This window comes from Mus caroli, unplaced genomic scaffold (genome assembly GCF_978045245.1).
Source record: "Mus caroli unplaced genomic scaffold, Mus_caroli_1 scaffold_2, whole genome shotgun sequence".
In the NCBI taxonomy this organism is placed as follows: domain Eukaryota; kingdom Metazoa; phylum Chordata; class Mammalia; order Rodentia; family Muridae; genus Mus; species Mus caroli.
In genome coordinates this window covers 142,403,948-142,534,245 of record NW_028227257.1, presented here as the reverse complement: position 1 = coordinate 142,534,245, position 130,298 = coordinate 142,403,948, and the positions used below count along the sequence as shown (strand labels likewise).

At 46.2% G+C, this 130,298-nt stretch overlaps 1 long non-coding RNA gene and 1 other non-coding gene across 4 annotated transcripts; both read left to right on the top strand.

Moving 5' to 3' along the window:
• Positions 1-50,450: 50,450 nt before the first annotated feature.
• Positions 50,451-117,846, top strand: LOC147005933 (uncharacterized). 3 transcript variants are annotated; one of them, XR_015046544.1, is made up of 7 exons: positions 50,451-50,729; positions 105,782-105,946; positions 107,015-107,147; positions 112,511-112,627; positions 112,796-113,703; positions 114,065-114,155; positions 114,387-117,846. It is a non-coding gene; the product is annotated as an uncharacterized LOC147005933 (long non-coding RNA). The 3 variants fall into 3 exon arrangements; XR_015046542.1 differs by having other exon boundaries at positions 114,065-117,846; XR_015046543.1 differs by lacking the exon at positions 112,796-113,703 and having other exon boundaries at positions 114,065-117,846.
• Positions 110,337-110,441, top strand: LOC115030421 (U6 spliceosomal RNA). Its single transcript, XR_003836026.1, has one exon. It is a non-coding gene; the product is annotated as a U6 spliceosomal RNA (small nuclear RNA).
• Positions 117,847-130,298: the final 12,452 nt, after the last annotated feature.

The following is a 130,298-nucleotide window of genomic DNA, read 5'->3' as shown; positions in this document are numbered from 1 at the left end:
TCACCCTCCATAGCAAGTTCAAATCCAGCCCTGGAAACAAGAAAACAACAAATATGTGTTCTAACCGGCCCTTCATCACTTCCTGTGGAGAAGCCTAGCCAAAGATATCTCACAGACCCCAAGGAAGGAGTCTTTTTACATCTGCAAAGCAAACTTGGCTCAAAGGGCTCCCAAAGCATCTATTGAACAATGTCTGTGCTGATGCCCATGGGTAACCATGGCAGCACACAGGCCAGACAAGGGATAACGTCTTGGTGGAAAGACCCACTCACAAACTGGATAAAAGAGTGAAAGTGACTCTGCAAGTAGAAGAAAGGAGCAACTGCGTGTGCAAAGGCCCCGAGATCCAGAGAGTTCAAGGCACTGCGTGTCTGGAGTTTTCATATGGAAGGCCAAGATGGTGGGAGGTGAGGCAGGAAATGTGGCAGCATGCTTGGGCCATTATTTTAAGAGTACCAAGAAGGTGTGAATACTGAGTCAGGTCAGGGGAGGTTGGGAGGGTGGAGTCAAAGGGGGATTTCAGAGTCCAGTCGAAGTCCTAGTTAGGGTTACTATTGCTGTGATGAAACACCTTAACCAAAAAAAAAAAAAAAAGCAAGTTGGGTAGGAAAGGTTTATTTGGTTTACACGACATACTCTAGCACTGAAGGAAGTCAGGGTAGGAACTCAAGCAGGGCTGGAACCTGGAGGCAGGAGCTGATGCAGAGGCCATGGAGGGGTGCTGCTTACTGGCTTGCTCCTTATGGCTTGCTCAGTAAGAGGAAATTATCTAGCTGTAAGAGGAGGTGGGAGACAGGGAGTAGGATCATGCCTGGGCAGATGGGGTCATAGGACCCTCCATCCAGTGGGAGAAAACTTGGGAAGAGCAGGCAAAAGGGAACAGGGTCCACAGACTTGGGACTTGAAGTTTCAATACCTTTAAGACATCAAGTATAGGTCCATTCCACCCCACCCCCACCCCAGAGACTCCCAAGCAGATGTGGGAGGCACTCTTCTGTGCCTCCTACCCCTCCTGAGTGAGGTGGTCATAGGCTGGCATTGGTGGCTCTTCGACAGTCAGTCCCTGTCCATATATCTGATGCACGACTTGGGACCTGCACCAGTCTCTGGGCATGAAGCCAGCCAGGTGTGCCAGACTGTTGCACACTGGGTGGGCTCTGCCCTGGGGTCCTGTTCTCCAAACTCCAGCCTAAATATGCACACACACACACCCAAACTTCCCTGCTTAGCATATCTCATTGCCTCTGAACACAGTGACTGTTTTTTGACTTGACTCCACTTCAGATCAGCCGATGTCCACCAGCCAGCCCTGTGTGGCCAGCATAGCGCAGCCAGGAGCATCTAATTGGCATGTGAGGGCAAGCCCACAGATGTAACTCAACTCTCCTTCCAGCTGCTGAAAGGTTCAAAATTCCACATCCTTCTTCTTTGTACCCAGTACAGTGCCTGGCACATGGCAGACAGATCCTTAATAGACATGTCCTAAAGCTGGGGCATCCAGTGTCAGAGAGCAGTCCTTACATACAGCATTGGAACCAGAATCTACTGCAGATTCCGGACAAACACCCACCTCTCTGAGCTTCTAGAATCTGTAATGGGTTGGTGTCAGGTAATAACACCTGCTTCATAGTTTGTGGCCCCTGTAGAGTGTAACTCACAGCCACAGCATTTTGTGGAGAGCCTGTAGCCTGGACAGGCTCTTGCCTTGGAGCAAAGGCTGTTTTGTTTGCCATCTGTCAGCTAGTACTCCTTTATGTGTCTTTGCTTCACCGAGAGAGAGGTGTGGGAGGCAATCCCGCAGGGGCATGGCCTTGGTGGTTCTCAGACAGAGCCTGGGGGTTGGGGGTTAGAGGGCAGGGTGGGGCTTTGGGGCTGTTCCGGCAGAGAGGGTGGCTGCCTGTCTTGGAGCTATCCCAGGAGGCAAGGCCCTAGGGACTGGGGAGGGGGCGGAAGCCGGAGCAGAGGTGGGATCCGGCGGGAGTGAGGAGCGCAGACATCCTGCGGGGGCGACTGCCAACAGACAGGTCAGCTCCCCAGGGAGATAAGAGCCGCAGGCATAGGAGGTGGGACCTGGGGTCCTGCCTGGGAGCGTCGCAGCCGGGCAGAGAGCGCCCCCTGGCGGTGCACCTCGGCATTGCCCCGAGTCTCTAGTTTCTCCTCTGCCTTGGTAGCCTAAGGAAGGTCTCAGGGTGAAATCCCCCAGAGACATCAGAAACAGGAGACCCTTTCCAGGCTGAGGGTGCTGTCATCAGCAAAGCTAGAGTGATCATGGATCATGGTTAAGTGCCTGAGTGTACCAACTTCTGCAATAGGTGAAGTGGAGAGCTGAGAGAGTGCCAAGCCCAGGGCGTCTGGACTGGCACACAGATTTCCACGTCTGCCTAACTTTTAGACCCCTTCTCCAAGCCTTTGGGCAGAGCTTTTCTGGACCCCAGTGTGAGGGACACCCCAAAAATGGGAGGGATGGAGAGCTGCAAGTTACTATCCTTGGCCTGTGGGACTCAACTCTGCTATTAGTAGTCTCCCTGCTGAGCAGTGTGTGTGTGTGTGTGTGTGTGTGTGTGTGTGTGTGTGTGTGTGCTGCTTAGTGTGCAGGGCTGCTTGCATTTGCAGAGATACATAGGCATATACATTTGATGTGTGTGTGTCGGGTATGTGTTTCCACATCTAGGAGCATGTTTGTGATAAAGCACACCAAAGTGCGAGAGTGTTTGCATGTGTTTGGGTCCAGTGTGTTCCTGAATCTGGGCTCATCTGTCAAGTCGGTGTTGATTCCGGCTGGCTACTAAGGTCTGTATGGGCCACGGGACACTACCTGTTCATGGCATACTGGGTGGGGGTTAGTGTATTGACGTCAAGGAGGGGTGACCACCCTTATCACCTTCCACACAGCATACGGCTAGCTGATCCCCTGTCCTGCCTGAGGATCACCCTCTTCGTCCCCCCACCTTCCATGTTTAGCACTTCAAGTTTCCTTTGAAAGATGAGAAATCAAGGTTTACAGGGTCCAGTTTAAGGACCCTTGGGCAGAGGTCACCGAGCAGAGCCCTGCTCAGCCTCCAGGTCTCAGCCTGAATTCTTTCCTCACCCAGGAGGGCCCTGGGCACCCTCTGCCCAGTCTGGAGAAGGGGTGGGGACAGGTTTCAGGGCTGGGCTCTGCAGAGAGAAGTACACAAAAGGCCCAGTGTCTGCCCTGCCTCCCTCTCCTGGCCCTGCTCTTCTTGGGAAGGTGAGGGAATGTCCATCATCAGGCTGCAGAGAGGCGTGTGACATTCCTGCTCAGCAAGGGACCAGTCTGGGTAGTGGACTCACTTGCCCACACCAGCCTTCAGATGACTCTTCATGGGTGGGATGAGGAAGCACAGCTCCTGCCTGAATTTGGGGCTCCGGCGCCAGCTCTTGGCTGGCGCTCACCCAGACCCAAAGTGCTCCAGCTTGTCCTGTTCTGAGAAGGGATAGATGAGTAATTGAGATCAGGATGATACCAGCAGAATGTACTAATAGGAGCATGTTCACGGCTACTGTTTGCTGAGGCCTGACTTTGAGCCCCTGCTGGGCGCTGTATACGGGCTCTGGAAGGCTAGGAGACCTAATGTTAGGGTCTCGGACAGCTGGCTTCCCAGCTCATTGACATTTGGGCAAGTTGCTTAACATTGCTTTGCCTCAGTTTCCTCTGCTTTAAATATATATATATATATATATATATATATATATATATATATATATATATATATATCAAGCCAGGTGTGGTGGCTCATGGCTCTAATCCCAGCACGTAGGAGGCAAAGGCAGGTGGTACTCTGAGGCCAGCCTGGTCTACATTGTGAATTCCAGGCCAAGCCAGGGTTACATAGTAAGACCCTGTCTCAAAATGCGGGAAGGAGTAGAAAGGCTGGAGAGATGGTTCAGCAGTTAAAAGTACAGGCTATTATTTTTCTAGAGTTTAAGGTTCAGTTCCCAGTACCCACACATAGATGAATAACCGTCTATAACTCCAGGTCCAGAAGATCCAAAGCCCAATCCCGGGCCCCTGGACACTGCACACACGTGGTACACATACAAGCAGGCAAAAACACCCACACATATCAAATTTTAAAAATCTTTAAAATTAAAAAAAAAAGAGAAAATAACAGTAGCTCCTATTTGGGGATCTCCTTGGTGCCTCGTGGCCACCTAGATGGTAGGTCTTGTTATCTTCACTTGATGATGAAGAAACAGACTGATCTATTTGAAACAGTCTCTTAAAAAGGACTGCCCAAGCTGAGCCTTGACTCTAGCCTGATACAAAGTTTGGTCTCAAATGGTTCCTGTTTGTAGCATTGACTGGGCAGTTCCTAACTGGTTGGTACAACCCTCTGAGTCAAGAAAGGGTTTCCCCATGAATCACTTATTTGATTCTGTCCAGATCCTTAAGAAGGGTATTTAACATTACCCATAAGTTGCTCTCCCCCCTTCCTGGCTTGCGCCCCCTAGAGTACAGTCTCGGAAATTTATTCACTTCTAGGTACTCAGGGCGCAGAGGGAACTAATGTAGACTTGTGAATGAAGGACACTGGACACCCACCCGAGCCAGGGCAGAGATTTGAGAGGAGCCACCTGAAAAGCAAATGTCTGAGTTGGAGTGGAAGGGGCAGGTGTGACACACACCCCTACACACACACAGTCTATATCTACAGTGACGCGTGCTAGTGTGCTAGACAGTTGGGTGTGATTTAAGGGCTTTGTAGTCATCTCTTTTAATCCTCAGAATGTCTCATGTAATTCTGAAAACTTGTTTAGTACAAGTAACAGTCAACCTGGTTTTCCAGATAAAGAACTTTGGGTCGGAGCCCACAAGGCTATGCAGCTAGCTGAGCTGGACCGGAACTCTGGTCCGCTCACACGCCTTCTGCCAAAGCCAGGAGGGAACTGAGAAGTGCCCCTGCAAAACTGCAGGCCTGGCCTGGCTCTCCTTGGCTTCTAGAACCAGGAAAGGAGGCTCCAGGTGTAGCTATGACGGCCCCCCACTTTCCTCTTGGCTCACTCCGGATTCCCACAGCTCGCACCCCCGCTGCCCCAAGCAGGGCTGGGCTTGCAGCAGGATAACTGGGTCGGGCACCTAGGTCCAGGGTGAAATATCAGATGACACCTGTAGGGTGGCCTGGATTTAGATGAACCCCGAGAGCTCCTCTTGCAGCCTGGATGTAGCCCCTACTCCTCCACCGGCCGAACCCAGAGATGGGGCGGGTGGGGGGGAGGGCGGAGAGGCGAAGGGGTGTGTGTGCTGTGGCCTGCTGAGTACCCCCTGGGGCTTCCTCAAAGCAAGCCAGGAACCGCCCACCACCGAGGCAGTGCGTTGTTTTTCCATCAACAAGCGGCTTACGTAAACTCCCCGCCGCCTCCCAGGGCTGCCAGCGCGGGGGAGGCGCCCTATCTGATCGGATCTCAGCCAGTGCAGGGGTATCCTGCGTGCCCAGACACAAGCCACCAGCACTCAGGAGGGAGAGCAAGGTCCCCTTCCCCACACCCACTTGGGGGACTCCACCTTCATCTTGCGATTCCACTGTCCTGTCCTGCAAGGAAAACCTCTTCACCTGCCCGCAATGAAGAGCATGTCCTAGAGAGATGGCCAGATGGCCAGCCACCAGCTCACCTGCTCTGCGCCCCTTCTTAGTGGGGCATGGGGGTTGGGGAGCAGATTGGTATCTGATGGTGAAGACCAGAGCAGCAATAAAAAAGAAACCCACAAAGAAAACAAAAAAACAACAACAAAAAAAAAACGTGTTTTGTTTAGAAAACTTCTCAAAATCATAGAAAAGTCATTATAGACCATGAACCCCCACATGCCCTTCCTAGAGTTCCCAGTTTTTAAACTTTTGCCTCTTTCCAACCCCTTCTCCAAGGTATCTTTGAATCAAGGGCATATTATTATTCCCATTTTATAGATGGTGACCTTGAAGTTGAAGTAATTTCTCCAAAAGACCCAGGGGAGCTGGAATTAGACTCACACATCTCAGCTGAAAAACAGTTTACCCTGTGTTTTCTTAATTTTTAGAACTACATTTGTGTGTGTGTGTGTGTGTGTGTGTGTGTGTGTGTGTGTGTGTGTGAGAGAGAGAGAGAGAGAGACCCCATCTGCGTGCACATGGTGGTCAGAGGACAACTTTCCAGAGTCCGTTCCTACCTCCCATCAGGTGGGGGCTAAAATGGCAAGCACCTTTATCTGCTGAGACAACTCAACCCTCCCCACCTCGGCCCCTACCCCACCCCTCAACTCCCCCATCTCCGCGCCACCCCCACACACCTGTACACTCACTTTGCATTTTTAAAGTTATATTCCCCTACTTCCCTCATGACTACCCTATACACATAGTCTATGCAGATACCCAGAGCTTTCCCTATCAGTTCCTTATCAAGATCTTTCCACAGACACCCTTCACACAGGGCTTTTGTTCCGTGTGCACAACTCTGAGCTTTGCCATAGAGATTTTTCCATATAGGAAATTAAAAACTCCTCTGTTCTTTTAAACCAGTGTATATTATTCTACTGAATAGACAGTTGAATATGCTCCCTTCACTTGCTCCCTGTGGGTGAAAAACCAGCCTGCTTCCAGACTGTTAGCATAAGCAGAGCTGTGGCAAATGATCTGCATTAGGACAGCGAACTGTACATGTGTGGGGATATTTGCATGGTGGATTCCTAGAGATGAAAATTGTGGGTTAAAGGGTATGCAGATTTTTAATTTACTCAGATATTGCCAAATCTCTCCTCAGGGAGGGTGCCCCAGTGTTCCCTCCCACTTACAATGAATGGAAATGCTTCTCTCCCACACCCGTGCCAACACAGCGTGTTATCAAACTTTCTGATCTTTGTCAATCTGTTAGATAGAAAATGGTATCTCAGAGCTGTAATCTCTTCTCTCCTGCTACAAGGGAGGTTGACCATGTTTTCATCTGACTAAGAATCATTTACGTTTCCTTTCCTGGGAACTGTTTGTCTATCTCCTCTGCCTATCTTTTTAATTAGGTTGTCATCCCCCCCCTTCGTAATACGTAGGAGCTCTTAAAATAACAGAGATAGCAGCCTTTTGTCAATAACATATGATATGTCTGTAATGTATGTGCCTTTTGACTTTGTTTATATCATTTTCTCTTGTGGAAATAAAAATAATTTTATGTGGCTAAACGTATCCATCTTTCCATTTACAGATTCAGAGTTTTGTTTGAAATTCATTTTCCAAAGGACTTCAGGAAAAAAAGAAAAAAGAAAGCTGACAGCGGTGGTGCAAGCTTTTAATCTTAGCATTCAGAAGGCAGAGGCAGGAGGATCACTAGAGTTCGAGGCCAGCCTGGTCTACAGAGTGAGTTTCATGGCAATCAGAGCCACACAGAGAAAACCTGTCTGGAAAAAAAAAAAAAAAAAAAAAAAAAAAAAACAAATAAAATAAGACTTCACCACAGGAATGGCTTTAAAAGCAAATTCTCATTGTCTTTATTCCAGAGTTTGTTTTGGTGTAAGGTGTGAGGCTGGGATTTGGCTATTTCTCCGTAGGTGGCTATCTAGCTTCCTCCCAACCATATATATCTTTTTTTTTCTTTCTAGTGGTGCAAACAAGTGGACACACACACAAATACCTGAGACTGTAGGTTCATAATCCTGCCTCTACACTTCCCAAACTGAGATTACAGGTGGTTCCAGCACACCTGTTCTTGAACTTTGTATCTGTGGAATTACACAGTGAGTGCTCCTAAGTGAACAGGAATGGTGGGGCCCCTTGCATGGATGCTCTTGCTACTGTGGTAGATCATTTCCCTTTCGCTGCTATATAGTACTTCAGTATAGAAGCCCACTGCAAGTCTTTTATCTAGTCTTTTCCTGTCGGTGTTTAAGTTGCTTCCAGTTCGGGACCTGTGTTAGTTACTTTTTTATTGCTGTGAAGAGACACCATGACCAAGGCAACTTAGAAAAGAAAGGTCTATATGTTGGCTTGCTTTCAATTTTAGAGGGTTAATTCATGGTCACCATGACAAGGAGCATGGTGGATAGGCATGGTGCTGGAGCAGTAGCTAAGAATTTATAATCCTGATACACAGCAGCAGTTATAGAGAGTGAGACTGGGTCTGACGTGGACTTCTAAAACCTCAAAGGCCACCCTAGTGACACACCTCCTTCAACAGGGCCATACTTCTTAATCCTTCCCAAACAGCCAATCAACTGAAAAACAAAACAAATATATGAACCTACAGGGGCCATTGTCATTCAAACCATAAGATCACTTTGAACAAGGCTTCAGTGACAGTGCATATCAGGTCTTATGGTGGTTTCATGCATTCATACCTTGGGCTTATATTCAACTTTGAATTGCTGGGTCATGTATATGTTTAGAAAGAGCAGGCACTTACTACTTTGGTTGCACATTTGTAAAAATCAATGTGACTAAATGTGCATGAGCTCTAAAATGCCTTCTCCAGGGCACTTCTGGTCCCTTTCCCATGGAGGTCAGAAGCCCTGATTTCATCTCCTGCCTTCCCGCCCTCCTCTTAACCACCCACTGTGGTCTCTAGGCACTGAACTGGGCCCTGTGTACACAGGTGACTTGAGTGTAAGGGAGTGACTCATGACATAAACATTATTAGGTTCCTACCTGTCCATTTGACTGTTTCCCCACCAGGGGCAAGAAGCTGTATGAGCAGTTTGGAAAGTATGTTTGGTGTGGTCCATCTCAGGGACCATGGAATCCTCAGAACATTCAGGTCACGGGAACAGAGGGCAATGTCACAGGCATATGCAGATGCCCCTACCATGTGTTCAAATGAACAGTCAACAACCACAGCTTGCTGGCTGGGAGCCATGTGGCTTGTAGTAACAACAACAGAGATGGTAGTTCGGGTTTGTTCATGTCCTGTGTGTTTAATTTTGTGTTGAGATAAAGTCTCTTGTATCTCTAGATGGCCTTGAGCTTACTATCTAGCCTAGGATGACCTTGAATGTCTAAACCTCCTGCCTTTATCTCAAGATTACACCATGCCCAGTTTTATGCCCAGTGCGGCACCAGGGGAGCACTTACATGGCAGCAGACACTACATAGGGGGCTCGACTTGAGTCATCTCCTCCTGAGACTCTTGCAGCAGTGCAGGGTAGACTGGGCATGAGCACTATCTTAGGTTGAGTAACTTCCCCAGCTAGTACATGGCATATGAGTATATTTGAACCCAGACTGGTCTGCCAGCTGCCTAGCCCATATTCTACATATCTAGCCTTCATTGCATCTTTCCCTGAGACCCTGCAAATGACCACATTCAAAGCTCCTCCTGGTGACTGGGGAGTGAGGAAATCCTCTGGAAGTGGGGCTATGAGATCAACATAGAAAATCCACAGCATGCTTGTTTCCCAGCAGTGACTGATGAGAAAATGTCACCCTACTAAAATAAGATGGGATGTGAAAACTGTCAGAGCTTAGTAGTGACTGACCAAAACTGTGTGCTCATGCTGTGGAGAAAATGTAAATACAAATGATAAACACACACATATACACATTCACATGCATACATAGGCACATATAGATATAAAAATACACACCACAGACACAGAGAAACACAAACACATATATATCACATAGATATACACTCACACACTCACATACACACATAGATACACACTGACATAAAAACACATACACACACTGTACACACGTACACCACACACACTCACACACCATGCAAACATATACACTCACACACACATAGAAGCACAAGCACAGATACTTACAGATATACACATATACATCACAAAACACACAGATACAGACACAGACACACACACGCACACACACAAACGTATTCGAGAAAGCAATAAGGGCAGGGCTGGGGATGTAGCTCAGTTGATAGCTCCATGCATAAGATCCTGGGTTCAATACTTAACACCGAATAAAACCAGACATGGTGGCGCACCTGAAATCACAGAACTTTGGGAGTTGAGGCAGAAGGATCACAAATTCAAGACCATCCTTAGCCACATACTCATAAAATCAATACAGTTCACTTCCAATGATGTTGCTTATTAAATCTGCTAACCTGATTTTAAAATTGGTTAGAAGCGCCAGGCGGTGGTGGTGCACGCCTTTAATCCCAGCACTTGGGAGGCAGAAGCAGGCAGATTTCTGAGTTCGAGGCCAGCCTGGTCTACAAAGTGAGTTCCAGGACAGCCACAGCTACACAGAGAAACCCTGTTTCAAAAAACAAACAAACAAACAAACAAACAAACAAACAAAAACAAAAAACAAAACAAAAAAATTGGTTAGGAGCAATTTAAGATATAGCAGGGATGGAGTTTGATCTGGGAAATAGACTGGCTCCACACACAGCCTGGTTGATGAACCGGGCCTGGCACACTGTTAGTGTGCATATGAACCACTAGAATGTAGACCAGGTTACCCAGGGTGCCCATGGGAGATGATGCAGCATTACGTATCTCTAGGGGCCATTCCAGCACTCGGAAGACAGAGGCAGAAGAATCTCCTAAGTTCAGGAATTTGAGAGTAACCTGGAAAACAATCATTTTATGCCTAAAAAAAAAAGCCTTTGGGTGGGGGATGGACTGTTGAAAAACAACATTTTGACAAGCAGCTTTCCCTGCAGGAACTAAATCAGTTCCTGTGTTACATCATACACGTGATGTATGACAAGAACTAACTTCATGGAGTGTCTTCTGATCTTCACACAAGTGTCTAAGGTGGTCTGGAGATCATGGAGAGCCAATCCCTTCTGCCCTCCGAGTGCTGGGATCAGAGGCATGCACCACCACACTTAGGGCTTTTGTTTGTTTTGTTTTTTGGTTTTAATGAGACAGAGTCTTATGTAGCCCAACTGGCTTCTAATTCACTAGGTAGCCGAGGCTGGTCTTGAACTTCTAGTCCTCCTGCCTCTACCTCTCAAGTATTGGGATTAGAGGTGTGTGCCACCGACACAAACTCTTATTTTCTTTTAAAATTCAGTGTGTGTGTGTGGGGGGGGGTACACATGTGCCTTGGCTAATGTGTGGGGATCAGAGGACAGGTTAACTGTCAGCTGCCAAGATCTCAGAGGCCAGGAATTGGTTCTCTTCTTTACCTTTACACAGGTTCTGGGGCTGGAACTCAGGTTATCAAGATTGTATAACCGTCAGTCTTAATCACAGCGCTATCTCACTGGCTGACTTACCTGGCTCTTAATTTTGAATTTTAAAAGGGTTGTGTGCTGGGGTTGGTAAGAGCGCCTGCTTGGAAAGCATGAGGATCTGAGTTCAAATCCTCAGCACCAACAGAAAAGCCAGGCACGGCTGCACAAACCTATATAACCCCAGCATCAGAGGGTGGAGGTGGCAGAGCCTAAGAGCTCATTGGCCAGGCTGGCTGAAATGGCAAGCTTCCTGTTAGTGTGAGACCTGCCTCGAGGCAGTGAGAATAACAGAGAACGGTGCTTGACAACATGCTCTATCCTCTGAGAGGGTGCACATGAGAGTGTATATCCACACATGCATGTCCATGCACTACACACACACACACACCCACACACACACACACACTATTTCATACGTTGAAGTTCTAACTATAGGTATCTGTAGATGTGGCTGTATTTGGAAATTGTCTCCTTTCAGGTGAGAGGCCATGAGGAGAGGAGCTAGCTGGTCATTATGGCTGCTGTCCTTATAAGAAGCAGGCTATCTGGACACAGACATGGACAGAGGAAATGCCACACAGCACCAAAGGCAGAGATTTGATTTCTGATAGCTGCTGGACGGTAGAAGAGACTGGGAAGGATTCTGCCTTGAGTCTCAGAGGGAGGCTGACCCCGCTCACCACTGGCCTTAGCAACTGACCTCTAACCTCCTGAACTGTGAAAGAACTCAGCGCTGGAGTTGAAGCTGTTCAATTTAGGATTCTTTGTTAGCACCACCTTAGGAAAGAACTATGAGTTGAAAGATGATAAGTATAAAATCACACTATTGAACCCAAAATTAAATATACACACAGAAAATATCTACATTGTTTCTAGATTTGAAAAAGTAGACTAGCTAGGTGTGGAGGCACACACCCTTAATCCCAGCATCCAGGGGTCAGAGGCAGGCAGATCTCTATGAACTCAAGGCCAGCCCAGTCTACATAGGGAGTTCTACCACGGCTTCATAGGGAGACTCTGGCTCCAAAACAGCAACAAAAACAAAGGAAGAGCAGAGCAGGAGAGCTCTCTGACTGATCATGGCCGTCTCTGCGCGCATGTGCAAGTATGCATGCACATGCCTGTAAAGGCTGGAGGCCAACCTCAGGTGTCCTTCCTCAGGCACTATCCACCTTTCTTTTTGAGCAACTCAAGATCATGCGTTCCCAGAGGTCCGTGCTGAACAGCCACTGTGGCCTTGGAGAGATAGACCCATCCCTGGAGTGGCCCAGCCCTCAAGGTCCCTCTGATTTAGACGTTCTGGGACCTTAGCCTCTTGGTAGGAGTGACCCCTGGGAGCTCTCAGTTACCCCATCTGGAAAGTGGGAGTGAGGACCCTCTAGCCCATCTGCTGATAGACTGTACCTATGCCACCTTCTCCCCAGGCTTGGAGGAGTCTGGTGAACCCTGTGCCTAATGCAAACCTTGAGAATTCAAACAAGAAAATGACAATAAATGTAATAACTACTCCACACAGTACCGATGCTGCTTGTGAGCTATGTTGTAACTACTTCACATACTTAGCTCCTCCAGTATTCCTATGAAATGGGCACTATTTTCTCATTGGGGCAGGGTACACAGACTAGAATAGTTTTGTCTCATATCCAAACATACACAGAGCTAAAGGTCAGAACAAGTGGTACGGCCCCAGGGGAGCTTTTCCTGCATTTCTCAATGTGGATGCTGCCATTCCCACCTCCCAGGTGAGTAGATGGAGCCTTAGAGCAGACATGGATCCCAGGTGCCTGATGACAGTGTAAGGCCAGGTGGCTTCAGTCAGGGCTTTACCCTGCTTCACTCAACTCCAGGTCCTTTCTGGCCTATTGGTGCACCATTGCCCCAGGACAAGGGGAGAGATGGGTGGGGCCTGTGTGGACAGCCTCTGGGGGGCTGAAGAGCAGGGCCTGGGATCACCAGGGCCTTTAGAAGTCGAAGGGTGAGCAAGGTCGGTGCTGAGAGGGGTCTCATGGCCATGTTCAGCCTCTTCCTCAGAGTACAGATCTCTGTGGTAATGCCCAGGGATTATTTAGATCTATCTGCAAAGAGCTGTGGAGATGGAGCCCTGCCAGAGAGACCAGGGAGGCTTCTGAACACGACCTCACACACATTTTCCCCGCCCAGACTCACTATCATGTACTCAACACACAGCTTGCCATCATTCACATTCATCGTAGTAACCCAGCAGAGCCAGCCCATCAGCTGCCTGACAGGTTCCGGGCACTTGCCTAGGGAATCAAGAGTAGTAAGGAAGGGCTCAGGGAAAGGAGCCAGGCATTGGCAGTGCATGCCTTTAATCCCAGCACTGGCAGAGGCAGGCAGATCTCTGTGAATTCAGGGCCAGCCTAGTCTTTAAATACAAATGAAGAAACAAACAACAACAAAAAGGACCAGACTTACAGGCGCCCAGAATGCTTATTCTAACGTTCAGCCAGTGCGTAGGCCAAAGCCATCACTGTAGGCTAAAGGGTTTTGGCTAGGGTCTGGCTCTGTCTGTGTGTGTAGACTGCTCCACACAGTGTGGCAATCCTTCCTCCTGTGAGCTGCATACAAGAATATGTTGCAACAATTGGAATTTGGAATCCTGAAAAGTTATCCTTCCCTCCCACCCCAAATCTCTCCCGAACCCAAGCGAACAGATTTATTTTTAGCAATCCGTCCTTATTGCAAATTTTCCAAAGCACTCGATTTAGTTCTTCTCAACACATTCCTTTTGTTATACAGGGTTCATTTCTTTGTGTTTTATCTAGCTAAATGATGTAATTACAACAATTCATACAACACAGCCAGCACTGTTTGGCTACAGACTTCACTGATTCTGGTAGCACAGCTCAGTCGGTGGGAAAAAAGGTTCAGTGGGGAAGGTTCTGGAAGCTCTAACCATAGGTATTTCTGGGCAGGGTCAGAGTGTTTGGGCTTGTGACTAGAGAATAGCCGTGAGTCCAGTGGGACAATGTCAATATCTTCTGCTGGATTTAGGTCACAAGGCTGCTGAGACCATCAGAAACCACTTAGGGCTCTGCCCAATACACAAGGATCCTCCATGCTGCCTTGCACTCCAAGTCCTTTGTAACCAGCATCTACTTGCTGTTTGGTTGCTTGTTTTCAAAATGTTGGGAATTGAACTTAGAGCTTTAGCCATCCCAGCTAAGAGTTCTACCAAACTACATCCAAGTCCTCTAAATATACTGTCATAGCTCTGGCCTACAAGGGCTGATTCCCTGGGCTATAGGGGGTTTTTGCAGGTAGGAACTGATCTCCCTCTTGCCCTTGGGTCCCAGTGACTGATTGGTGTGATGTCTAGCTAAGCCAGAGCTCTTGATTACTACATTGCATGTGGCACATATATGTAGGGATGGGATCATTCTAACCAGGGTCAGGTGGCCTTCTGGAGACCGTGGAATGAGCCCCTGGTTCCTACAGTGGCCTGAGAGGTGGGTCTCACAGCCTTGACTGAGCTCAGACAGTGCTGTGTTAAGCCAGCCTCACACCCATGGCTATACATGGCTAACTGTCCCTAATTGGATCCCTCCATCTAGGCACCTCAATGTTCATCCCTGAGATGTTTTCCCTTCCTGTAGCCTTCATGATAGCACACTATTGGCTCTTTCCTCATCTCTAAGTAAGAGACTCTTGATAGGTATGTGAGAGGTTTGTCATCTAGTCATTAGTCGCTGACACAAACAAACCTGAGATGAGACAGCACTTCAGGGAAGAGTGGGTGTTGGGACAAGGGGAGGCAGGAACCTCAGACACTGCGGAAGACAGTAAACTAGTGCAAGCCACTCTGGAAAGCAGTTTCTCCAAAAGTTCAACACAGGGCTGAGAGTTATGACTCAGAAAGTAAATGTACCTGCTTTACAAGCCCGATGTCCTGAGTTCAAATCCTGGAACCTGAAATCGAAGGAGAACACCAACTCCCTAGAATTGTCTTTTGACCTCCACAAGTATGTGGCATGTACTCAACCATGCTCTCTCAGGCATACATTATTCTCTCTCTTCCTCTCTCTCTCTCTCTCTCTCTCTCTCTCTCTCTCATATATATATATACATTACTATTACTACTTCTAGCAACAACAACAACAATAATAGACAAAATAATTTTTTAGAAAAGTTTAACAAAAAACTACCATATGATTCAGCCACTCCTTGGGCGTCTTCACCCAAGATGAAAGAAAGCATTTTTTATACAAAGGTTCCTGTGATGATTATAAACAGCATTGTTTATAATTCCTAAACCTGGAAATAGCCATCATTATGAATGGATAGACAAAATATGATGATATAGCCATACAATGGAATATTACTTAGCCATGAAGAGGACCCAAGATTCCCATTGCTTGATGGCTGAGCTGTAACAGTGCCATGCTAAGTAAAGAGTGCTGGCTGATATACTATTGGATTTGTAAGAAGTTTCCACAAAAGATATAGATATTGAGACAGCATATTACATGGCTAACTGCTCCCAATTGGGCCCCTAATTGGTCACCTGAGGCTGAAGGTGAGAAAAGGGATCAATAGTAAAAAGGTCTCAGAAATCTTAAGGATGTTGAAGTCATCTAAACTAAGGGTTGGTGCTACTGGGAAAAATTACTAATATTCACTAACTTCTATACTCAAAGTTTGTGAATTTTACAATGTGCAAAACATACCTTAGTGAGGTTTTTTTTGAAAGATGAGATGTACATGGCTAATAAAACGTGCCAGCCTCACACAGCTGTGTATGCACACATCACTGTACGCTGAGTGCTCTACTGCAGGTCAGGCACCACACTGATGAGCCAGCTGGAGTGAGTCAAGGTAGTTAAGTTAGATCCTGCTCTATGTGTGTGATGCATGGAGATGTTAAAGGACTGGCCCAAGACTGCAGTGGTGGCAGGAGACTGGCAGAGTGACGCTGTTCCATGTCTGCCCCATCCAGTGGGGATGATGGAGGCTCAGAGAATGGCCATCAGGATTCACACTCAGTCAGGAGGCCCATGATTGTGTCTTGTCCTCTGTGTCCTAATGGTGTCACAAGTATTCTCTAATCTCTGCGATGGTGACAATAGTCAGAAAGCAGGATTTTCCCATCCCCACATTTTGTTTGTTTTATAAGACAGGTTCTTACTATGTAGCCCTGGCTGGCCTGGGTTTTGGTATGTAGGCCAGGCTAGTTTCTGCCTCCTTTATGCTAGGATTAAGAGTGTGCACCACCACATTCAGTTGCCTCACCTCCATTTTTGAGAATCAGTCACACTCCCTGGGCCCAGAGCCCATCTTGCTCCTAGTCTCTACTCTAGAAAGTAGGATTGTAGCCTCTGACTCTTCATTTTCTCTGTAATAGCATCATATCTGCCACTTCCAGATTGGTCAGTCCTCTCAGGGAAGCCATAGAGCATCCATTGCCACTGGATGGGGCTCATTTCGACCAGTGATAACTTCTCCATGAAGAAAGCAGAGTTGCAAAGTCATTTGTGTGTTTTACCTTGATCGCTTGAGCACCTGCCATTCTTCATTGCAACAGCCCTGGGTACCCACTGCTCTTAAAATGAGAGTCATGTGGAGCAGACATGGATTTGACCAAAAAAATGAGTCAAATCCAAGCAGTCCCAGAGGAGCCTAGGAGAGCCCAGCCTGGCCACAGTGTGCTGAGTACAGAGACAATGCTTGTTACCTGTCATCAGACTCCAGGGCTGTCTGCTATGTGGCTGAGGTAATGGTAAATGCCCCGTTTATTACATGGTCTTTGCAATACTGCTTTTTCTCACTTCTGAGGCTCCAGTGCCCAGGATGGAGTCTTGGCTCTAATGGGAGGGGCATCCTCTAATGGGAGGGGCATCGAGGGTTTGTCGGCCGACTATGGAAAGTGTGGCTGAGGGCTATGCATGGGCTGCAAGCTCCTAACTCATCTCCCTCTCCCAAGGCTACCTTCAGAAAGGTTCCTCCCAGGTGGGGGCTTCCTGGATCTCTTCACCTATGGTGGTGTCTAAAGCAAGCTGGGCCTCAAGCTATGGGTTCCTGGAAGTATCAAGCCTTGGAAGGTATGAGTGGGTAAACCTAGCAGCCTCCTTGTTCATCAGCCCAGCTTCTCTGAAGCATGCTCCAAGCAGCCCCACCGTAGACTACAAATGAAGTCCTGCCTCAGTTGCCTGCAGGGTAACCCCTGAGCGGGTGCCCTCATCAGCTTCCTTCTTCTTTCCCCCTGACCTGTCTACTCTGCCTCTCTAGATCATCTCCCAAAAGAATCAATTACCAAGTGTAACTGAACAATTTTGCTTAAATCTTAACAACCTGTTGTTCTAACATTAGAGATACAGTGTTTACTCCAGGGATATAGGACGTGCTCCCAGCTCCATATAAGACATGGAAGCCAGCTGACTACATATTACAAAATACAGATGGAGTAGTTATTATAGGACAACCTGCAGCTGTCATCCTTTCAAGAGCCTGACTAAGGACTGGTGGCGCAGACATACACAGGTTCCTCAGAGCATGCTGGGAAGAGGCAAATTCCACACTCAGGCCAGCCTACTTCGGATTCCAGCTTTGTTCGTTCCAGCTGGACCTTGGGGAAAGATGTTGCCCTTCTCTGAGCCCTGTGTGGTCAGACAGACTGTTTGCCAGCCTTACCCAGCTGTGAGGAAGGCAGGGCAGAGATGAAGGTAGAAACTCTCAGAAAACTGCCACGTCAGATCCCAACTCTGATGGAATGACGGTGACCAGTGGGGGCTGTGGAGTCTGCAGCTGAGCTCAGATATAGATGACAGGTGAAAAGTCACTTTGCCTCCCTGAGCCTGGTTTCCCTGCCTGGAAAGTGTGGACAATAATCTCCACTAGGTAGAGCGCACATATTTGGTTGTTCACATATTTGGTCGTTGGACCCCCTTTAGAGTATTAAAATGGTTATGAATCAGTGTCTATTAATATTGCTTAGTGGATTCATTATTAGCTAAGTGATATTTACTATAAAACATGAAAGTTAAAACTCAAAGCATTTACAGAGTTATTTTTAAGAAGACAAAGAGCCCATTAGCTGTTCACATAAAAACAGAATCTTGGTCTGGAAAGAGAGCTTGCTACATGGGCCTGACCTGTCCCTGTAGAGGTGAAAGGAGACACGAACGCCATGCAGTTGCCTTCTGACCTTCACACATGTGCTGTGTCATGGCCTTCACCCTCCAGTAATAGCAAATGAAGGAAAATACAAACAAGAACTTGGGGCTGGAGAGATAGCGCAATGATTAAGAGCACTGGCTGCTCTTGCAGAAGACCCAGGTTCGGTTCCCAGCATCCACATGGCAGCTCGAACTATCTGAGACTCTAGGGCTTGGGGTACAGTGCCATGTTTTTACTTCTGAGGGCTACTGCACACACATGATACACACATAAACTACAGGCACGCACACACACACACATAAACATGAAATTAAATAAATATTTTAAAAGCCCAACATAATCTTTATAAAAATAATTTTTTTCCAAAAGAAAAATTTAAAGAGAAACGTGTTTTCATTTCATTTTTGAAGCTTGTGGTGAGCAAGATGTGCATATGTTGGGGGCAGTAAAAGTAATTTTGTGTGTGTGTGTGTGTGTGTGTGTGTGTGTGTGTGTGAATGACATTCCTAAGACCCCTAGGAATTGGTATACTCTATAGATATGCAGAAGGTCACACTGATGGAAAAGGGGGCAGAGAGATAGCTCAGCAAGCGGTGCTGACTCCAATCCGAACAACCTGGGTTCAATCCCCAGGAACTCACATGGTAAAAGGAGAAAACTGAATCCCACAAGTTGTCCTCTGACCTTCATATATGGCAGTGTGTTTCAGTTGTTCACACACACACACACACACACACACACACACACACAATTTTGAAAGGCCCAGAAAGCAGTGTATTCTATCAGTAAGTTGAACACCCCCTGTGTATGCATATAATGCCATGCTAGGTGTGGATGCACGGCCTAGCTAAGGTGGTCAGCTCAGATGCATAGATGTGTGCTTTACAAATGCCCCCTCAGTTTTCTACCATTTGATGTCTGTGAAAACCCACTTAGTATATTCTTCTGTCCTTATTCTGTTTAGCATGGGGAAAGACCCTGAGAAATGAAGGGTCTGTTAAAAGCGTACCCACCTTTCTGTAGTGTTAAGAACCTGTGTGGGTTCAGGCTGTTTTTGGACAACGCAGATTGTAATAATGCCAAAGAAGTTCTGGCCTCAGGGCACCTCACTTGCCCAGGACCAGCTAGATCCTCTTGCTGGCTCTGGTTTTTAGTCTGCTGTGATCAACTATTGATTGAACTCTGTGCAAAACATCTGGTCTCATGCAAATACACAGCTGGAAGAGGGAGGGCTTTTTCATAGTTTTAAACAAGATAATTGTATTATTTCTTGATCTTCCATCACAACATGACAGGCAGGAGACGTTTTAAGAGGTTAGTTAAATGGAGGTTCCAGACCATACCATCTAAAAGTTTGGAGCTGGAAATTAAATCCAGGACCTTAAACATGCCAGATAAGTCTTCTACTGCTGAGAAACACACCAGCCCAGCTTGCTTGCGTGTATGTGTGTACACATATGTATGTTTTTGTTGGAGACAGCCTTTGTGTTGTCTCCTGCAGCAGAAGAGCTCCGAGTACTTATCCCCCTGAGTCACCCAGCATGTTAACAAAAAAAAAGCGTACAGTGGGGCGGCAAAATGCCTCAGCTGGTGAAGGTACTACAGCCAAGCCTGGGAACCCGAGTTCAATCTGGGACCCACAAGTGTGTGCTTTTCGCATCTGACATACACAAGCAGGCCATGAGCTGAGAGTTTAGTTGGTCCACTGAGTCAAGAGAAGCTCACAGGCTGAAGTCTATAAATCCAAAGAGGGAGGCCTTCTTAGTTAGGCCCAAAACTCAGAACCACACCAGGAATGTTCCTCCGTTTGGCTCCCCTGGAACTAGAACCCACTAGTGAGACAACACATACTTTGCTCCTGGGTCTTCTCTCTGTCTCTCTGTACCTGGTGTCTCTGGCCCTTCTGCCATGGTGTTTGTCTGGTAGCAACTTCCTCTGAATTGAAACATTCCACCACCTACCACCCACCACCCACCCTGAGGGAGGAGGCAGGTTAGTCAGCTGAAATTTATGAGACACACAGGCCCCTCCCCAATGTTGTAGTCACACTCCCTTTGAGTCCCAGGCTAGTGCCCTATGGGGAGGGAGCAGGGGTGTTCATAGCCATGTGCTATCCTCATGAAACAATGGAGCGAGTTAACCCGACTGTAACTGAGCCAAGATAAATCCTTCCTCTCTCAAAGTATTTTCTGAGATATTTTGCCAAAGAGATTTGTCAAGTTAGCTGGGCTCACCTGAAGCACACTCAGACACCTAGCCCACAGTTCGAAGCTATCTCACACGCAGCCTGTTATAGAAGGAGGTGCTCCCTGTCTCACCAACTTTACTGAATCCTGCACTGAATTTGATGGCAGATGTGCACTCTGGTGCCGTGGCGGGGGACAGCCACCCTAAGGAGCCATCTGTGTCAGTAACCATTTTCACTGCTGAGGCTTCCTTTCTATTCAGCCCAGGACTCTGGTCCAAAGAATGGAGCCACCTGCATGGGTCTTCCCGCCTCCATCAAACCTTTTGAAAAATCCCTCAGAGACAGACACAGAAGTGTGTCTCCTAAGCAATTCCAAATCCAGTCTGCTGGCCATGAAGATGAACTATCACATCATCTGCACCTGCTTAGTGCCTGTTGTATACAAGACAGAGGATGTCCATGTGTTTAAGATGATGGAGCAGCTCCCACCCCAGCTTTGAGGCGATCTGCATGGCCTTGGGCCAACCTTTCCTCCATTTTGGGTCTAAGTTTCTCCATTGGTAGCAAGTTCTATTCGACTTAAAGGTCTTGGTCATCACACTCTGCCCATGTGCTCTGTCAGAGACCTACTCTTTGGTCCCAGACAAGCCCCTGCCCTCTCTCAACTCTAGTTTGCTCATCTGTAAAATGGGAGGTAGGGACAGCTTCCCCCCCTGACCTATGAGCATGTGCCTTGCTCCCCACCTCCCTGCCCAGCCCAGGTTCCACAGTCCCTCAGCATACTTAGCTTCTTCCACGAGGCTCATCAGGATGCAACATACTTTAAATAGCATCTGCATGACTGGCTGGGTTTTTTTTTCTTCCCAGAGAAGCTTTCTACAAAGTGTGCCAAGTGGCAGCTGTCAGGGCCGAGGTGGCATTTCCCTCAGTGATGCTGACAGCAGCTGTCCCGGCGCAGGCTGAATGGAATGGAAATGACATCATGTTTATTCAGGAAAGACGTTCCCAGGCCCAGATCAGTGTCAGCAAGATTCTGGGATGCAAGGAACGAACACTCGCCCGAGACCATCAGTCAGCAGGGCTCTTCTCTTGTTGCACACACGATGCTTCAAGCCATAAACACCTCACACACCAACGTGAACCATGCATGCTCCACCCTTTTACATTCATTACTTGGAGACTTCCACATGTACGACACCCCTCACACACATACTAACGTGAGCCCCACACCCCACACATATACATCACACATATACACACAGTTCATGCCACACCCTCCCACATTCAACACTCAAGGACCTCCATATACACCACATCCCTTACACAAACACATATCAACACAAGCATACACACCATACACAGCAACACAGTATGCAACACATCTCACATCTCTCCACACTCAACACCCTCAACATCCACCTACACTGCCTACCCTCCCCCCCCCGTCTCACACATATGCGGATACACACGCATGAGTCATATATCTCACATAATACACCCCACAAAAACACACAATATAAACCATATACTTCATACATACACACATCTGAAAGGCTCATACCACACCCTATATACCCAACACCCACAGACCTTCACATACACCATACCCCTGGTACAGACCAGAACAGACTTCACACCTCACATACCTATCCCTGATGCACACTCTACATATTTCTCACATAAACACATGCCATCATGACACAGCCCCCTACACACACGTACCCCATAAACATAAATCACCAGAGGCTACATTACCATGGTATTATGGTAGTATGCCATAGGGTCACAGACACAGACACACCCAGGTGACATACACAGATTATTGAGACCACTCACATTCTGCATTCAGAACCATGTCACTACCACACTCGGATGGAGGTTCTGCACAGGATGGAGAGAAACTCCAGCCCTAAAGATATCAGCTCTCTCTCTCTCTCCTCTCTCTCTCTCTCTCTCTCTCTCTCTCTCTCTCTCTCTCTCTCTCTCTCTCTCTCTCTCTCTCTTCTGCGAGATGCCTACTGAACTACCCTGTCAGTCTTGGCTTACGTGAAGATTGAATGGTAGAGGTGATTCCCTGTGCGAGGAGAGCTTGAGCTAAATCCAGACTCCATTGCTCCTGCCACCTTCTAGGTATGTGGATTACCTGTACTGAGCCCCTCGGTTCCCATGTCATTCAAACAAAAAGTGTTAGATATCTAGTGGCGCCCATGGGCTGGCTAGGTGTGGCTTCTGCCATGCTTTGAGACCTGTGGGACTGCATGAGGTTGTCGGTGAGTATGCTGTGGGCTGGGCCTGGCTCAGCATGAACACAGTCCTCTGGTTCCACAACACAGGTCTGGCTATAACATAGAACACTGTGGGGATGAAGCAACAGAAGCTGAAGATGACTTATGCCTTAGCTTCCTGTCTCCTGTTTGTCAGAGTAAGTCCTAGGGCCAGCCCATGTTGGGCTTGTGGCTGGCAGACACTTTACGTATCATTATTCCATCCTGCTGTGGAGCCCTATGGAAACACCCAGTCTCTCCCTGTGATGTTACAGCTATTGAGACACTACAAAGAAGGAGGAGGAGGAGGAGAAAGTCTTCTCTCTGTGTCTCTGTGTCTGTGTCTCTGTGTGTATGTGTCTCTCTCTCTTGTCTCTGTCTCCCTCCTCTCCCCTCTCCCTTTTCCCTCTCCTCTCCTCTCCTCTTTCTCTTACTCTTGTTTGTTCTCTCTTGTTCTCTCTCTCTCTCTCTCTCTCTCTCTCTCTCTCTCTCTCATGCTGGGACCTGAAGCCAGTGCCTTGGTGTGTGTGCTAGGCAAACATTCTTCCATCCTCAGTCCAGCATTGGGCTTCTAGGTAGCTCTACTGTAACCAAGCTATTGGGTTTTGCTGTTTCTCCTCTGCCCAGCTCCTCAGCTTGGACTTGCCCCCAGATTCCACAACGTACCCCTCCAAAAGTCAACATGCCGCTCCCGACCTTAGACAACGAACTCGTGCCTGCCATTTGTGGATCACTACTGTGTGCCAGGCACCTTCCTCACTTATGTCATTGAAACTCTCCATTGACCCCTTGAGGGACAGTCTCATTCCCACGTGATGAAAGGAGGCTCCCTTAAGGTCAAGCCTGAGGTGGTAGCACTCCAGGCTCCACTATATCCTGTCTCCCTGGATCAATACACATTCCAAGATGGCTGTCTGGCCCCACCTCTAACTGCGGGGTGACAGGAGGGCCAGGCAAGGTCTGGTGCTTCCGGGGGTGGGCCCTGATCATCCTTTCCCACTCTTCTTTTGCTGAGGATGGTACAGAAGCACAGGACCTGGAATCAGGCAGACCTGTGTTTGACTTCTAACAATGCTGGACTTCCTCAGGCAAATGACTGAAGGTCTCAGTTACTGGAGCTAAATGGAAGAGCAGAATACCACACAGGCTTGCTGTGAGGGTTCAGTGCTGCATTGTAAACACACGGTGATGTGCGGGTTCAAAAAGGAAGCAAGACTGGCAAAACTACCACCGTGGTGAAAACTAGGGCACGGGGATTCATTATGCTATCCTATTTTTGTGTATCTTTAAGGTTTTTCATAATAATTTTTTCCTGCTGCCTTTCATGACACATAGCTATGATTATAAGCAGGACCTGTTCTTGGGAGGTTGGGGTGAGTGGGTGTGGGCAAGGGGTGGGGCTTCTCCACAGCCGATGGTGTCCTTTTCAGCCTGGAGGAGCCCGCGGTCTCCTTTAAGACCTATGTAGCTCTAAAGGACGGGCAGCTGTGGGGAGAACTCACAGCTTGGTCCTGGCTCTGCTCTCTTCCTTAGGCCACGGTCCTCTCTGGTGATGTCACTGCTTCTCACCAGGCCGGGTCCTCCCATCGCACCGTACCACAGTGAAGAGGTGACATGAAGTGTCATGCTTTGTTTTAACTTCTGCCCAATTTTTCTCTTTCTTTTGATGAAAAAATTTCTTTTGAATTATTACCCGTTTGCCCTTGCTGTTTTTTTTTTAATCGGTTGTTTGTTTGTTTCATTTTGTTTGACATTTTGTATCTAAGGCTAGCCTAAAACTGACTGTGTAGATGAGGATGACCTGAAATTCCTTATCTTCCTGACTCCATCTTCTAAGTAGTAGCATTACAGGCATCCATGTTCAAACCCCACTTTTGCATTGTTTTTTTTTTGTCATTGTTTGCTTTTAAAAACAAAACAAAAGCAAAAACAAGCAAACAAACAAACCCCAATGACATGTCACTCAGGACGGCCGGACACTTGCTATGCATCTTAGGCTAGTCTCAAGCTGCTGGTCCTCACGCTTCAGTGTCCCCAGAGCTGGGTGACAGGTGTGTTCTATCACACCTGGCATGTGAGTTTTCCATGAAAATATGTCTATTCAAATTGTTTACCCAATCTTTGACTTTCCATTTTTGAGTGAAGCATTTTTAAAAATACATTTTGGAAACATACCCTTTATGAAATATAAGATTACAAATACTTTCTTCCGTTTCATATCCTTAAAGTTTTAAATTTCAATTGTTACTAGTAATTGCTATTTCAGTGTTCATGTTATGGGGAAAGGTGTGATACTCCAACAACGGCTGTGTCATCATCATATCAGGGGCTGGGACCTGTCTGTCTCCAACATGACTCCTCAGTCAGTAGCAGGTCACTGTGAACTGTAATTGCCCCAATGTGCCTGCCATAGAGGCTGGGACTTGAGCTTCCTGTCTGTGCTTTGTGATCTATTGTCTAACCTCTCTCTACCTCCCCCACCTTCCCAGCACCAGGAATCACCACTCCTGACAGTGCTTTCTGCCTCCACATATGAGGGAGAACACACTCTGTCTTTCTGTGTCTGACTTACTGACTTTCTTCATGTGACATAATATCTTCCGGTTCTGCACATTTGCTGCAAATGACAGAACATCATTTTTTTTTTATAGCTAATGATGTTTCATTGCACCTACATGTTTTCTTTATTCACCTATCCATTGATGGCATCTAGACTGATTCTGGATCTTTGCCATTGTGAACAGAGCAATATTGAACACAGGTGTGCTGGCGTCTCTCCGATCTGCTGGCACCAAAATCAGTAGCTGGGTGGCCGAATCACATGGTACTTCTATTTCAGTAGTGCTGTCCATAGTGTCTGTACCAATGTTCTCATAGGGGTACAAACCGTTCTTCCCCTCACATCCCCACCAAGTTTTTTTTGAGACAGGGTCTCATTATGTAGCCTTTGCTAGCCCCGGCTAGGTGGGAACTCGCTAGACCGACTAGGCTGGCCTCAAACTCATAGAGATCTGCCCAACCGTGCCTTCTGAGTGTTGGTACTAAGGGCCTGTGTCACCACACCCAGGCAGCATTTTTTAATAATGGCTGTTCTTAACTGGGCTGGTATCTCATTGTTGTTTGAACTTACATTTCTATGAAGGCAAGGAGGTTTCTGTAAACTGTTGGCCATCTGTGTTCTGAGTAGAAGTGTCTATTCAGAGCACTCTGTCTCCTGAGCCTGTCTGGATTTCACCATATCCTTAGCCCTGCTTAGTACTTAAATTTTCCCTGGAAGATACCCTGTCCCAATTGTGCATTCTTGAGCAAGAAACACAACCTCTGAGATTCGTTCAGGTAGGGAGTTCTGACATGAAGGAAGGGCAAGGTGCCCACTCCACCTCATCCAAAGGAGAAATGGCTACAGAAAGCAAAGAAAAGATGTCTTTTCAACACAGTTTCTAACAAGATTGTAATCAGGACCTTTCTTAAATTTACTTAAAACTGTTGGAGCTTGAAATGGTTTGCTTGGTAAAGTGTTTCCCATGCAAACATCAGGACCTGACTTTGGATTTCCAGCACCCATGTAAAAGAAGCCAGGTTTGTATGTGCACATCTGTAATCTCAGCACTGAGCAAGAGGGGACAGGAGGATTCCTGGGGTTCACTGCCAGACAAAGCTAATACAAGGGCAGCAAAGAATAAAGATAGCTTTACACAGAAATAAGTAATTTGTGGGACAGAGATAATATTGAAGGATTAAAATTAGCATTGGAAACTGCAGAGATGGCTCAGTGGCTAAAGCAAGCAGACTTGAGTTTGAATCTTCAGCACCTGCATGAATGATGAGAAGATGTGATGGCCTGCCTGGAATTCCAGCCTTGAAAGATGGATGCAAGAGATCTTGGGTTACATAGCTATCAAACAAGCTAAATTAGGAAGATCTGTGTTTGAGTGAAAGACCCCGACTCAAAGTATAAGATAGAGGCAAGATCAAGGGAAAAAAATCTCAACATTGACCTCAGTCCTCCACATGCACACAATTGTGTGCCCTAAACAAGCAAACACAAACACAGCACACGATAACACACACACACACACACACACACATACACACATGCACACAGGTAGGGTTATGGAACATACCTTCTAGAACACAGAGCTAGATGAAAAAGAACTAGAAAATGTACTGAAGGTTGAGATCTTTGTGCACCACCCCAAGTCCTAAAACAGACAAGGGGAATTAAAGGGAGCGAGGGGATAGACAGAAACAAACAAAAATAGCAGCAGCAGAGAAGTCTTACTGGATGTTTACACAGAGGAGCCCAGCACATACTCATTTAGACACATCATGAAATATCCAGGTAAAAAGATCCAAATGCCATTCAGAGAGAAAGCACAGTCTACCGACACAGAACCAGAATCACGCCTCCACAGCCTTTCTACTCAGAACACCAGGCTGGCCTCAAACTCACAGAGATCTGCCTGCTTCTGCCTCCCCAGTGCTGGGATTAATGGTATGTGCCACCATGCCCATCAGAGGGTATTTTTAAATATTCAATAGTTTACAGAACCCAATTTCTGTCTGCCCTGTGATGTTAGCTTCTGCAGTGTCCCCTGCAGGCTCTTATTTTGAGTGCTGTATGCGGATGCTGTGGACCTTCAGCAGGGTCTACACAGCACAAAGAGGTTATTAGGGGTGGACCTACATCTTAAAGGTTATTCCTAGTCTCCTTTCTGTCTTCTGTATCCAGATATAAAGAGCCTCTACTGTTCCAGCCAACACAACTGGTGTGGCCCCACCATGCCTGCCACACTGTGACAAACAACCACTCTCTGAAACTATGACTCTCAGTTGTGTCTGCCAGGTGTTTTGCTCACAATGATGTAGAAGTAACTAATGAATGCATGCCCCCCTACCCTAACACACACGCATGCATGCACACACACACACACACACACACACAGAGAGAGAGAGAGAGAGAGAGAGAGAGAGAGAGAGAGAATTAAGAATCATGCTAGCAAAATAAGTCAACCAAGAAAGAATAAAATTGGCCCTGGAATGTCAGATCCAATCCAAGACTATAGTGCCTTTAATTCCCAGGATTACAGACATTGAGAACAGGTTAGTGAACAGTCTGTCTGGAGAGAGAAAGGAGGTGGAAGGGAAATTTCTGAGGATCTGGTAGTTTGACTGGAGGAGGGATGAGACATTTAAAAAGTTTGAAAATATAGTAAAGTGTGCATTAAAGATGGCTCAGTGATGATTGATTCTGATCTTGGGACCCATATGGTGAAAGGAAAAAACTGACTCATGCAAGCTGTCCTCTGGCCTCAGCACTCGAGCACACACACACACACACACACCCCACCACCACCACACACATACCACACACACACCCCACCTACCCCCTTACCATACATACTCACACACACCACACCACACACACACCCCCACCCTACTCCCCCACACCACACACTCCCCCCCCCCACACACATGCGTGCATGCAGGAACACACCACACCCCCCTCACACACCTCTACCACACCACACCACACAACTCCCCCCCCCCCCAACACACACACCATTCAAAAGGGATTATTTAGCCAGGGTGGTAGCTCGAGCCTGTGATCCAGAACTCAGGAGGCTGAGGCAGGAAAAATGTCATGAGTTCAAATTCAGTCTGAGTCACAGAGTGAGCTTCAGGCAAACTACATTCAAGACTCCATCTTGAGAAAAAAGAATCAAAGATGATAACTGACAGGAAGGAGAACACCAGGACAGCCTTGTAGGGCCACCATGATTCCTGGTTGCCAAGTACTGCCATATAACCACACCCCTCTGTGGAATCTCCCCTCTGCCTTTGACAGCTCTCTACTTTGGGAACACACACTTAATAACAGCCTCCCTCAGCCTCTGTTTTCTCTCCTGTAAAGGGGGCTGGGCACGGTTTTTACCCAGCTAACTTATGATGTGACTCCAGGGCCTGCTTCCCCCACCCGACTTCTTTTCCTCCGTCCTAGACGAATATGTGGAATCTGAGGTGTAGACTGGTTTTAAAGAATTCAGTTGGAAAAGAAAAATTCCTCAGTTCCCAAGAAACATTCTTTACAGGACATCAGTGAGGGGGTGTTTTGCCTCTGTGTGGCTCTGTCTTCTGAGGAATAATGTGTGAGTGTGAAGAAATGTGTGAGTAAGTGTGAGTGCGTGAGTGTGTAGGGAGTGCCTATGAACAGGGTATGGAGGCTTCTTTCTACAAGTGTATGAGAATATGTGTGTAAACTCATAGATGCCTGTGAGCATGAGTGTGTGTGAGTGTATGAGTCACAAGGGTACCTGTGAACACCCTGTGTGTGCACATGGGCATCTGTTGTATGTGTGTATATACCTGTTACCAAGAGTGTGTGTTCACATAGGTACCTGTGAGCATGGTGTGTACACACATAGGTGCCTGTAATCGCTTGTGTGTTCATGTGTGTGTTTGTGTGCGCACATGGGTGCCTGTGGGCGTGCAAGGTGAGTGTGTACATGTGTGCGTATCACCGCCTGGTGGTCCTTCTTTCATAGTTGGGGAGGGAGTGTCAGTTGGAAGCTGCCGTGCAGCAAGCCTCTCGCTGGAAGCGGAGGGCAAGAGGGTGACTGCTTAATGACTAGATGTTAAATGTTCCAAACAATTTATACATTTAGAATCCTAAGTTTTCAAAACTCAGCCCGCCGCGCTGTTCTGCAGATCTTGTTTATAACACATTCTGCTAAAATTATCCCGGTGCCTCCTGCGCTGCCTGTGGCACAGATGCTGCGGAACCTGAAGCTGTCTGGATTCCAGAGACTCCTGCCCAAGCTATTTGCGTTCTCCGTAAATGAAACGTGAAGCTGAGGAACCGTGGCTCAGAGGATTTTTATAAATATATGCCTAATCTTCACAGCGGGCACTGGGGTTCAAGTTTTATTTATGTGTGTTTTTGCCTCTGAGGGCCCCAAGGGACTTGTTTTCCCTTGTGTCTGCAAGGGCTTCTCTCTGTTGAAGGAGGAGGAGGAGCCAGGGTAGAGCCCAGCTTGATTCCTAAGGACTCTGCCCCTGTCCAGGAAAGGGATTTGAGCTCTGCTGTTTATGTTCAACGATTCTTAACACAACCTCAAGCCTCACCTTGCCTCATCTGAGCAATGGGAACAGTCCTCATTCACATTGGGAACATGTAAAATGCTTAACAAAACTGCCTCATCCATTCAATAGAATTTTACTAAGGCTAGGTTCTTGTCTTGTTTTTAAGGCCTGCTGCATGTTATTTGGGGTGGAGTACTTTCAGCAATTCAGACACTCAGATTAAGCCCTCCAGGTCTGTCCGCCCAGGATCCAGACATGGGGAGATTTTGAAATCTCCCAGGTGACTTCAATGTGAAATCGAGTCTGAGAATCACTGACCTAGATAAGCGGCTCTCAGACTTTTATGTGCGGAGCGGTCCCCTGGGATTTGTTAAAGAATATCACACAAAGTAGGTGGAAGAGCAGGGTTGCTAAGCACCCGTATCTCTAACAAGCCCTTGGGTGATGCTGTTGCTGGTGTGTGGACCACACTAGAGCCCAGCATCTGGGTACTGGGAGAGTTCCTGGGGGCACCATGTCACACCAGTTGGTGGCAGCTGCTGTCTGTGCGGCTCTTATGAGAGGCACAGACAATTAAGCAGATGGTGACAATGATAAATACCATTCAAGAAGTACAGGGACCTATGGAAGCTCACAGAGGGGTGCGGGGAACCAAAGGACCAGGCTTTGGGGATTTAGGGCAGCCTTCTCGGAACAGGCTAAGCTTTAGTCAAAGGAAGGGGGAGGGGTGATGGAGAGAGTGCTGCAGGCAAAGGGACCAGTGTGTGCAAAGGCCCAGAGGCAGTAGAGTGGACATATCAGCATCACTGGCGATTCTAGGTGAAGTCAGAAGCTTGAGCAGGGCTGAGTCGGGAGTGGATGCAGGGAATAGAGAAGCATGCTGGAAGCCTTTAATCCCAGCACTCGGGAGGCAGAGGCAGGAGGATTTCTGAGTTCGAGGCCAGCCTGGTCTACAAAGTGAGCTGCAGGACAGCCAGGGCTATACAGAAAAAACCCTGTCTCGAAAAACAAAAAAACAAAAAAACAAAAAAAAAAAAAAAAAAAGAAAGAAAGAAAGAAAAAAAAAAAGAAAGAGAAGCATACTGGGATTGGGCAGGTGTGGTTGACTTGGCTCCGTGGGACCATCACTTATTTCACGTATTCCTCTACTCTCCAACAACCAGTGAAGAGGGTGGGTAATGCCCCTTCTGTGTGTAGCACCCAAGGTCAGCGCTTCCTGGAAACATGGAGATAACCCTGCCGCCATCCCAGTTCTTCAAGCTTCTGATCTATGTGTGGTTGGGTGAAAGGGGGACAGACACACAGATCTATGCAACTACAGACCTGTGGGCCTGGGTAGGTTCTGAAAGACCAGAATAAGGTGACTATGAGCAGATTGGAATAGAAATAAATGGGGCACAGGGGATGGAGGTGTGTTCACAGACTGGAGGTGTAGGAGGGTTTCTGCCAGGGGCAGTTCAAAGGGTGGTGTGACTTCAACCCATCAAAGAAGACAAAAAAGAGAATGGCATGCCAAGAGAATGGTGGCCAGCCATTAAGACTGCATGAAGGGGTCTGTCAGTGGCTCTGTTGCTGACATCACTGACCCCTCCAGAGTACCTGGCTCAAAGCTGGCACTGTTTGTTTAATAAGTGTTAATGGTACATTGATATTATGTCCTCCCCAGCTCATGTATTGAAGTTCTTATGCCCTGTTTGACCCTATATGGAGAACGAAACTTTGGGAAAAACAAGTCATAGGGTAGAAGAGAAGGATTCACACTTTCTCTTCTTTTTTGTTTTGTTTGGACACAGGGTTGTTTTTTGTTTGTTTGTTTGTTTGTTTTGATTTGATTGGTTGTTGTTGTTTTTTAATAGCTCTGGCTGTCCTGGAACGTGCTCTGTAGACCAGGCTGGCCTTGAACTCACAGATTTGCCTGCTTCTGCCTCGAAAGCCCTGGGATCAAAGGTGTGCGCCACCACTACCACCATGTTCTCTGCTTCCCCTTTTATCATGATATGAGGGCATACAAAAATAGCCAAAAGGCATCTGTCTACATCCCAGGAAAGGAGCCCTCCCTGGGGACTCAGATGACTAGTACCTTGACCACAGATGTCCCAGCCTCCGGAACAGAGAATGTAAAGTTCCAAATGTTGAGCTGTGCTGGCCTTTGGCCTTGTGTTAAGGCAGCACAAGTGAACTTATACTCATGTGGTTTAGAGAAAATAGGTTCTGGATGCACAGGTGGCCCTGAGGTCAACTGGGCTTACTTTAGGTGGCATCACAAGCTATTAGGACACTTCTGTTCTGTTGACAAATAGTAGCTAACTCCACTCACTGCTACCTCTGATGCTAGGACAGCTTGGTCTGCCTCTGAGACATCTGTGTCTCTCTCTCCTCCAGTTAGTAAAGGGTTAATGTTCTGACTACTAAGGGTAAAGGCACTGGCTGTCAGTTAGATATGGGCAGCTTCACCCCTGGCTTCTAGTAACTTGAGCCTCCTGGGAAATGATTGTGTGAGAGTATCAAAGGTTGGCTGGCTGATGGTGGTGGTGAAATGTGGGTGCTTATGTGAGGGAATAAGGCTTACCCCTCAGCTATCCCAGTAGATGTTCTGTGTCCCACACCCTACACTTACCTCTGGACTTCAGGTCTGCCACATTTGTCTATCTGTTACCTGGCCTTGTCTTCCCCCTGAATCAGGATGATCAGCCTAAGAAGACCTCTTACAGAGCAAGCCAGTAAGCAACATTCCTCCACGGTCTCTGCTTTAATCCCTTCCTCCAGGTTTCAGCTTGAGTTCCTGCCCTTGCTTCCCTTGATGATGGACTGTTACCCTTAGATGAAATAAACTCTTCCCAGCCTGCTTTGGTCATGGTGTTAGGAGAATAGCTAGAACTGGCTTGCTCTCTGTGACTTGCTCAGCTTGGTTACTAATACAACCCAGGACCACCTGCCTGAGTGTGACACTATCCACAGTGGTCTGGACCCTCCTATATTAATTATTAATCAATCAAATGCCCCACAGACATGCCCACAGTCCATCTAATGGAGGAGATTCCTCAGTCGAGGCTTCCTCTTCCCAGGTGACTTTAGTTTGTATCAAGTTGGCAAAAGTTAACCAGCACAGCCTCTGACTAGGCCAGCTTTAGCATCTAATCATCTCTGGACCAATAAACAGTGGCATGATATAACCCTGTGACTGGAATGCTTGAGTGTGCCTGTGTCTTGTGTCCATGCCGGGGGCAGGAAAGAGTTCTCCAGAAGGAAAAAACACAAACCCCAGAAACGAGAGGTGTAGGTAACAAAATAGCATCAGTTGCACTTAACCAAGGAGTGTGGGCTTCCAGGCCCTGCAGAGCTGTGGAAGGTTCTGGAAGCATGGTGTGGTGGGATTTAGGAAAGGTGGTTCTCATGGTGATGCACAGAAGACTGGAGGGCAGGAGAAGCCACTGCAGAGTCAGACGAGAAGTATGGAGACCAATACTGAAGAAGGCAGGCAGAAGAGGTGAGACATGATGATGATGATGATGATGATGATGGGGAACAGAACAGTCTAGACAAGCCCTGTTCATTACCTGGGAGTTGTTGCTGTGGACTGTGATGAGCAGGACCCTCGAGAAGACCCACATGTGGCTGTACTGCCTCCCTTTCCCCTGAAGAGGGGAGAATCTGAAACTCACTCACGCTCACACATGGTCATAATGGACAGTGTGGGACCCAATTTCATGAAATGACCAAACAGTCCTGTTATCACATTAAGATCTGCGGGGCTGAGCTCCCTTTCTCATCAGCGTTTGGCAAGCTACACCTGGCTTGTGCCTATGGCTTTGCTTGAACACAGACCTATTCTTTGATGGATCATTTTGCCTGTGAAGCTTAAGATGTCCACTATGTGGTTTTTCAACAACCATGGATCTTTCCTCCCCTCTCACTGCCATTGTCCCCCAGTCTCAGAGCCAGAGGCTGTGCATCACTTCTTCCGCAGAGCAGAACATAGGCAGCCTTTGTATTTTTAATCCAAAAGTGAGTCCTGGTTGGCCAGGGCCCAGCAAGCCATTTCAGCGTTCATTACCAGGTTGTATCCCAGGAGGCCTGGTAAGTCCTTGTGTAGATAGCTCCCTGCACATCTCCCACACCACAGTGCCCACCACCCCACAGCACCTGGACTCCATTGCTTATGCTCCTGTGGAGAGTGGATGTCAAAGAATCTACAGAAAGCAGAGGCTTATTATTAAGCTGCAGCACGGAAGGAATAGCAGGCTCTCTGCAAGCAATCCTGACAATACAGGTGTGAGGGGCCGAGAAAGAAGGAGAGAGCAGGGGGACAGCAGTACACACACCCCAGGCTGCTGCCACGTTCAGCCACAGTGGAAGAAACGGCATCATTAGGAAGGACTGTGGAGAACCGAGGAAGGTGGGAGCATGGCTTTGGAGGCTCGAAGGCTGGGGTGAAGCCAATCTTGTGCAAGACGCTTAGAATGAATGCAAGAGGCTTTTGGGTGTGTCTGGGGAAGGAGACACAACCCAGATCCCCACTGTTAAGAGGAAGGATGAAGCGAACAGAGGATAGAGCGTCTGTGTTCTTCCTGTGTGTTCACGGAGGAGTGTATTCATCAGGAAGAAGAAGGTCTGTTTTACAGCATGGCTGCTGTGTGTCTGCAGCAAGCCAGGCATTAGGCATTCTCTTTGTATCTCAAAGCTCATTACTGAAGTAAGGCAAACATGTGGTGACATGCACAAATTGGAAGTGGACACTTCAATGGCTCTGTACAAACTGAACAGGCACACGTGGCTACACATGCACAGGCATATGCAAGTGCACATGTATATGCACACAGGTATACACATTTGTATATATTCACATGCATATGCATGCATGCACATATATATCTACATGCATATGCACATGGACGCATAAAATATACATACATGCATGCATAGGCACTTATGTAATACTCATGCACATATAGACACATGTATCTGCACACAGATGAAAGTGTATACATTCATACACATAAATATATATATATGTAAACATACATGCATAAAGATGACATATTCGAATATACCATACATTTATTTGCATGCATACACACAGCAAGCATGTCTACTTTATAGTCGTGAGGGTGAATGCACATGTACATATGAGCACACATCTATACACATGCCTATATAAACACACATAGGCACAGGCATACACCCTCTATGAAGATACACATAGGCACATATTTACAAATCTATCTCGCAAGTGAAACCAGGGAAATTCTTCCTGCTGGCTTTATGAAGTGGCTCTGCAGAGGAGGGTAGCTGTGTAAGAGGCTGTGATGGTTCTCAGCCCCCAGCCTGCTGTATTGGGGCCACTAGTCCCCAAAACTTCAAAGCCCTGCACTCTGCCAATGACCAGAGGAAGGTTGGCATGGATTTTCCCCAGTAGAGACTCTGGATGAACATGAAGTGGGCACCCTGACTCAGCTTCCCAAGACCTCATACAGGGGCTTGGGACCCATGAAAACTGTGGGGTCAAAGTGGGAATTGTCTTAGGCCACTGAGCTTGTGGTCAAATGGTAACCACTATGGTCAGGGCCAACTTGAGCAAGGTGTGTGTCAGTCCGGCTGAGTGAGCAGTTGTTCGAGATGAGCGTTTGGATGTATTTTCAAGTGTGTGTCTGGGGTGGGTGTTTTGGGTTTGTAGATACCCACAAAAGCATGTGTTGATGTGGCCAAGGTTGTTGCATGTGCGCCTATGAGCGAGCGATCAAGCGTGTACCACACATGCGTGTGCAGTGCTGCCCCCTCCCCTTTTATTACTTCCTCCCTGGGTTTGATGTTGTGGGTGAATAAAATTTAAAGAGCTCTAAATTTTTTAAAAAGAGCCCTAAAGGGAGTGGAGCGCCAGTGCGTGAGTCATTACATGAACACCTGTGAACTGTTGATTTTAATTGGGCCACAGCTGTCAGGTTGCAGAGTGGGAGGGATTGGTCCCTTGGCTGGTCTGACTTCAACAACCCCCCCCCCTTCTTGTCAGTCCTTTGTGTATGTAGAGGCACAGCAGAAGGGCAGGGTGGTTCCTGGAACCCCAGCCTCCAGACTCCCAGTGGGCATGGGGAAGGGGCTATGTGCCCTTGGCTGGGAAGCTGGCTTGGGTTCAGCTTTGGGTTGCAGTTTCCCTTCTTCCCTTGGGGTAGCGAGGGATCACCCACTTGGGACCTGTGGCCTTCCACTTATGCAGAAACAGAACTGTGACTGCTCCTAGATGCAAATTTACCTGAGTAGGAAAACCAGAAGAAGACAACAGTACCCAGCAAGAGACTTGTCCTCTTCTAAGTGCTGGACATGCACAACGCCATTGACTCCTCACAACAACCTATCGAGATAACACAAATTATCTCCACTCCGTTGGGGAGGAAACTGAGACAGAGAAGGGTTAAAGACTTGCCAACGCGTTACAGTGCTGAACACTCAGAGTTCCAGTCTGTACACTCACATATGTCAACTTCTACAAACACTCACCCTTGGAAGGATTCACACACTCTTGAAAAGTTATTCTCCGTAGCTCTCACCATCCTGCTCACAGCCACTACTAGACACTCAAAATGTTTGTCTACACACGGAGGCATGGACACACACACACCTATACACACACTCACACAACACTTGCCAATGTATGTTCTCCACCCACATACAAGCACACATTCTGCTTCAGACATGCAGCACCTCTACGTACTCAGCACTTCCCCTAACCACGAATGTGCTGATGTGTGCCTGCCTACAAGCTGTCTCAGTCACAAAACACCTCCACGACCTACCAGCTTTCTTTTCTTCAAACAGAAGACACCTCCTTGTAGATCTGTTTCCCCTCCACACTAGGCAGTACCCCTCAGATCAGCTCCCCCAGCCTTGTGTGTTTCTTGCACGCCCACAGTGGACCGCATGCACGAATCCATGGCCGGTAGGATAGGATTTAGTCATCCTCACACCTACTCATCTACAGGGACTGGAGGGAAACCTGAGCCCCCTCTTCTGTCCTTACCAGTTCAATCTGCCATGTCCACACCCAAGAGACATGTAAACTTTAGGGCATGCCTTGACACGCCTAACCTTTTTCTCTCATTCAACAAATCACATAGAGAGAGAACCATGTGACCCAATCATAAGCTAATCCCGCTCTTCTGAACTGCTCAGCCCTGTGCGGGCTCCAGTGCCTTCTCCATTCTGAGGTCACCTGGCCCTTCCTGTCAAGGCACCATATGCACCTCCATCCTGACAGCAGCAAGATCTGTCCTCCCTTTTGCCTCTGCCCTCTGCCCCCTGCTCCTCAAAGTATCTCTGTCATTTTACTCTATCTGGTGAAGGCTACATTGATCATTTCCTTGTCACCTTGCCTACTCCCTCTCCCCTGCCCATGGCTGCTGGGCACAGCACAGATCTCTGGCACTATCATCTCCTTATACCACCCCCCCAACCATCAACATGTTCAGGGCTATTGTGTGAACCAGGCTTCAGCCATATGAACTCAGTGTGGTCTCCCCTCTTGGTTGCAGCAAGAACCCCTGTGGACTCTGCATCTGGAGCCCCTTCTCACTGACACCATAGATCACTGTGTCTCCTTTGGGGGCAGAACTTCTGAAGCCCCTCCTCCCCCGACCCTTGCCTCCTCTGGGTCCCAAGCAAGCCTACAAAGATGTCTTCCTTTGTGCAGGATCTCTGATCTCTTACAGGGGCTCTACTCCTACTGGGAGCAAGCTTCCCCTGGCTCTTGCCACCCTTCACCCGAGCAGTGACTCCTGTCTCATTGTACCAGCACATAGCACTTGCTATAGACACAATCACAATATGGTCAATACAGACTGATCTCTAAGCCACTGGAGGCCGCCCCGTGGGTAAGAAGATAAACTGGGGTGTCATCCTAGCCCTACCTGTATGAGGAGCAAGCAAGTCTACTCAATATCTACACATTCATCCCATAAAGAAAATTCATGCTGATAACCAGAGCTTCTCTACTGACGACCCATCATCCAGTTGATTTGGTCAGCATATACTTAGAAAGACTGCTGGAGAAGGAGACATAAAACCAGACACAGAGGGCTAGTGCAGCAGTATAGGACAGCCAACTGTAAGGACACATGATGCTGAGGAATGAGCCGAGAGAGTTTCCTAATGGAGGAATTAAAATAGCAAGGTCTCAAGTCATACCATAGGACACAGGTCAGTGAACCGAAATCCACACCACAGATGTCTCAACTGCTTTGAACACTCCATCTCTGGAAACCTGGCTCCCCACTTCCTTAACATGGGGGTGAGGCCTGAAGCTGCCTTTTCCAAGGAATGACTCCTGTCACCCTCCCTCCCTTCACTCATAGAACCTTCAGTTAGTGACTTTCCTGGTTGACAAATTTAGGAAGAATGAATGGGTTAGGCCCTGGGCTTCCTATAACTCCTAAGCAAGCACCCCACAGCCTCAGGTAACAGGAACTCTGGCTCCCTTCCCTTGTCTGTGCACTCATCAGGTGACAGGGACTCAAAGAGAACATGCCCCTCCCCACACACCAACTACTTGAAAATACAGTATTTTATTTCATACATTTTATTTATGGGGGGAGCTCTCTGCATGGCTCCTGTATTTTCTCACATTCTTTCTGGACAACGAGTCTATTTTTATTTTATTTCATGGAATTTGTCTTTTGAAATAATTAACCACCTTCTTGCAGTAATTTTTCTTTACCCAGGGATGCAAAAAAAAATCACACAACACATTGGACTGTTTTTAATAGTCACCTCAAATTATGCAGTTGCTGTATCGTGATAAATATGTAGATGAGGGAAGTTGGGGTAATGGGTCCCTGGAGCAGCTCATCCTGGTTTACAGAGGAGTGTGGCTGTACCATACTGGGGCATGAGGGCCTTAGCCAAGCTCTCCAAGAGTTAAAAGCAAAAGCTGGTTGAGGCGCTCTCTTTTTCTGCCAACCCAAGACCCAGAACACAGCTCCTTCTTTTAGGTTGCTGTCCTCACCTCCAGAGAAAGCCATGGTATATTTCATGTTCCTTTAACCTCCCAAAGTTGGACCCAAATGTGCAAACAGGCACAAGGTGGTTCAGGACTTATAACTTGTCTAGGACATTGACTCTCAACTGCCAGACAACTTGAAATGTTTTCAGGGCAAGAGGACCATTTCCTGACCTCCGAGATACCACTGTCTTCCTCTCTCTCTCTCTCTCTCTCTCTCTCTCTCTCTCTCTCTCTCTCTCTCTCTCTCTCTCTCTCTCTCTCTCTCTCTTTCTCTCTCTCTCTCTCTCTCTCTCTCTCTCTCTCTCTCTCACACACACACACACACACACACACACACACACACACACACACACTTTTCACTCTTTTCTCCTCGAGCTCAGCCAATGACCTCACCTTCTTAATTCACTTAGCACAGCAGCAGCGGTTAGCTCTCTAGACAGCAGCCCTTGTGCAGAACAGTCACCGCCGACCTCTGTGGTGAAATGTCCACATAGCAGCAGGCTTTAAGCTGCTAATGGTTTGGTAAGTATCTAACACAAGTCCAGAAAGTTCACACAGCTGCTGTTTTCAGTCAGCCCCTTTCCCTCAACCCTGCTCTGAAACCTTTCTGCCTGAGCTGGCTCCTGGACTGCCCTGCACAGAGCACGTGCTCGGCTCCTCTTTGAGCCGGTTTTAACCCCGGGGTGGCCCCAGAACCTCCCATTACCGTTACCATGCATCCTTCCTTGGCTTCCCTTTTCCCCTCTGCTCCACATATCAGCATTCAGACACAATGGGGGGAAATACCTTCCCATAACCCCTCATCTATGCATCTCATTCTCAGCAGGCCTAGGTGGTAGAGGCCCCTCTCTCCTGTTCATCCTTCAGCTTATCCCTTTTGTACCTTCATCCCCACCACTCCTAGGGCATCCTGGTCAAATTCATCAACTGTGGCTTCTGGATCCTTAAACGCTGCTCTCTGGAAGGGATTGAAAAGCTGTGAAGAGCCTGTTCAGCCAACACCGACATGGCCCCTGCCTCATTTGCTGACCCTGTCTTCATTCTGCTGCCTGACTAGCTGCCCCCAGTTCCTACAGTATGAACAGCTCCCAGAAAATGAGAGATTCTTTTTGGGAGAACTGATACACTCCTAGTGTTCAGAATTGTGCAGCACACGGTAGATGCAATGTGAGTATTTGTTAGCTAATTGAGCGAATGAATGAATGAATGAATGAATGAAATGCTAAGATTCAAATCTAGATCTATTAGCTTGCTTGTGTTTATCTGCTGTGTTCTTCTCTACCACAGAAGCCACAGGGAGCCATTCCTAAAATTCAGCTGTGGTCTTGTGAAAACAGCATTTTATTGAAGGGACTCACCTACAATCAGAGATCTGTTTCTCTCTTGCTTATTTTTTTAATGATAAAATATGAAGAAAAACTATATTCTTCAGCATGAAAAGTCCAGTTCTCGTCTTCTAACACTGTTCTCCACAGTCTAGCCTCTCGGCCCTAACCAAGGGGCACCCATATAGACAGCTGGGGACTTGCAACTCTCTAGCAAGCCAGGCTCCATCCTGTGTCTGTCTCAGGGTGCCAGGAGCACTATTAAGTCAGGTCACTATTGCTGTGGTGAAACACCATGACCAAAGCAACCTGAAGAGGAAAAGGTTTATTCAGTTTATACTTCCACATTAGCATTCATCACTGAAGGAAGTCAGGACAGGGACTCAGAGGAACCTGGAGGCAGGAGCTGATGCAGAGGCCATGGAGGGGTGCCGCTTACTGGCTTACTCCCCATGGCTTGCTCAGGCTACTTTCTTATAGAATCCAGGACCACTAGCCCAGCACTGGCCTTACCCACACAGGGCTGGACCCTTCCCCATCAACCACTAATTAAAAAAAATGCCTTCCAGGCTTGCCTTCAGCCCGATTTTATGGAAACATTTTCTCCTCCAGTGATCCTAACTTGTATCAGGTTGACATAAAACTACTCAGCAGACGCAGCATTACAAAGAAGGCTTAAACAACAGCTTTGCCTCCACACCATCCTGAAGAGTAGACCTCCGAGATCAAGTTGTCAGCAGGACAATTCCCTTGAGGGAAGAACTGTCCCGGTCTCTTCTCGAGCTCACAGATGGTCATTGCTGCCTGTGTCTTTTCACTCTGTAAGTGCTTATACTAAAATATTTTCTTATAAGGTGGTTGGCATCACCAAAATGATCTCATTTTAACTAATTACCTTTTAGAGGCCCTATCTCTAAATAGGACCACATTCCAGGATAACAGAGATAGGGCTTAGACTTATGGAGCTCGGAAGGACACAGGACAGTCTACAACACCTGCCCTAGCTGGCTCCTCTCAATATGAGCACCCCCTTTCCTAATACTTACTCCAAGCACTATATCAACCACCATTTCCATGGCTCACACAATCCCTTGCGCTGCTCTCTACCCCACAAATCAGTCTGGTCAGGATAACTGTATTATGACTCCTCTTCCTTCCTTAGACTACCAGGTCATAGAATGCAGATAAAGCCTGAATATCTCCCAGCACCAAGCCTGGAGGATATGTCTGAGGACAGATGGAAGCACTGAGAAGCAGGAAAGAAACAGGTTGTTAAGCAGCCTCCTGGCCTGGCCCTTGCTATCTTCAAAACAATATCCCACCGTAGTTGAGATGACAAACTGAGACATCTTTCCTGTTTCCACAGCCAAAGGTAACACTTGCTTCCAGCTTTTGAGAAACCAAGACTGTAGAGATTTCATGCCATGGTTCTTTTCTTTCATTTATTTGCTGTTCTGAGGTTCAAACCAAGCACAAGAATGTAGATATTGTACATGCATTGAGACAAACCTCAACTATGTCCTTTGGATTTAACTGTCTGCTTTTTCTAGTTCACTAGTTCACTCTGTGAGCTTTGCTTGCTGTCATTTCACCTTCATGACCATCCCCTTGGCCAATGGCAATCGTACCCTGTTCTGCTACAGGAATCCTATGAGACAATAGGGCTTTGGGGAAAAAAACCCACCCTGTAGTTGTGGGCACATGCAAAAGGTCCTAGGTTCCACTCCACTCTATTCTGATAAAGAGATCTTTATGGTGTCATGTTATTGTTGTTGAATTGTAAATAGTGACCTTGCAATTATTTCCCTTGAGCATAGTATATATTGCTGTTAAATAATAGAACTTTCCTAGTTTGGATTAATGGGAGTGTGTTTGTGAATTAGTGATAAGTCTGAATTATGGGACGTTGCAGAAAAAAGTTGTATTGCTTTCAAATTAATGACTAATCCTGCATTGTCAAAATGTGGATTCTCGAGGGCAGCTTCAATGAAAAGATACGAATCATTGGTAATTAAGCACTCACTGTGAGCAAGTGGGCTCAACTCATAAAATATATTGGAAAACTTTCTTAAATAGCTTACCACCCAGTTCGATTGGTGTGCCTGGCCGCCTGCTCATAATACCCTGCCTAATTCAAATGAAAAATCCCAAGGAAGCAGGACTGTGAACCACCAAAGCATGACAATGGATAGGTAGAAGGCACTGCACAGAGTGGCAGGTGCCAGCAACCAGCAATCTGTGGGCTGCTGGAGACCCTCCAAGCCTGCTGTTAGCTCATAGGCTGCCATTGTGTCCAGTAGCTGCACACAGACATATAACCCATTCACACATGCATTCACATGTCCTTAACTACACTGGGATGTATGTATACTTTCACAGAGCCACAATAATGTGACTCACCTTGTCCCATCTTGTGCATACATACTCTTACATACACACACACACACACACACACACACACACACACACACACACACCACCCCCGCTGTAAGGGCTTTTGAATAGTCCAGCAAAGATCTCAACTCAGGTCAAGAGATAAACTGTCCTAGACAGTAGGCTTTGGGTTCTGCAGGACGCATTGCATACATGCTTTCCCAACAGATGAGAGTGCATCAAATGGATTCCCTATGAACCAGTACAATCTGCTTGCAGAGAGGAGATAGTAGGTTTGGGTATAATGCTCTATGCTCCCACAATTCAAAGAAGAAATAGGGCAACCCAAGGGAAGGACAGCAGAAATGGGACAACTCGGACCGACAAGTGATGGGTACTGAGAATGTGCATCTAAGATCTCTGGGGAGTTTTTCTGTTGCTCTCTGTGACCTTCTCATGAGGGGGGGTGGATTTATCACTGCCATTTTACATATGAGGAAAGGAGGTTAGAGAGATCTGGTGTCTTGCAGAAGGGACCATGACAACTGAGGACCAACTTGGGATTCCAATGAGATCTGTGTCTCAATTAACTGTGTTCCTCACTGAAAATTCTGAAGATGTAGACTCAAACCACACAGGAATTAACAAGTATGGGGTTGGGGTGATTGCTACAGTGACAAAAGATAGAATGGAGAGGGAGCTGGTGTTTTGGGGCAATGTAAGAGGCCACAGAAATGGAGGGAGGCCAGGCCCTTCAGGAGAACCCCAATATTGAGGAGGATAGAAATGATTTAATAGGAATTCATGTCTCTCTAGAGAGACTTGGATGTCCAAAATAATGACAGTGATGATTATGGTGATGATAATGACAATGATGATGATGATGACAACAACTATGTTGCCACTTTATGGAGCATTTTTTTGAGACATTGCTAAACGTATTCAGAAGCAACTTCACTTTAGGTCCTACCAGTAAACTCATATTGGTAGGAAATATTAACCTCTGTAGGTATTTAACATTTTTTATTTCTGTGTGTGCGAGAGAGAGAGAGAGAGAGAGAGAGAGAGAGAGAGAGAGAGAGAGGATCCCGTGAAGCCAGAGTTACAGGTGGATAGGAGCCACCTGTCATGGGTGCTGAGAATCAAACTCAGGCACTGTATTCCTAGGTAAGGAAACTCAGGCTCAAAGAAGCTCCCAAACCTTGGAACTGGTGGAAGAAGTGCAGGATTCAAAACCAAGTCAGATGTTTTCTTCCTGTAACCTGTGTGCCTGACTTCTTGCTGAGAGCATGCTGGCACTCCCTGTGACTTTCACTTCCTCCCTGCCCAGTTGTATGAGTAGAGCTGAGGGTTTGGTAACCCTGATCATTCTTCTTACATATGATAAGAAATGAAGAAACTGGAAGAATGGAAAAATGGGAGATGATAGTTTTTGAGGTGCTGTTGAAAATACTTGGGGTTTTGGGCAGCAGCTTGAGACTAAAGGAATGGGAGGTACAATGTATCTATTGGTGGTTAGTTACAATGTATCTATTGGTGGATAGGTAAATGCCACTGCAGTTTGTCCTTTTCTTTAATTGTAAGTCTGAGTGCCACGCTGAAGCTCTTGAACCATTACAAAGGACACTCGGTGGGGATGAGAGTGGTGGTGCAGAGAAAGAACATCATGTCAACATACCATGGGGACCTGCAGCTTTCATCCTTCAACTGCACTTTAGGCTTGTTGACAAATGCTTAGGGGGAATGTTTTAAATGCTCTGAGCTCACCCCCATCGATCTGAGAATGTCACCAAGTCACCAAGATTCTGAACTTAGAGGATGAGAGAAAGTGTATATATATTTTTTTCCTTAAAGACTGGTTTTCTGTCACCTGGTTGGCCTCTAATTTGCTATGTAGCTGAGGAAGGCTTTGAATTTCAGATTCTCCTGTCTTGGGTCAAGATCTTGGGTTGCAAACAAGCACTATTGCATCTGGTTTATATAGTACTAGGTATCCAACCAAGAATTTTATGTGTGCTAGGCGAGCACTCAAATGGAAATGAGTTTGAATCAGAACCACGGACAGCAGCCAAACAGCTGTGGCTGGGGAGCTGTCCTGGGTACTGGGTCTAGAGATGATATGCTCCTGCTCCGGTCTAATATATCTGGGGCGTGTTGGCACCAGTCCTGTGCTGCAGGTGTATCATCTCATTCACTACATCCAGTAGGCCTGTGCTATGGGCACAATTATCCTCCAACACTTTTTTGTTTTGTTTTGCTTGTTTGTTTGTTTGTTTGTTTGTTCTCTCTGAGACCGTGTATCCCTAGGTGTCCTGGAACTCACTCTGTAGACCAGACTAGCCTTGAACTCAAGAAATCCACCTTTCTCTTCTTCATGAGCTCTAGGATTAAGATGTGTGCTACCACTGTCTGACCAATTCTATTTTACAGATGCAAAGATAGGTGACAGAGAACATCTTGTCTATCCCCCCACCCCCAGATTGAGACAGAATGTGAATCTGATTATCTGAGTAGTGACTTAGTCCTCCTTCCATGTTCCTCCACATGTTCCCCCAAGGTCCTCCCATCCTCTTGTCTCACTTGGCGGGAAGACCACGTTGAACATCTTCCAAACTGTCACAAGCACAGGCAATACTGGGTCACATCAAGTGAGGAGCTGGCTTGAAAGCTGTTAGTGCTGTGAGCAGGGTCCCCGAATTACACTTCTAGCTTTGAGCAGCACTGTGGTTGGAGAAGTAGAGTACGTAGGCTGTCTGGACAGACCGATGGACAGAATGAGCCGACCCAGCAGCTTTGGCCCAACCAGAACTACCTCAGAGGCTTCACAGGCTCAGCTCCTCCTCAGTGGGCTTCCCAACAGATGTCTCATACCATCTGCTCCTTGAGGTACACAGCCAAGGGTATCACCCTCTGCAGGCAAGATGAGGCTGAGGAGATAAGCTCAGGCCTGACTTAGGAAATCTTTGAAGTCTAGATTCATTCCCACAGAAAATATGGGGACTCAAAAATAAAAAATAAAAAGTAAAATAAAATAAAACAAAACCCAACGTTTTTTTTTCTCATGTAGCACGGATGGCCTTGAGCTCACTGTGTAGCTAAGGATCTTCCTGCCTCCATCCTCCAAGTGCTGGAACTACGGATGTGCACCACCATTGTTGGTTTATGCAGTGCTGGGAGGTAGAGCCCAGGGCTCAGTGCAAGCTGCACAAGCTCCCCACCAACTGAGCTAAGTTCAGCCCTATGCATCCATTTTAAAAGTCTTGACTCAGTGGCACTTGACCATTTCTAGATACTTCCTCATGTAATCTACATCACAACCTTGTCAGGAACTCTCCTGAGGTAGCTGCATCATCCCTTTCCTAACTGATACTCATGGAAGGGGACTTACCCCAGGTCTGAGAACAGAGCCAAACAGAACAGAGCCAGTGTCTTTCCTAACGGTGCTAGCTAGTTTTGGGTTTGGTTTGGTTTGGTTTTTGTCAACCTGACTCAAGTCTGAGTCATTTGAGAAGAGAGAACCTCAGTTGAGAAAGTGGCTGTAGGCCATTTTCTTGATTGATTGATTATTGATGTGGGAAGGCCTAGCTCACTGTGGGCACGGCCATTCCTGGGCAGCTAGGTGGTCCTGGGTTGTATAGGAAAGCAGGCTGGATTTTGCTGCCTGTTGTGGACAAGAAGGAGTCAGATGATGACATGGGATTTGACTTGTTTGATTAAATTCCTGCCCCCCCTGCAAAAAAAAAAGAAGAAAGAGAAAGAAAGCAGGCTTAGCAAGCCACGAGGAGCGAGCCATTAAGTATCACTTTCTCAAAGCGCTGCTTTAATTCCTTCCTTGAATTCTTGCCTTGATTTTCCTTACATCTGGATTGTGATCCATCATTCAAAAGCCCGCGGCACTTACCCCACGCCCACACCAAAGTTACTTTCGGCTGTGGTGCTTTATCACAGCAATAGAAAGCGCATTAGGCTGAACTCTTCCATCAGGCCTTACGCTCAGGCCTTTGCAAAGGACCAGAGTAGTTCAGAGCTGAGCAGAGGGTCTGTGGAGCATCCTCTCCATGCCCTAGAATTAGGGCTCACACCAGTTGCAGCCATAAAGCACAGGGTAGATTTAAATAAATGGTACTTTTTGGAGTCTTAGGTAGCTGTATCTGTCCACATGAGTGCTGAGTGTCTGTATTCTCTGGGTCCTAAGCTCACCCTGCTGTCCAGGGAGACCTTATCTCAGATGGCAGAAAGCACCCCTCAACAGGGGCTTTGGTCACTCTGCTGTCTTTTAAGTCCCATGGATGGTATTTCTTCCCTCCTAGAGCTCTGCACTGCTGCCTCTGGCTGCACCTGAATTGCCTACCTGGTAGGAGTTTGCTCAACTTCCCACCAGGAGCCTGAGGCCTGTCAGCTCACTGGTTGGGTAGGTAATCCTGCTCCATGCTCTATGTGTGCAGAGGGGCAGGTGTCTTGCGGGGATAGATGGAAACTGAAGCAGGATATGGTTTCTCTTCCCCAGCCACACCTGTGGTTGGGGAGGTACTTGAACCTCAGCTGGGGAGATCCACAAAGGCAGCCACCTGGAGGTTTCCTGTGCTCTGTCTCTCCTGGGAGGGGCCCAGGTGTGGGGCTTTGTGATGCTGGCCCCAAGGGTAGCTCTGCTTACTCATTGGGTGGGAGTTGAAGGCATCAGCCTGTCCCTGGAGGAGCTGAGCCACCAGCTGGCAGGGCTTAGCACAGCACTGTCCAACCCCCACACCCTTACCTGACAACTGGGCTAGTCTGTGTCAGGACCCAGATGGGGATAAAATGTAACTCCATACACATTCATGTCAGTAAGACCAGTGTGCCCAACTGCACAAAGCCGACACCGTGAGCCCACTATTATGCCTAGGTGTTTACATGTCATATGTCTGTGTATAAGTTACCATCTGAATGTGCATCTGTATGTGTCAGTACATGTGAGCTGTGTATAAACTCATGAGCACGCGATGGATATGACTGTGCATTAGTGAAGAGTCTAACGCTTACACACTTTTAATCTAGACTTGCACCTGTGGAAGTTTAAGTCCCAGTTCATCCACTTCCCTGCTTTGAGACCTGGGGTAGGTCACTTCTGTGAGGCTACTTTTCCTTGTCTGTATAATAACACTGGAAATTAAACACTCATCCTAAGTGTGTGTGCGATAACTTAGAGACAGGCAGCACACCTTTAATCCCAGCACTTGGCTGGCAGGTTAATCTCTGAGTTTGAGGCCAGCCTGGTCTACAAAGTGAGTTTCAGGACAGCCAGGGCTACACAGAGAAACCCTGTCTCGAAAAACAAAAAGGACTTAGAATGGAACATGCAGGAATCATGGGATACACATCACAAATGTTGGCAATGACTGCTTGTTGCAGCTGTTCATGTGCATTTCTAGCATGTGTTTATGGTCCAGCCTGGGGCAGAGTGTATACGCTTGTGTGTTTAAGTATAAACATATGTGCAGCCCTGACTTTAATTCAGCAATGTGTGTGTGTGTTTACACTTTTAACCCCTGGTGTTTGAATGAGATTATTTATAACTCAAAACTTGATTTTTTAAAAAATCTGAAACATCAAACACACACACACTCATGCACACACGTAGGGTTATGGGATCCTGTGTCTGCTCTGCCACAGGGGCAGGCTTACCCCATGCAGGCGCTGGGGCAGGTGTTGGCCTGTAGGAAGCCCTGGGACACTGTTCCGGAGGTGGGAAAGCCCAGTCTGAGGCATTGGGCAGCTGGAGTTGGTTCAGAGTCCTCGGGCCTGCGATGAGGCCGGGGTGTCTGGTTCTCAGGGTCTTGGACATCCAGGCACCGCTGGAAGTCATAGAAGAGCTGAGAAAGGAGTAGCCTCCAGCCCCTGCAGGCTGAATCTAGCCTGAAGCCAGGGTCAGGGGAAGGGGGAGCTCCGGCATGTCCCTCGAGAGTCTTTGGCTTGACAGGTTGCGGCTGGGAGTGCAGAAGGACTTTTACTGGAGATTAGACTGCTACTGCTACCGTCCCTTCAGGGTCTCTGGGGTTTCTAGCCTTAGCTCAACTGGGAATCAGGCTACCTTTCATGGTCCCACACATACAGTGAGCGCTCCATGCACAAGTAACACATAACGTGGCATACACATGCATTCATGTGAACATAGGAACATAATCTCTTGGTCTTGATCATCATGGTCTATCTGTGTATCTGTCTCAGGAGCTGACACACACACACACACACAGAAATTGGCTATTCTTGACTGAGTAATCTCTGCCTTTGAAGTGGGGGTGGATATCTGTATGAGCCAAAAGAACTCTTAGGAGCCTAAGACAGCAGAGGGGACAAGCCCTGACTCCTGCCCTCACTCCAGATGCACACATCCTACAGCAGAGAACATGGCCCTGGAAACAGCTGCGGGGGTGCTCAAGCCCCCTCACCCTGTCTGGTCCATCAGCTGTGAGGGGCTTGCCCTGAGCCGTACATCCTCTCTGGCCTCACCCAACCCAGTGCTACAGTTAAACAACACTCAGAATTCTTCCTGTTTGGGAGTGATGCATTCTGAACTGGCCACTCCAGCAGATGTGACATAGCCCAAGGCTTGGGGAGGATGCCTGAAATGGAGAGGAAATCCACTCTGTAGGTTCAGGGAAGGTGAAGATAGGGCTTGCTGCGTCACTCCAGAGAGATGAATAATGAAACTGAGCGTAAATGTGTAGCAAATTGACAGGTGACGTTCTTTTGTTTGTTGATTTTTAAAGAAGCAGGGCTGTGTTTGTCACCAATGTTCACAGCAGTATCCATGATGTAGAAACCATCCAGATGTCCCAGTATAGACAGACAGGATGCACACAGTGTGCTTGGGGAATAGCCTTGGAAAAGAGTGAAGCCGTGTCATTCTTATGCATGCCCTTTGAAAGCACTTCCTTAAAGAAAAGAAGTTGGACCCAAAAGGGTCAGCATGGTATGGCTTCAGTCAGGTAAGAAACCTACAATGGTCACATCATAGACAGAAGTAGAATAGTGGTAACCCAGTGGGAGGAGAGCGGAGAACTAGCGTGTCACGCAGCCCCTAGCAAATCCATGCACGGGTGCTCACCACCCACTAAACATCCTTCTTGCTTCCGACCATGAGTCACCCATCCCAACTTTGCATCTTGTCTCCACCAACCTGTATCTGTCCCACCTCCAGCCCTGATGTCATACAAGCCTAAGCATCTTTTATCTGAAATGCTTTGGACCAAATACTTTGGAGCTTTGGGGAGGATTACGAAGCAATTTTACAGAATGTTTTTGGCATACCTGCCTTTTGTCTGTGAGATATCACATGAAGTCAAGTGTGAACATTTCCCCACTTGGGAGCACTTTGGACTTCAGATTTTTGGATTAGGGATGCTGGGCAAGCAAGAATGAAAGGCCCAGTGCTGTGCCCTAGGGAGTGTGAGGAGAGAGGAGGGGAGGGTCCACAGAGGTGGGCCTGGGGCTTTGATGGGCTGTTTCACTTGGTACAGTGCACTGGAGACGTGGCCACATTATGCATGTCTGCAGTTCTTGCCATGGCATGCTAAGACAGTGTGTGTAGATACAGCACCATATGCCTGCCCACCATGAAGGCTATGTAAGTCCTTTACAGTTTGGACAATTATGAAGACACCAAACATACACATGTTTCATCAGCTTTGCTTGCATCCTCTGGTTAAACATCTCTGAGTGTGATTGCTGGCTCCTGTGGCGAGGGAAGGGTTAAGGCCACAGAAAACTGCTATACTGGTCTCAGGTGGATGAGCATCGGTGTACTAAATTCACTTTTTGCTCTAGCAGCTCGTTTTTATTTTATTTTACACAAACAGGGCCCACTATGGGCTGGTTGGAAGGAAAACACCTGGTCTTACCTCACAGTCTCAGAAGAGTCCCTAGTGCAGTGGGGAAAGGTTCCCAGCAGAGAGCTGCAGAGCAGAGGCCCATGGGAGCCTGGGAGATTTAGCATTGGACCGCTGTTCTAGTTGAGCCAGGGGAAGCTGGGAATGGGGCTAGTGGTCAGATGGTGCCTCGCGAGGGTAGCGGAGCTCAAGACTGTCTGAGGGGGTTTGGGGAGCCACTGAAGGTTCTTAAGCTGGAGAAAAACCTGATTTGAATCATGCTCCAGCAAGGCTCCTCCAGGTGGGAGGATCTGGCTTCTGGGAAACAGTCCCTGGCAGAGACCAGAGAAGAGAAGAGGAGGCCTGGCGAGGGCCCTGGCAGTGGTTAGGAAGGTAAGATGTAATGAAGCTGGGGTGTATCAGTGAGGAAGGAGTAAAGGCGAATGGAGAGTCTGAGACCCAGCTGCCAGGCCTTGAAGGCCCCGTACGCCTTAGGAAAGTGGGTGGGAAGTGGGGGGAAGGGGTTTGCAGAAATGGAAGCCAAAGGAGACCTCCCAGCTCTGCGGCTGGGGGCTTGCCTGAAGGAGAGCCTCCTCTTCTCCACACCCCCCCCGCGCCCCGCCCAATCCGGATCTGATTCAGCTGTCACTCAAGCAGTTGGGGCCCTCGAAGAGCAGGGGATGGTGATTTGTGCTGGCCTTGTCGGCCCATTGTCCTACTGGGATTTGGTCTTTGGTGAGAGTAACAAAGAACTCAGCTCAGGAGCTGGGGCTCTGGGCTGGCTGTGGGGGGAGGGGGCGGAGGGGGGTGGGGATCAAGGAGCTCAGGCTTGGCCAGGCTGCTTAGCACATTGCTTCAGGCCCAGCTTATTGTGTCTCTCTCTGTGTTTGTACGTGTACGTGTTATGTATGGGCTGGCACAGAGGGGCTGTGCGCTATGCACTCACTCGGATAGGAGCGCGCTGGGCACTTCTGCAGGCTGCACTATGTGATTCTGCACATCCGAACTCATCTCAGTAGATCAGTATTTCTCCAGGCTCTCTCTGAGGAGCACATCTGTCAGCCTTCTGGTCGTTCTGTGCAAGGGCTGCCCTGAGCCACTGCTAGCCACTACCCCCCACCCCCACCCCCACCCCCACCCCCCGGCTTCATTATGGACTTCTGGCTCTCTCAGCCTTCTCTCTCCCTGGTCACTTGGCCCTGACCTTGCTTGAATGCGACCTCCATTTCCTGCTGGGCCTAACCAAGTCAGTGCACGTGTTTGGGGAGTGTGCATGCACAGAGAGCACTGCGTTCTTTGATGAGCCTGTATTCATCCTGACATTCGTGTGCATACATCCATGTATTTGTGCCCACATGTGTGTGCCTGTGCTTCGTATGAGCATCTTGACATGTGCACACTTGGGCACGTGTCCATGTGGATGTGTGGATGTGTGTAACTCTTTAGAGCGTTTGCAGGTGTTTTCTGTGGGGTGATTCATGTCAGCAGTTTAAAGGAAGCTGCTATTGCCTCCCAAGCTTCTCCTCTGGAGCCCAGGTAGCCCTGGGTCAACAAGTCACTCTCCTCCTGGGCTCCCCTGGGCCTCTGAAGAAGCTCTTCATCCTCCAAGGGGAACTGCTCCTAAGAGTTCAGCTTGTTTTGTTCCAAATACATCAGTGTGTACTGCAGGAAATGAGGGGAAGCTCCCAGACTCTGTCTTCTGGGATGTTGCACCTCTCTTGTGCAAGGAGGGTGAATGGGTGAAGTAGGTTCAGTGAAGGCTACAGACCTTAAATTACAGTATCAGACAATATTCAGGAAGTGAGACTCAGGGTTACTGAAGGAGACTTTGCTCTGTGAAGGATTTATACAAGAAAGACACCAAGCCCAGAAGAAATCAAGCAAATGATCAGCAATTCAACTCTATAAAAATAATTAGATTCTTAGATTCCTGGGCTGGAGAAATGGCTCAGTGGGTAAGAGCACTGACTGCTCTTCCAGAGGTCCTGAGTTCAATTCCCAGAAACCACATGGTGGCTCACAACCATCTGGAGTGGGATCTGATGCCCTCTTCTGGTGTGCATGAAGACAGTGTAACTCACATATATAGACTAAATAAATAAATCTTAAAAATGATAAGATTCCAAGCAGTGAGAGGAGTCAGACATAAAAGACAAACAAGCTCATCAGAAGTAATTATCTATGTATTATGCTATGGACTGAAATTATTATCTGTAATACATAAAGAGTTCCCACAAATAAATAAAAAATAACAGTACACCCATCCCAAGGCAAGGAGAGTGCAATGACAACTCAGTAATGATTTGAGCTAGAAAATAGTCAGCTGTTTCAAAAGAATATTATAAATGGAACAAATGGGTACAGCTTAACCCCTCTAGTAACAATAAAAATGTGGAAAACTATATTTTGTTGGACAAATTTATAAAAACAAACAAACAAACCAACAAACCACAACACATACTCTTCAGCAATGGGTAGAAGGTGGGGTAGGAGCCTGTCTACATGCTGTTGTTGGTTGGAATGTAAATTGTATCACACACACACACACACACACACACACACACACACACACACACGGATGTTTAAGCACTCATCATCAAGATATAAGCTATATTCTACATCCTAACAGTCTGACTTTGAGAAATCTGACTTATAAGAGTACTAGCACCGGATGCAGAGCATGAAAGTATTCAGAGGCAGGTTGAACGTCATTCAGAGGCGACCTGATGGGCAGCATGTGCAGTGAGGAGAGCCATTAAACAAGGAAATGCCCTATGTGGAACATTTGCTCAACACAAAGCGAACTCAATACACAACAGCATTTCTGTAGACCTTTTGTCTCATTTTTCTTTGTTTGGTTTTTTTTTTTTATTGCTGGTCTTTTGCTTGTTTATTTTGATTTCCATTTCTGTGTTTTTGGTAGGGTTCCTGTGTGTATCTGTGTTTCTTTATGTTTTTTTTTTCTTGCTTGTTTTTAAAGAGAGTAGAAAAAAATGAATATAAAGTAAGATGGGAAGGAGGTAGGGAGGACCAGGGAGAAATTGGGAGAGAGGAGAGAAACATGATCAAAATATATTGCATGGAAAAAATTTAGAAAGTTTAAAAGGAAGAGAGAAGAGGAAGCCGCATTATACTATCAATAGAAGCTGTTGTGTCCTTCCTGGCATAAAATGCAAAGGCCCGAGTTTGGTCCTCAGCACTGCAAAATAAACAAATGCAATGAAAACTGTGCAGCATGCATTCCCACCTGTGCTGCCAGCAAAGTTCTCCATGGCCAGTGGGATATGGTGTGAGCGATGGACTGTGATTCCAGGACTGAGTCATCTCACAGTCTGGCTTCTGTCTGTCTGGTTTTCTTGGAGGCAGTGAGATATGGAAGACAGAATGACCAGCAAACTCTATCCCCATTTCCAGGCCATGATATATGTTAACAGTTGTGTCTCTGTGAAACACACACGTAAATACACAGGCAAGAAATGTCGAGGTGCTGAGATGGCTCACTGGGTAAAGGCATTTACCACCAAACCTGAAGGCCTGAGTTCAACCCAGTATTCACTTGTTAGAAAGAGAGAAGCAACTCCTACAAATTGTCTTTTGAACTATGAGAGCACACACGTGTACATTCACACACGTATGCACTACACACATGTGCACACACATGCACACACAGACAGACACACATGTGCACACACAGACACACGTGTGCACAGACATGCACACATAGACACACACGTGCACATTTTAATGTCTGGAAGTGTCCCAGATTAACTAAAAATACTAACTGCTCCTGGGGAGGTTTTATTGATCAATGTTTAAGAAATAGAGACTTATAGAAGAAGTGAGTGAGAGATCAGGCACATCTCTTGAGCCTGGGTTTCCCTACGTACAAAATGCAAAAGACTAAAGTGTCTCATCCGGCTGTGAACACTCTGGGGCCTGGTCAGCTTGGGTAGGTAACACTTTCTGGCATGAGTTGCCTTTTGAGAGAATTTTGAGAGTTAAAAGGCACCTGGGTAAAGAATTCAGTGGTAGAGCCTGTCTAGCATGTGATAAAGGGCTATGCTTTTCATTCCCAAAAAAGCAAAGAAAAAAAAAACCAGACTTACCAAAGGGAGAGGGTTAAGAGTCACGTGTGGTTGGATCATTTAGAGTAGCAACAAATAACTAATCACATTTGTTTAAATTATTAAAAATTTAAAAAAATATTCATTTTTATGTGTTTTGCTTGCATATATGTATGTGTATACTTGCGTGCCTGGTGCCTGTGGAGGTCAGAAGAGGGCATCAGATCCTCTGGAACTGGAGCTACAGATGGTTGTAGGCTGCCATGTGGGTGCTGGGAACTGAATTCACGTCTGTTGCATTAACAGCAAGTGCTCATGCTCGCTGAGCCACCTCCAGCCCTATTTCAGGTCTTTCCCAAAGTAATATGTGCACGAGTATGCTCTCTTATTTATTATTACTTTATATTGTATTTTCTGAGATGTAGCCTGGACTTGACCTTGAACTCACTATGTAGCCAAGGATGACCTTGAAATTTTTTTCCTTGCATTTAATTTTTGGCAGTCTCATGCATGTATACAATGTATACTTGCATCTTCCCAACCTCCTACATGGGTGATATAAGTATGTATGTATGTATGTATGTATGCATTTAATTCCTTGTTTGTATATGTATTTGTGGTGTATGTGTGTGCAGGTAGCCACAGCTGCTGTGTGACCCTATCTGCCACATAATATCCAAAAGATGATATTTCACAGAGCTTGCCTCTGTCCTTCAGCAATCACAATCTTTCTGCCTCCCTTTGACATTGAACTTCTGATCCTCTTGCCTCTACCCTTTGGAGTCTGGGATTACAGGCATGAGACACTATGCCATGTGGTGCTTGGGATCAGACCCAGGGCAAGCTGGGAAAAGCACCCTACCAACTGAGCTACAATCCCAGACACCATTCTCCCTTTTAAAACTGGAGAACTGGAACGGAGCTGAATGGAAAGAGCTCTGGTAAAATATGTGCAAAACCCTGCATCCATCCCTACACAGACACACAGACACAGTGACAGAGAGAGAGAGAGAGAGAGAGAGAGAGAGAGAGAGAGAGAGAGAGAGAGAGAGAGAGAGAGAGAGAGAGAGAGAGACTGGTAGGGAGCTCAGGAAAGAAGGACCTGAGTTACCTTAGGAGGGAGGGAGGCTCCTGTGGGTTGTGACATTTATTTTCTGGCCTCTTACTTTTCAAGGCCACCTGCACAATTAGCCTCTCCTCTCCCAGGGTCAGGGTCATCAGCATAGTCAGAGTTATACAGACTCTCAGCCTGCACACCCAGCCCTGCTCACTGTGACCCGCCCCATGTCAACCCAGCACATACAAAGTCAGCTACCCATGGTGAGCTTCTCAATGATCAAGTATCACTGTCAACCACACAAGCACTCACAGAGTCCTACCTGCAAGCTCACTGCTCACAGTGACCCTATAGCCCAGTTTGGACCTGGTGTCCCACCCAAGATATGGCCTGCCATTGCCACTATCCAGGAGCTGGCGCCGTGTTACTAGACTAAGGAGGCCATGATGTGGCCTGACCTGGAAGCAGAGCAAACAAAGGTTCGAGCATAGACAAAGGAATCCATGCTAGTGAGAGTTATGCCAGGATCCCGGATCTCAGGTCCTGCCTCCCAGAGAGCATCTGGTCCTCAGCTGTTAGAAGACCCGGAGCTCAGAACTTCACCTTTCACCCACCAGGCACCTCACTGGCCTCACTTCCCAGAGGAGATGATGACCACAGGCTCTTTCCACTACAGAGCTCATGAGATAGATGTTCAAGTCTGAAATCACCTAGATCTAATTCAGAATTGGAGCTCTGCTTTCTAACAGCCACAAGCCTCAGTTTCCCTCCTAAAATGCAGATTATAATTTTTCACCTCTCATGGTGGTTGTGAAGAGTATCAGGAGTTAAAACCCTGGCACATAGTAGGACCTCAGCCAGCTAATAAGCCTTGGGCTGTGTGACTGTCTGATTCAACAATGGGTCCCAAAGCCTAGCATGCTGCCCAGCACACAGTAGGTGCTTAATATTTGTTCATGAAATTAATGAAGCATCCTTAACAACCTCCAGCCTTCAATCCCTCCTGCTTCCCAAACTCTGCTTCCTAGGGTTTTCTCTGCAGAGGTCAATTGGCAAGTTAACAGAACCAGAGTTGGCCACCTTCCAGGGCTGGAAGCCCTGAGCTGCAATGTCAGATCCTGGTCACTAGGGGGCGAAATCTCTTAAGGTTTTTACAGGGGCTCGAATCCTTCTTGCCACTTGGGGGCCACAGGGGACTTGAAAGGGTACAGACAACTAGGTCCTGTCTCTTTGCCCCTCTGGCTAAAGAACCTTGGTACTGCTCTCCTGAAACCCAATGGCAGAGAGCCTTACACTCTGTTTTACTTAGCCACTCTGTTTTACTGTGGCTCTTTGTCAGGTTTGACCTGACCTCACCGGTCGAAGTGTTAACCTGTTCACCAGTGTCCTGGCTTTACCTACTATGGTGGCACATCCAAACCTCAAGCTTTCCTGTGGCTCCCAGCCCGAGAAGTCCAAGTTAGCAAAGCTAGAGGACCTGTTTGCTACCCATTTGATAGATGGGAGAGCTGAGGCCCACAGAAGAGAATCCTGTTCTCAGGGACCCATATCGAGGAGAGAGTGGGCCTGAGACCCAAACCCAGTTCCTCCTTTTCACCAAGCTGTTTCGAGCAATTGCCCTAGGGGAGGAAGACCATGAAGTCTTTCTTGTGTCCCATTCTCCATCCTGGAGAAATCTCCTGCCCTGACTCACTGTATCCTCTGCCATGACTTGATGAAGTTATACCTGTTTGCATTTACTGCTGCAGCAAGGGAGGCCTGGCAAGGGTGTCCCAGTTCATAGGTAACAGGTCACAGTTTGTCCCTGGGACTGTCTGACTTCCGGGCCCACTTCCTTTATACTAAGTCAAACCATGTAAGATTGCCATTCCCATAGGCCAAAGAATTTCAAATATCTGGTATGCTTAAACTATTGCTTTGGAGACACACACACACACCCACACACACATGCCAAAGGAAGGAACCATTCTTAAACTATTTTAGTGTCAATGAGGGGCAAAGGGTGGTTTCTTCAGGTATGAAATAGGAGATTTGTATTGCTGGAGAGATTGGCCCACAAAGTCCCCCCAAAGAACCTGTATAGCCAAGCTCAAATGTCTATCCACAGACGTCATATACCTCGGGTGGGAGAGATTCAAGGTGCATGGGGTAGAGATATAGCTGTTCCAGTCATGTCATGGGGGCCCCTTGGAAGCAGAACAAGTCCATATGATAGGAATGAAGAATGTCACAGAATGTCACGAACACCGTAGCTGGAATGGCACAGAGGGAAGCTTGATGCTGAGGAATGTCATAAGATGCTTTGGAATGTCAAAGAATGCCACAGGGTATCATGGGTTCCTGTAAAGGTCAAAAGATGCTGTAGAGTGCTCTGCTTGGTCATCAAAGTCGTCAGATGTCAAGGACCACTCTCCAGTGCTACCAGGCAATGCTGCAGAGGACTATAAATGTCACCATGACTTGGAGAGTCCTCCTGGTCTGTAATAGACAGTTTGCTGGGAAATCACAGCATGTCATGGGAACCTCAAGCCCGGGAAGTACTTTGGAGATCACACGGATTCACTTGCACGTTTTGCAGATGGGAAAACCGAGGGGGGTGTTACATAGTCCGTGTCTGGTGGACATACAGTCTGAGGCAGAAACAGATTTGAGTCTCTAGCCTCCCAGTCTGAACAGCCTCCCTGGGCCAGGGGCTCCTGGGGACTAATTAACCCCGTGATGGAAACAGCGGTGCCCAGGGGGTATTGAGCAAACCTCCCAGTTCTGGCTGGCACTGGCCCTCTGTCAGGATGGGAATTAACTCCACGTGTGGGGCTTTCTGGTCTGGAGCATGAAATAATGAGTTATTTGTGTGGAAATCAACAGCATACCAGCTCTGCAGCCTGGCAAGGGTGGGTGTGTTGGGGGAGCCCTTGAAGGTGTTCTCCAGGTTCTGGGCCACAGGAGCTGCCTCTGGCCTTCCTGGGGGATACTCCTTGCACAGCCAAGGACTTGGAAGTGCCAGCTTTGTCTAGAGCGTTTGGTAAGGTTCCAGGGGCTTAGGAGAATGGGGTCAGAAATGAGGCGTGAGAAAACTAGAGAGGGGCTTTAGAGGGGGAACCTCTGATGTCATTCTGTGCCTTTGTACCAAAGGTCAGGTGGTAAGAGGGGATGTGAGCTTGTAGTGTGAGCCTGAGACACCCTCAGCTCTCTTGGAAGATTTTGGGAATGGTGTCATGAGGTCTTGAGGAATCAAGACGGCAAAACGAAGGTGGTCTCAGGAGGTGACCTTCCCTGGTCCTGACATCTGACAGGAGACACTGCTCATGATGAATCACTCACTGCTCTTGCCCCTTTGTCTCTGATTGCCACATTCATCTCTGCCCCCTCTCTCTTCCCTTCCCTGCTTCCTGGGCCCTTTGGTCCTGTGATACCTCTTCTCCCCCATCACAAATCTTATGACTTGACCAGCACAGATGGGCGGAACCCTGCAGCTCCCTGCCCTGTGGGTGGGATGGGAGGAGTATTACAAAGAACATTTCAGAGCCCTGTCTGCAGTGCTGCTGGGGCAAAACCCCCTTTCTGGAGCTGATAGTTTAGGAACCTTTCCTGGTACACAGGCCAAGGCCAGGCCAAGATGCCTCCTAACCCAAGGGGACAAAGGGTTGGCAGTAGCATGGTGTTGCTGGCCAAGGAAGGTCCCCTGATGGGAGCCAGGATTGGCCATGTCTGACCAATGTCACCATTCAGTGAAGACTGGGACTTTGCCTCTTGAGATCTGGGCTGGCAGTGGCTTAGGGTATTAGGCACACAATCCCTTCACAAAATCTTCCCTTCGCTCTGGGAGTTTGCCTTTGCAGCTGTGAAAATAACAAGGTCCCAGCAGAGCTTGGTGGCATAGCTGAGTTCAGGAAGGACCCAGAAAAGTGTTCAGGATGGGGTAAAGGGCTCAGGCAAGGACAATCCATGGTACTGGGGGCCTAGAGTCCAGTTAGTGGCTGTGGAGGGCTAGCTACCAGGGGAGGGAGCACTGAGCTTAGCTCAGTGAATGAAGCTCTTCAAACAGGGCACAAGGCATGCATTGTTGGGAACTCCATGTCTGAGTGTGAACATGTGCATTCAGGTGTATCTGCTTGGGTGTGTATGCTCCTTCACCCATGTCTCCAGGAGTTCTGTAAGAGCTGGGGATGAATATGGTAATGGCCTGCTGAGATAGTCTTGAATGACTACAAAGATAGCAAAATGAAGGTCTAGGGCTGATATACTAGGTCCCTGCTATACACACAGGGCCTGTTTTTTTGTTTGTTTGTTTTTTTTTGTTTTTTTTTTTTAGTCATTCAATGTCATGTGTGTTTCTTACCCTACCAACTCTCTGTCCATCATTCCCAGTCTTGTTCTGAGACCTTGAGCTGTGATGAATTAAGAAAAGAACAGTGGTATCAGTTGGGACTAGGCTCTGAACTCTGAATTTTGATTGGCTGTGGTTTTCTGAAGTGGTCTCTCAGTCTATTGCAAAGAGAAGATTTTTTAATGAGGAGTAAGGTCTATACTCATCTGTGGGTATATTTATACTTACCAAATATAAATATTTAGACAAATATTAAGTGTGTAGTTGTGAATTATGCTGATTTAATAAAATGCCAGTTTTAGGTTCTCCTTTAAGCTCCATGACTTCCCTAGCCTTGGGCAGTTGGCTAAGTTTCTAGTACCAGGCATGATTTCCCTCTTGTTGAGTAGGTCTTAAGTCTAATTTGGGAGCTGTTGGGTATTGCCAAGGTATGCATGCCACTACTGTACCGTTAGGGTTATTGTACTAGTTATTGTTGTGGTTCATAGGTGTCATAGCTGGGTAGGTCTTTTGATTGCCTCCCTCCTTTAAAAGCGTGAATGGAGTCTTCTAGTGCCATGAAAAGGAGACCCTTAGGGAGGGAGCTTTCAGGTCAGATCCAACTCAGGGGACCCTGGGACCTATGTCTGAAGTGCATAGTGTCTTCAGAACAGAGACGTCCTTCCTACCTATAGGGGGCAACCAAGGGCCATAACAATAGCCTATAATACTCTTCCTCGCAGAAGAGCACACTAATTGATTATCTAATACCAAGTGGTCAGTCCTGAAAACATATATATACAAGCGACACTATACAAACCGAGCAGTTTTTATTTATTTAATTAGGAACACACACAGAGAGAGAGAGAGAGAGAGAGAGAGAGAGAGAGAGCAAGCAAAGCGGGGTATATGAGATGGTTTGGAGGGAGAAAAGGGAAGGTAAAAATGATGTGACTCTATTATAACCTAAAAAAGTAAATAAAAGAAACTTTTTAAAGAATGGAATAGACACGAGCTGAAAGGGAGAAGGAGGGGGAGAGTCAAGAGGCTGAGGGTGGCTGCCAGATGAAGAGCTGGGGAGTAAGGAATGATAGTGAGATGAGGGGGGCTGGGTATGGGAAAGGTGGTTGGCCAGGGCAGGCATGAGGGCATAGCGATCAAGGTCGGGTTAAGGAGACATCATTCTGCATTCTAACCTGGATCCCTTCCCAGCATCTTGAAGTCTGAGTTCAGGCTGAATCACTTGCAATCACTAATTCGTGGTGTCCTTCGTGTCTTTGAAGATAGTTCTCTGATGAAATTGGACTGTCTACCATCAGAACCTGTAGCCTGAGTCTGGGAAGATGGCTTGAGTCTGGGTGGGGAGGAGGTTTGAAGAGAAGGAAGTCACTGTGAGACAGGCAGATACCCACGAGAAAGCCTTCCAATGACAGGCACACGGACCCTGGGCACCTTTCTCTCTGCTCAGAATGACTATGGAGGGTGAAGGGCTACCAGGGCTCCCATCCTTAATTTGGACATGGCTCCATTTGCATATGACTTGTACCTCAAAAGGTTTATAGTCTAATAGTTTATAGTCTATAGTTCATGTGACACAGGGACAATAAGAACAATGGCTTCCGTGGTTCGTTTCACTGAATTTAGAGGAAGTCTTAGAGATCTGTCTGTTTCTATAGTTCTGGGGTCACATTTGCCTGCTGGAGTGCCTGGGTTTTACATGGGTGCTAGAGGACTTGTGGATCTTTACAAAAGATGAGATCCACACCTCTACATGAGGTGCCTTGTGTTCTTTCTTTCCTTAAGCTTTATGTTTTTATTTTTAATTTTTTAATTATATTTATTGTGTGTGGACTCATACAAATTCCTGGGAAATGAGCATTTGGAAGTCAGAGGACCAGAAACTGCCTGGTTCTCTCCTTTTGCCATGTGGCTCATGGACGTCCAAATCAAGTCATCAGGCTTGACAAGAGGAGCCCTCTCTCTGTTCCTCCTTCCCACCTCCTGAGTGCTGATATGGCCTTTGAGCAGAAACAACCAGGACTCCTTGATTGGCAGGGGGGTCATCTTTATTAAGGCAATAAACTCCCTTTTCAAAAGGGACACAGGCTTCTTGGTCCTCACCAGATTGTTCCCACAGAAGGAACTGACTCAGAACTTCTAGATTGTATATGCTAATTAGTGCCTCAGGATGGAGGATAGCATGCCAGAAAGTGTAAGCATCTGGGGACAGATGTGGGGTTCAAAATTCCATAAGCAGCGCTGTTTGACGAAACCCAAATAAAATGTGGACGCTGACTGTGATGGTTTGTATGTAGGTGCTTGGCCCAGGGAGTGGAACTATTTGGAGGTGTGGCTTTGTTGAAGTAGGTATGTCATTGTGGGTGTGGGCTTTAAGACCCTCTTCCTGGCTACCTGGACGTCAGTATTCTGCTAGCAGCCTTCAGATGAAGATGTAGAACTCTCAGCTCCTGAACCATGCTTGCCTGGATGCTGCCATGTTCCTGCCTTGATGATAATAGACTGAACCTATGAACCTGTAAGCCAGCTCCAATGAAATGTCATCCTTACAAGAGTTGCCATGGTCATGGTATCTGTTCACAGCAGTAAAGCCCTAACTAAGATACTAACTCAGATGAACTTCCCTGGTTGGCAGGGCCATGCTTATTATCACAGGCTTATGTGGTGAGAGGACCACAAGTCCCTCCTGGAGAAGGAAGCTTACAATATCCTCCTGGCCTCTTCTTTAGATAGTTCTGCTTTGTATCTTCTTGGTGGTCATACATGCTGAGGTTATGCTGAGTTCTCTGTGAGGGAGAAGTGGAAATTCCCCAATTTGTTACCAGACGGTCAAAAATGAGGACATCCCAAGGAACCCCAAACTTGCAGTTGATGTCTAAAGCAAGACTAGTTTTGTGTGTGTGTGTGTGTGTGTGTGTGCGTGCGTGCACACGTGTGCACGTGTGTGCTGGGGGAGCTGTGTTTTAAAACCTATAACCTGTCAAGCATTGGGTAATTGTGGAGCCAGAAATGATTGCAGGCAGGGACTGGGGGAAGGAAGAAAGGAGGGTGTAGGAGCCTGGGTAGGCTTGGCCAGATAGCTTAGAAGGTAAAAGTACCTATTGCCAAACTTGATATTCTGAGTTTGATTCCTGGGATCCACATAGTGGTAGGATATACCTAACCCCCAAGGTGTGTTCTCTAACCTCCACATGCTGGTGCCATGAGAAGCCACTGCCCTCCCTTCACCCTCTGAGCTAGAGAAAGAAATCTGGATGAATGCAGAGAATGCCGGAGTCAGAGCAGAGATGGAGCCCTTAAAAAAAAGGGACACAGGCTGTGAGGGCTAAAGTTATGTTTTAAGTTTAAATTACTGTGCTTGAGAGATCTATAAAATAAAAATGCCTTTAACCTGTAAGCCCCACATGCTTAAAGGACAGGTAACTTCCTGGAATGCTAGGGGCTATATTGTTCATGTAAAATAGCAAGCCATGTGTTTTCACTTCAGTAAACAAGCTTGGTTGTTCCAACTGCACAGGATGTGCATAATCACACATCAGTGGGAGGTACATAGGCAGGAAGTGCGACAGGATGTATGCTTGCCCCTGAGTGGATGAAGGTGGGAAATACACACCCTTGTGGGTTTAGACATTTAAAGCCTCTGACTTAATGAGTGCCATACTCTGGGAATCTTGGGTATGGACGACGTGCCCAGTGTCCATCATCCTGGCCAGTATTTAACAGAACTTGCTTCCAATTTGGCTCAAAAATTGTGGTACTGGTCATACTCTCACCCGGTGGGATTGACAAGGCCACTCCAGCAAAGGCAAGTTGGAAAATGAGACAGTGAAATTCTTTTCTCCACTCTCTGCTCTCTTCCTAATGGACTGAGCTGGATGGAAAACAAGCAAATCCATCCAGGTCAGGTCCCCGGAGGCAGAGCCAAGTCAGCATGGATCCAGAGGGGCTAACATTCACTTCATTTGCCCTAAAAAATATTTCCTGCCCACTCCCTCCTTTCCCTTTCCTTTCTTGCAGAATGAAATCAAATGAGGGACTGGAAGTCCTTTGGCCACTGTTTGGAAACCACCCCCTAGGGACACAGAAGAGACAAGGAGGCACAAATGCCTAAATGTCTTCAGGAAAGGCCTTTGCCTCCCTCATCTGTCACGAGTAGCTGTTTTCTAGGCTCTGCTGTCCAGCTTGGCCTATCCCCTAACTTGTACTTGTAGCTTAGGGCGGATGCATGGAGCTCTCTACCATCAAGCTGAAGAGAGGGGGTAAATGGCATAGTGTCCTCAAAGGAGATTAGATGAGGTCAGGTTCTTAAACAACACATCTCTTGTTTCTTACAGCTTAAGAAAACTCGCAGAAATATTCATATCAGTCTCTTCAAATATACCCTTGCTATGACTTCATAAAGAAAGAATTAAAGCAACACAAAAACAATGAGAATGATCAAAATATTATATTTCACCCATCCCTGAGCTGTGCTGTCAACCAGCCAAGATGATTTGTTGTTTTTGTGTTTTTCTGAGACAGGGTCTCAATTGTAGCCTGGCTGCCCTGGAACTTATTACGTAGATCAGGCCGGCCTTGAACTCAACAGAGATCATCCCACCCCTCTCTGCCCCTCAAATTTTAGGAATACGGGGACATATCATCATGCCTGGCTTGATTTTTGTGTAGAATTCCTAACATAATAAAAGCTAATGATATAGGGTTAATTGAAAAAATGAAATAGATTTTTCAGGTGACAGCAGATGCTGGCGAGGATGTGGAGAAGAGGAACACTCCTCCATTGTTGGTGGGATTGCAAGCTTGTACAACCACTCTGGAAATCAGTCTGGTAGTTTCTCAGAAAATTGGACATGGTACTACTGGAGGATCCCGCAATACCTCTCCTGGGCATATATATCCAGAAGATGTTCCAACTGGTAAGAAAGAAACATGCTCCACTATGTTCATAGCAGCCTTATTTATAATAGCCAGAAGCTGGAAAGAACCCAGATGCCCCTCAACAGAGGAATGGATACAAAAAAATTGGTACATTTACACAATTGAGTACTACTCAGCTATTAAAAAGAATGAATTTATGAAATTCCTAGGCAAATGGTTGGACCTGGAGGGCATTATCCTGAGTGAGGTAACCCAATCACAAAAGAACTCAAATGATATGTACTCACTGATAAGTGGATATTAGCCCAGAAACTTAGAATACCCAAGATGTAAGTTACAATTTGCAAAACACATGAAACTCAAGAAGAACGAAGACCAAAGTGTGGACACTTTGCTCCTTCTTAGAATTGGGAACAAAACACCCATGGAAGGAGTTACAGAGACAAAGTTTGGAGCTGAGACAAAAGGATGGACCATCTAGAGACTGCCATATCCAGGGATCCATCCCATAATCAGCCTCCAAACGTGACACCATTGCATACACTAGCAAGTGTTTGCTGAAAGGACCCAGATATAGCTGTCTCTTGTGAGACTATGCCGGGGCCTAGCAAACACAGAAGTGGATGCTCACAGTCAGCTATTGGATGGATCACAGGGCCCCCAATGGAGGAGCTAGAGAAAATACCCAAGGAGCTAAAGGGATCCCCAACCCTATAGGTGAAGCAACATTATGAACTAGCCAGTACCCTGGAGCTCTTGACTCTAGCTGCATATGTATCAAAAGATGGCCTAGTAGGCCATCACTGGAAAGAGAGGCCCGTTGGACTTGCAAACTTTATATGCCCCAGTACAGGGGAACGCCAGGGCCAAAAAGTGGGAGTGGGTGGGTAGGGGAGGGGGGGAGGGTATGGGGGACGTTTGGGATAGCATTGGAAATGTAAATGAGGAAATACCTAATTAAAAAAAAAGAAAGAAAAAATGAAATAAAGTACTGGAGGCTCTGGTCCTATTCTCACACCAGGCAGCCCTATAAAAGAAGATAAACTAGCAAGAGAAAAAGAACACTTTAAAAAAAAAAACAGCGATGCCGGGGCCTAGCAAACACAGGAGTGGATGTTCACAGTCAGCTATTGGATGTATCACAGGGCTCCCAATGGAGAAGCTAGAGAAAGTACCCAAGGAGCTAAAGGGATCTGCAACCCTATTGTCGGAACAACATGATGTACTAACCAGAACCCCGGAGCTCTTGTCTCTAGCTGCATATGTATCGAAAGATGGCCTAGTCGGCCATCATTGGAAAGAGAGGCCCATTGGACTTGCAAACTTTATATGCCCCAATATAGGGGAATGCCAGGGCCAAAAGAATGGGAATGGGTGGGTAGGGAAGTGGGGGGCGCTAAGGGGGACTTTTGGGATAGCATTGGAAATGTAACTGAGGAAAATATGTAATAAAAATATTAAAAATTAAAAAAAAATAGAGAAAATACCCAAGGAGCTAAAGGGAACTGCAACCCCATAGGTGGAACATTATTATGAACTAACCAGTACCCCAGAGCTCTTGACTCTAGCTGCATTTGTATCAAAAGATGGCCTAGTCGGCCATCACTGGAAAGAGAGGCCCATTGGACTTGCCAACTTTACATGCCCCAGTACAGGGGAATGCCAGGGCCAAGGGGTGGGGGTGGGTGGGTGGGGGACTGGGGGGGGGAGTGTATTGGGGACTTTTTGGATAGCATTGGAAATGTAATTGAGGAAAATACCTAATTAAAAAAAAAAAACAGTTTCCTGTGACGTGGAGCCTTCAGAAAACTGGTTTTATGATTAGGTGTGGTAAGCAATGGATAGCCACACAGAAACGAACAAGGTTGAACAGCAGGATTGGATGTTTGCAGACAGCGTTGGGAGGGAACCTGTCATGGCCTCTGCTCAAATCTTCCTTGGTGGCTTTAGCATTGTTTCCTCCTAGGAATGGGGCAGGAACCCTTTAGAATGAGAGCCTTCCAGGGAGAAAGGACAGTGCTTTTTCTAGGTGTTAGGGCTTTGGGTGGGGCAGGTGTTCTTTTCTATGGCCTGCCCCGGGGAGAGGAATTCTGGTTTCTATGACTCATTTTGAGGGAGGAAGAGGAACAAAGTATGGGAGGACCGAAGAAGGTCAGAGGGAATTTGCTTCAGAAACTTTTCAGGAAATTTTCAATAAGATTTATTTATGTTTTTTTGTTTTTTTTTTTTTCCATTTTTTTCTTTTTTTCTGAGACGGAGTTTCTTTATGTAGCCTCTGGCTTTCCTGGAGCTTGCTCTGTAGGCCAAGGTGGCCTCCAACTCAGATATCTTCCTGCTTCTGCCTCTTTTGTGCTAGGCTTAAAAGGTGTGCGTCATCACCACCTGGCTTTTTCAGGATCTTTTAATTCACTGTGCCCAGATGCCAAAGGGCCCAGTTTTGTGGTATTCTGATTTGAAGAGCCATCATGGATTTCGGCAGAGCCTTTTCTCCTGTGGTTCTACTCTGCTTCTCAGTTTTTGTTGTTGTTGTTTGTTTTTCTTGGTTTTTTTCGAGACAGGGTTTCTCTGTGTAGTCCTGGCTGTCCTGGAACTCACTTTGTAGACCAGGCTGGCCTTGAACTCAGAAATCTGCCTGCCTCTGCCTCCCAAGTTCTGGGATTAAAGGCATGTGCCTTTAAATTTAAACCCTGGTGACCCTTCCTTCCTTAAGTTCTTTTTGTTGATTATTTTGCTGCAGCTATAAGGAATGTTTCTCTAAGAGTCCAAGATTGATTGATTATGTCTGCCACGGGTGGAAAATGAGTAAGCTGTCAGACGTCTGCTGGACATTTGTCAGTCCTTGTGTAGACCTCAGGATACCTGCATTTGTAACTAGATAAGCACCCAATTCCTTCAGGAATCCTAATTGCTTATAGTTCAGGTTTTGTCTGCTATGTGTGTTGTTGGGACACTAAGGAACTGTGCCTTGTTTGCGGATAGTCTTTGTTATCTTCCACTGTGTGACATCTGTTCCATTCTTCGGCTTTCTGAGTCATAATCCACCAACCAAGACCTTGGACTTGTCTTGGTTTGGTTTTCTTCTCTCTTAGGGTCTCACATTATAAAGAGCAGTCTTGCTTTAATCTTGTTTGCCTATCCGCCTCAGCCCCAGAAGCTGGAATCCTCCATATGTCTTCGTTTATGTAGATCTAAGGTTCAGACCCTAGGAATGCTGATGCCATCCAGACCAAAACTAAATGCCAGAGTACTCTGGGACTCTGATTTGTGCCCCACCCCCAATGTTTCCATTTGTCTGCTCAGTCCCATGCTGAGTCTTCCCTAAGTGTCTCCTGCCTCCTCTTTTTCCAACATCCTTCAATACTGAAAATTTCTAATTTGGTTGCATGACTTTTCCTTGGGAGACATAAAGAAATATCTGTTTACCCCAAATAAGCACCAAAGAAACAATATCATTAAAGTCCAGCTAGTGGAACCAATGAATTTCTTGGGATTGCTTACAGGGGCCCTGGGGGAGGGGGGTTACTCACAGGGGGTCTCAACCCTGCCCAAGCATGGATGATTATTCACAAAAGCTGCATCTCTGGAGATGCAACTTCAATCAACCTTCTCCCTCCTGTGTACTCTGAATGTCCAAGACCATGCGACTGGGGTAGGATTACATGCAGTTGTGGGGTGGTACAAGGAGTGAGTGGCTGAGATCTCAGGCTAGAGAATGTTAAGGGGCCCTGTCTTGTGATGGTCCCCTGTGGTTGATTCCCTAGCCTTTCTGATTTCAAGGTGGCAATGGCCATACCATGCTCAGAGGACAGAGTTGAATTTTGAATTGCTTGAAGAATATGAACATTTAAATACACATTGCCTGATTGCCATGCAAAAATACTTTCTAAACTTCACAAACCTGCCATCATAAATGAAAGAAACTGTTCTCTTCGTAGTCTAACCACCAATGGGTATTATTTTACATTTTCTTCAATATGGGGACAAAAATAGCATTGAGTATTTTATTTTGGTTTTTTCAAGACAGGGTCTCACTATTAGCTTGTGCTGTCCTGGAACTCACATTGAGTATTATTTTAATTCTAAGCTCTATGATTACTGACAACTTTGGGGAGATCTTATTTTTATTTGTTTCTTCCTTATTTAATATTTGTATTCCCCTCATTTCTCTGCTGGCTTGTTCTTAATGTACTTGTATGTGTTAATTATTAATATCCTGTTCTATATGCTATGAGTTTCCCTCGTCTATTAGCTTTCATTTGATAATATAAAACTTTTATGAATTTCCCCATATCTATATATCATTTCCATTTATTTACTTTGTTTTTAAAGATTTATTTATTTATTTATTTATTTATTTTATATGAGTACACTGTAGCTGTCTTCAGACACACCAGAAGAGGGCATCAGATCCCATTACAGATGGTTATGACCCACCATGTGGTTGCTGGGAATTGAACTCAGAACCTCTGGAAGAGCAGTCAGTGCTCTCAACCGCCTAGCCATCTCTCTAGCCCCCTTACTTACTTGTTTATTACATTTGAATTGTGTTTATGTGTTTGTGTTGCAGAGCTGGGGTTACAGGCCCAGGTGCCTGTGTGGAGTGAACAGCTTATAAAACTCAGTTGTCTCCTTCCACCTTGTGGGCCCTGAGGGGCACACTCAAGTAACCAGGTGTGGTAGCAACAGTCTAACTAGGGAGCAGTCCTACAGACTCCATTGCTGTTTGTTTTGTTTTAAGCAAGGTCTGATTAGGAGACCCTGGTTGCCTGGAACTCTCAGAGATCTTCCAGCCTCTGACTCCTGGGTGCTGGGATGGAAGCCATGCGCCACCACACTCTAGTTGTTGTTGTGGCTGTTTTTATTCTTTGATTTATCTATTTTATGTGGATGAATGTTTTGCCTGCATGCATGTAGGTGTGTCACATGTATGTATGTGCATCACATGCATGCCTGGTGCCTGCATAAGACAGTAGAGGGCATCAGACCTTGGGACTGTGGGTGCTGGGAATTGAACTTGGGTCCTCTGCAAGAGCAGCAAGTGCTGTTAAGCCCCTTTTGTTGCGTTTGTTTGTTTGTTTGTTTGTTTACGTTTTATTCTGTGTAGACCTCAATGTCCTGGACCTTGATTTGTAGACCAGGCTGGCCTCAACTGAAAGATCCCCCTGCCTCAGTCTCCCCAGTGCTAGGATTAAAGGTATGCAACACCAGCTCAAGTGTTGGTCTTTAAAGGCAGCATTTCTTTGGCTAAATCCAAACCCAAACTATAGATTGTCTGTTCTGTGGGCAGCAGCTGAGACTTATGTAATTATTTTAGTCCTATATAAGTTTCTTGAAGCTTTTAAAATAATTGTGAGGTCCGAGGGGTCATCTAGAGATTGGGACAAAGTTTATACTCAGAAGTGGGGTGGGGGATCAAGGGAGGGGACTCCCACCTGTCTGTCTCTGTTTTCCTTGGAAGTCTTCTCAATTTCCACTGCTGTGGAAACTGTCTTTTAGTTCTTAAGTAAGTCTGGGTTTTCTTTGTTGCTGTTGTTGTGTGCGTGTGTCATGTGTGAGTGCGTATGTGTGGATGCAGGTGTGTGCACGTGGGTGTGGATCTGGAGGTTGATGCCAGCTGTCTTCTGACATTCCTCTCCACCTTATCTTTCGAGGCAAGGTCTCTCATGAGCCCAGCTCACTGACTGACTGGACTGATTGGCCAGAGACTTCTCAGGTTCAGTTTATCTTCCTGTGCCTCCCTCAGGATGAGGCTTTCAGATGTGAGTAACCACACCTGGCTTTTACATGGATGCCAGGAAAGTGGGATCAGGTCCTCATGCTTGTGCTGCCTGTACGCTACTGACAGAACCAGTCCCCCAACCCCAAGACTGAGTGTTCTGTGTAAATTCCAGTAACTCCACAAAGTGCTGACTGGGCTCTGCTTTCAGGCAAAGCTGTTGAAATGAAAAAAGTTACTCAGTTCCTTCTCTTTGTCTGTCTGTCTGTCTCTCTGTCTCTGTCTCTCTACAACTTCAATTCCTTTCCAATTTCTTCTGCCTCCTTCTGAATACTTCCCAGTGCTTTCAGAGTATATATATATATGTGTGTGTGTATATATATATATATGTATATATATGTGTGTGTGTATATATATACATACATATATATAGTCTGAATATATATACTCTGAATATATATATACTCTGAATATATATATATATATTCTGAATATATATATATATATATACTCTAAATATATATATTTTTTCCTTGATTGGTTCAACAAGAAAGTGAACCACTCAGCCATTGGTGGAAATGTAACCTGTTTAGCCTGCTTGTGTATCTTCTTGGGTTAGTCTTTGTATGTCTGATAAGTAACTGAGAGGTGAGCATTGCCCATGAAGCATGTATATAAACTTGAGGCTCTGGAACTGTCTTTCTCCAGAAAGGAGTGTCTTTCATTTCCAGTGCAGGCAAGGGAGAGGCAGCCCCCAAGTCCCTGTCAGGGAGGATCAAGATGACTCAACACTGGCTTCACATGTACAACTTTATTTTTGAGTTTTAAACTACGAATTCCATTTCCTCAACAAACATAGGACTGAGCATGCTTTGTATCTCTTATGAGAGTTTTGATGATCGGTGTCTTTCAAAGAATTTATCCATTTAGTTAAGGGGTTGAAATCATAGACCAGTTTGTTTGTCAAATGCCCTTATCTGAATTCTTAGCATATCTTTCATTACTGATGTAACTGTGTCTTCTCTCCTAGTTTGGGCCATTTTGGGTAGAAATTGATGACTGCTAATGATCTTTGCGAAGGCCTGCCTGTACTTACATCTGATCAATTTCTGTCTGCAGCTTTATTGCCTTCCGTTCATACATTTCTTCTTTCCATCTATTTGATTTGCATTTAACTTGATCCTCTTTTTCTCTTTGTTAAGTTGGGAGCTTAGATCATTAATATGCTGTTTAGTCTTCTGTTTTGATGTAAGTATTTGATGCCATCAGCTCCACATAACTATTCAGTTAGCTGTATGTTAGTTACATCTTTCCTTGTGGTGGCAAAATCCCTGACACGAAGCAACATTTTTTAATTGGAAAAAAATATTTTTCATCATACAATATATTCTTATCATGCTTTTCCCTGTCTCTAACTTTTACCAGATTCTCTCCACTCGTGTCTTTTCTTCTCTCTCTTTAGAACACAAACCAGCAAACAAACAAACAAAAAAATCCAGACATACTCCCCCTCAAAAAAAGAAACACACAAAACCACAAAACCACAAAACAAGGCATCATAGTATACAAGCAAAAGACCAATTAAACAGAAAAAAAGCCCATATTAAACAACAGGTCTATAAAAATACCATTGAGTTCATTTTGTGTTGGCCATGAGGCCTGCCTTGTATGATTAATATACCCATTGGGACTTCAATTGAGAAAACTAATTATTTTCTCTGTTAAGAGGGTATGAACTGCAGGTACCTTCTTGGTTAGGGGTGGGAACCCTTGTCCACTCTCCCTTCCCAACATTGGAACCCTGACTGACTTGAACCTGTGCAGGCCCTGTGCATGCTACCACAGTCTCTGTGAGTTCATGTGTGTGTCAGTCTGTTGTGTCTGGAAGACCTGTTTCCTTGGAGTCATCCCTCCCTCTGGCCCTTACAGGAATCACTCCATCTCCTCTTCTGCATAGCTTCCTGAGCTCCAGGGGAAGTGTTTTGTTGAAGACATCCCATTTAGGTCTGAGTGCTCAAAAATCTCTTAATCTTCTGCACTCTGTTCAGGTATTGGGTCTCTGTGTTAGTTCCCATGTACTACAAGAGGAGGCATCTTTGATGATGGCTGAGCACTACCACCCTATGAGTATAGCAGAACATCATTAGGGGTCATTTGATTGTTGAAATCCTTTTGCAGAACAATAGTATTTAATTTTCCCTTAAAACCATGACCTATCCAGTCTCAGGTTCTAGATTACCCAAGCAGTGTCAGGCAATGGTTCTTCCTGTAGAGTGGGCCTTGAATCCAGTCAGAGAGTGACCAGTCACTCTCAAAATATTTGTGCTACTATTGTACTCCTGTATCTTGCAGGCAGGTCACTGTTGTAGACAGCAGGATTTGTAGCTGGGTTGATGGTTGACTTTCTCCTCTGGTAGCACGCAGAGTACCTTCCAGTTCCGTGAACACTAGTCAGTAGGGGTGAAGGCTTTAAGTCTAGGTAACAGATAGGCTTCTCTGTGTTCAATTAAGTGTTGTGTTTAGCAATAGGGTATTGCCATCAGTTAGTGGAGAGCAACAAACAGTTCTGGCAACACCCAGCAGAGATGTTTGGGTGTTTTCACAGGCACTCTTTGGTCAATGACTCAACTAGATGTAGTCCATTACTGGCACTGGTGAGAGGTGTCTAGTTGGGGCATTGTCTTTCCCTGACAAGGAGCAACTTAAGGGCTGGTAAGATGATTCAATGGGCAAACCCTGATAACAGGTGTTTGATCCCCAGAATTCACATAGTGAAAGGAAAAAAACAGACTCTGCAGATTCTGCAGATCTCCTTCTAGCCTGCTGCTAATGATCTTTCCTTTGATTCTATTGTACTCTAACAAGACACTTTGTATAAATTTACTTATTTAAATTTAGTAAGTTGGTTTTTTGAAAAGAATGTATATTGCTCTGGTGCTAGGAGGGATATCCTTTAAAAACCAATTAGAGGCCAGCTTGGTCTACACAGCAAGGCTAGCCAGGGCTGCACAGTGAGACTCAAACAAACAGACAACAATAACAAAACAACCAGGGAAGTGGTGCTGCACCTCTTCGACCCTCAGCACTTGGGAGGCAGAGGCAGGCAGATCGCTTTGAATTTCAGGCCAGCCTGGTCTACAGAGCTAGTTCCAGGACAATCCAGGCTACAAAGAGAAACCCCTCTTTTGAAAAACAAACAAACAAACAAACAAACAAAACCAAAACAAGTACAAAAAGCTTCACAATTCAATTAGGATTAGAATAAGTCTGTTGATAGTGCTGTCTGTAATCTTTGTGATTTACTTTTTGAGACAAGGTCTTACTATGTAGACCTATGTAGACACACCAGGGTTTCCTATGCTGACCTGAAACCTGTGATTCCCCCCCACCCCCACCTCCCACCTAGCTACTGGGATTATAGATAGGTTTGTTACGCTTGGCCTCATCCCCACATCCACCTACCCCCCTTCCTCCCTCTTTCTCTCTCTTGTCCACCTATTTTTATTTTTGTACTAAGAAAATGTTGAGATCTCCAAGTCTAATTGTGGTGGACTGTCTACTTAGTTCTTTAAAATTCTACTAAAATTTGCCTTGTGTAATTTTTAATTCCTAAGTATGCATTATGTGTTTTTGGTGAGTTGACTCCCTTATCCTTATGTGACATTCTTCTTAAGGTAATTTCTCTTGTTCTGGTCTATTTGACAATGTGCTGGATAGTTTTACATCAACTTGACACAAACTAAAGTCATTTGAGAAGAGGGAACCTTTTTTGAGAAATTGCCTCCAAAAGGTCGGGCTATAGGCAAGCCTGTAGGGCATTTTCTTATTTACTGATTGAAGTGTGAGAGCCCAGCCCATTGTGGATGGTACCATCCCTGGATCCTGGGTTCTATCAGAAAGTTGTCAGAGTAAGCCAGCAGGAGCAAGTCAGTAAGCAGCACTCATCCACAGCTCCTGCCTCCAGGTTCTTGCCCTGACTTCCTTATACAATGGACAATGATGTTCAATGAAAAGTCAAATAAACCCTTTCCTCCCCAAGTTGCTTTGGTCATGGTGCCTCATCACAGAAATAGTAACCTTGAATAAGAGAGCAGTAATTCAGTGACTCTAGTGTTCTTTCATTAGAATCTGTGCAGTATATCTTTTCCCATTATTCTCCCTGGCTTAAAGTGAATTTCTGGCAGACAGAATGTAGTTGGTCTTGCAGCTTTTAAAAATGTAGCCCAACAATCTTTACATGGTTTAGACTGTGTGCCTTAATGAGAATATTAAAATAGTCTAATTAAAATACAGCATTTTGCTAGCTATTTTATTTTATATAAACTATATATATATAAACCATATATTTATATAAACCATATATATATGGTTTATTAGAGTGGCTAACAGGCTATGGCACAGCTAGTCCAATAATGTTTGTATACCAATAGAAGTCCAAGAGTCCTATAGCTGTTTAGCCCATGAGGCTAGGTGTTTCAGTTGGTCTTCAGCATACACTTGAATCCCAAAGAAGTAGGCTCTAATGCCAGTAAGAAATGGACTTGCAGCCGGGCGTGGTGGCACACACCTTTAATCCCAGCACTTGGGAGGCAGAGGCAGGCGGCTTTCTGAGTTTGAGGCCAGCCTGGTCTACAAAGTGAGTTCCAGGACAGCCAGGGCTATACAGAGAAACCCTGTCTCGGAAAAAAAGAAAGAAAGAAAGAAAGAAAGAAAGAAAGAAAGAAAGAAAGAAAGAAAGAAAGAAAGAAAGAAAGAAGAAATGGACTTGCTACTGAGAGGGAGAGCAAGCAGGCAAAGAACAAATCTTCCTTCTTCCTTGTCCTTATATAGGCTGCCAAGAGAATGTGTGGCCCAGATTAAAGATGTATTTTCCCACCTTAAGTAATTAAAAAACACCCCCTGGGGGGGCTGAGATCAGAATGTAAAGTGAATGAATAAATGAATGAATGAATGAATATAAATAAATGGAAAAAAAGGCTCCCACCCTACAGATGTACCCAGCTACTTGGGTTAATTCCAGATGTAGTCAGGGTCAAATTGACAACTGTGGGTAGCCATCACAGTGCACATGTATGTGTGTATATGTGTGCATATGCCTTGGTGTATGTGTAGAGGCCAGAGGGCAACTTGCAGAGATGGGTTCTCTCCTTCTGTCCTGAGGGTCTTCAGGCTTGGCAGCAGTGGCTTTGCACACTGGATCATCTCATTGGCCCTCACAAACTTATTTTCAAGACAGTCTTAATGTGTAGCCCTGGCTAGCCTAGAACTCACTTTGTACACCAAGCTGGCCTCAAAGTCATAGAGATCCCCCTGCTTCTGACTGTGTCTGAACTAACATAGCTTTTAAATTCTCTGGATGTGTGTATGAATGCTTCTGTATGTTGGGATGTGGGTACACATTTATGCTACAGCATACATGTACGGGACAACCTTGGTTATTAGCCTTGCCTTTCACCTTGTCTGAATCAGGTTCTCTTTGTTGTTTTTTTTTCCCCACTGCACAGGCCAGGCTTGCTGGTCTGTGAGCTTCTGGGGATCCCCCTGTCTCTGCTTCCCATCTCACCCTTGGATGCTGGATTGCAGGTGCTCACACTATGTATTCAGCTTTTACACGGGTCCTCGGGATTTGATCCTAGACCCTCATATTTGCTAGGCAAGCGCTTTTACCCACGGAGCCACCTCCCTAGTACCTTATGGTTTTTTAGAAGAACATTTGATGTTTGCCCTATCTTTTTGTTTGTTTGCCAGCTTATTTATTGTATTGAGTGCTCTGCTGCATGTACACCTGCACACCAGAAGTGGGCATCAAATCCCTTTATAGATGGTCGTGAGCTACCATGTGGGTGCTGGGAATTGAACTCAGGACCTCTGGAAGAGCAGTCAGTGCTCTTGACCACTAAGCCATCTCTCTAGCCCTGTCTGCCGTATCTTACATTGTATATGTTTGATTGCTAGCTATCTATTTTCTTTTTCTTTCTTTTTTCCTTTTTTTTTTTTTTTCGAGACAGGGTTTCTCTGTATAGCTCTGGCTGTCCTGGAACTCACTTTGTAGACCAGGCTGGCCTCGAACTGAGAAATCTGCCTGCCTCTGCCTCCCGAGTGCTGGGATTGTTTAAGCCTTGATGTGACGTCTCTCCAAGATGATCATGTGTTAGGGGCTTGGTGTCCATGAAGTAGAGATATTGGGGAGGTTCTAGAAACTTTAGGAGGTAGGATATCACTGGAGGAATTTGCTAGATCACTAGAGAATATGGGTCTGTAGGGAGTGCCTTGTCCCTGCCTCCTCTATGCCTTGTTCTGCTTCTTGTTGTTTTGAGGTAAGCAGACCCCATCATTGACTGCACACACTCCTGCCCCTATGCCGTCCTGTGACCGTGACCATAGAGTAAACTCTCTGAAAGTATGAGCCAAAATAAATAGTCCCACCCACTCATTACCTTATTCTCTCGGGCATCTTGAGAGCAGTAACAATTATATTGCTTCGTGTACAGTACAAAGTTCACATTGCAGCAGACTTCTCGTTCTCTGTATTATTTTGTCAAATATACATTCAGTGTAAACCTACAGTACATTGCAGGTTTTTTTTCCTCTACTGACACTATTTCCATTCTTATCTCTTACTGTAGATATAGGTTGCCTGTAATTTCTTCTCCCTAAACACTTATACTGTGTCTTTAGTGTGAAATGTACGGGTAATAAGTTTTCTGAATAGAAACATCATTAGGTCTCCTGAATGTTTGGATGATATTCTCACTAGGTAGATCACTCTGAATTGACAGGTATCCCCTAATACTTTGAAAGAGATGACACTCGGGGCTCTGTCTTGTGTCATTTCTGCTGAGAAGTCTGTGGTCCTCATCTTTGTACCTCTATGTGTAAAATGGCTTTTATCTCTGGCTGCCTCTATGATTCAAGGTTTTCTTTTCATCTTAATTGTGAGCAGTTTGAATATGACAGTTTTTGTGTGTTTTTATTTTTTTGTGTGTACATGTGTGCTATTACACACCCAAAGAGGGTGCTGGGTGTCCTGCTCTATCCTGTCCACCTGACTCCCCTCAGACGGGGCCTTTCACTGAAACTAGAGCTAGACCGGCAGCGGGAAAGGCCCACTGACTCTCCTGTCACAGCCACCCACACACAATACTAGCTTTACACTAATATCCAAGGTTGTCCTGTACATGTATGCTGTAGCATAAATGTGTACCCACATCCCAACATACAGAAGCATACATACACACATCCAGAGAATTTTAAAACTATGTTAGTTCAGACACAGTCAGAAGCAGGGGGATCTCTATGACTTTGAGGCCAGCTTGGTGTACAAAGTGAGTTCTAGGCTAGCCAGGGCTACATATTAAGTCTATCTTGAAAATAAGTTTGTGAGAGCCAGTGAGATGATCCAGTATGTAAAGCCCTGATGCCAAGCCTGAAGACTCTCAGGACAGAAGAGAACATGCTTCTTAATGTGGGGACTGGAGATTCAAACTCAGATTCTTATATCCAGACTGCAAGCACTCATACCCGGTGACCATTTCCTCTCCTCTCTCCTCTCCTCTCCTCTCCTCTCCTCTCCTCTCCTCTCCTCTCCTCTCCTCTCCTCTCCTCTCCTCTCCTCTCCTCTCCTCTCCTCTCCTCTCCTCTCCTCTCCTCTCCTCTCCTCTCCTCTCCTCTCCTCTCCTCTCCTCTCCTCTCCTCTCCTCTCCTCTCCTCTCCTCTCCTCTCCTCTCCTCTCCTCTCCTCTCCTCTCCTCTCCTCTCCTCTCCTCTCCTCTCCTCTCCTCTCCTCTCCTCTCCTCTCCTCTCCTCTCCTCTCCTCTCCTCTCCTCTCCCCTCCCCTCCCCTCCCCTCCCCTCCCCTCCCCTCCCCTCCCCTCCCCTCCCCTCTCCTCTACTCTCCTCTACTCTCCTCCTCTACTCTTCTCTCCTCTCTCTACTCTTTTTCTCTCTAGCCTTCTCTCTCTCTCTCTCTCTCTCTCTCTCTCTCTCTCTCTCTCTCCCCCCCTTTCCCCCTTCTTCTCTCCCCTTCCCTTCCTTCCTTTCAGTATTTTCTTTGCTGTCATCTGAGCTCCTTGGATCTATGATTTCTTCTTTCTTGTCTTTTATTCATTTGGAGGCAATTCCCAGCCATTATCTCTTCAAGTGCTTCTTGCAGCTCTTTTCTTCTTTCTCTTATATTTCTGGGAGCCTAACTCATGGCTGTTAGGCCATGTGATACTGTCCCACAGCTGTGGGTCTCAGTCCTTTTAGCCTCTCCCTGGAGCATTCAGTGAGCTTACAAGGCTTTAACTCCACTTCCATGTCTGAACTTTGTGGTGGCATGGCCATATATTTTCCTTTTACAGCTGTTCCAGCCCCCACACTACATGTTGTTGTTCCAGACAAATTAAACATACTGTCCAGTTTCTTGCATTCTACTGCATAGTCCCAAGCATCCAGCTAGGACCACTTTCCAGATTGAGGGACTGTTGTGTTGTTTCAGACAGGTTCTCTGCAGCTCTGGCTGGCCTTGAACTCACAGAGATCACAGATCTGCTTCCCTTCCAAGTGCTGAGATTAAAGGTGTGCCTTCACTACCATGCCTGGCAAGGAGGTATAGCTGAAAGACTGCTGACAATGAAAATTTTCAACTTTTATCTATTTCCTGTTTTGTTGTTTGTTTTGAGAAAGGATTTCTCTGTGTAGCCCCAGCTGTCCTAGAACTTGCTCTGTAGACCAGGCTGGCCTCAAACTCACAGAGATCCTCCCACCTCGGCCTCCTGAGTGCTGGGATTAAAGGTGTGTGTGTCACTCCAGCTTGCCCCTGAAATGCTGTCACTTTGATTTAAGTTTTGAAGGGTATTTTTGCCTTGTGTGGCACTCTAGCTCGTCAGGCTGGTTTAGAATTCTCATTGCACTGTCTTCTGGCTTTGGAGGTTTCCACTAAAAAGTCCTCTAACTGCCGTTCTGAGCCAGTGCTCCACCCTGAAGTTTAATGAAGCTCCTGTCTTGAGGTACTCTCTTCAACAGTTTTGAAAACCAAAAGAAACCAACCAACCAACCCCAAAAAAACCCTCAGCCCTTGTCTTTGGATGCTAGTGTGTGTGTGTGTGTGTGTGTGGTGTGTGTGTGTGTGTGTGTGTATGTGTGTATGTATGTGTGTGTGAGTGTGTATGCATGTGTGTGTGTGGTGTATGTGTGTGTGTATGTATGTGTGTGTGTGTGTGTGTGTGTGTATGTGTGTGTGTGTGTGTGTGTGTGTGTATGTATGTGTGTGTGTGAGTGTAGGCCAGAAAGCACTATCACGAGCCTCTTGACACCCCCACCTTATTTTTTTGAGAGAAGGTCTCAAGGCATCCGATAGCTCATAATTTCAGGTTCACCCTCATACCTGGCTCTTTGCATGGTTTTGTGAATCCAAGCTCCTGCCAGGCACTTTACTGATGAAGCCATCTCTCTAGCCCCTATAATCTCCTTAGTTATTGCTCCTACACTATTTTCTCTCTTTCTAGAACTATGATTACACACAGTTGTACCTATATGAATATTTTCTTCTGACCCTTCCTATTGAGAGACCAGATCCTGGGTTTCAGACTCCATCTTTGAGAACCTGACCTAAGGCTGAACTCGAGTTAACCAACAAGCCGTCATCTAGTATCAGTTTCCAGGTTACTCTCCAGTAAACTGCCCCTGGCATTTTAAAGGGAAAAAAATTCCATAATAGCCCCCCAGTCAGATATGTGCCAGGCTAGAACCCCCTTGCTTGTTTGCTTACCTCTATAAATGCTTGCATGAAACTGGGCGCAGGCTTCACCTTTCTGTCCTGCTGTGTTAGGGTCAGCGTGAGTCCGTGCTTGAGCTTAAATAGCAAGACCCTAGTGCAATTGCATCTGGATTGGCTCCTTCATGGTCTTCTGGGGCTTGTGAACTGGGCACTGCGTCATCTCATATTCTTTTAGCTGCATGTAGACTGTTACTAGCCCACTAAAGAGGGAGGGTTGTTTTTGCTTTTGAAACAGCAGGCATTGAACCCAGGGACTATACCCATGTTAAGCAAGTGTTATACCACTGAACTAAACCCCCAGCCCCTAAACGTTTTAAAATTTTCTGGCTTCTTTTATCTTTCACAATATTTTGTACATATTCTTATTTTCGTGCCACTATGCTTAGAAATTTTAAATATTTGTGGAAAACTTTCATTTTGTCCACCATTTCTATGATTTTATATAATAATATTCATTCATTATCGTGACATTATCATCTTTTCATTCCAAGTGTCATTCATCTGTGGGTTGTTTCAATTGCCTTTTTTTTAAATAGATTATTAATCCAATTTAAGATATGTCACACATAGATAGATAAAGATTTGCCCAAACCCATGGTAGAGAGATGGGATGGGGAACTGGATTGCTTCAGCATGTTCAGGGATGGAGCTGGGTTAGGGCTTCCTGCCTGTTGGATGGGTCTGGCCCTCACGGGCTTCTCTGATGGAGAGAATAGACAACCTTTATCTCCTCAGCACAGAATGACTGACTGAATTCTCTCCATTGGAATTTGGGCTTAGATCTTGAATCTTTATGTGGCGAGAATCAATTGTTCTAAGAGTCCCCTCCCTATAAGCACAATGAAACTATGAATTTTAACCCTTCTCTTCCAGAAGTTTCCGGCTCAACCACTCAACTTCCTATATAACCTCAGAATTTTTTTTTTTAATCTTAATGCTACCAGGCAGTGATGGCACACATTTTTAATTCTGGCACTCAGGAGTCAGAGGCAGGTAGACCTCTGAGCTCAAGGCTACAGAGCAAGTTCCGGGACAGCCAGGGCTACACAGAGAAACCTTGTCTCGAAAAACAAAAGAAACAAAAGTCTTAATGGGAAACACTAGCCCATGCCCAGATGGAGCGTGTAGTTTCTACTACCCTGCTTTAAGCTCTTGGGTGGACCACACCACCAGCCACTGCCCCTGTTCCCTTGGATCCACAGATGAAACACACACACACACACACACACACACACACACACACACACACACACACAGAGCTCATTTTTAACCTGCCTTATGGTTTAGCAGCTGGTCTCTTCTAAGCCTCTAGTGGCTAACATGCCTTTTCCTTCACTCCTTGCTCAACACCCTACATCTGCCCTCAGCTTAGTTGTGGATCTAATCACCCACCTGGGGAAGAGGCCAATGGCCACTCCACCCAAGATCTCACGTGGCTGGTGACTCTCTCCCTCTGAACCCTGGCGAATCCTCTTTCTTCGTCTTGTGTCTCCTAGCCTGCCTGTGGGGATCTGGAGGTCCTGCATCTTTCACCCAGCCATGGGCCGCTTTATTAATCAACGAAGAAACCATTGGAAACAGGACCTTAAGCACACACACCCACATTCCCAATCAAAGCATCAGAACCACCCCTGACACCCAGGTTCTCTGCAAGAGCAACAAATGTTCTTTCTTGCAGAGCCAGCTCTCCAGCCCCTCCTATCTGTTTTTTCAGGAGACAATGTGCCTCTTTTAAAAAAGCTTTTAAAATATTTTCTATTAGATGTTTTCTTCATTTACATTTTAAATGTTATCCCCTTTCCTAGTTTCCCCTCCAAAAATCCCCTATCCTCTCCCTGCTCCCTCTGCTCACTAACCCACCTACTCCTGCTTCCTGGTCCTGGCATTCCCCTACACTGGGGTTTAGAGCCTTTACAGCACCAAGGAACTCTCCTCCCATTAATGATTGATAAGGCCATCCTCTGCTACATATGTAACTGGAGCCATGAGTCCTTCCATGTGTACTCTTTGGTTGGTGGTTTAGTCCCTGGGAGCTCTGGCGGTACTGATTGGTTCATATTGTTGTTTCTCCTATGGGGCTGCAAACCCCTTCAGCTCCTTGGGTCTTTTCTCTAGCTCCTCTACTGGGGACCCTGTGCTCAATCCAATGGTTGGCTGAGAACATCCACCTCTGTATTTGTCAGGCACTGGCAGAGCCTCTCAGGAGACAGCTATATCGGGATCCTGTCAGCAAGCACTTGTTGGCATTCACAATAGTCTGGGTTTGGTGACTGTATATGGGATGGATCCCCAGGTGGGGCAGTCTCTGGATGGCCTTTCCTTCAGTCTCTGCTCCACATCTTGACTCTGTATCTCCTCCCATGGGTATTTTGTTCCCCCTTCAAAGAATGACCAAAGTATCCACACTTGGGTCTTCTTTCTTCTTGAGCTTCATGTGATCTCTGAATTGTATCTTGGGTATTCTGAGCTTCTGGGCTAATATCCACTTATCAGTGAGTGCATATCATGTGTGTTCTTTTATGATCGGATTACCTCACTCAGGATGATATTTTCTAGTTCCATCCATTTGCCTAAGAACTTCATAAATTCATTGTTTTTAATAGCTGAGTAGTATTCCATTGTGTAAATGTACCACATTTTCTGTATTCATTCCTCTATTGAGGGATATCTGGGTTCTTTCCAGCTTCTGGCTATTATAAATAACGCTGCTATGAACATAGTGGAGCATGTGTCCTTATTACATGTTGGAACATCTTCTGGGTATATGCCCAGGAGTGTGCTTTTTAAAAAGGAAACCTTTTATTACTTCTTTGTGGTTTTCACACCATGTGCCCCAATCCCACTCATCTCCCCATTTCTTAGTATCTTCTCTGCCCTTGCAGCCTTTTCCTCAATAAATAAGTAAATAAATAAAAAGCAAACAAGCAAACAAACAAACAAACACTTCCCACAAGCATTAAAAACATCTAGTTGTGGAAGTTGTAGTAGTGTGTCACTGTATATCTTTTGTCTACACATCTTTACTTGCAAATGTCCATTGCAATGAGTCATTGGTCTGGTTTAAGGCCTTTGGCTTTTGCTACACTATCAATTCTGAATTCTAATCCAGACTCTTCTCAGATATCCTGTGTTGCCCTGTGTCATGGAGATCCTGCAGCTTTGGATCTGCAGGGCTGGCCCCTCCACAAGCTCCAGCAGTTCATAGGTGGGGTAGATGTTGGGGTGGGCCAACTCAAAGCCCTGGATCTAGGCCTGGATGGTAGCTGAGTTGGTGAGCTTGCCATCTCTCCTACACCCTCACACAATGCTGCAGCCAGTAAGGGGCAGGGTCAGCTCTCATGAACTCAGGGCCAGCTCACCCACACCCATGCCACCAGAGCCAGCTCTACTGTGTGCCCAGGCAAGGTGTGGGGCCTACCCTCCAGAGTGTTGCACTGGTGAGACATGGAGCCAGCTCTCCTGAGAGCTGCAGCCTGTGAGGGGCAGGGCCAGCTCTGCACACCCCCTGGATATCAATGTGCTCCCAGGTGGCAGCCCAGCCCAGAGACAGCCACATGACCTTTAGTGGTAACCTGAGCCACAGACTTGGACACAGACCCCTGCAGCTGCGTGGCCACAGACCCAGACATGGCCCTCAGCAACTTCATGGGCTGGGATTTCACCATGGCCTCAGGTGGCAGAACAGGCTACCCCTCTTTACCCTCGAGTCTCCAGTCCCATCTCTCTTTATAATGTCCAAACGGTTCCACTTCTGTTTCTCTCCCATCTGTCCAACACATACTTGCACACTGTAGTGGCTTCTGATGTGGGTGATGCATGCAGCTGTCAGGCCTCTGTGTGACCTCTTTTGTCTGCACTGTGTGGTGTGGAGGCAGGCAGGCCTCTGGGAGTCCTCCCTAACCTGCACTGCAAGGATTGGTGGCCGGCAGGTCTCTGGGTGTCAAATGTGTTTTCAATAAAATGGAAGTCTTGTGGCCCCATCTCTCCATTCAGAACCTCACCTCGCCATGAGAAACAGCTGTGTCGCATTTGTGATTTGTGTGTGTGGAGGGGGGTGTGTTTTTGTTGTTGTTGTTTGTTTTTGTTTCTTCAAGACAAGAGTTTCTATGTGTAGCCCTGGCTGTCCTGGAATTTACTCTGTAGACCAGGCTGGCCTCAAATTCACAGAGGTCTGCCTGCCTCTGCCTCCCATGCTAAGATTGAAGACATAAGTGACACTGCCTGGAATGATTTGTGGTTTTCAAAGTACCTCTTCAGCAAGATGTAATGCACATTTTCTTAGTTAGGGTTTTACTGCTGTGAACAGACACCATGACCAAGGCAACTCTTTTTTTTTTTTTTTCGGTTTTAAAATGTTTATTTTATTTTTTTTAAAAAGAGTTATTTATTTATTTATTTATTTATTATATGTAAGTACACTGTAGCTATCTTCAGACACCCCAGAAGAAGGCATCAGATCTCGATAGGGATGGTTGTGAGCCATCATGTGGTTGCTGGGATTTGAACTCAGGACTTTAACCACTCCTTTTTTTAAAAAAAATTTTTTTATTACGTATTTTCCTCAATTACATTTCCAATGCTATCCCAAAAGTCCCCCATACCCTCCCCCCCACTTCCTACCCACTCATTCCCACTTTTTGGCCCTAGCGTTCCCCTGTACTGGGGCATATAAAGTTTGCATGTCCAATGGGCCTCTCTTTCCAGTGATGGCCGACTAGGCCATCTTTTGATACATATGCAGCTAGAGTCAAGAGCTCCGGGGTACTGGTTAGTTCATAATGTTGTTGCACCTACAGGGTTGCAGATCTCTATAGCTCCTTGGATACTTTCTCTAGCTCCTCCAATTGGGGGCCCTGTGATCCATCCAATAGCTGACTGTGAGCATCCACTTCTGTGTTTGCTAGACCCCGGCATAGTCTCACAAGAGACAGCTATATCTGGGTCCTTTCAGCAAAATCTTTGCTAGTGTATGCAATGGTGTCAGCGTTTGGAGGCTAATTATGGGATGGATCCCTGGATATGGCAGTCTCTAGATGGTCCATCCTTTTGTCTCAGCTCCAAACTTTGTCTCTGTAACTCCTTCCATGGGTGATTGTTTCCAATTCTAAGAAGGGGCAAAGTGTTCACACTTTGGTCTTCGTTCTTCTTTAATTTCATGTGTTTTACAAATTGTCTCTTATATCTCGGGTATACTAAGTTTCTGGGCTAATAAGGCAACTCTTATAAGGACAACATTTAATTGGAGCTGGCTTACAGGTTGAGAGGTTCAGTCCATTATCATCAAGATGGGAGCATGGCAGCATCCAGGCAGGTATAGTGCAGGCAGAACTGAAAGATCTTCATCTGAAGACTGCTGGGAGAAGATTGGCTTCAAGGAAGCTAAGATGTAGATTTTAAAACCCAAGCCCACACCCACAGTGGCCACACTCCAAATAGTGTCACTCCCTGTCCTAGGCATACTCAAATCACCACACACATCTATAAGCCTGGCACTTGGGAGACTGCGGCCCCAGGGACATAGCAAGAGCGTGTGCGAGAAAACAAACACCTTTTCCCTAAATCTTTTTTGCTAAGACATAGTTTGACTACAATGGGGTTCTTTTCTCTTAATGACATTGGAAGAATCTGATGCTTGTATGAAACTGTGAAACTATCACAATCAAAGCACTGCAAGTTGATTCTTTCTGCTCCTTTGTAGTCAGTCCCCTACTCCTCTGGCCTTGGATAAACATTGTTTTGTGTCACTATAGTTTTGCCTTTTCTAGAATTTTCTATAAACAAAACCATACAAATACATTGTCTTTTATGTTCAATTATTTTTATTCAGCATAGTTTTGAGATTCAAACACGTCTTTTTAAATTTTTTTAATTAAGATTTATTTAATGTATATGAGCATCTTGTTGTTGGCACACCAGAAGAGGGCATCAGGTCCAATTACAGATGGTTGTGAGCCACCATGAGGTTGCTGGGAATTGAACTCATGACCCTTGGAAGAGCAGACAGTGCTCTTGACCACTGAGCCATCTCTCCAGCCCCCAAACACATCTTTATGTCTATTATTCTGTTACTTTTTTTGGTGAGCAGTAACTTCAGTTGTGACCATAGAGTAATTCATTTTTTCATTCATAAGCTGGTGGACATCTTGTTTGCTTTCTAGTGGGGGTTATGCGTAACCATGAGCATTTGCTACCCACACTCGTGTGGACAGATGCTCTGTTTCTCTTGGGTAAGTTCCTGGAATAGAATGGCTGTGCTGTAGGATAAGGGTAGTTTAACTGAGTAAAGATGACCTTACTGGCCACCTCACAATTTTACCTTCCCATCAGCAACCTATGAGAGTTCCAGTCACTCCATGTGACTGGTGCCAACACTTGGTGTTGTCAGGTTTTTTTTTTTTTTTATATTTACTGTATCATGGCATGTCCTTATCATTTTAATTGTATTTATAAAATGACACTAAAAGCTGACCATCTTTTATGTAACTGTAACCATTTATACATCTTCTGTGAAATTTCTCCTCAAATGTATTGATCATATTTGTTGTTTTTCTTGTCTTATCATCACATTGTAAAGATCCTTAATACATCTTGGACACATCCCTCCTCATTTTTTAAAAATTCTTGCTTTATTTTTATTTAATAACAATATTATAATTTTCATATGTGTGCACATATGCATGCTGTGGCATAGTATGGAGATCAGAGGACAATTTCCACATTGTTAGGTCATCCCTGAGAGTACATTTGTCCCTGGTCATTCGTATTACCTGTTACATAGGACTCCGTAACATGGTCAAAGCATGATTAATTAATCTACCCTCCTTTGGATTATTAAGACTGGGTGTTCCCTATGTTTTGCTCTCATAGTCAGTCTGTAATGAACCCTCTTGCTTCCCTCCTGACACATGCACATATTTTCTAACCCACACCTGAAAGAGCACAGAGCTGTAGACCTTGACATTTCTTCCAACTTTCTCTTTAGCTCTATTTATCTTACTATTTAGCTAATGTGCTGCATTTCACATTTGAGCACTTATTTTCAATTTCCAAGATTATGCTGGGTGATGGTGGTGCACACCTTTAATTCCAGCACTTGGGAGGCAGAGGCAGGTTGATTTCTGAGTTTGAAGCCAGCCTGGTCTACAGAGGGAATTCCAGGACAGCTCGAGCACACAGAGAAACCCTGTCTCCAATATATATATTTCCAAGATCACTTAAGATTTATTTCATAACAGCCCATTCTGAGATTATGGGAACATTTTCTTCTCCAGTCTCCCAGGTTAATAATTATTCTACTTTAAAGTCCCCAGCTCATGTTTGCTTTCTCTTTTTCATTTTGGAGACAAGGTCCAGACTGGTCTTAAATTCACTATGGAGCAGAGGGTGACCTTGATCCTCCTCCTTCCACCTCCCAAGCTCTGGGATAACATGAGTGCAGTGGCTGTCATCCCTGCACATGGTTTACACAGTGCTAGGGATGGAAACCAGGGCTTCATTATAGTTATGTTTGCCCTCGTAATGGGTGTCTTAGTTACTGGTCTATTGCTATGAAGAGACACCATTTTAAACACCAACTGGGAACCAAACATTCAAATATATGAGTGCATGGGGCCACGACACAAACCACGTCAATGGGTCTAGGGCCTTGTGTTTGCTTAATCTGATGCCTCCCTTTCAAGTGATTGACCATTCTTGGTCTTCTTCCCCTATCTGTCTATCACTGAAAGATGCTATGGACCATGAGGGCTTGTCTCTGGCAGCCACAGTGAGAGAGTGCCACCGGTGCTGTGTGTGGATGGTGATCTCCATCCTGTTTCCTCGTGGACCACTGGCTACCCCGGGGCCCAGCCCCACCTTTCAGAGCTAGTGCTTCCTCTTACTGATCTGGTGATTAGAAAGCGAAGCTTCTGCTTGCTCATGCTCAGGATGGCTCTGGGCTCCTCTGCTGTGCCTGATAGGCCTTGGTCCTGTCCACTCTGGTCTTGGGCAGTCCTGAAACCAGCCTCACTAAGCACAGGGTCTTTCCTCTCCTGTGTTATAGATTGTAGATGCCCTGACAAGCTTACTTACTTCCATCTTTCAGGGATCCATAAAGTCTCTGACTGTACTGGCTGGTTTTGTGTGTCAACTTGACACAGCTGGAGTTATCACAGAGAAAGGAGCTTCAGTTGAGGAAATGCCTCCATGAGATCCAACTGTAAGGCATTTTTTCAATTAGTAATCAAGGGGGAAAGGCCCCTTGTGGGTGGGACCATCCCTGGGCTGGTTGTCTTGGGTTCTATAAGAGAGTAGGCTGAGCAAGCCAGGGGAGGCAAGCCAGTAAAGAACATCCCTCCATGGCCTCTGTATCAGCTCCTGCTCCCTGACCTGTCTGAGTTCCAGTCCTGACTTCCTTTGGTGATGAACAGCAGCATGGAAGTGTAAGCCGAATAAACCCTTTCCTCCCCAACTTGCTTCTTGGTCATGGTGTTTGTGCAGGAATAGAAACCCTGACTAAGACAAATTGGTACCAGCAGAGTGGGGTATTCCTGTGACAACCTGACCATGTTTTGGGGAGGACTGTGGAAGGACTTTGGAACTTTGGGCTTGAAGATCCATTCGTTGTTAAGAGCTCTGTCAGATGTTGTGTAGGAGCTTGGAAGGTAATGCTGAGAACAGTGCAGAAGATGGAGGCCTGGTTTGTGAAATTTCAGGGGGAAAATTAAAGACTCTCTTCAGGGCCATTGCTGTTTTTATTGTGAAGATTTTGTAGTTCTGGTTAGCTGGGGCTGAAGAATCAGCTGTGATTAACAAGATACCAGAACTACTAAAGCAAAAACTTTGCATTACTGGGACTATTGATGCTGGTTAGCTGGAGCTAAGAAATTAGCGGTGATTAAGAAGAGACCAGCATCGTTGAGGTGACATCTTCTGGGAAGTGTTTTCTGAAAGCACAAAGAGGCTGTGTTCCAGAGATAGGCAAGGTTGTACTCCTTCTGCAGTGGGACTTGGTAATGTGTAAGGGTCACCCAGGTGGTACTGGTTTTGAAGGCATGAAGGGGTCACACAGCAGCTCAGGCTCGGCACTGTGAGAGGCCATGGAAGGCCATTGGTGAAGGTGCAGCCCCAGTTGTAATTGAAGGCCCAGGACTGAAGAGGTCATGCAGTGTTTTGGAGATGCCAGTACCACGAGATGACCACCAAGAGCAGCAGCAGCAGTGGAGTACAGGCATCTGGAGCCCAGAGGACGACGTGTGTGCTACAAAGGGCATGGCTGGAGAAGTGACCCAAGCCCTTGGAGGAGCCCAGAAGATTGTGAGTTGGATCCCAGACGTTGGACGGTTGGAGACTGATTTTTGCTTTGATTGTGACTGTGCCCTGATATTTTCCCTCCTGAAGGAAGAAACTGTTTTAGTGGAGCCCACAGTTAAGAGACTTTTAATTGTAAAAAGACTGGATTTTAAAAGAGATGGATATTTTAAAGAGGTTGAAATTTTAAGAATATGTAAAGACTGTGGGACTTTTAAAGTTCTTTAGATCTTGGGGATGAATAAGAATGTAAGGGTTGAGGCTTACTAGTGATGTGTTTGTGTGTCAAGTTGACAAGGGGTCAATTGTACTGGCTGGTTTTGTGTGTCAACTTGACACAGCTGGAGTTATCACAGAGAAAGGAGCTTCAGTTGAGGAAATGCCTCCATGAGATCCAACTGTAAGGCATTTTCTCAATTAGTGATCAAGGGGGAAAGGCCCCTTGTGGGTGGGACCATCCCTGGGCTGGTTGTCTTGGGTTCTATAAGAGAGTAGGCTGAGCAAGCCAGGGGAGGCAAGCCAGTAAAGAACATCCCTCCATGGCCTCTGTATCAGTTCCTGCTCCCTGACCTGTCTGAGTTCCAGTCCTGACTTCCTTTGGTGATGAACAGCAATGTGGAAATGTAAGCTGAATAAACCCTTTCCTCCCCAACTTGCTTCTTGGTCATGGTGTTTGTGTAGGAATAGAAACCCTGACTAAGACACTGACTTACTGCAAACTCCTCTCTTGTTTCTTAGTTTTTGCTTTTTTTTTTTAAAAAAACAACTCTGAATATATAAGTACATGCATTTTTTTTCTTTAAAAACTTGTTTAGATGTACAATTATTTATTTACTTGTGTGTGTTGGAGGGGGGCTGTGTGTAGCATAATGAGTGTTTGGTGTTCATATCATAGGACAACTTAGGGGAGTTGGTTCTCTCCTTTTACCATGTGAGTCCCAGGGGTAAAATTCAAGCCACCAGTCTTGGCAGCAAGCACCTTTATCCACTGAGCCATCTTGTGGGCCCACATGTTTCTTTTTCTACAGTAATTAGAGATTCAGACAGGACTGTGTACCAGTCTTTTATCCAGTCTTCCTCTTGCCTTCCCCGCCCCCTCAGATGGAGTCTCACTATGCTGGCCAGTCTGGCTTTGAACTCCTGCTCTAGCCTCCTAAGGATCTGGGATAATGGGTATCCTCTGCCATCCTGTGTTTATCCTTTTGAGATTCTGTCGCTCCTGGGTCCTCTTTGGATCTCTGACCTCAGTTCTCTGTGCTATATGTATCTTTAGCTACCTGCATCTCTCTGTCCAGAGCGTGGCCCCCGTTTCTTTCTCTGTGACTCCATCTCTATTCATGTCTGTCTGTCCCGGTCCTTGAAGCCCCTATGTGCCCTCAACCCCTTGATCTTAGTGGCTGTTTCTTATCAGTGCCAGGTTCTGGCCCCCATGGCTGGCTGGCTCTGGAGCAGTTTGTGGGTAGGGGAGCCCCAGATTGCTGCAACGTGGAACAAGCATTTCCAACACATGCTCTCGCTGGCAGCCTGCCACCACAGCCCACTGCCTGCCAACATCACACTTCAACTTAAAGAGGGAAAACTGCCAGACCAATGTTTTAGCTACAGCCCCGTGTCACGGCTGCATGGGGAATCTAGCAGCAGCCCCTGCCAGGAGCTAGAGCTGTGAGGAGGACTGGAGAAGGGGCTTGGGCTGCTGGAAGGTGCTGGGGATCTGAGCCCTCACCTTCCTTGGTCCCTCTGTTTCTGTGCACCTGGATATCTACCTGGAATTTTCTCTGGGTTCCAGCTTAACCCAAAAGCCTAAAGACCTCCCTGGGAGGAAGACCATTCCCTTCCAAGCCCTCAAGCAGTTTACCAGGGTCTCGCTTCCTGTCCTCTCTGTCTCTCTGTATAGTGTATCTTCTCCATGTGTTGTAGTCACAGGGGAGGTGCTAGAATCCAGTGAGATGATTGGTTTTACTGGTCAGAAATTAAAATGTCAGAAGGCTGTGTGGAAACTCTTACCCTGGCCATTCAAGAACCAGCGATGGTCCTGAACTCCTGATCCTCCTGCTTATACCTCCCAAGTGCTGGGACAACGGGGTGTCCCACCACACCTGGCAAAAGATCCAGTCTTACCTAGAATACATCCTTTCCTATTGCAGACACATCACCTATCAAAGCACACATTCTAACAATGGGGGTGGCAATGATGGAAGCCCATGGCTACCTGTGCAGAGCACTGTTCCCAGAAGCATAGGTCACCAGTTTTTCCATGTCCCTGGGAGATTCTTACCTCTACCTCTGCATATTTTTTCTAAAGTCACTTCCTGTCTTCATAGAGGGACCTTCTTGTCAACCCCAATCTATGTTCAATCTAGGTGTCCCTTCTCAGCAGTCTTTTCATCTGTCCATAAACTATCTCAACATCATAAAATACCCAGCACTGTGGAGCAGCAGATACAACTTATGACTCCCAGTGTCAGTCTTCCAGCGTGGCATGAGCCCGCCCACCCCAGACCAGGGTCAGTCTCTTTTTAGGGTTACAGAGACACCAACTGCAGCAAAGGTAAAATCTGTATGCATGCATGCACAAATGCTCATGTTAGCTAGGTTAGAATCATCATCCTTGAATACTGAGACTATCTGCCTACCTAGCAGAGTAGCAGACACTCATGTAGGAACATCTGCTAGTGTGAACATCATGAAGTTCCCAACTCTGCCGATACCAACGTGCCCATCTGTCACTAGAGCCCACCTGGTCCCTTGGGATGCTTGGGAGACCCAGAAGGAACAGGTATCACTGAGGACACATAGGTGGCAGGAGAGGTAGAGCCGGAAGGAGCCACCTGATCAAACTGCCAGGCCTGGGTATGTACCAGCTGCCAATACAAACAGACAAGCAGTAATAATCACACCCTCAGAAGCCAGCTTGCCTGTCCCGCTTTCCTGAGGACATCACCTGCACAGCTGCTCCTAATCAAGGGCCATTTAATTCGTTCCCAGATCATTGTCTGCACTAATTGTCTTAAACAAACCCAAGTTCATTGCACCTTATTCCCCAAGGGCCTGAAAGACTTCTAATTACCTGTAGGTGGTTCTTCATGCAGCCTGGCTTCATTAAAGATCACAATATGTTCCCCTAATAGGTTTCCCATTAAAATCCAATGGGTTCCCATCAAAATGAGTTATGTCTCTGGAAAAAAAATCCACTAAAATATATTTTAATTAAAGTGAATTAAATATTGCATATGTCTGTGTCAGCCAACAGGTTGTACTTGAGGCTGATGCCAGGAGAGGGGGGGGGGCGTAGAAAAAGGCTCACAAGTGGGATGAAGGACTTTGGAATAAGGGATAACAGTGGCTTGGCCTTCCTAGAAGGGGGACAAGGGGCAAGCCTCCTTATCAGTGTGAGCTTCAGTGTACCCATCCCAAAATGCTGACTATACTCTCTAATTTAGAGCTATTTTGATTAGGATGAGATGACAGACGACGGGAGGAGGGTTCACACGTACAAAGATGTCACTACTGTTACATGATATCCCAAATAAGTCTTGTGTTAGCCAGCACTACTGGGTAACGACCATCACTCATCTTAAGAGTTTATAGTGACAGACCTTCATTTTTCACAAGGACTTCGAATTTTAGCTATGGCTTTACAGCTGAAGTCACAGTCCTTCTCTGGGGCATGTCTTTCTGAAAGCAAAGAGAGGAGTACAAGAGGCCAAACAGTGTAGGAACAGGCTGAATCATGCAACTGTAGTCAAAGCTTGTCCCAGGCTCTCCAAGGCCTTGTCTCTCACTTTCTTACCCACACTGTTATGCTCTGCCACACTGCAGAGAACTATATTGTTGCCTCCATGAACAGGGCAAGGGTGGGGCTGCATAGTTCTCTCACGGGGAAAGGAAAGAATAACTGTTGATAATAAAACCTTACTCCACAACCTTATCACTGGGCATGATCACAGTGTTTTCCAAACTGCCTGATGAATAGAACCAGGGAGGTGGGGGAGTGAAATTATAGACAGTGTTTCACCGAAGAGATCCTAAGTCTCTATGGAGGGTCCTTTAATCTGTTTGTTTTTGTTTTTTGAGACAGGGTTTCTCTGTGTAGCCTTAGATGTCCTGGAACTCACTCTGTAGACCAGGCTGGCCTTGAGCTCAGAAATCTGCCTGCCTCTGCCTTCCAAGTGCTGGGATTAAAGGCATGCTCCACCACTGTGTGGATGATTGTTTGTTTATTTGTTTAATATTATCAGATCACAGGGGAGACAGCACCAAAAGCATGAGAACTGAATTCCAATCCATGTGAAAAAGCCAGGCATGGTTGCAAGCACCCTTAACCCCTGAGCTGTGGGGTAGAGACAGGAGCATTCCTGGGCTTGCTGGCCACCAGGTGAGCTTCAGGTCCTTGAGAGATGCTGTCTCAGGGGAAGAAGGTAGTGAGTAATAGAGGAGGGTACCCAACGTCTTCCTCTGGTCTCTTGAGTGCATGCATCTATATATTCACCACACCACACGTGCACAACATTATAGAGAGATCCACGCTATAAAATAGCATACAAGAACAGGCTTTTAAACAACTGACATTTCAAATTGTTTCCACTAAGGGTCATCACAGGATGATTTCTGAATCTCTTGGAATCCAGACCCTTGTTTGTAAAGTGAGAACATGAACTAGAGTCGCTGTTCGCAGGTCTGGGCCAAGCAAACCTTCACTAAACCCATCCACCCCGTGACCCTCTGCAGTCTCCTCCATTATCAGTGACCTATCATAGTGGTGTATTTGTTGATGTTGATGAGCCTACGTCAACATATCTTTATCACCCAAAGTCCATAGATTAGCTTAGGGTTCACTCTTAGTGGCTTTATGGATTCAGACAGATGTAAAATGTCACATGTCTACCATTATACTGTCACACTCAAATGCTCCACTGCTCTTTCTGTGCTCTGTCCTTCCATTCCTACATGACTCTTATTTTAAAAACACCAACAATAATACTAACGATGACAATGAAGATGTCCAGATATGTGCATTGCAATAAATGCTAAACTCTAAGAAAAGTAGTTTTAGGACAAGCAAGAGAGTAACTGAGTGGTTGAATGGTGAATGCCATGGAAGCCTGACACCTGGGTTTGATCTCCCAGCACCCATCGTGAAAGAAGAGATCTGATCCCCCAAAAGTTGTCCTCTGTCTCCCACTTACACACATGGAATGTGTGTGCTTGTACTCATACACACACACAATAACAATAAAATTTTTTAAAATGGGATGGAGTTTTTTTTTTTTTTTTTTGGTTTTTCGAGACAGGGTTTCTCTGTATAGCCCTGGCTGTCCTGGAACTCACTCTGTAGACCAGGCTGGCCTCGAACTCAGAAATCCGCCTGCCTCTGCCTCCCGAGTGCAGGGATTAAAGGCGTGCGCCACCACGCCCAGCTGGGATGGAGTTTTGATAAAGAAAGCTATGTAACAATCCACACATAAAGGTGGTAAGGAAAGAAGTCAATGTGCAGCAAATGAAGTGGTTCAGGGTGCTCCAGACTCCTTAGGAGCCATCCTTGGCTTTAGTTATGGGTTAGATTCACCCTTAGAATTTAAACAATTCCCTGGGCCTTGGCTCACCTCCTGGAGACTCTGAATTCATTGGATGGGGTAGAGGAGTGATGGTCAGGCATTCTGGATCTTTCCACTGGGAAAGCTGACCTGAAAAGCCACTGCCCTAGAGCCTACTCGGAACAGAGGATTGGCCTCTCTGGAGAGCTTGTCAGAAATGTGTCAGCTTAGGGTCCACCCTGGAGCAGAGCCATTTCTCAAGAGCCCTAGGTGATTCAGTGTACAATAAGTCTGGGAAGGCCATCCCAAAGAGGCTGCCCCTCCCCCACCACACACAGTGTGTCCCCCGACCTCTCAGCCCACGAGCCCAACGGGGTTGGACACATCTTCGATTGTGGACAGTTTTCGCCTCTCTTTGCTTCCACTGTGACTTTCCACACTCTGTCTTCTACTTTTCTTTCCCCGAGTCTTCTCTGCTGACCTCTGAAAGCATTTTATAGCTGTGAAGACAGCACAGCACCCGCTTCTCGACTTCTTTCTTGATCTCACCCTTCATCTTTAGCCATCCTTACCTGATTCCATGCTGGTAGATACCATCTACTAATTAGCATCCGCATGACTACTGAGCTGCAAGAGGGGCTGGGAAAAGAATTGCCCTTTGTCAGAAGTAACTTCAGGGACCTGTGACCTGTTCAGCTCTACACAGTGATAGTGACCTTGGTGTCACTATCTTGAACGGCATGTATGTATGTATGTATGTATGTATGAATGTATCTGTGGGTGGGGGTGGGGTGTGTGTGTCATAACTAATGTGTAGAAGTCAAAGGATACCTTGCAGGAGTCAGGTCGCTCTTTCTCCATTGTGTCAGTTCTGGGAATTGAACTCAGGTTGCCAGGCCTGGCAGTGAGCATCTTTCTTTACATGCTGAGCCACCTCCTGGGTCCGTGAACCTTCAACAAGGGTCTCTGTGTCCTTGGCTGGCACTGGGTTTGTGCTTGTTCTCATCTGCATCATTTGTTCTGTAAGTGGTGTCTGATCTTTCCTCCCACTAAGATGCCTGGGATGGAGAGGCCCCAGTGAAGAAACTTGGAGTTCATAGTGGTAAAACACCCCCATGATGTTTTTTCCCACCCCAGATTCGTGTTTCTCTAGCTTTTTCCCTATTGGCAATAGCACCAGCATCAGCCTGGTTTGCCACCAGCATCCTAGGTCATTGTTTTTTCCCCTCCACATCTCTCCTCTGAAGACACTGTCTCCTTTCTCTCTAACTCAAGTATCCCTTGTCTTTGCCTCCTGCTGAAATATTTGCAGTTGTGTGGATGGTTGTCTTGTGTGTGTGGTATGCATGTGTGTGGTATGCATGTGTGCAGGTGTGCGCACCTGGGCATGGGAATGTGGGAGGAGGGTCTGGGGCCAGAGTTTAATGTCAGGATGTTTTTCTTTAATCACTTCACCTTGTTTTTTAAGTCATGGTCTCTCACTGAGTCTGGAGCTTGCTACTTTAACGAGACTGCTCTCGTTTCCTCTTTCCTTGCATGCCCACCCTCCACCAGGTTGAACGTCCTACAGTCTTTTCCCCTCTTTGACCTTTGTACATGCTGTTCCCCCTCCTCTCTTAGGCCACACCCCCTTGTCCCAGCTATATCGTTCATCATCCATAAGGCTGACTTCAAGCTCCCTGCAGCCTTTGGCCCCATGCCACTGAGAAGCTTGCCGTCTCTTGTGATCCCTTCACCAGGAGCTGCCTAGCTATACCTTGTGCTTGCTGCGATGCGTCAGGGTTACTGTCCCCTTCATGCTAGCCCACCCTTCATGCTAGCCCAGGTTGTACCACCACCAGCCAAGGCATCTCTTTTGCCAGCTCCTCTGAGCTGGGCCATGATGGAGCTGACTCTTGTCTTCCCAGCTTTGCACGCAGTGACACATGCCTCTCTGAAATGAGCACAGGAGTCATGGAGAAAGCACTTATACCATGGGAACCAGCAGAAGCAAAGCAAGGTCTCTCTAGGTCATGCTGAGAGAACTGGCTTAGTGGCACACACTCTGTCTACACTCTCAGTGCTCTCTCAAACTCTTCAGGCCTGAACAGCCACATTCTGGACATAGCTGAACCTTCTCTTCTTTAGGATGAATCTGACTATGTGGTTCGCTGGGCCCAGGCACCAGGCCACATATCTCCCACATTTCATACCCAGATGGTAACTGGAGGTAGAGACTTAGAGAGGTCATTGGAATTAAATGAGGCCATGAGGGTGGGTCCCCTAGGACAGCCCTATAAGGAGAGGAAGAGAGGCAGTGTGTGCTTGCCTTGTCTTCCATGGAACATGTCAGCCTGTGGCAAAAAAAGACTTCACCAGATGCCAGTGCCATACTTTTGGATTCCCACATCCCATAACCACACCCTAGATAAGCCCACGTTCTTCCCAAGCTATCCAGTCTTGGGTATTAAGTTATAGTAGCAGAAAACAGATAAGGGTAAGACTCTGGCCCTGCCCCGGGCCTGATTTCCCAGCAGAAGGCTCAGCCACAAGCTGCCGTGCCCACCCAGCTCAGAGGCAGCTCTTGAGGTGTGAACTTCAGGCTCTGCCTCTCACATAGGACGCATTGAGTCCATTGACTTAGGCTGACGCTGAAAGGGCAGACTGGTTGGCTCCTCCATCTTGTGTACTTGTTCCTGCCCTGTTCTCTGTCCCTGTGGGTCCCCAGCTAGACTTTTCTGTGACCCAGAGAGCTCAGTTTTTCTTGTTAAACTCTGAATTGGCTAACTGGTTATTTATCCAACATTTTAATAGTTGCAATGGTAATACTAGTTAGTTGAATCAATACTTAATAAATAGTTGCTATTTATTGGGTATTTTTGTTATTGTTCCAGACTTTTCATAAAAGTTTACATTTGCATAGATGGAGGGAGTAGGTGTTCTAAAACCAGACTCCCATTATATTAGGATTATATTGTCCTCATAAAGCCAAACATGGGCCCTGGATCCATCCTGGGAAAGAGGGTGGCTGCCCTTTGGCTTTGGTGATATATATATCTGGCCTATTGCTCATATAGAACTCCTATGTTCTGAAGAGGCAAAGAGATAGGAACTTGTAGGATGCTGACAAGTCTGTCACCCTGGTGACAGTGTCACTGCAAGAGGTTTGTGTGGGCTTCAGGAGCAGACAAAAGCAGCCTGTGGACCATGCCCTACTGACTGCCAAGTTTCAGGCACTTGTTCATTCCTTCATTCATTCATTCATTCATTCACAGGGACCCTGTGCTGCCTACAGGGAGGTTAAGTGGCAGGCAAGACACTCAAGGCCCCGTCCTTAGGAAGGTTATGTTTGAGATTAGAGACAGATAAAAATCAAGCCTACAACACAGGCAATTACAAACCTCATTAAGTTTCAAAAGGAGAAACAGGATGTGGATGGAGAACAAAGGGAATCTATGCTCGACTGCAGGAGGATCAAAGACATCTTTGAGCTGGACCTGGAAGATGAGGAGGAGTCAGCTAAGGGAAGGCAGAAGAGCTGTGTAAGCAGATGGCACAGCATGTGTAAAGGGCCTGAGGCAGCAGGAGGCAGGAGACTAGAGAAGGCCTCATGGGCCATGGCTCAGCCATCACTGGCTTCCAACCCTCTGAGCTGTGACAGTGGAGAACAGGCCTGGCACAGATACGGGACACTTAGAACTTTGCTGAAGGAGTGGGTAAGGGAGGCACCTCTGGAGGAGCAGAGGCTGAAGGTAGAAAGGCAGAGAGGGGCTTGTAGCTGGGACCAGGAAAAAGCAAGGTGTAGGTCAGAAATTCAGAAGGAGGAACAATGGCCAGAACAGAACAGTAGGACCATGTAACAGGCGTCAGAGGATGTCATGGAGTGCTGTGTTCAAAGTGGGATCCAAAATGGCTCTTGGATTTCTGTCAGGGATTTTCTGGCAATCCCCAAGTGCCTGAACAAGGAGTTTAGAAGGTTTTTATGAGTCTGAGTCACTCCGGACAATAAAAAGTTATCTAACACTTGCTGATTAAGCATTTTGACATCACCCCCTCCTTCAAAACAGCCTCTGAAGATACAGAGGCAGACTCTGGTCTACAGAGCAAGTGCCAGACAGCTAGGGCCGCATAGCAAGACCTTGCCTATAAATAAATAAATAAATAAATAAATAAACAAACAAACAAACAAACAAATACTGGAGAGGTGGCTCAGTGATTAAGAGCACAGAATGTTCTTCCAGAGGACCTGGATTCACTTCCCAGTATCCACATGGCAGTTCACAAAACACCAATGCACGTGATAATAAATAAATAAACACAAATAAAATGATAAAAATAAAAAAACAAACACTAGCTCTTACTCTCTTGTTCCTCTCTTGCTCTTCCCTTTTTGCTCCACTCGGTTCCTCCCTCCACTCCCCCATGTGCTCATGGCTGCCTTTACTCCTCTACTCTCTCTGCCTTTCTCTGCCTCTACTACCATTTTGACTCCCCTCTCCATGCCCTAATAAACTCTGTTCTATACTAAAACAAAAAACAAAAACAAAACAAAGCCAAAAAAACCCAAAAAACAGAAGAAAAAAACCCCACTAAAGTAGGCAGAGGTTACATCTTGGTTCCCAGTAAGGGCAGAGATGTCACTCAATAGCAGACAATCTGACCCAGGGTTCATGTTTTGGAAAAGTACCCCCCCCACACACACACAATCATGTCTGTTTGAAACCATCCCTGAACCCTGACATTTTTCATCTGTATGGTACCTCTGACAACCCCTGTCTATTGTGTTCCTGTCATTGATGAAGTTGTTCCAGAAAGGAACTGTGAGTGTGGCTGTTGTGAGGTGTTGATCCCCAGAGATGTTAGCAGGAAGCAGGAGCCGGGAGGGGGCAACTGTAGTGTACTGAGGAGCAGAGATTGGACCAAAGAGCAATTTTAGTTCAAGCCTTCCAGAAAACTCTGGGAAGGAGGGAGGTCAGGTGGAACTGCATAGACTCTGGACCAAGTAGCTGATGTACTTCTGGGGCACTGCCCCCCCCCCCAGGACTGTTAGCATGACCCAGCCAGAGCTGAGCACAGCCCTGTGGCCAATGGCCTCAAGCAGAGGCAGGGCCTAAGATTCTGGGGATGGAGGTGGGGGCATGCACATCCCATCAGCCCCCCCCCCAAGAAACAATTTAAGGGAGAAAGGAGTTTCTTATCCTTAAGGTTTGAGGGATAAAATCCATCATGCAGAAAAGGCAGCTTTCCTTGGGAAACACAAGTCACACCCGCACAGGTGTCTGCTTATGAACCATGCAGCGGCTCTCAACCGCCTGCACATCGCTTGGCCTCCAGGGCTTTCCAGAACCTTAGTGCAAGCTTCTATAGCTATCTTACTCTTGCATTCTGTGTGTTTGCAAAACCAGCACCTTGTGAGTGATACCACCCTAAGATGTAGCTTAGATTCTCTGCACTGTTTCTCCTGCCTGTGTTTCCACAGGGCTGGGATTATAGGCACACTCCCCCACATCCAGCCTTCTGAACACTGTAAATCACCTCGACGTAACTACTCACACCCAAAACACTGTGAGTTCCATACACAGCATGGGTAGGCTGTGTGCTTTAGGAAATAATGCCCAGGCCATGGTGGCACACGCCTTTGATCCCAACACTCAGGAGGCAGAAGCAGGTAGAGTTCTCTGTGAGTTTGAGGCCAGCCTGGTCTACACAGTGAGTTTCAGGACAGCCAGGGCCATACAGACAAGCCTTGTCTCAGAAACAAAACAAACAAAAATAATGGGGAGAAAGAAGTTGAAAGTGTTCACTACAGATGTGGGATTTTCTTTTACAAATATTCAATCCACGTCTGTTAATCTTGCTGATTAGGGTCATTAGACTAATGGTTTTGTCTCTCTTTCTCTATCCCTCCCTTCTTATTTTATTTCTTCTCTGCCTCTATACCTCTATCTCTTTTCCATCTCTCCCTAGTTCAGGAACAAGATCAACCCTGCTTGCTTGTCTGTTCCTTATCCTAACAAAATCAAGCCTGCTTGCTTGTCTGTTCTTTATCCTATCTTTCTGTCTGTCTGTCTGTCTCTCTCCTAATCTCTCTTCCTCTCCTCCATGGTTTGTCTGTGCCATGGTCTCTTACCCTGTCCCTTCCCCTTATAAGCTTGCTTCATCCTCTCTGGGACCTGGACGTTGCTCTGCTTTTCCATTTGAATCTGGCCAAATACAGCCACCTCAGTCCAAGCCGCATATCTCACTTCAAACACCCAGACAGGAAGGAAGCCCAGCACTTCTGCATCCCAATGCCCAGGGCACAGCTGGAATCTAGGTCCATTTCAAGTCTAACCAACTGTTTTCAAGAGATGAGAGAGACGAGAGACAGATATGGCTCCCAGCACTTTACATAGAGGAGTAGGGTCTTAGAAAAGAGATGTTGAGAGCCATCCAGAAGGACAAAGAATGACCAGCAGGACCTGGTCAAACGTGGGTTTTGACTGCAGTTCCAACTATGGTCTCCCCCTTTTGTCCATGATCATTTGAACCTCAGGACAGTGACTGAGGCTCAGGACTTGGGAAAAACACTTATTGGGAGCCATGTGGTGATCTTTCAGGATCCCTGAGTTTAAGGCCCAACTATTTTTTAAGCTTGTCTGGGAAAGTTGGACAAGTCCTTGATTTCTCTGAATAGTTTTATCATCTGCAAAACAAAATTCTGGGTTCTCAGAGCTGTGATATTTTAGGACCTAATCTAGCAGCACATCCCAGCTGGTCTGGATTGTCACCTGCTGGGTGAGTGCTTCCCTCCCATCTCAGCACAGAAACAGATTGAAGGGTCTGGGCCTCTCAGGGAGGAAGTGGAACCAGAGGCCTCTGCAGCCTACACACACACACACACACACACACACACACACACACACACACACACACGATTGAAATCTCCACTGATGTGGCCTCTGCCAGTGACTCAGTGCTTGCCCTATCTGATTGTCAGGGTCGATTCCTAGAAGTTGAAGGTCATTCTTCTACAGTCATTGCCACAACTTCGTACCACAAGGCAAGTTCTAATTCTGTCTCTCCACCACAGAATTGGGAGGACGAAGGTGACAATGCTTGGGGTTTTCCAGGAAAAGTCTGGGCTGTAAGTCTGAGGGCCAGGCAAGACCCCAAACAGTGAGAGGCCAAGGACCAGTCAAGTCACGGGGACAGAACAGACCTGTGGAGAGAGCAATGGAGACAAGCTCTAGGCTCTGCCAGCTGGCCTGTGGGACCTGGGATTTCTTAGTCAGGTGCCATCCTCCAGATTTCACTTTCCAGAGTAACTGCTGTTGTGGCTCATACAGTGTCTATACATAGCCTAGAAGGTAAATAGACAGAGGGCAGAAATCAAGTTGGAGAGTGGGTCCGTTGTATCACCCATCATGTCTAATCTTTTGACATTGAGATGTGACTTGGTCATCTAAAAACTTCACACTAAAGAACCATGCAACCAAGGTCAAACACACATACATACACACATATACACACACATGCACAAATATGCACAGACATGAACACATGCACAGTCACACATTCATGCTTGTACACCACATGGGTACACAAACACATGTGCTCACACATGCGCATGAGTGTACACGCACACACACACACACACACACACACACACCTTCAAGTTGCATGCTAAAGGGCCTAGAAGCTGGGGTAATTGCCTGACATATGCAAGTCCTTGGGTTTAATCTTTTTTTTTTTTTTTAAAGTTACTTGGAAGCCTGTTTTTTTTTTTTTTAAAGATTTATTTATTTATTATATGTAAGTACACTGTAGCTGTCTTCAGACACTCCAGAAGAGGGCGCCAGATCTCGTTACGGATGGTTGTGAGCCACCATGTGGTTGCTGGGATTTGAACTCTGGACCTTCGGAAGAGCAGTCAGGTGCTCTTACCCACTGAGCCATCTCACCAGGGTTTAATCTTTATCTCTGTGGGGGTGGAGTAGGGCTAAGTAGGTGTTGTGACCTTACAATGCCTATGCACTTTGCATGCTACTTAGTCATTTCATCTTGACAATATGTTAGGTGACTGCTGTTCTATTCCTCCATTTCACAGACAAGAAAACAGAAGTATGGAGATGGTGAGCCACTACATAGTAAATCACTGTACAGTGAACTCCATGAGGGCTGCTGATTCATCAAGGCATGTGCTTGCATTCAGCAAACATGCTCAGTGTGTGAAGGGTCACCTCACATGTATGCACAGGAAGGAAACCTTTGATGGCAGTGTTCAGAGCATGTGACACTCAGTAGAAATGGATTCATTCATGAGCAAGTGACAGGAAGGGGACAAGAATGAGAAGCCTTTCTATGCCACCACAGGTAACTGTGTGACCTAGCCTGGCCACAGTCACCTTCCTCTGTGAAATCCCCTCACACTAACATCTCCCCCATTTAGTTCTTCCCTTCTGCTTAAGTTCTGCCATTACTGTATTTCTCTAGTAAATGCCTTCATTGACTTCCAGTCCATCTGCCCCGAGGTGATTGGCTCAGCCTTCACCTTATCATATTTTACAGGTATCAAATTTACTCTATTTACCAATACAGTGCCAAGACTGGATAACAAGTAGAGCCAACCAGGACCAGTTCCATGTGGGCGAAATCAGCAACATTGGTTCATACCACAAAATTCCCATGCCCCAGTGTAACTAGCTGAAGAGTGGGAACAGGCACAGTCAAGGCCCCCACCCTCACCCACACTCCAAGAAGCCCCTGCTCCCACCCCACTGACTCTGGTCTTTTAAAGCACAGTTGAAGAAGATGAGCTTTGTATGTATTTGGGGGAAAATCCTTAACTTTTCCTAGAGGTTTAAAAAAATAAAATAAAAATGCTAAGCCAGGCGGTGGTGACACATGACTTCAATCAATTAGAGTACTCCAGAGGCAGAGACAGATGGATCTCTGTGAGTTCACGGCCAGCCTGGTCTACAGAGCTAATTCCACTACAGCCAAGACTGCACAAAGAAATCCTGTCTCAAAAAACCAAAGCAGCCGGGCGTGGTGGCGCACGCCTTTAGTCCCAGCACTCAGGAAGCAGAGGCAGGAGGATTTCTGAGTTCGAGGCCAGCCTGGTCTACAAAGTGAGTTCCAGGACAGCCAGGGCTATACAGAGAAACCCTGTCTCGAAAAACCAAAAACCAAAACAAAACCAAAAACAAAACAAACAAACAAACAAATAAAAAAAAACCCAACCCCAAGCAAGCAAGCAAAAACAAAAGAAAAGAAAAATACAAAAAAACAGTGGTTAGTAATTCTGAGCAGAATGAATGTCCAGTACTGACATCCATCTAGCCTTTCTGGTTTAATATCTTGGAGCTTTAATTCTAGTAATGAGCCCATGACACAAGCCTGAGGATAAGAGTTAGGATTCAGCAGCCATGTAAAATAAAACCAGCTCAGTAGAGCCTGCAATCCAGGTCTGGGAAGGCAGAGAGAGAAAGGATTCTTAGGTCTCACTAGCCAGTCAGCCTTGTCAAGTTGATGAGCTCCAGGTTCAGTGAGAGATCTTGCCTCAAAGAATAAGATGCAGAGCAACTGAGTAAGACACTCTCTATCAACCTCTGGTCTCCAGATGCACAGACACGCATACCCGCCCCCAACACACACAGGATGTATAAACACACACACACACACATGCACACGCACATACACACTGAGAGGAATGTCTACACAGCCATACACTATACAGACAAACATACAATGAGTTTCAGTTAGTTAGTTACTTAGTAGGTTGGTTTGAAAAAAGGAAGGTTTTCTTTTCATCATTGTGACTGTGCACAAAATGCAGAGTGTCATGGCACACATGGAGAGGTCTGAGGACAAATTCATGGAGTCAGTTCTCCCCTTCCACCTTTGTATGATCAAGGATTAAACTCAAGTCACTAGGCTTGCATGGCCTCAGTGGCTCAAAAGCATTTTAAGCTCAAGTTCTTAGAGATGACTTTAAGAACAGTTTTAGGCTTACAGGAAAAGGACCAAGAGGTACATAGAATGCCTAGGTATTCCCCCAGCCACCACCCCACTATCCCATACTGACTAATCTCTGACTACATGTTGTATTTGCTTCAGCTGACAAGCAATATGAAAACACACTCATTAACTAAAGCCCACCGTTTATGTGGGATCCACCCACCAAGTTGCATGTTCTACATGTCACAAAGAAATATAATGACTAATGGATACAAACTTAATATATTCATGATGAGTAACCCCTGATGGTAAATAGCAGTCATTACAGCATCATGCAAATCAGATTCACTGCCCAAGTCCCCTGGGTCCGACCTCTGACAGCCACAGACTATTTTAATGTCACTATGGTTTTGTCTCTTCCAGGATTTCATAATGCTGGAATTATAGAACTAGAGCCTTTTCAGACCTATCTATTTCTATTAGTAATTTGCATTTATTCTTTCTCTATGTCTTTTTCATGGCTTAATTTCTGTTGCTATAATAATGTCATTACTATATAAGTATACATTATATAATATACATAAATATGTAATATATAATGTACCTAAGTAAATTTTCTGTTGTAATCATTCTTTGTGTACATGTATACATGTTCATGTGTGTGTGTATGTGCTCATACGTTGAGATTAGAGTTTGTCTTCTGAGATAGGGTCTCTCAAAACAATAAGCAGTTTAGGGAAGGAAAGGGTTTATTTGGCTTGCAGTGGTGGGTTTGAGTTCATCACTGAGGGAAAGTTAAAGCAGGATCTCAAATAACTAGTCATATCATATCCACAATCAAGAACATAGATAAATTAATACAGCCATTCTCTCTTCTTGCTCTATGCTTATTTACTCTTCTACAGTCCAAGGCCCTTTAACCTAGGGAATGGTGCTGCCCACAGTGGACTGGATTCTTCTACATTAATTGCCAGTCATGACTACTCTCCAAAGATATACCCACAGGCCAACTTGATCTAGATAATTCTTCAGTTGAAGTTCTCTTCTCAGATGATTCTGGCTTCTGGAAGGTTAGTAATTTAAAACTAGCTTTCGTATCCACAGGACCTGGAGTTCACCAATTCAGCTAACCTGGCTATCTGGCGGGTGTTTGTGATCTATCTGACTCTGCTTCCCCAGCACTGGGATCCAAACATGCCTCCATGTTGGATTTTGCATGAGTGCTCTAGATCTAAATTCAGGTCCTCATCCATGAATAGAGCCCTACATACATGGAGCATACAGACTGACCCCTCCCTAGTACCCTATTTCAGTAGTTTTAAGTCTACATCTCAGGAATATTAGCTCCATCTTCATTTGTGCTGTCACCACCATTGTTTGAGTCTTTAGCTGGAACTGGATGCACGGTAAACATCACCTCGCCATTCCTATGGCTCATTTGTTTTTCCTGGTGAGCAGCATTCCACTGGTTGAGCCACAGTGTGTTCATCCAGTCCTCTATTGGGAGATATCTTAGTTGCTTCCAAGATTTGTCAATTCTGAAGAAAGTCACTTCAAACATCTGTGCAGGCTTTTGCATGGACATGAATGCACAGTCACCAGAAAATGTGTAATTCTGACTTCATTTCACCTGTATTGCTGAGTAGAGAGTGACTAGAGCCAGGCCCAACACACCACAGAGGTCATTTGTACTTAGTTGCCATAACAATCACCCAGAGACCCAGGGCTGCTACCCAAATTACAGATTAGCAAACTGAAGCTTGAGGAAGCAGAAACACACAGCTGTGTGGCTAATGTCACCTCTCTGTGAACTCACGGGGCCTTCCAATGTGGAGAATGAGATGGGGACAAATGTTGTCTCTAGATTTCTCTCATTCTGCTCCATTTTGAGTCTTTGCTCCTATGAACAAAACAAACAGATCTGCTTTCCAATACGGTTATTCTAGAAGGGATGTTCTTTCCTTCCCAGTCACAGTCCATTATTGGAATAACTCTCAATTCTGCACTCACAGCCTACGTTTTTGGCTGGTACACGGCCACCTTGTGCCCTGAGTCCCCTTCTTCACCCGGACCATGTTTGAAAACAGCTGGTTGTGGAAAAGCAAAGCCCTCAGGGGGCCAATTCTTTTCTCTTATAGGACCCCCCTCTCCTGGTGTCCCCTGTGACTGTGGAGTCCCTAGAGAGATGGAATCCTGGTGGAAGCCACTGTCCTGAAGTAGCAACCTCTGCAGTGGTTCCCATGATGCTCGAGGCAGATGAAGGCAACGAAGGTGAAGCTCACGGGAATCCTGTCACCCTGGGATCATGAGAAAACACAACAGAGCAGAGGTCCACCCCACCATCAGCTCAGCTCCCAGGCCCAGTCACAGGCCTCTCGGTGCTCCCACCGTGGCCAGTTCCCTCTGTCCCCAAGCCCCCTTAAGTACCAATAATGGAAGTGCTTACTAGGCCCCGCAACAATTCACCCTTATCTTTTATTTATAGCTGACAAAGCTCCAAGCAGGAAAAATATAATCACACTTTAAATAATGGAAGTTGTAGGTATTAGAGCTACATGGGCAGTTACCGGAGCTGCCGAGATGCCTCCCCACAGACCTGACGGGGGCACACCGACTGCATTTTTAATTTTTAAAACATATTTCTTCCCAAATTATTCTGCGTTTCCGAGGAGCCACATTTATGGGGGTGATAAATTACTGTAATAAAGTGCCTCTTCTTCAGATATATAGGACAAAGCCTTGCCGTGCACAGCCCAGCTCAGGCAGCCCCGAGAGAGTGGCGGGAAGTCCCACTGCCTCACTCCTCGCTTTAATTATTTGGCCAATATGTCCTACATTTTTAATGCAGTCACAAGTTTTCTTTAAGCAAAGAATTCAAACAGGCCACCAATTTGTATTTGTAGTGGCAATGTGCATGAGGCCTTATGAATGTGAGTGTTATGTGTACACCCTTGGGTAGACAGGCCTATATGACTGAAAATGCACCGTGTGTGTGTGTGTGTGTGTGTGTGTGTGTGTGTGTGTGTGTAAGCTAGTGGATGCCCAGATATACATGCCCACACATCCACAGGCATGAACACATATGCACACTGTGTGCATACATGTGTATTAGCTACGCATGCATGTAGGTGCCTTCTTACAGCCCTTATTGTCTGTTCTGTATTGAGCTAACTCCTCCTTGCCACCTTCTCCCTTGCATAAGGATGCCCAGAGTGTGCATCACAGGTTTTGAGAAGAGATTGCCTCTTATTAGCTACAGGACCCTGGGTGGGCCCCCTGGTGCCTCAGTTTCCCCATCTGTAAAGTGAGTTCATAATAAGAGCAATTATCTCAAAAGGCTCCTGAGAAGATTAACGGGTTTGGCACATAAAGAATGCCTTACAGGCAGTGGGTACTAAGTGTGGATCATTTTCCTTCTCCCCTTCCCTTCCCTTTGCCCGCTTTCCCTTCCTCTCTCCCTCAAGCCCTATCTTTCTAGGTGAGCCCTGCATGAAACTGAGCATGCTCGTTGGTGACACAGAAAACCAAGCAGGCAAGTAGAAGACTGAGGACCAAGTTAGGAAGATTTTTTTTTTTTTTGAGGAGAACATAACCCATTGGAGGGCTTTGGACCCAAGGATGAATCAAGGGTCATGGGCCATACATAATCAGGTATGGTTCCCTGTCCTTGTTGAGTGTATGTACTCATGGACAGATGTGGGATAGAATGGAAAGACAAGGACTTGTGTGATACTTTCAGACACCCAAACTGTATCTACAGAATCTCATTCCTCTCCCTATGTCACCCACCACCTCTCTCCCCCTCAGGCTTTCATACGCTGGTTCCTCTGCCTTGAATTCCAGTCAATCTGGAAAATCCCCTTGAATCCTACCTGGTATGGCTTGGTTTCTGAACTCCGTCCTCCCTTCTTAGAGACTTCTGGTGGGCCCCAAGTGTGACACTTCCTGGCTTCCAGTCAGCTGGTGGCACAGTAACTGAAGGTGTGAGTCCCTCTGTCCCCACCAGCTCTGAGCTCCTCACAGCTGCTCAGCAGTGTCTCAGTTGTTCTGTCTAGCACGTGGGGTGGTGACAGTGTCTACCCTTCCATGTTGCTGGAAGGGAACGATGGGTTGGTGTGTCTACACAGCTGTCCCAGAAGAGAACCCAGGTCTATGTGACACTTGGCAGAGAAGGCAGCACCAAGCTTCACTCGGGTCTCTTGTCCAGTGTTTGTACCCCAGTCCCCAGGCTTCTTTCCATCTTCTCCCTGTCTCCATCTGTCTCTCCAGCTGGTGTCTCTCCTCTCTCTGACTATCTCTCCATTTCTGTGGATCTCCACCTCTGCTGTCCTCACCGATGCTCTCTCCCCTAAGCATGGCTGCTTAGACTGTTCAGCGTGCAAAGAGAGACAGGGTGTTGACATTTGACCTAAGTCAAAACCAAACTCAGCACTCACCCCATCTGAGAGTTAAGCTCCCTGGGCCTTGGTTTCCCCACTGTTTCCTGAGGCACTTGAGACAGACTTTCTAAGACTCTGGAAAAGACTCATGCCTCAGGAACCTTCCATTGCATAGGCCTTTGCTAAACATGTATCACCCTCCTCCCCATGTGTGTGTATGTGTGGTGTGGTCTGTCTATCTGTCTCTGTTTGTCTGTGTATAGTATATGGGTGCTATGTGTGTATGCACACCTTCCTGTGTATGTATGTGTGTGCACATGTGTATGCATGTGGTGTGCATACAAGTGAAGCCAGGGGTCAGTGTCAAGTTCCTTCCTCAGTTACTCTCACTTTTGGGAACATGGAACCTGGAACTCCATGGCTGACCTAAGCTCCCTACCATGCTTAGCGTGATGATCTCCAGTTTTAGTCACTTCCCTGTAAATGACATGATTGTGGTCCCTTCTGCAGCTGAATAAGACTCTATTGTGTGGATTCAGCACGTTTTCTTTTTTCCATTCATCAGTTGCTGGGCATGTAGACTGGTTCCCTTTCCCAGCTATTGTGAATAGAGCTACAATAAATATGATTGTATCTCTGCGACAGGAAAGGAAGCCTTTGGGTATATGTGGCGGTGGTATAGCTGGGTCATATGGCCATTCTATTTTTAGCTTGCATTCCCCCCACCCAGCACTGGATGAGCTTAGAGATGACACTCCAGGGGGGCCGGCAGAGCTCAGTGGTGGAACATGTGCTTAGCATGTGTAAGCCTGGGTTCAGTCCCCAGCACCCAAACCAAAGCAAAGCTGGACAATCCAAGTGTAAGCTTCAGGCTCTCCAAGCAAGCCGCCGTCAGCTCAGCTGAGCCGGGAGGCCCCAGAGCACAGGCCACAGGCTGCATGCACCCCAGGAGAGCTATCAGTGAAACCCAGAAAGCCCAACAGAGAATGGTAAATTTATTTAAAACATTATGGGAAGAATGAATATTGTGCTCACTTTGGCAGCACATATAGGTAGCACATATGGGCAGCACATATAGGCAGCACATATAGGCAGCACATATACTAAAACTAAAATGATACAGAGATGAGCAGCATGGCCCCTGTGCAAGGGTAACACGCAAATTCATGAAATGTTCCATATTTTTCCCCTTACCTGTTTTCCTTCGAATCCCTCCCATGTCCCCTCCCCTCAACCCTGCCCACACCCTCCATCACACCCTCTCAAGTTGATAGTCTTTTTTCTTTTGTTATTCTTTATATATATATATATATATATATATATATATATATATATATGTGCATATACATACATATACACAGAGAGGGGGGAGGAAGGGGGAAAGAGAGAGAGAGAGAGAATAACTTGATTGTATGGTTCTCAGTTGAGAACTTTGTAGATGACAATTTGTCTTATAACATCAAAAAGTTGGAGATTCATGCCAGGTGGCACCTTTAATCCCAGCACTGGAGAGGCAAAGACAGGAAGATCTCAGAGTTCAAGATCAGCCTGTTCTATTGATTGAGTTCTAGGACAGTCAAGACTACACAGCAAAACCCTGTCTCAAAGAGAGAAAGAGAGAGAGAGAGATACAGACAGACAGACAGAGAGACAGAGAGACAGAGACAGAGAGAAAAGTAACTTTCAAAGATTGGAAACTTATTCAGCACATTACAGCTGGGACACCATGGAACCCAGGGCAGTGGTAGACACCTCCAATCCTAGGATCTTCTAGTGTCAGGTTCCCTAGTGTACTCATGTACAGGGCCTAGAAAGTGGAGGAACTTATGACAGATCACACAATGGGTGTCTGGGCTGGACTTGAACCCACATCTCCCTGCTTCAAGGCCAGGCTTCCTGATCCTGCAAGAACAGAGTACCCGATGGCTGCCCCAGGGACAGAGCCAGCCTCTCACCTGCTTTGGGCTACCCCACGGGGCAGGGCACCTGTGGGTGGGGTTGTCCAGGGATTCAGCTAAAATAAGAAGTGGCTTCCTCTGAAAGGCCTGCGTGGTCTGTAAAGGGGAAGGAAGTGGAGGCCGGAAACTGGAGTGGGCAGAGCAGTGAGAGGCGGAAACTGCAGCCTGCACCACAGAGACCAAGCTGGGGCACAGCAGACCCTGCAAGGCTGCTTCTCGGTGCCTGGGCCAGCAGACCTGAGAGCTTGTGTTCAGGGCTCTTTTTCTTTCTGTCTTCAGAGCACTGCCTTTGTCCTACACACACACACACACACACACACACACACACACACACACACACAGAGGCAGGATTAAGCAACCACAGACCCCAATCATAGCTCATAGTGCTTACTGTGGCAGTTGGTGAATCTTGGCTGCCTCATGTTTACAGGGAGCCAGAGATGCTCTACAAGGATGATGTCATCAATTCCTTACAGAAACAATACTAGGATCCATTGATTTATTTTACAGGTGAGCAAGCCAAGGCCCAAAGACAATAACGCACTTCTCCTCCTGGTTCTACAGTCAGTAAGTAGCCAAGAGGAGAGTGCAGGCCACATCAAAGCTGCCCAGATAAGCTGTCCAGCCAGGCACAATCCTTTTCCATGGGAGCCTGAGCAGTACCCTCAGAGGTGGGCCACACATCTGTAGCAAGAGGACTGTGTTACTGTTATTGGTCACGCATCCCTGGGGTAGCTGGGAGCTACAGAATGTTCTAAAGAAGAGGAGAAGCCCAATTGAAATGAGGAAGCATTTCTTTGTAAATATTTCTGATAGATATGTGAAGATATTACCAAACTACATACACAGCTTCTGTACTGTTTGGGGTTTTCTATTATTCCTCTAAAAAATTTTTTAAATTATTTAAAAATAATTTAATTATTTAAAAATAATTTAATCCTCTAAAAGTTTTACTTCTGTACCCAGTGTTGTGGACTGAACTCAGGGCCTCATGAATGCTAAGCAAACACGGTACCACTGAATATTCCCAGCCTAATAATCCTTTTAAAATTTACTTTTAATGATGGATATGTGAGTGTGTCTGTGCAGGAGTGTGTTCACATGAGTACAGTTGCCGATGGTGGCCAGAAGAGGGCACCAGTTTCCCTGGAGTTTGAGTTATAGGAGGTTGTGAACTGCCTATCATGGGTACTGGCAACTGAAGTCAGGTCCTCTGTAAGAGCAGCAAATCTTAACTGCTGAGCCATCTCTCCTGCCTTATGTGCATGCTTGAATCTAGTTTTATGTTCTGTTTCAGAAAGAGAACTGCTTTCAAGCCAGTCATGTTTTACATTCTTATAATCCCAGTATTTTGAAGGCTGACAGGATGAGGATGAGTGTGACGTCAGCTTGAACTACAGAGTAAAATCCTGAGGTGTGTGGTGGGGAGAGCCTTTCAAAACTGAAGAGCTGCATGCCTGAGGCCTGACATGGTGACACACCATGACAATCCAGCACATGCCTTTCCCTTTCCATAGTTTCAAGATGTTGAGGTTTTCTGCTGATGGCTCTGTCCCCTGGCCCCACTTCTCTTTATAAACAGATCCAGGAGAGATTGGATAATCAGGAAAGGAATGGATGCAGGTGAGTCTCTTTAGTGACCATCAGGGAGTGTAAAAGATTCAATTCCAGCTTCAAACTCCAGCCCCAGCTGCCTGTGTGCCAAGTCTGCCTAGCTGATGAGGACCACTGACCATACAGCCAGGGCTTGTCTTGTGTGGGTGGTGTCTCACTTAAGAAGCCCCAGAACCTCTCCTGCCATTGCAATGAGCTTTGCAATAGAGGTGAGTTCTTGGATCCTCAGGTCTAGGCCTCCTGCTCACAGCAAGGCCTGAGCTGCCCCTTGGGGTCTTTGAAGCTACTGAAAACTCTGTGGAGACAGCAGGTCAAAGGCCTCCTACAGACGGGGAAGCAGAAGTGCTGCTGAAGGGAGCCATGGGGGCACCTGGGACTGTTCAATGCCGAAAGTGACTGGATTGAAAGAAGCACCGGAAAGACAGGGAAGATCTGAAGTCACCTCCCTGTCCTCCCTAGACACCGGAATCTTCAGCTAAGAGAAGCGAATGTATGAGACACCTTCTCTTCCCCATGGGTCTGAAGAGATATTGTGAGGACAGAAGCTAGACACAGTCTGCAGGAGGGACAGATGGATTCAAAGGGGCAGGTCTCGGAGGCTACGTGACAAGGTCTGGTGCCTGGTGGCCACCTGGCAGAAATGTCAGCCAATGCAGACTGTCTAGGCAGTGGTCAGGGTGTGTACTGCTGAGAACTTCTCGATTTAGAAGGCCAGCTCTGCCTCTCTCTAGCTGCAGTAGCTCAGAGACAAACTTGACTGCCTACCCTCACGCCCTCTATGCTCTTCTGAGGACTGGAAGACTACTTAATGCAGAGTACTTCAGTGTGGCCTGTCCCCACCACAGCTTGTGTTCAAACCTCATCCCTAGTATTAAGGTACTAAGGAGGCATTGGGAGTCATAAGAGAGTCATGTTTTCCTCTCAAGACTGGCTATTACATAGCAAATTTAGCTTCCTCTGCTCCAGTCTTGACTTCCTCTTTACACACTCTCCATCCATGTGATGTCACTCACTTTGTTGGGACATAATTCAGAACCCTGTCCTTCTCAGAATTTTACCCCAGAGGCTGCTCCTACTCCCCCCCCCCCACACCCCACACACACCACCCAACCACACGAGTTTGACTATCTTTCTCTCGGGCTTGGGGCTTGGGGCCTGGGGCCTGGGGCTTGGGGCCTGGGGCTTGGGGCTAGGGAGTACTCCCATCTGTCTGAGCCCTTCTTCTGCTTTCTTCCAGCTGTGGGCCTGGAAGAGTCCCACAAGGTGGAATTTGGCTTCCTATTGCTCCAGAGCTTTCAACTGCAGCAGAAAGAGGGAGCCTAGCCCAGGTTTGTTGTACTATGGTGGCGATGCCATGAAGGGACACGAGGCACTGGAGAGGGGGGTGTTCTGCCCATTGAGAAATCAACCATCTTCAGAGTCCTATGGGACTGCCAAGCAGGCCTTTTTGCTTTTCCAGTTCTTTGGCTCTGTGAAGTACATCATGGGCAAGTAAGCAGGGTGCTGCCTGTTGGCTGGCCTGCAGGTCTGCTCATTCTCTGCAAATTGATTCCCCCCAGGCTTCTTCACCAGCTAGTGTCTTGCTGTGTTGGGTTAACAGGAAGGAGATTGGTGGTGTGGGCGTGAGGAGGGGAGAAGTCCGTCTCTCCCGATCTCTCTCCTGTTCTACTGCCCACCCTCTTCACTGAAAGGACAGGTGTGCTGGAGCCATTTTCTCAACACCAGCTGCTCTCTGGCTTCAGTTCCTACAGCACAACCCATCCACACAAAGTTCCAGCTCCACATGTGGTCCTTGTCAACATTGTCAAGACTGCCCCAAGCAGTCCCCAGCTCCCTTTACATCCAGCTCTGGAGTAGAAGCAGTTTCTTCAACTGCTGGAAACCAAACTGCCCCACAGTTAGCTGCTGGCTTTTCGGTTCTCCTCCACATTGTAACCAGTTTGAAATATTCAGAGCGGCTTCAGTTTTTCTGACTGGCTCTGGTTTTTGCAGCGAGCATTAGGTGTTTTCTTTCTGCCTGTGAATGTTCCCCTTCTCCATCCCCAGCCTGTTCTGGAGAGTCAGAGGCAGGACTCTGAGGTTCTGTATCTACAGAGCGGAGGAGGCGTTAGGTCCTCAAAGCTTTTTTTTTAGAAAGCCTGCTCCCAGGAAGTCCTGCCACACTGGCTTGTTCTGGGACAGGGGACACGTTTCACTTCTTCAAAACTAAAAGCCAGCAGGGAGAGAGGATATCGTGGAAGGGAGCAGAGCATCATGCAATAAGCAGCCTCTTCCCTGTCCACATCTTCCTGGGACTCAGACAAAGGTTTGAAAACCAGCCCTGGAGGGATTGCAGGTGGATTCTTTGCTCAGCATTGGCCCCAGAGCCCTGCTCCCAAAGGGGCAGCTGCTGGGACAACTTTCAGAGCAGAGAGTGGCTGTCCTGCTTTGCAACAATGTCTCCAATGGTTGCTTACAAATATACTGGAATTAGTAAAGCTGTTCCTCTTTGTACAGAGCCCAGGCAGAGATCATTTTAGCCATGAGGTCAGGAGAAACCTGGAAACTCATGCAGCCCAACATCATCCTCTGTGTAACACTGGGCAAACAGAGGCTCAGAGTAGAGCTGCCGTTACATTGCTTAGACTGAGGGACATGGCACAGGATGAACTGAGACAGGGCCCAAGACCATGTGACCTGTCTAGGCAGCTGTGAGAGCATATATGTATTGTATGTGCTCACATGTATCAGAGAGGACCTGTATGTTTATCAGCCATCACAGAGACTACAGGCTCAGTACTGAGGCTTACACATATGTAAACATACACATATATGTGTGTCCCAGTTACTCACACATACGGTGACATGCTTGTATCTTACAGACCAACAATCATATATAGGATCTCACATGCATTTACTGTACTGTCTCATCACCTGGGTCCAAGCTAATAACAGCAAATACATAGAGATTTGCAACAGTTTACCAAGGCGGCCTCATATTCAAGGACACATGCCACACCCTGCAGGCCTTTGTGTTTACCCCAGTGTGTGTACAGAGCACAACACAGCTTTTGGGTGTCATTCCCATGCACTTCTTTCCTGTGTCTCCCCCTAACTCACAATTGCCCTGTCCAAATATAGATGCAGCTCATGCCCTCACATGAACACACAGATAGCTCCCCAATGTTGTCATTTGTTTTTGAGCCCTAAGCTGGATTGACAGTCAAACTCACAACCCCCCTGCCTCAGCCTCCTGAGTGCTGGCAAAGTGTTCTCCCCTTCACTGGCTTCTTCACAGTACCTCACAGCCATGTGTTTTGACCCCTTCTTGGTGGTCCCTTGGAACCCTCTGGCTGCCCTTGAAACAGAGGGAGCACCCTGGTCCACCCACCTTCATCCCTACAACTTGGTGCCCGAGGTCCCAGGGGAAGGGGAATGACTACCAAGAGGCTCAAGGTTCTGGGGCCAAAGTCCTGTTTGCAGGCCCTGTAGGAAGTTGCACAATCTGCCTCAGCCAGCCAGCTAGCAACTCTTTCATTGTCTCTGGCTTCCCTTTGGCTGCAGGCCCAGTCCCCAGCAGCCCAGTGACCTGTTTCTCTGGAAGAAAGGCAGGTGCTTCTCCCTCCCCCACCCTGTGGTGGCCAGGATGGTGACTTGAGCCTCAAGAGCCTCAGAGGCCAGCCTCCCCTTCTCAGCCAAGAAGCTAAGGCTCAGGCTAGGTCAGGTTCTTGCCCACATCACCCCACTAACCCAGTGGGACATAATTTTCCTCCCAAGCTCTTCACTAAACATCTCGCAGAAACCTGACAGTTGGAATGGAGCTGAGCAGAGCCACCCTGAGTGTGGAAGGAGGTAACACTGTACACCAGTGGCTGTCTTAGCTGAGGACATGAAATATCCCCAGCACATGGGGCTTACAAAATTGATCCATCCACCCCCGACTCTAATAGTGTTTTTCATTCTGTAAAATCTTCAAGAAAACTCATGAGGGGACTTGGCAAAACATTTGAGGGCTGTGGGGAGTCAGGACTGGTCTATACCAGTTCTCCCGGTTCTCTCTGGATCTTTATTCCATTCCCCTTCAGCACAACAACAAAGGGGGAGGTGATAGAGACAAACAGAACATTCCAGAAATTCCCAGAAATCTTCTAAAGCTATGAATAACCATGTTATGCCTGCTGCTCTCCCTCCCAGCCTCCCTCCCTCCCTCCCTGATGGGATCATTAGACAGCCTGAGGAAGGTCATGGTTGCTTCTGTGCAGTCCCAGTGGCCTGGTGACAGGATGTCAGGGTCAGGGATGGACCTATGTAGAGGGTGTACCTTAGGGAGAAGACATCATGAATAAAGGTCTGCATTGCTCTTCGATGAAGAAGGTATAAATGTGGAAGAGGAGAATCCAAGGCAGGATTAGTCAGGTATTAGCTTGGGCTTGAGACTATCAGTGAGAGCCTGTGGTTTAGAAAGAAGGTCCTTAGGTGAGAATCCAGCATTTCAGAGGAAAAACCAAACCTGGTGCTGAGCCCAAGGGAGCATCAGATCAAACCTGGGACATTATAGAAGCAGGGAAGTGCTCAACAAATGATAGGGACACACAGAGGACACAGAAGCCAGCTATCAGGGACTTGTGATCAGTGTGATGTACTTTGAGCATGAGAATAAGCTGGGCTGGAGAGATGGCTCTGTAGACCAGGCTGGCCTTGAACTCAGAGACCCACCTGCCTTTGCCTCCTGAGTATTGGGATTAAAGGTGTGTGCCACCACTCCTTGGTTTTTCATCATTTCTGACTCCTTGATGGCTCAGTGGTTATAAGCACTGGCTGCTCTTGCAGAGGACCTGGGTCTAGTTCCCAGTACCGACATGGTAGCTCACATTGTAACTCCAGTTTCAAGGGATTAGATTAGATACCCTCTTCTGGCTTCTGAATGCATGTAGCACACACAGTACATATAGGCAAATACTCAGAGACACAAAATGAAAATAAATCTTTAAAGTAGTAGTAAAAGCAATGGATTATAATGCATTGGATAAAGAAAATCTACCCTGCTAAAATAAACAAATGAATTGATAAATGAAAAGAAAGATCTTCCTTATTGTAGACGTCATGTAATAAAAGAGGAAAGACACCTTATAATAACTGTTTCATGTAAGAAAAACATCTATAGAAACTAGAAGCAACAGTATCCACAGGATATCTGCATAATGCTAAAGAATCTCCACGTATAAACTTACTACTTAAAAAATAACACATGATTTGGGAAACAAGAGCTAATCAAAGGCTTGAGGCAACACCACTGCCCAACACTCCTGCCATGGGGGAGTCAACATCAGGAGGCCAGGCCTGAGTGGGTGAGAGCACTTGCCGCATAAATACAAGGACCTAAGTTTGGATCCCAGCACCCACATGAGAAGCCGGTGCAGCCTGTGACCCTAAGCTGTTTAAGGCAAAGACAGCAAAGACAAGAGGATTATGGGGTTTTACTGGTTGCCAGCCTAGCTTCAGATTCAGTCTACACCTCAAAGGAATGAGACAGAGCTGCAGGGTCATCTAATGTCTTTTTCTTTTGGCCTCCACACAGAGTATGGGTATCTGCACACATGTATGTGCATATGCACACACACACACACACACACACACAAAGAAATCAACACCAGATCCCCCTACTCACCAACAGAATATAGAAGAACAGAGTGACCTCAGGGACCATCCTGTCAGAACCAGAATCCAGGCATAGTCATGTGAGAACATTCTACCTATGACTGCCCTGTTGTCTTCCCAAACATCACAGTGTGGAACCTAAAGCAAATCTTGGAACTGTAATTTGCAGAAGGTGGCAAGCAGGACCTAGCAACTCAGGACACTTGCTTCCTGTCTCTAAGAGACATCACGGAGCAGCTGTTGGAGCTTTGTGAGGGGTTCTGAAGGAAGGGCAGGGAGCCCTTTGCACTGTGCCTATGTCTTCCACAATTAGAAGTACTTGCAAATAGAATGAGTTTCACAGCCTGGGCCACAGTCTTACGATGTTGAAGGAAGCTTCTGGACAGATATTTCAAGAAAATGAAGAGGCAGAGGGCTGGGGGACAACTGAGCTAGGCACCTAGAAATGAAGCAAGTGAGATGAGGAAAATTATGTCTGAGAAAATCAGCAAGCTGTGCAAGGAAATAGCAGAACCTGAAAACCATAAATGCCTGAGTTGTCAACGAAATTCATGTGGTCACAAAACGAACCCACATATTCCTGACCACCTGGGTGAAGTGACAAAACCCCACCTCAAAATAAAAGTAAAACAAAATGCCTCAATATCCACTGAACACAAAAACACAAGATAAGCCTAAAGGGACCCAGATCTTAGGGAAGGGAGAGGTGGGGCTGGAAAGGACGTGCCTCCTTCCAAAGTCAGAACACAGTGGATTATAGCAAAAAGCTACAGTAGCTGTATACACGCTACTTAGAAGCACACAGATAGATACAAAGTAATTTTGTTTTGTGTTTTAAAATGGGTTTTCTCCACCTGTTGTGGTGGTATCCAGCATTCTTGAGGTTTGGGCAAGAAGATTGTAAGTTTGAGGATGCCCCGAGAACACCAAGTCTGTTTAGAAAACAAATGAAAACAACAACAACAACAACACAAACAAACAAAAGGGGACTGAGGCAGGGACATAGCTCAGATGGTAGAATGCCTGACTAACACAAGTCCATCGTTCCATAAGTCAGATGTGATAGCACATATCTATAATCCCAACACTTGGGAGATGGAAGCAGGAGGACCAGAAGTCAAAGGTCATCTCAACTTCATGTGAAGTTTAAGGCCAACCTCTGCTACATGAGATCCTGTCTTGGGGAAAAAAAATGTAATTGACTTTGGAGGTAGGAATCAAGGGCAAAGAACAACGGGAGATAGCTAGATTTTAAATCTTATAGAGCAAAATGTACTTAAAAAAACTTTAATAAGGGTAAAAAAAACCAAGCTATAAAAATATAATTACCCAGTCTCAATGGATACATCTACAAAACAGCTCCCCCACTTAAGGCCCAAGGATCAAATCTCAGAAGAAAGAGTAGAAAGATCATAGGAGCCAGAGGATCAGGGATTCGCTATGAGAATCTCTTAGTAATGTCAAAAGCTATACCCATAAAGTCCTGCTAACACGACTGCCTAGACAGTAGCTGAGCAAGGACAACAACAGACATGACAAAGTGGATGCGGGGATGTCTGCAAGTCAACTCTACGCAAAGAACTTGCCTGTAGGAAAGTAAGGAGTGCTTAGAGGAAGAGAGACAGTCTTCCCTAGGGAAGAGCACACAAACAGTCAGCCCTGAAAGCCTACATAGGAGCAGCATCATACAGACTGAGCAGGTTATATTTAGGAATACACAAATTAAAAATAAAGGGGGCCGGGCGTGGTGGCGCACGCCTTTAATCCCAGCACTCGGGAGGCAGAGGCAGGCGGATTTCTGAGTTCGAGGCCAGCCTGGTCTACAAAGTGAGTGCCAGGACAGCCAGGGCTATACAGAGAAACCCTGTCTCAAAAAAAAAACCTAAAAAAAAATAAAATAAAATAAAATAAAATAAAGGGGGTCTCTTGCTGCAGCAACACGAATGGGAGGGAGCACCTGGAGCGTGAGCTCGGAACGAGAATCCACGAGTTGTAAGAAAATGGCAGACAAGCCGGACATGGGGGAAATCGCCAGCTTCGACAAGGCCAAGCTGAAGAAAACAGAGACGCCGTCATCTCCAAGACCCCCTCGTGATGTGGAGGAAGAGCCACCTGCAAGATGGACGATAGCCACGAGCTGCACTGTGAAACCATAGCCACGAGCTGCACTGTGAAACCTGGGCACTCCGAGCTGATGCCACCTGCCCGCGGGTCTCTGAAGGGGACCCCTCCACTAATCAGACTGCCAAATTTCACTGGTTTGCCCTGGGATATTATAGAAAATTATTTGTATGATTGATGAAAACAAGAACACCTCATGCAATAAATAAATAAATAAATAAATAAATAAGATAATTTTAAATATATATATATAATTAAAAGAAGTATATTTTGAATTAAGTAGTTGAGTTAACTATATAACAAAATCTATGAAAGAGTGCCTCAAATGCAAAACAAGTGTTAATAAAACAGAGAAATACTGGTAGATCCAGCAATACGTCTCCTGGGCATATACCCAGAAGATGTTCCAACTGGTAATAAGGACACATGCTCCACTATGTTCATAGCAGCCCTATTTATAATAGCCAGAAGCTGGAAAGAACCCAGATGTCCCTCAACAGAGGAATGGATACAGAAAATGTGGTACATTTACACAATGTAGTACTACTCTGCTATTAAAAACAATGAATTCATGAAATTCTTGGGCAAATGGATGTATCTGGAGGATATCATCCTGAGTGAGGTAACCCAATCACAAAAGAAGTCACTTGATATGCACTCACTGATAAGTGGATATTAGCCCAGAAACCTAGAATACCCAAGATACAACTTCTAAAACACAAGAAAATCAAGAAGGAAGACCAACAAGTGGATACGTCATTCCTCCCTAGAATAGGGAATAAAATATCCATGGAAGGAGTTGCAGAGACAAAGTTTGGAGCTAAGACAAAAGGATGGACCATCCAGAGTCTGCCCTACCCGGGGGTCCATCCCATAATCAGCCACCAAATGCAGACACTATTGCATACGCCAGCAAGATTTTGCTGAAAGGACCCTGATATAGTTGTTGCCTCTAAGGCTTTGCCAGTGCCTGGCAAATACAGAAGTGGATGCTCACAGTCATCTATAGGATGGAACACAGGACCCCCAATGGAGGAACTAGAGAAAGTACCCAAGGAGCTGAAGGGGTCTGCAACCCTATAGGTGGAACAACAATATGAACTAATCAGTACCCCCAGAACTCATGTCTCTAGCTGCATATGTAGCAGAAGATGGCCTAGTCGGCCATCATTGGGAAGAGAGGCCCCTTGGTCTAGCAAACTTTATATGCCCAGTACAGGGGAAAGCCAGGGCCAAGAAATGGGGGTGAGTGGGTAGGGGAGCTGGGCGGGGGAGGGTATAGGGGACTTTTGGGATAGCATTTGAAATGTAAATGAAGAAAATATCTAATAAAAAAATAAAATAAAACAGAGAAAATGATTCCACCCCCCACCCCAGGTTGTTCAGATAATCCATCTAAAAGACAAATTTCCCATTAGATACAATGCAAAGCCAGAGAAGCCAGAGACTTCTATTTATTAAAAGTCTATGCTCCTGGCCTCTAGATTTGGACAAGGTAGACAATCTTCCAAATGCTTGGAGCTAAAAAAAAAAAAAAATCTATTGGAAGATTCAAGTCAGAAGAAAGAAGCAGGAACATATAATAAATTAAGTCTGACTCTTTAGCAAGCTTCTAGCAAAAAGCTTTTGGCCTGTTTTTCATGTGGGTCAGGGTCCTTCAGTGAGCTTTTGGAGAACTACCCTTTTTGCTTCTGTGTGTGTGTGCGCACACACACACACACGCATGCACTCACGCACGCAGGCACATGCATGTGTGCCATGATGTATGTATGGAAGTCAGAAGACAACTTCAGGTGTCAGAACTCACCTTCTACTGTGTTTGAGACAAGGGTCTCTTGCTGTTCACCACTGTGTATCACAGGGTAGCTAGCATGGAACACCTAAGAATTCTCCTGTCTTTTCCTCCCATCTCACTAAGGGATGCTGGGATTACAGACTTGGGCAATTATATCTAGCCTATGTGCACTCTGGGAATCCAATCTCTGGTCCTTATGAAACATTTTATCAACTGAGCCATGGCCCTACCCTTAGGATGACCTTTTGCTAAATCAGCCTTTGTGGGTTTCATTGAACCTGTCTAGGGACCATTCAGGCCTGTCTTCCCAAGATCAGCCCCGTCTCACCCAAAGCCCTTGTCTTTCTTCCCTATATACTTGGTGTTGTGAGTTTATAATCCATATGACAGATAAGAGAATGAAGGTTTGGAGAACAACATTAGAGCCCAAACCTAACCAACTAGACCTGGTGACAGTTCTGTCCTTATTCTGTTCCTAGGATCTCCCAACTACTGGCGCCAGACTTAATTACAGCCTTGTTGGCCCTCAGCTGATTGGCAGGTGAGTGTATCATCAGGGTTTGGGACTCTGGAAGCTCTCCACCATCTATGATTATCTATAATTATGTGAATTCCGGCTTCTGCGTGGGCTTGTGGAGCCAGAGTGTCTCCATGCAGCCAAGAAGTGGGAACGAAGCTTCTGAAGGGTTCTGGTAACCTGGTACCCACACCTGCGGGAAGAGATGAGCTCCAGGGCTCTGGTAGAGGCTGTAGAGAGGCTGAGGAAGGGCACTGTATTTGTTGGGGTTTCTCTGGGTTCTCTTCACCAGCTTCCTGCATGGGCAGGCAGTGGAATAGAAGGAAGGGATACTTGAGGACAGCCTCCAGCCTTTTGTCTGTCTGTCTGTCTGTGCCTCTCTCTCTCTCTCTCTCTCTCATGTACACACACTCACACATGCACAGAAACAGGGTTCTAGACTGTGAATCTGAAGCTTTGAGGAAGGAAGAGTTTGCCTCCAGTTTCATCAGCTCCATTGCATCCTCACTTCCAGGAAAGGGGGCAGAAGTCAGTGGTTCTGTCCTCCTGACACAGGTGGGCAGGGGAAGGACCCTCTGCATATATTCACTTCATAAATGGGTATCACCTGTTGCTCTAAGATTAGAAATATAGTCCCTTGCTTCAAGGGGCTTGCTTTCCAAAGGGGAGAGAGACAATAGCCACACACGTAAGGGTGTCATGTCATGACAGGTGTCATGAAGAGCATCGGAGATGATAGCCTGGCTAAATAACCAAGCTGAGCCACGTTTCCCCAGAATCCAGCATCAAAAGCATGAGTGGAAGGTGACACTTGACATAAAGAAAAGGAGCCTCCCCTCTCCCCTAACATTGCTTTTCTTTACATTTAAATATTTTAAACATTAAGGAAAGCACAGAAAATTTATGACAAATATTCATATACTTACCATACATATTAAAAATTAAGCTGGGCGTGGTGGCGCACACCTTTAATCCCAGCACTTGGGAGGAAGAGGCAGGCGGATTTCTGAGTTCGAAGCCAGCCTGGTCTACAAAGTGAGTTCTAGGACAGCCAAGGCTACACAGAGAAACCCTGTCTCAAAAAAAAAAAAAAAAAAAAAACCAAACAACAAAATTAATCTTTGGGTGTGGTGAGATAGTTTAGCAGGTAAAGGTATGTCCACAGCATAGACAAAGATAGCATAGCTCTCAACTTCCTTGATACTGAAACTTCCTTGATACTGAAATATAAAAAAATGTAGGCCTAGTCCGGATAGAAGAAGTGCATGCCTTTAATTCCAGTACTCAGGAGACAGAGGCAGGAAGATCTCTGAGTTCTAGGCCAGCCTGGTCTACAGAGTAAGTTCTAGGACAGTCAGGGCTATACAGAGAAACCCTGCCTCAGGAAAAAGTAAAACCGGTAAGCCTATATCACTCATGAACACAAATACAACAATATTTAACAAAATATTAGCAAACCAAATCTAGCAACATAATAAAAGGAGAATATATTGAGACCAAATGAGTTCATGACAAGAATGAAAGGTAGGCCTAGCATTCAAAACTCAATGTTGAGAGCAGGTTGGTGATGAACATCTTTAACCCCAGCACTCAGGAGGCAGAGGCAGGCAGATCTCAGTGAGTTTGAGGCCAGCCTGGGCTACATATTGATTTCCAGGCTACCTAAAGCATTTACCTTGTCAAGCATAAACACCTACACACACTAAAAATGAAATAAAACAAGAATGTAGGGGAAGAACTGAGGGCGGGAGATCAACGCACCTTACCACATCAACACCAGAGAAAGCAAAAGGCCAATTTAATAGATGTAGACATGGCATTCGATAGCATTGGAAATCCACTGATTCAAACAATGAAAAAGAAATTATGAGGGGCTGGAGACATGGCTCAGTACTTAAGGGCACTGGCTGCTCTTCCAGATGATCCAGGTTCAGTTCTCAGTGAGTCACCATGTGTGGCTATAACCATCTATAACTCCACTTCTAGGGGATTCAATGCCCTCTTCTGGCCTCGTTGGGCACCAAACATGCACAGGTGGGTATACATATGTACATACATGCAAAACACTTATACACATAAAATCAAGCAAACAAACTAATTAATTAATTAATCTTGTAAAGACAACTGGCAACAACCCTGACAGTGAAGGACTGAACATTTTCTCCCTGAGGATCAGAGCAACATCGGGATCTCGCTGCGACCTCCTCTACGTGGCATTGTGTGTCTAAGCTAGGACAATGAGACAAGTAAGGAAGAACTGAGATAGCTTGGAGAATGGTAAGTAAGTAACTTGCATTTGTCAAGAGCATGGTTATCTATGTAAAGAAAGTCTCCCCAAAAAAATTACTGAAGAGAAAAAAATACAGATGAGGAAGACGGTAGGACTGATATGCAAAACTCAATTTCATTTATGTGTAAAAACAACACAAGTAAAAATAAAATTAAAAATCAGTACCATTTATGATAGCATCAAAAACACAAATTAGAGAGCAAATCTAATAAAATACTATGTATGCATTGAAAACTAAAGATCATTTCCATGGCAAGTCCATTCATTTAGGTCTCCCTGGAATTGCCTTGAAAATGATCTAAATGAGTGGAAAGATACAGTGTGTTCATGAGATCTCATTGCCCTAACAAAGTATTACCAGTTCTAAAGAGTTGTCTCAGATCTTCAATTAATTTATAGTCAGTACAGTTCTACTCAAAACCCTGGCAAGCTTCTCTTGGTCAATATTGACAAGCTCATCCCCAATTACATATGGAAATGACAAGCCTCTGGAACAGGCAAAATAAAATGTGACAAGGGTGAATCTGGGGTACTCATGCTAACATTTTCAGGACTCATTCGAGGCTGTTATGAACAAGGAAGTGTGGCGACTGGACCCCTGCATACATGAAACAGAATAGTGTTCAGGAATAGGCTAAGGCATATATTTGTGGTCATATATTTGACAAAGAGGTCCAGGGTAGTAGACACAAACAAAAGACAGAAATAATCCTGATACAAACCCATTATAAACTATAATTGATATCCAAATCTCCAAAGAAGTTTAACTTTCACATCATTCAGAAGTTAACTGAAGATTGACTATAGGTTCAAATATAAAGTTCCAGGAAATAATGTAGGAAAACTATCTTTGTGTTCTTGATAAAGCTTCCTCAGATATAATGCAAATGACATAAACCATAAAGACAAAACTTGGGACTGCAGGTGTCTCAGTTGGTGGGGTGTTTGCGTAGTGTGGTGGGTTGAATAAGAATGGCCCCTATAAACTTATAGATTTGAATGCTTAGTCACCAGGGAGTAAAACTATTTGAAAGGATTAGAAGGATCAGAAGATGTGGCCTTATTGGAGTGGGTGTGGCCTTGTTGGAGTAAGTGCATCATTGGAGGGTGGGCTTTGAGATCTCAAAAGTCCATGCCAAGCCGGAGTCTGTCTTTCTCTGCCTATGGACCAGGATGCAGTTCTCAGCTACTGCTCCAGCACTTGCCTGCACGCCAACATGCTCCCCACCATGATGATAATGGACTGAGCCCCTGAAAGTGTAATCAAGCCCCCAATTAAATGCTTTCTTTTGTAAGAATTGCCTTGGTCATGGTGTCTCTTCACAGCAATAAAACTAAGACACCTAGTGTTCATGAAGCCCTGTGTTCAATCCCCAGCATTCTACAAACAAAATGTGGTTATACTCTTATGCAATCCCAGCATGGGGAAGTGGACACAGGATGATCAGAAACTCGGGGTCATCCTTGGCTATACGGTGAGTTCAAGACCAGCCTGAAATATTTCAGATCCCATCGGCAACAAAGGTAAAGCTTTATAAACTGAACTTTATCAAAATCAAAAACACCTACTTCTGGCAAGTCACTGTAAAAAAAAAAAAAAAAAAAGAAAGAAAGAAAGAAAGAAAAGACAAACCAAAGAATGGAAGAGAATGTGATAATAGTGCTACTTAGAATTTTAAAATGTTAAATCACAAAATAAAATGTTAAATCACTGTATAATGAAATGGGCAACAGATTTTATTTTATGAGCATGGGTCTCTTGCATGTTTGTATACCACATGTGTGCCAGGAGCCTGAAGAGGCCAGAGAAGGGAGTCAGATACCCTGGGCATGGAATTACAGATGGTTGTAAGCCATCATGTGGGTACTGGTACTAAAACTTGCTCTTTCTAGAAGAGGAGCCAGTACTCTTTTTTTTTTTTAAAGATTTATTTATTTACTATATGTAAGTAAACTGTAGCTGTCTTCAGACACACCAGAAGAGGGCATCAGATCTCATTTCGGGTGGTTGTGACCCACCATGTGGTTGCTGGGATTTGAACTCTGGACCTTCGGAAGAGCAGTCGGGTGGAGCCAGTACTCTTAGCCACTGAGCTATACCTCCAACTCCCATGGGCAACAGTTTTAAACGACATTTCTCCCAAAAGATATAGGTAGATTCTGACTACGAATCTACAGTTTCAGAAGAGTAGACTAGAAACTTTCCCCTTAAAATGTCTCCTGAGAATCAGACCTGGTGGTTCAGGCCTATGGTCCCACTTACTCAGGAGGCTGGTACAGGGGGATTGTAGGCTCAACTTAGTGTGGGCAACTTAGTGGGACTCGGTCTCAAAATAAAAAGAGGATTAAGAATGAAGCTAACGGTTGAGTACTGGCTTATTATGTTGGAGGCCCTGGGTTCAATCCGCAGCACAGAGGGAAAAAAGCCTCTTTGAGTGCCCTGTAGGACTCCCATGTGGGGTTACACTGGGATGTTGTGTGGAAACCCGTGGGCATCACTCACAGGAAGCTGTCTAGATGAACCCTGCAGTGAAGCCTCCACCTGACTTTTATGTTTTAGAAGTCAGTGTCTGCAAGCTGGGTGTGATAGTGTGCACCTGCAATCCCAGGACCCAGGGACAGGAGGATGCCTGAAAGTCTGGGCCCAACTTGGCTTACAGGAGTTACCAGACAGCCATACAAAGTTGAGATCTTTAAATTATTATAGGAAACAAAGCAATCCAAACTCAAAAAGACAAAGGCATACTTTCTCTTGTGGACAGACCCTAGATTGTGTGTGTATGTGTGTGTGTGTTTGTATGTGTGTGTGTTCATGATGAAACAGAAAGGAGAACATGACAAAAGGGAACTATGTCTTAAGGAAGGGAAAGGGAAACAGACAATAGAATACATGCAACGTGGAAGTTGAATGGGGACTGCAGGACTTGTGGGAGGGGAGGGGAAAAAGAAGGGAGGGGCTGAGATGATGTGATAAGGGGTGGCAGATCAACAAAAACTAACTATATATGGAAATACCACAATGAAACTCAATGCTTAGTTTACTATTTTGAAAAACACAAACAACTTTTTAAAAATTAGGATATTTTGCATTTGCAGCTCATCCATTTTCTTCCTGAATGAGGTGAGCCCCCTCAGAGGTGGAGGAATGGGCCACAGTTTCTCTGATTGACCTATCTCAACCCTGAGCCTCCTTCGCTGGCTTGGAGGAAAAAGGCTCTGGAGAGCAGAGAGACAAGAGGCATGCTTCCCCCATTGGCATTCTGCCCCAGAGAATCTTTCTGTAGCCCAGACTCAGGAAAGGGCAGAGGGACTTTCTCCAGATGGACGAGGTGACCTCAACTCTGATTGAGTCTCTGTTTATAAATAGGGTGGCAGCCCTGGGCCAGGCTCCTAGGCTATTATCCCATCTTAATTTCCCAGCAGTACCTTGATGCACATCAGGAGGTTGAAAACAAGCGATGACTTTCCAAGGCCACTAGCCAAGTTAAGTGTGTGCTAGCCTTGGACCCAGATCTCCAGCCACAGGCTTGGGGATGGCTCCACTTTGATGTCTTCTTGAGAGAAACTGAGAGTGGCACCTGTGTCAGAGAGGACGTTTGCAGAGACCACTGCTCATGTGACCTTGTGGGAAAAACAATCCTATCTTCTCCTTTTGGTTTCTCTTGGAAAGACCCTCCCCTTTGCAGAGCTATTTTCTAGTCTATAATTTGTGCCAAGGTTGACAGGAGGTCAGAGTTGGCTTGATAGCTTAAGAGGGGGCTGGGTCAAAGGCCCATCTTGTGAGGTTCCCACTAGGTCCTGAAGGTAAGTGACATAAACCTGTATTCATCCTACCCTTGTCTGGCTTGGGGGACTCCCCCAAGTTCAGACTGCCTCTGCCCAAACACAGCTGCCCAGGATTCAGCCACATTGAGAAGCACCAGCTCTGTAGATTTTCATGTGAGTTCAACTCTTTCCTGCTGTCTGGCCTTGGCCAACTGCTCCTCCTTTTCTAGTCTTCATTTCTTCACCCAGAAACTGCAGGTGCTCATCAGAGGGGAAGGGACAGGCTGGCTGAGAACATTTGACAATGGGGCCAGCCGAGAAAGTGCTGCTCTAGAATGGGAGCTGAGGAAGCTTTCTCAGCATTCAACCTAAAAGAACGGTGCACTGCATGCTAGCCCTGTCGCAAGGGTGCAAGCTTTGGCTAGGGGATATGCCATGGTGGGTCAGTCCTGGTCCTTGCCCTTCAGTTCAGAGAGAAAGATCAGCCACACCAGGCAGGAGCAGCATATAGTGTTAGGTGGTACCCAAGGGAGCCACCCCAAAGAGGGAAGCAAAACCCTGCCTGGGCCAGGGAAGGCTTCCCAGGAGGGTGGGCTGTTTGTCACATCATTGACCAGTTATTTGAAGGCAATCTGTAGACCCCCTCAATGTCTGCTAGATGAATATTAATATTCTAGGAAAGTGCTTTTGATGCAGGTCCTGATGGATGAATAAGATTTTGTCTCACTGGTCGGGAGAAAGGACACTCCAGGGAAAGGAAGCACCATGTGCTAAAATCTAATGACCAGAAAAGGCCTGGCAGGCTTGTATAGGGATGGAAAGGGGACAAGTTCTTACTTGCACACCACAAATGCTCACAACCAACAGCCCTAACAAAAGACAGCGTAACAGGAGGAAAGCAGAGAAAATGTATTTGATCATAGTTTGGCACCACACAGGGTCCTTCAGATTGAAGTCTCCAGAGCCAGGATGAACCATTTGTGTGTTTAGCTTCTGTATGAGCAAGCACACACACGTGCAGGAATGTGATTGGACCAGCTGGAGGGAGCTATGGAGATGGGTTAAATGGAGAAACCCAGCTAGGTCCTAGGTCTGTCCCAGGATTCCTTTTCTCTCTGCCCTCTTAACTGTAGCATTTCTTCCTCCTAGGTGTGGGGCAAGATGCTTCCTACACAAGGTCATTGAGAGAGCCTCCTTAGCTTACCCAGAGAGGCAGGGTAAGGTGGAGTGACATTTTAAGTTTTAGGGCTGGCATTGTATGTATGTATGTGTGTGTCGGGGGGTGTGTGTGTCTGGTTTCTAGGCCTATCTTGGAGGAAGAGGAATTCTAGAGTCTCTGGTTTGTC